Below are 143,988 nucleotides of genomic sequence, written 5' to 3' on the forward strand. Positions count from 1 at the left end.
TAGAGAAAATGGTATAATGAACTCCCATGTACCCATCATTCAGCTTCAACAAACAACACATGGCTAACCTAGTTTCATCGATCACCACTCCTCCCACCCTTGGATTATTTTTTTTCCCCTTGGATTATTTTGAAACAAGTCCAGACCTCATGCAATTTCATCCATAAATTCAGTATGTAAAGGTAGTCTTTGAACACACACACACTAGGATATAAAACACAATCCCTATGTCACCCATAAAAAGCAGTAACTTCATGATGATTTTTTTTTTAGATTTTATTTATTTATTTGACAGAGAGAGACACAGCGAGAGAGGGAACACAAGCAAGGGGAGTGGGAGAGGGAGAAGCAGGCTTCCTGCGGAACAGGGAGCCCGATGTGGGGCTCGATCCCAGGACTCTGGGATCATGACCTGAGCCGAAGGCCGATGCTTATCGACTGAGCCACCCAGGTGCCCTTCATGATTTCTTAATATCATCATATTGCCATTCATTGTTCAAATTTCTCCAATTGTTTTCTAATTTTTTTTTAAAGATTTTATTTATTTGACAGACAGAGACACAGCGAGAGAGGGAACACAAGCAGGGGGAGTGGGAGAGGGAGAAGCAGGCCTCCCGCTGAGCAGGGAGCTGGATGCGGGGCTCTATCCCAGGACCTTGGGATCATGACCTGAGCCGAAGGCAGCTGCTTAACCGACTGAGCCACCCAGGCGCCCCGTTTCCTAATGTTTTAAGAGCTGACTAGTTCCAACACTTTCTAAAAATATAAGGTCCACATATTGCATTAGTAGAACCCCAGTTTTATTCAAGGGGGCAACGCATTCAGTACATTTCATTTCCCCACTTCTCGAACCAACATGTGGCCATGTGTCTCAGTTTGGCCAAGGAGGTGGAAGTGTAGAGGAGGCATCCAAAAAGCGTCCTGAAAAGGAGCTGTCATGTGGGAGACGAGGACCTTTAATTTTTCCTTCTTTCCTTCTTCCTGCTGCCTTAGAACTTGGGATATGATTTCCGGAGCTCTAGCAGCTATGCTGGACCATGAGGTGACCTTGCAAGTGGAAGCTCAAGCTAGGATGGCATAGAGTAGGAACTGAATTTCCCACCCTACTTCTCTCTCCTCCGAACCTGTGCTTCATGCCTCTGATACTTGACATGGCCCCAAGCCACCATTCAACCTCTCCTCCCATCAGGACCTCCAGGCCAGCCTGAACCCTTCACCTTCCCCTCAGAGCCACTCCTCCGTCCCCTCCTCCCCGCCACTCCCCGCCACTCCCCTACCTGGGCTGCCCTGTTCCCTTCCGCCTTGATCCAATTCCTTCCCATCCAGCCAGGGGCCCAGATCAAGCCCCCTCTTATAGGAAGCCCCTCCTTGTGGTTTGTGGCGCTTTCGTGACACGTAGTGCTCCTTGCCTAAAAGGTGGGTTGGGAAGGCGGGGGGGACGGCGGGGTGAGCTGCCTCCCCCCTGCCCGGGACTTTGCGGTGGCCTGGCACAGAGGTAGTGAGCGCGTAGGCTCTGGCACCTCTGTGCCGAAGGGGGCTCTTCCCCCCGCGTGACCACACAGAAGAGGCCTACCGCCCTCCTCTCTGCTTTCCCACCCCCTGTAGGGGGGCCCTGGCCCCTGCTGGGGCTTTTCCATCGTGCGCACGTGATGCAGGGAGGAAGGGATGGTGAGACGCCTGCAGGGTGGCCTTGCTCATGCCGGGTCTCCGGAGTCCCTCAGCTCCTCTCGTTTCCCAAATCTTGTCGTACAGCCTCCCCGGAATTCTGGGGCCCCGCCTTGACCTTCCAACCCGCCCCTGCTTGCTTAAGCAGCCACATCTGTCGCCGGCCACCAGGAGCCCGGCCGAGGGAGCAAGCGGCGCGGAGGGTCAAGGCCGGGTGACTGCGGCTGGGGCCGCTTCCCCGGCCTCGGTGTTCGGTGGCCTCGCTGTTTTCTTTTCCCCGCAGCTGCCGAGCCCCGCCGGCGGGGCGGAGGGTCTCCGGCGGGAGGGACCCCCGGGCCCTCGGGTCCAGCCCCGCCCGGCTCTGCGGGCTCGGGCGCCCCCTGGTGTCCGAGGCAGGGCCGGACCGGGCCGGCTCCGCCGCGCAAGATGGCCGGGGGTGGGCCGCGCCTCTCGGCGCCCCCCTCTCCGCGCCCCCCTCGCCCAGCCCGCTCGGGGACGAGCCCCTCCGGCTCGTGGGTGGGCCACTTCCGCAGACGCCGGCCGGGAGCCCCGGAGTGCCCGCGGCCGGGGCGGGGGTCGGTGGCTCGCGGGCTCCGGGCTGCACGCGCGGCGGGGCCCGGGGGGTCCGGCCCCCTGCCCGACAGCCCCACTGCACCCGACGCACCGGGGCCGCTTCCCGCCCCTCCAAGCCCGCGCGGGCCCGGAACAGCCTCTGCGGAGTGGGAGCTTCTGGGTTCTGTCCACATTCCCAGGAACTGTCGCTCTGGGGATTTATTTGCTTCTCCAAGAAATTCCTGCTGTACCTGGAGGCGTCCAGGGCTGCGCTGTCCAGTAGGGAGCCACGAGCCACCTGTGGCCATTGGGCACTTGAAGGGTGGCAGCCGAGGAACCGAATTTTTCGTCTTATTTAATTGTAATTAAATTACAAGCAAATTGTAATTAAATTACAAGTTTTGTAAAAAACAAGCAGTGCAAAATTTTCCCTAACACAACTTTGTCTTGGTAGGATGAGGTGCCAATTTAAACATTGAAAATGTAGTGTCCAAAATTGAAATGTGCTGGGTAAAATACATACTGGACTTCAGAATTAGTACAAAAATAGAATGCTATTCATTTTTAAATAGTAATTATACACTGAAATATTTTGGATATGTTGAGGTAAAAAAAAAACAACATTAATTTTACCTTGTTTTAAAAGAACATGGCTACTAGAAAGTTGTGTAAAATGTGTGGATGGCATTCTGTTTGCTCTAGGGAGTGGGTTGGGCTAAGTCTGAGTTTTATATTCTGACTCCACTGCAGGCCCCAGAGGTTGGTGACATGGTTATCAGTGAACATGGAGATGTGTGTGGGCAAAGACCTGACCCTCAGGGACCAAGCCCATGGGAGTGATCCCTTGACAGAAGGCACAGGCTCAGGCTCACAGGGTGAACCCAGAGACATCTCCTAGGGGCCCCAGATGGCAGGATGAGGCTCACATAGACACTGGTGCCCACAGTCCCCACGAGTGTTGGAGATGGGCACAAGGCTTGGCCCAGAGTGAGCTCATGGAAAGAACACTCACCTATGGCCTGAAGCCTTGGCCACCACTGGTTGGGCCACTTGCTCTGTGCTCGTTTCCTGGTGCCTCACAAAGCAGTTAACGTGAAATGGGGCCAAGTCCAGGTTTCCTTCCCCAGGGGCTCTCAGGGCCAGTGTGCGGATCCTAAGGGAAAGCCCTCTTCAGCAACTGCTTATATGTCACCATTATCTCTGAATTCTCTCTGAAAGACTTTCACGTGCGTTTGGAATGATTTGTTACCAGTACATATTTCTTTTGAAATATTTAGAGGTGCATCTTTAAAAGCTTTGTTCCACACATTTTAAGTGCATATTAGTGGACTGCAGCAGGCACCCGAGTCACTGTTTATACAACCGAAGGGAACGGAATCTAGGCTGAAGCTTTTTCAGGGGACCTCTTCGCTGGTAGGGGTCACAGGAAGTGAAGCTGAGAGAGACCTGAAGGGCAAACCCCACTGCTCTGCAGCAGGCCCTCTCCTGGTTAATCATCAGTGACGGGACAGCCAGGAGGGCCGTTTTTCTCCTAGGGAGCCCAAGTCTGTCCCTGCCACCCCTGACTGCTTGACACCAGGTTCGAGGAGCCAAGTCTGAGGCCCAAAGGGTTCTGAGGAACCCGGCTCCACAGAAGTCTCCAGCCTTTAAAGGGAAAAAAAAACCATTATAGACATACACACGTACACTCACACCCCACACACAGAGCCAGAAGGGAAATATCCCTGTATTTTTAACCTAATATTAAATCCCTTGTCTGGGTAACTCTTCAGTTCCAAGAAATTCTGGGTGCACAAACCCTACAGCATGAGGCACGGGGAAAGCGGGGTTGACCCAAGGTGGATCGTCCTGGGTTCATCTGAGGATCTGGGTCTCTGAGAAGCCTGTGGGCTCCTCATAAACGAGGCTGCTCCATCTGTCAGGCGGCTCTAGGACCTCTGCAGAGCCAGGGATTGTGGGAGCCCTGAAACCCTCTTTGCCCTGGTTCCAGGTGGGGAGCAGGAAACACCAGGGTCTAGTGTCACAGGAACCCATCCCCTGAGATAGAGAGCAGTCTTCAGAGATGGCAAGAGAATTTAAGGTGACAAAAGTTCCAGGGTCCTCAAGTCTTTTCCAGGACAATATAGCTCAGAAACCCTGGGTCCCTTCATAGGAAAGGGGTACTTCCTGCCTTAGGCAGGCAGTGGAAAGTCACCTGCCACCTGGGAAGCAGCTGGACTGAGGCTGAGGCAAGAGTGACACTGGGTAAGATTACTGGGGGGGTGGGGGGGAACCCAAGCCCCAGTGAGTGCCCCGAAGACTCATGGAGTTTTAAATGCAGCTCCTTCGTGTGAGATCGGTAGGCTAGACTCCTATGACCCATACATCTCTCAGTTCTCCTTTCAGCTGGAAAGTGGATGTTCTGAAGTCCCGAAGCTGTTTGGGTCCCAAAACTCTAAACGTCTGATCTCGAAACCGCAGTTTCACAGGTTGCTGGAATATCCTCTCAGGATACTATATCCCGTGATATGGTATTGTTTCAGAGACTGGATGGAGTTCTGAGTCACAGAGTGGCAGAGTCAGAACCTATCAGTTGAGGGACCTCATTTAAAAAATGAACCCGAGGCCACACAGCTAACAAAGAGATGGGACTGGAACTGACAGTGCTGGTTGATCCACTATTCCAGGTTGAGCGGTCAGTGAGCACCACTTGCAAAGAACCTGCTGAATGTTCTGCTTCTGAGCACTGGAGGGAGCCCGGGTGGCCGAGGGCTCTCTTGCCCCAGGAACACCTTAAGGTGCTCATTCCCAGCAGAGCACCTAGGTGGCCTTACTCTCCCTCTCCCTGATAGATAACAAAGCTGGGCCTTATCGGAGAATACGTTAGGATGCAGTGAGGAATAAAAGAAGTTTGGGAAAAGTGAGTAAGGAGAAGAAAACAGTGGAAGAGTGTTTGGGGGAATGAAAGCATGTGACCAAGTCTTCCCTTTGTCTTAAGGGCCTTCTCACAAAATCGAACCCAAGTGGGATTTTCCAGTAGATGAGGCAACACCGCCATCTGGTGGCCGTCGAGGGCACATGCTTTAGAAAGGAACTGCAATGCTGAGCTAATCAACCCAGTGTGATACCCTTCTGCTGTTTAAAACCCACGGTTCCCTGACCCTCCTGGTTGAGGCTGGCATTTGGCGCAGTGAGGCCCGGGAGGAAGCTGCACCGCCTGTGAACTCCAGGCCAAGCGGGTATCCTTCGCTTGGCATTAGCTGACAGGGTCTGGAAGATTTGGGCTGACCTGCAACATGTAAGCCATTCCTGCTGATCCACATGAAGGCAGGTGGGGTCCTTCAAGCTACAGGACTTCACAGAAGAGGAGGCCTTTCAAGGCCTTCAAGGTTGTGGAGAAGCCTCACAGCCAGCCTTGTTTACAGTCAGCAGTCACCAGCCATTCCAGCTGCAGAGACAGGACTCTGGAGGTGGGGCCTCAGTTACGACCGTCTAAAGGGAGTGTCACCCTTCCCACACTAACCCAGTTACCTGCCTCTGTAAGAGCTTCTCACTCAGAAACAAAAATAAGCCAATGTCTGCTGCTGAGAGGAGTCAGATGAATAAGGAGGGAGTTGTTTTTAAGAAAGGGCTAAGTAATCATTGAGGCTATCATCTTATTGATCAAGGTCCAGCCATTTGCCAAGGTATATACACATTTTATTTAAAAAAGTTTACAGTTTTCATTATACACAACTATTAAGAGGTTATAGTCAGAGGAGGCATTTGTCCTGTTGACAGAAGTGCCCACTAGATCATCACAATGCAAGGAAAATGGTGGAAGGGAGGAGATAGGGCAAGGAAAAAATAAGCGATAAAAAGCTTAGATTTCAATTAAGGGCTGGTAAGTCCCTTTTCTCTTCAAGTATCACACAATATGTACCAAATACAATCAGTAAATAATGGCCATTTCTTCCCAAGCCCACAGCCAAGACGAGTATTTGCTGAAGTGAAGTCCTGGCCCTTCCTCAGATGGGTGGAGACCCTGCCCGCCCAACGACGGTGAGCTCCCCCTTCCCCCAGGGGCCTCCACCCCAATCCTGGATGGAATTGCCAAGGTGTTCAGTGGCCAGAGAAAATATGAACATGGATTCAGAAGTCCAAAGAAAACGCAGGTCTTTGCGCTCAATCAGAAATGATTTGATTTTAGTCAAGAAGGCCATGAACCCGGTTAGGAAGTTGGTAAAAGGAAATGGAACTCTAACTCGTTAATGGCTTTCACTTTTTCTGATTGAGTCCCTAGAACGTAGAAGGGCCATGCGCCATTTAAAATCAAACACCAGTTTCCAGAAACTTGGTGTCTAGAAACTTCACCCATGAAGGCTAGCAGAGGATCTGTCTTTCATGATTCTCAGCCATAACAGGAGGCCTAATGAAAAGCAAGTGTCAGGCCAAGGCCAACGAGGGCTTCAGGGAGCATTCTGAGGAGAAAAAAAAATTCCTTCGAGGGGAGACACTCCTCAGGAGCTTAGATCAGCCAGTTGGCAACGAGAACAGCTTCTGAAGTGGAAGAACGGCGTTAGGTACTGGAGAGACATATGGCAACTTCTGAGAACTACCTTACTAGTATAAAATGCTGGTTGAAACTGCACAGTCACCTCAAGGAGGGCGATAAGATCGAAGACAAAAAGAGCAAAATGCCATCGTCTCGCTTGGCTACCACGAAATGCAGCCCCCCAGGCCCCAGTGCTGGGGCTGCCAGAGGGCAGCGGGCTCCGGGCTCCGGGCTCGGGGCTGCGGCCGCCTCGCTTCTCGGTTTTGGCGAGAGCTTGAGCTCGGTCATTTGAACAGGGGCAAAGGATGCGCCGGTCAACCACAAAAACTTCAAAAACGATGGTACACTAAGAAAGGGAGGGAAACTGCGAGAAGCAACTCTGACCTGCTACCACCACCTTTAAAAGCAAGCTTTTCTGAGTGTTATGACGGGAAACCTGGAAAAGCTTGTGGTGCTGTCACCCCCGCTTCTAGTACTGTATCATCGATCACTGGGGGCCAGAGTCCTCTGATTCATAGCCAGGCTTTCTTCCAGCTCCCTCTGTACCTAGAAGCATGGTCTCCTTCTCCTACCTACCTCTCCCAGGTACAGGAAGGGACAAAAAGTTAGCATAAAAAGGGATTCTGTTCAACTCATCAAAAACCAATTTCTCAGAGGAGAGGAAAAGCCCCACACACAGCCGAAAGCATGCATGGGACCAAGGTTAGTGCCCAGAAAGGATAGATTTGCACAGAATGAGAGGGTACAGAGTGATCTGGGTAGCAAATTCCAGGAGCTTCCTGTGCTAACAGGGAAGCCTCGTTACACCTTCATCAGACAGATTTGGATGGACAGACACACACGCACACATGCTGCAGCCATACTCAGATCCGCTTCTTAACCCCCGTGACCTCCCCCGACACGTCTTCATTTGGAAATTCCGCACCACCAGACTCCCAGTGCCAGGGCAGTTCACTCTGCGGCGAGCCGATGTCTTTTTCGAGAAAAAGGTATTTAGTCGGGGAGCAGAGCCATGGCTCACATACATTCCCCAAAACTTGGCTCTACTTGTTTTGTTGGTTTTGTCAAGATTAAAAGCAATTACTATTTGGACATTATTTTTTTTGAAAGGTAATTAGAACACTATTGTTTATACAATATTGAAAAAATACAATTTTTTATTGTTTGAACTCAAACCACCACCCAGCACTTTAAAGCCTACCCTAAGTCGCACCTACAATTTAAACGGTTATAGCACAAGCAACTGCTACTTGGGCAGGTAAGCAGGTCGGACAAGGCCAGCAGAGACCCTCCCTCCCCCAAAGTAATGAGAAGACAACGCGCTAGAGAAGTTAAAGCACACCATTCCATGTTAAATAGTTAACACTACCCCTCCAACAAGCCACAAATGCTAGATAGATAACTCAGTACGGTTAACTAACCACAGCCCTACTAACTGCACTTTAAATTTTTTTTTTTTTTAAAGAAAACCTTTTTGCTTCATGCCCGTAATTAACATAAAATAAGTAAATTCTTTGTCTCTTATTTAGGAAAATAATCATGCTAAAAGCAAGTTGTACTTTATATAGATTTTCAAAGAAAAGATTGATTGTGCTTTTTGAATAAAAAAAGATAGGATATCTTCCAACCTCATTGACTCCAATCTTGTGGAACAGATAGCACTTCTAAACTAAAAACACACACCAGAAAGAAAAATTCAATTATCCCAGTGGGACGTTCAAGAATTGTCTTTTAGAAGGTTTCAGAATTGGCTAATTCTGCTATTGTCCTATTGGTTGTGGCAAAAAAGGGATACAGACTTGCTGTCTAAGGTTCTCCAAATTCAGTAGGTAACACACTCATATCTGAAAAGAAACTCTGCCGGCAACCTGGACATATGGTGAGCTGAGTAAACATTTGATTAACAGGCATTTTAAACTGTCTGATTTCCTCTTTAACACATACAGGAGAGAATATATTCTTCCTTCAACACCTGTTCTACTGCATCGTATTTCTCAACTCTTTCCTCCTATTCAGTCCCGCTCTGAAAAAAGTGGTTTGTTTTTCCCGCGTACAGTCCCTTTGGGTACAAGGACCTTTACTTGTTCCAATTATTACTCATTTTAAATTTAGAATGTGTGTTGGGTCTAAAATACCCATTTCCCACTCCCACAAGCAGATGAGATGACCAGGCTGCTGCCTGCCAAGAGCAGCAGAAGGGAAAACAAAACCAAAAACATGAATGAGAGTACCCGGGCCACCAGACGGGTCTTCTTGCCGAGTCTAATGGTCCACTGAGCGGCTGTCCAAGGAGGCCATCTCTTGGGAGGTGAAGATTAAATTTGCAACCTAAGCACAATTCACACACACACACACCATTAAAAAAAAAACAGAACAACAACAAAAAAACTGGAAAGGAAAGGAGGGGGCGGGGGGGAAAGCTCCAACCCGAACAAAAACACCCACAACCACCCTCAAATTTAAAGCTCTTAGTCCAGGGTAGCAGTCTCAAAGTGGCCAACAGGATGAGGATGTGACTCTGCACGTGCTGGAGGAGATGAACACCTTCCCAGTCACTTTACTCCTCCTGTCCTGTCCTGTCCCCTCAAAAAGGTATGGATTACAAGCTCTAGCCCAAGAAAAAGAATCAGGTTCAGAAAACACTTCCAAATGGTTCTCCAAAGCAGAACACTTGTGGCTGCAGGGCCTGGTAGTGAGACAGGCAGGAATCTACATATAAAAGTACTTAAAATCCAGAGTCAAAAATTGTTTTATGTTTCAATACTCCAATTAGCTCCCTGCTTGATAATGTTACTCCAGACACGGGGCCACCTGGGATTCACAGGGAGGAGCGGCTCGGGCTCTGACGTGGCTGGCTCTACACGCTCCCCCAGCAGGCCTGGTCCTCCCCCAGCGCCTCCCGTCCATTTTGAAAAAGCACTATTCTAGCATCACACCCAAGAGCTGGTGGGTTTGGTTTGTTTCTTTGGAACCATCAATAAAAGAAGCAACTTTTTTCCTGTTACTTTTACTCACGTCTACCTATCAGAGCGGCTGTTTCTTTTGATAGTTCAGTAGCACACAGGCTGACTTGGCCAAATGGACTTACGAATGCATGCATTCCGACCGCATATTGCTACCAAAGTGGAATGTGGGAATATGCTATGCACCTCAGGTTGAGAAATGACCAAGAAATCAAGATCTAAAGGGTGATATATAATATATATATATCAATGCTATTATTCATAAAAACCTTGTTTAGTAATAAAAAAAATTGCTTTGTTTAAATATGAATATTATAGTCTGCTTCTCATGGTTAGGAAATAATAGTCTTTCTGAAAAGCAGGTGCTTTTTCTACTACAACTCCATATCCTGGGCCTCATCTTCCGAAAAGTCAGACATAGAACTCTCCGACGAGCTGTCGCCGGTGCCCTCTTCCTGCTCTTTCAGTGCCTCCTCCGTTGCGTATTTCTGGATGTACTCTGCACAGGGGGCAGGGATAGAAAAAAACAGGGGCTGTGAGCAGGCACGCATGGGCTTCAGTGACCCCCGAAGCTGGCAAAGGCCCAGGCAAGCTCGAGCCTTCCTTACCTGACGGGGTATGGTCCCAGAAGCTAAGGGGAAAACCCCACGGAAGACGTCTCTGGAGTTCATGCATTTTGCCCCCTTAGTAAGAGGCAAAGCAGAACATCTGATTTGCAGGGGAGTAGATACATATTGCATCTCTAGCCCAGAACTCCCCTGGGCCATCACCTCCCAGGTGGATGTGTACGAGGCAGCCGGCCACCCTGGGCCTTGGCTTCGAGGCACGGGGAAGCCAGCAGGCGTGTCCAGGACAGTGTCTGGTGTGAACCAGCCTCCAGTTCAGCCGCCAAGCCACCCTCACTCTTGCCTTGGTGGTATGGCCGCGCTCCTCCAAACTCACAGGACTGGGTAAGTGTGAACCCTGTGCTTTCTTCTTCTTCTTTTTTAAAGATTTTATTTATTTATTTGACAGAGAGATAGAGAGCACAAGTAGGCAGAGGGAGAGGGAGAAGCAGACTCCCCGCGGAGCAGGGAGCCCGATGCCGGGCTCGATCCCAGGACCCTGAGATCATGACCTGAGCCGAAGGCAGATGCTTAACCGACTGAACCACCCAGGCGCCCCCCTGTACTTTCTTCTCATCTCTGTGTTAATAAAACTATTCACCCTCCCAGGTAGAACAGGACTAGTTATGATTCCATAGTAATTTATAAGGAAATCCCCTATCATTTTTAGACTTGCATTTATGTAATTACAGTCAGCCCAGATCTATTATTTTAGGAATAGATTTTAGTCTAAACAGATCCTGCCTGTCAGGTTTTTGAAGCAGTTGGTGCAAACAGTCTCTCAATCTGCTCAGGAATGAGCTGCTATCTGGAGACACAGTGAGCCTGAGTCACTTTATCACCTATTATTTACCTGAAGATTTATGCAGCTACAGCCTAGGCTGAATCTGCTGGCTGGAAGAAAATTTTAAGAACTGCTGAACAAACAAACTTGTACCTAAAACTCTAAGTGTATACTGTTTTTCAGTAAATAGCCAAGAGACAAGACAGAAACCTGTTCAGAGTGCCAGCAGGAGAGAAACACATCCTCACATCCTTACGCTTTGTTTTTCCTCCTGTGGAGTCACAGGGACTGAACACAAGAGTAAGAGAAGGAAAATGGCCAAATGAGCCTGCCAGATTGGAATAATATAACACAGGGGCCTAGCGAAGAATATTTTTGATATACTTAAAGGGTTGTTTATTTATTTATTTATCTAAAAAGATTTTATTTGAGAGGAGCACGAATGGAGGAGAGGGGCAGAGGGAGCAGCAGACTCCCCACTGAGCAGGGAGCCCGATGAGGGACTCGATCCCAGGACCCCGGGATCACAACCCAAGCTGAAGGCAGATGCTCAACTGACTGAGCTACCCAGGTACCCCTAAAGGTTTTTTTTTTTTCCCCCAAGTCTTTTGGGGCATTCTTAGGCCCAGTTTTTCTTTTTTCTTTTCTTTAAGATTTTATTTATTTGACAGAGAGAGAGAGAGAGACAGCGAGAGAGGGAACACAAGCAGGGGGAGTAGGAGAGGGAGAAGCAGGCTTCCCACCAAGCAGGGAGCCCGATGCGGGGCTCGATCCCAGGACCCCGGGATCATGACCTGAGCTGAAGGCAGACGCTTAACGACTGAGCCACCCAGGCACTCCCACAAAGGGTTGTTTTAAAAGAAAAAAAAAAAAAGGAACAAAGAGAAAGAATATGTGACGGAGACTACATGTGGCCGAATCTGGCCCTTTACAGAAAAAGTTTACAGACTTCTGATTCAGAATCCTACAAATTCATTATAATGAAGTTTTAGGCAGAGATGAGATTCCAAAAGCTCCTGATTAGGTAAGAACTTACCTGAATTTACCTTTTGGAGAGAAATGTTTATTACAGTCCCAGAAATGCTATTTTTACCCTCTAATGGGTCAGCTACTTTGCTGCATTTGTAGAAAAAAGTTGCTGCACTTTGACACTTCTCTCTGACACTGTAAGGTGATACTGTTAGTCCTCCTTAGTATATTCGAGGAAATAAATAGTTTTAACTGCTTAGCTTACTAGGACAAGACCTTTCAGGAGACAGAAAAATGAAGAACAAGGTCATTCATGAGCAGGAGGCAGATGCAGATAAAAGCAGTTAGCTGTCCAGTGCCATCGGAGGGAAGCATGGAGGAAGGGCCTCTGGCCTCTGAGACCGGGAAGGCAGGCACATCTGCGCTGACCCTTGAAGGAAGTCTCAGCCGCAGCACAGGACACGCCATTCCATGCGAAAGGCACAGCCTCGCCAAAAGCACATGGCAGGGGGCGCCTGGGGGGCTCAGTCGGTTAAGCGTCTGCCTTCGGCTCAGGTCATGATCCCAGGGTCCTGGGATCGAGCCCCACATCGGGCTCCCTGCTCAGTGGGGAGCCTGCTTCTCCCTCTACCCCTGCCTGCTGCTCCCCCTGCTTGTGCTCTCTCTCAAATAAATAAAAAAAAATCTTAAAAAAAAAAAAAAAAAAAAGCACAGGTGAGAAGGACGTGGCCAGTATGTCAGAACTACATTTGTATCTGAAGCAAATAAAGGAAAATGTATAGGTCTTGCTGTAGTTTGATGGTGAGTATATGGTTAAGTTAATCTCTAGGCTGAAACTTTCCCTAAGGAAGGGAATATAGTTGGGTATCTGAAATTCATCCAATGTGATGGTCCACATATTGCTCCATCTAGGAGTAAAGGCAAAGATGGAGCTCACACAAAGTGAGAGAAAGCCGTGAACGGCAGGTACGATGCCGCCCCAACAATATCTTTAGACAGCTCACTGGTGCCCATCCCACAGGCAGCTCCTATCTACATGATAAAAAACATCAAAAAAATGGGAGTGCTGACGAAAATCCATGGTAAGAAAGGTTACATACGCTGACCTGTGAGGCTAGCTACAGAAATGTCTGGTAGCAGCTTGGGAGGGAGTTCCCACATCTAGACACGTTTTTGGAAATCACCTACCTGCAGGGAATTATCTAAAGCAGTGAGGGGCGAATCAGCTCCCCAAGTGGGGAGGGAGGGTAAGGGAGGGCTGAATGACAGACTCTTGAGAGAATGACCACGTTTGGGAATGGAATGAGAAAGGTTTTCAGGAACGGAAGGGGCAAAATACGAGAGCCACAAAGAAGTCAGGAAAATGGGTCTTGAGCAGGGTGCATATGATTAGGAAGAAATGGGGTCACAGATTATCAGTAGAAGGGGGAAAACAAACTAGCAGGGGTTTAGGGCAAGGAAGTGAGAAGTTTGAAAATGACAGGAAATCAAGAGCAGGACAAAGAGGTCCTCAGGAGCAGACAGAGGCTTCTGAAAGGGGGAAGCCTCTGACAGGCTGGGTGCAGAGGAGAACCCAGTGCTGGGAGGCAGGGGAGAATTGGGAGAACAAGCCCCCAGGCTGGGGGCCAGGGGAGCGCATCTAAACCATCAGGATAGTTCTTACAGCCCTGATTTTCACATTACTCAGGAAGACAAAATGATAGCCAACATTGACATTTCAGAAAGCTCAATTCCCTAAGCTAGAGCTTGCCATTCTAAAATAAAAATGTAGATTGGATTCCTTTTGTAACTGGTACTATAGCAGATATGTACTAAAACAGGAATAGTGCTAAATTGCTGAGGCATAATTAATGTAAGAACTACAGAAATATGCTCCGCACGGAGATTATCTGTGGGCTGCAGACACTGTTAAGTGATTCCTGTGTCACAATTTTAATACAGTCTCATAATAGAATTTTATCTGGTTGAAACGGACTGTTCTTTTTCCCCCTTGAAATACATGTTTGGCTATACAGATATTCTGCTACATAAATTAGATTATTAATTTGCAAAAACACCTGAGGCCTAAATAAATTAATTGGAGATTTATTTCTATTTTATCTCAACAAAAGTACCAAACAGTACCCTACAGAGATCAGAGAAGAATGAGAAAACCAAAGGAAAACCTCAGATGCGCCTGTCTCATACTTGCACAGTTAAGAGTGAAGACCTATATATTCCAGGCTCTCACCTCTTGCAGATGGACCGCAGAAGTTGACAATCTGAACCGCTACATAGACGGGTAAGTCATGCTAACAATTAGGTAAATATGGATGCTTGCCATTTGGTAAGGAGAGTAGGCCTACTTTCATGACTTTGAATTCCGTGCTCGCTTCGGCAGCACATATACTAAAATGACTTTGAATTCCTTTCCTTTCTGGTGGAATTTTATCTAGACTTTTCACTACGAAGGTTCTCAAGCACACAGAGAGGTAAAAATGAACACCAGTAAACCGGTGTGAAGTTACAGATGTTCTTCTGAAACCACAAGTTCATGTTAATGAACTTCATGTCCCATTAGCAGGTCAATGGTTTCAGAGTGAGAAAGGAGGATTCTAAATGGTAAAGGATGAGAAAACTAGCTCTCCTACCACAAGCACATTTCTACCTAGCACAGCACATTTCAAGTTTTACTAGAAAACTGGGCCCTGGGGCCAGATATCTGCAGCAGACAAGAAATGTGCCCAGATGTAAACTTTCCAAAGTAAACCAGTATGGGGCCAAGAAAAGAAGCCAGTTGGGTATTCTTAATTCAACAGGTAAAATGATATGATAGAAAAAGCTTAAGGATAAATTTGGCATTTCCCAACTTCCAAAGTTAACAGCTTTCCTGACGGGCCAGGATGATACTGTCTGTAAACAAATGGGAGATTAGGCCTTTCATTTAATACATCACTCTCCAGCCCCAGTTTTCTAGTTTTACAAGACAAGAGGAAGCAAGTGAAGGCTAAGGTTCTTTTGGACAGGGGTCCACAGGGATTTCTGGGAGGGTCACATCCACCACCACCCAACAGGTGCCCCCCACTTTCTCATCTTCTCTTTTGCTCTTTCTCACTCCTTCTCGTCTTCCTTGCTGGGACCTTCAGCCTTCCGAAGGTGTCAATGACCCCTTGGAACTATAGGGGCTAGTGAGTTCTGCTCCAGCCCACAGACAGCGGTCTGCTTTAAAGGCCTGAGAAAAATTATTAACTAAGAAGGGCTTTTAACGATCAAAGCCCAATACACGTATTCTGTCTCTAGGTTAAACGATTTGCCTTCTTACCTTTGATTTTCTGCTTGTATTCTTCTGGTCGGTGGAGGTACATGGCCGCAGCATCACCATTGAGAGGATCTATGGGGTTGGGATAGGCCAACAACTGGGGCAGGAAGGACTCAAATATATTGGTAAGATCTGAAAAAACAAACAGAAATACGTCATGCATGGAAAAAAACAAATTCACCTAAAATTCACTTGAATTCAGTAGTCAAAACTGCTTATCTTCCGAAATGATCAACCACATGAAGTTTTCCATAAAAGTGCTCTGTTAAATGTGATCTCTATTACATATTCTTTTCAATACCAATTTTAAAATTTAAAACTTAAAAAATAAAATAAAATTTAAAACTTAATTTTACTTTGAAGAGTCAGATAAAGGTATACCTGATATTGGCTTTCAAAGGCAATTGTCCCAATTCTAATTCACTCCATGTTCTAAACTAAGAATTCAGACATAGTACATACATTGTTGAATTAAAATGCATGCCCCCAAACCTTACAGCACTCTACATTCTTATGAGTAGTTATCTCTTAGTATTGCCTTTTTCTACAGCTTTGAAAATGCCCACTCTGAAAAGTATTCAAGCGCCAGATCTCAAGAAGAACACAATTTTATACGCCTTGATGCTTAATTCAATTCTCATCACCTTTAATGGAGGTAAATATAATCAGTTTTCTAATTCTTCTGGCTAATGAAGGTAGGAACCTACATGGGCCACTTAAAATCACAGATAATCCTAAGATTTACTGAATTTATTAACAATCATTTTCATACGCATCTATCAACTCCCTTCTTGCCAGATGCAGCACAAGGTGCTGGGTATACAGAGAGAACATTCACACACACAGCAAAGTCAACAAGAACTCTGCAGTCACGTAGTGTTTTATAAAGGAAACAGGCCCTGCAAACCTGTAAAATAAACTACGTGTTCCCATCACTTCAGAGATGCGGTAACTTCCATTCTATTTGCTCCTCAGCAGTCAACTGTGGAATCTTCGGGCCTCCAGGCTCCTTACTTCAGTTACCCTATCATGTTTTATAGAAAAATTTCTGTTTCTGGAGGGAATGCTAAAGTATAGCAGCATAAGAACTACTCTTTCATTTATTTTGCTCTTTTAAATGTATTTTTTCCCTGTTAGAGTGAGCACTCTTAGGCAGTATTATAAATGAATGTTTGGTCAGGCCACATCACTTTAGATTAGTGGTTCTCAGCCAGGGGTGATTTTGTTCCCCAGCAGACAACTTGTGATGTCTGGAGAAATTTTTGGTTGTCACACCTGGATGGGGGAGGGGGACGGGTGGATAGAGGCAGGGGTGCTGCTAAACATCCTACCATACACATGACAGCCCTTTGCAACAATTATCCGGGCCAAAATTCAACAGTGCTGAGGTTGAGAAATCCTGGTCTAGGTAAAAGGGGTTGACAAACTTTTTCATAAAGGACCAGAATAAATACTTTAGACCTTGTGGGCCACGTGTGGACCCTGGCCTAACAATGCAACCCTTAGCTCCGCCACCTAGCACAGAAGCACTCACAGAGAATGGGTAAACAAATGAGTGTGGCTGTGTTCCAATCAAACCTTATATACAAAACCTGGCAAACTATGTCACCCTCTGCTTTGGAAAACCCCATGAGGAACCGTCAGCTCTTCCCTGTCAGTGTAAGGCTTCCTTAATGGTCGGGGTGAGCAGCAGGAGAGTAAGCCAGAGCTGCACTGTTTAACAGAACTTTCTGCATGATGAAAATGTTCTGTATCTGCACTGTCCAGTATGGTAGCTGCTGGCCACATGTGGCTATGGACAGACACATGAGGGCTGGTGTGACTGAAGAACTGAAATTTTTTGTTTTATTTAATTCTAATTTACATTTAAATAAGGACACATGGCTAGATCTCATATTAGACAGCTCAGGTCTAGCCAGTAATGTCACGGAGAATCACACGACAGCCGGCTCAGTCCTGTTCCCACGCACCAGGTCTTGACGCAAAGCAGGTCTACCTTGAGCCCCAAGTAATGGAGACTTGGTGGTATTACATGGACAGGAGCCATTTCACCTTTGTAAGGCTAACTTCCCAAAGAACCATGTTATAGTAAGATTCCCATGTACCAGGAAATAAATGCAAAGATTCCTAATCAAAAAAGCAAAACAAAAATAATCTTCCAAGATAACCCCAATCACGTTGTAAGATTTTCACTGCCGTTTTGCTTACAATTTTTTTTTTTTTTTTAAAGATTTTATTCATTTATTTGACAGACAGCGAGAGAGGGAACACAAGCAGGGGGAGTGGGAGAGGGAGAAGCAGGCTTCCCGCCGAGCAGAGAGCCCGATGCAGGGCTCGATCCCAGGAAGGAAGCAACATATTCAACAAACCAGTAATTTTTCATGGTCCAAAACCACTTAAAACTACTCAAAGGCTAAAGAATAGTTAAAAAAATACTTATACTCTAAGGCTGGGGGATAAAGTCTACAAAATGGTAATTACTATGTACAGTACATGCACATAAGATGATCCATATATCTCAAGGTAATATGCTTGCGATTTCTACTTTTCACACATCAAGGGACACTTTTGCTTTTTTTTACCTTTAAAAATAGCATTTTCCTATGAATATGTCCTTTCTAGTTTCGCATGTTTGAAATATTTACATAAAACATAAGTCTAAAAAAATCAAGGTAAATAAATTCAGAAGAAAAAAAACAAGGATGTGGAAGTTTTACAAACTCAACATGATCTGGGAGCAGAGAAGAGTTAACAAGAATTAACACTAATAATTACAGCAACAGGAATGGCAGAAGCGACAGTGTGCACTTACAAAGCCCTCGCTACAAGCCAGGCCCCTGTAAGCACTTTACATGTACACTCAGTTTCACTACAGCCAACGAGCGAGGTACCATTACCAATGAGCTAGGTACCATTACCATCTCCATTTGGCATATGGGGGAAACTGAGGCACAGAGAGGTTAGGTAACTCGTCCAAGGAGCTGGGTTTCAATCCTGGGCTTATCCATAATGCTGCCTCTGTCAACAGATGAAATGAGCACTGTCTAAATTTTCATGAAGGCACAAGCTACTTACATCTTGGCATTGAAACTGCATATCCTCAGAGATGGCCACCCGCCCCCCCCGGAAAGTCTTCCTTTCTCACAAGTTTAAGGCCAACAGAATGATCTCTAAGCAGAGAATGTTAAGGGATTTCTGTGGCTCAACTGTCTGATACTTCGCAGAGGCCATGTGTTGCTTTCAAGTAGCTAAACCACCGAAAAGTAGCCCATGGCTGTTCACGGATACCCACACGTAGTGACCTGGGAGTTCTCCTGTCGTTTCAGCATTCCAGGTGCTACTCAAAAACATTAGCAGAGGAATATTCCTATCAAGCAACAACAAAAACCTTTAAAACACACACACACACGCAAAGTATAGGTTTTAGTCTCTTTAAGTAATGTGAAGAAGTGCTTTAGGACCTGAAAAATATGGCAGACAAGGTGTTTTATAAGTAGGTGTTTTCTGTGTTCCAAGGAGGGATTTTTATACCCTTTCCTCACTACTTTTAAGTTTTTAAGCTGCCAATAAGTGGCTCTGTCTAGGTATTTGTTCCCAACAAGTAAAAGAACCCTTAATAATTTGTTCTACCTTCCTATGTCTCTCTTCTGATCCATGTTATGGATGTGCTGAGTCACACCTGTAAAACAGAATAGCAGTAAAGGAAAAGTACACAGCCCAGTTCTGGGCAAAGAAGGTAGCATTTGAAGACCAGGATGTCGTGGCTATGGCCATTTTATTTTATTTTTTATTTTTAGATTTTATTTATTTGAACGAGAGACAGAACGAGCGGGGGGGTGGGGGAGGGAGAGGCAGACGTCCCGCCGAGCAGGGAGCCCAACGTGGGGCTTGATCCCAGGACCCTGAGAGATCATGACCCGAGCAGAAAGCAGACGCTTAACTGAGCCAGCCAGGTACCCCTGCTATGGCCATCTGTAAAGCAGTTAACTTACAGCCCTGAGAGTGGCTAACAGAGTGATTACTACTGAGAGGGTCCTCTCCAAGGAAACATCTCTCAAAAGTTGCAGATAAGGGGCGCCTGGGTGGCTCAGTCGTTAAGCGTCCACCTTCAGCTCAGGTCATGATCCGAGGATCCTGGGATCGAGCCCCGCATCGGGCTCCCTGCTCAGCGGGAAGCCTGCTTCTCCCTCTCCCACTCCCCCTGCTTGTGTTCCTGCTCTATCTGCTTTCTGTCAAATAAAATCTTAAAAAAAAAATGCTTTAAAAAAAAATTTGCAGATAAAAATCTTCTTTCAAGATAAATGTTGACAGAAGAAACTTAAACTGGGCACCTGGGTGGCTCATTCAGTTAAGCATCTATCTGCCTTCGGCTCAAGTCATGATCTCAGGGTCCTGGGATCAGAGCCCCATGTTGGGCTCCCTGCTCAGCAGGGAGTCTGCTTCTCCCTCTCCCTGTGCCCCTTCCCCTGCTCGTGCTCCCACACTCTCTCAAATAAATAAACAAAAAAAAAAGAAGAAGAAACCTAAACTGTAAACCGGAAGTGAAATAAAGATACTCGCCTTTGGAAAAATCCATCATAAAATGGTATAATTTCCCCTAGAATTATTAATAATAGTAATAAAATACCAACATCTCTCAGTTCAAAAGTCTTTTAAAAAATATTAATCTTCCACTTTTTGAAAGGGAGAGAACCAGACACACAGAATAACCCAATCTCGAGATTATAGTCAGCTGGTTCCATTACTGGCTGCCTTAGTTTTTAAAGGAAGTCCAAAGATCCCTGCAAAGTCTGGTTTATGATGAGCAAACAGCTCTTACTTTTTGCTTTGGACTAAATCAGCACTTACAAAAATGCAGTCCATTAAGCCTGATTCTTCAGCCTGATCTTACAATATTAATATTAACAATATTACAACACTCATTCCTCAGTTTAGGCACTTCAACTAATAATTTATATTCATATTTAATTTTTAAAAACACTCAAATCATACTGATCTCTCATCAAAAGCAGCACCATTTACCCCCTTCAGTCCAGAGTAATGGTTCCTAGTAAGTTTAGATCCTCGCTGTTTGTCTATCAGAATTACCTGTGGAGTTTTTTCAAAACCTGCATGCTCAGGCCTCATTACCTACCCCATGGCCTCTGGCTTAGGACAGGCTGGCATCCGTGTGTGTAGAACTGCACAGCCAGGAAATGCTCCCTACTCTACCCCCAGGACAAACGGGAAGAGGGCTATTTGCCTGCGGGTTCTCTGAAAATGCTCAGGACTCTCAACTAAGCTGCCCGGAGCGTGTAGTGGAGCCACTCCCCGAGCCCTTCCACGTGCCTTCCTGCACTCTGCTGTCACCCTCACTTCCTCCAGGTGGAGGTACTGCAAACTGAAGGTAGGAGAATGTGGATCCATTTTCAAGGGGCATTATTGGGCTGCTTTAGAGTGTAGGAAGCAGTGAGAGATATCACCTAACACACTGTAGACATCGGGCAGAGCAAATTCCATTAGACTGAACTGTTTCCAGCAAAAGTGGTAAACAACAGATGGGAAACCTAGAAGACCGCAAGTCTAATCTCAGGCCTTCCACTGACTTGCTCTTTGACCTTGGGCAGGTCTCTTCCTCTCTGCATCTCAATTTCTTCATCTGCAAAAAAGAGAAGTATAATACTGCAGTTCCTTACAAGGAAGAATTTACACATTACTAAAAAGGACTATAAAATAGGCTTCATATGGCATCAAAGGACTAGACTCAAATATTCAAAAACACAATATGCCACCTTCTTAAGAGTAGAAATTTCAGCTACCTGTATACCTCAAAGAATACATGTTAATTAAAATGAGTCACACTGAAAAAAAAAAAAGCACCAATTCTTAAGTAAAGCCACCCTACTCCAGGTGACTCACAAAAAGATGGTACATGGCTTAAAGGAAAAAACACAGGAGGGGATGAATCACAGATCATGGTTTATTCTTGGCGGTTTATAAACCACTGACCATAAGTTATTTCTTCTTCCTCTATTTCCTGTGAACGTTTAAGTGGGATTTTGGTAAAGCATGCTGTTACCTTCAGGTTAAAGCCCTATGGATGCCCAGAGCTTGACGTGGCCTGTCCTACCAGGAACTATAATTACCAGGCGGGCAGTCACCCCAGAGACTTTACCTTGCATAATATTTATCTGTTTTTCAGATTTAACACCCAAAATGCTGTAACTTAGAAACCATCACACAGTACAGTCATGGCTAGGGGCTGAGTCATCAAAGCCACTGCCCCTCTCCTCAAAGGCCACCTATCCCACTCCCCCAGATGCCCCAATGCCCTGGGTTCCTTCCTTTTAAAGCCAAACAAACAGAAAAACTTGCTTGGCAAGACATTCACCTGCACAGCAGTGTGAATTCTGTGGTGTTCATAATGGAAGCAGGAGCTTCATATACTCTTACTCTGGGAAACTCATTTACAATTTTAAAGAAGAAAGTCTATGTTGATAACTACCAAATCTTTCTAATTGGTCCTTTGTATTTCTTGTCTTATTGAATTTGACATATCTAAAATTATTTCCCTGAAAACCTAATCTTTTCTCCTAATATCTAGGTAGACTCCAACACCCTTGTCCCTAGGCTCCAAAGCTCTGGAAGGACTTTGATTAGGCTTTCTCCTTTATTCCATGTACTCAGTTGGTTTTCCAGACTCACTACTCGGTTTTCTTTTGTTTGTTTTTTAAAGATTTTATTTATTTGACAGAGAGAGAGAGCACAAGTTGGGAGAGGAGCAGAGGGAGAGGGAGAAGCAGACTCCCGCTGAGCAGGAGGCCGACGAGGGACTTGATCCCAGGACCCTGGGACCATGACCTGAGCCGAAGGCAGCCGCCTGACTGAGCCACTCAGGCGCCCCCAGACTCACTTGTCCTAACAAAATCTCTCTAGTTCCTTTTCTGTTTTCCCTGGCATGTAACTACACCAAGCCCAACGTACCATTCCACCTCAGATCAGGGCCTGGCCTTCCAGGCTCCACACTCTTGCCTCTGCAATCAGAGAAAGCTTCCTTAAAACAACTGCTCAGGTCATTTCCCATCAAGAGCAAGTTCCTCTTGTTTTCCTTCAAAACTCTTCATATTCCGGGGCGCCTGGGTGGCTCAGTCGTTGAGCGTCTGCCTTCGGCTCAGGTCTATCCCAGGGTCCTGGGATCGAGCCCCACATCGGGCTCCCTGCTTGGCGGGAGGCCTGCTTCTCCCTCTCCCACTCCCCCTGCTTGTGTTCTCTCTCTCGCTGTGTCTCTCTCTGTCAAATAAATAAATAAAATCTTTAAAAAAAAACCCAAAAACTCTTCATATTCCAGAAGCATGCTATCCAAACAAACTTATGAGTTCACTGGCCCCCTCCCCTATGAGGGAGGACCCCTGGCTTCTCAAGTCAAGATTCACTGTGCAAGCCACAACTCAAGGTATTTACCTGTTCCATAATTCAACAGGGAGCAGGGCTGAGAGGAAGAAAATAAAAGTCCTACTCATAATTAGGTAAAAAGAGAAAAAAAAAAATCACAAATTTTTGATTCTAGTGGTCTAGACCTAATGATTCGCTAGGACTTACACAGATCTTCTCTGTGGACTTTCGGACATTATGGTTGAAGCTAATGGCTAAATAGTTGGGATCACTTGAGAATTTCAACCATGTTATTCATATCCTTGATTTAGCAGAGAAAAATCAGCTGCTGACCTTTCAAAACCCCACTAATTGACTTTTGCTCATCTTACAAGCAATTGTAATTAATCCATCATGAAATGCAGTCATACACTTACAATATGTATTCAAAATAAAACCAACCATAAAATTCCATTTCATTCATTCAACTTTTTTTTTCTTTTTAGGTGGGGGAGGAGGTATCTATTAGATGTATTAAAAAATACATGTGAATATACATGTAGTCTAATTTTTGTAAGATTGAAACAGCAAATAAATTTCCAGATTTCCTTCAGTTAATAATTTCGGTTAACTAACAGATGTTTACTTTTCCACTCTTCTACTAGCTCCTCAGAAGTTGGAATATTAATAATGGATTTTTCAATTTCTCCTGTTTACAGTCTGTGAACACTAAAAAAAGTGAAATTCTACCCTCACAAACGAGGAGGAGTCAGAAACCTTTATTTCTTCAACCTGGGGAATGGCATTTCATGTGACCAAGCAGTTGTTCTGTGTGAAGGACTTGGTAAGCAGGGGCCCTAAAAGGTGACAGACATCTTGAGGAAAACTTCAAAAGAGCTGGTCAGGAGGAATGCCCTCATATAGGTAGGTGGACTTGCAAGAAGAAATGGCTTTGAAATTTAAAAATAACATTCTCTAAAATAACTAACTGGAATCCAACTTCAATGAGGAAAGCCTAATCCCATAGCAGACCCCCACAAAGACTTCCTGTGGTCCTATGGCACAGAACCAGCTAGCCATAAGGCTAGCCACGCCATATTTAGTTTACTGAAGGCTGACACGCTGCTAATGGAATAATATATCAAGCCACCAATCTGCTGGAGGATAAATTCAAGAATGTATCCAATTGCTTAAATGAGAGGGTCTTCTTTGTTTCTGTGTGGATAAAATATATAAGAAGTCTGAATTCATCAGATTCATAAATGTTCTCAGGTTAGTCCATGAGAGGCTCCATGCCCAGTGTGGAGCCCAACGTGGGGCTTGAACTCACAATGCTGAATCAAGACCTGAGCCGAGATGAAGAGTCAAATGCTTAATTGACTGAGACACCCAGGCATCCCTATGGGTATCTTTTAAAAGACAGAGTAAGATCTTATGAAGAGGGTCATGCAAGCAAAAAACAAACACAACTCCCTCCTCACACCTTTCAAAAAAAAAAATGGAGTGCAATTAGTAGGAATTAGTAAGAATTAGTAAACACTCAAAGAATTTTTACAATATGACTGATAGACTTAAATCTCACTAGAGGTAGCATTACAATTTTTAAGTATTCCAAGGTCAGGCATTTTTGTTCTATGTCAGAAAGGGCAAGGTCAAAGACATAGGGCACTAAAACCTGGAGGAATACCAGATCCATTCCGCTAAGTGCCAGGCCACCAACCAGAGGTGTGTAGTTACAGAACACGTTAAAGCACTCCGCCAGACTTAGAAAATCTTCTCCCATGCACTGCAGCTCCCTCCCCTGAAGTACTTCACCTGTAGAGGTCTGCAGAGCAGAATGAATGCTGCACAGAGATGAGAAGGAAGAAAACAGGCTCCTGTTCCCCCCAAAGCCATTCCCTTGTTGCCTTGCTGGTCTCACACACCCCTGCCTCACTCAGATGCTCTTTAGAGGCCGTTCATCCTAATTCAGACCTGGTATGACCCTGCTTACCTCCAAAGACTGCAAGCTAAAACACAGGAATAGGATTTGTTATTAACTTTCCACAAATAAGGGCAGTTAATGTACAATGAGCTAGCTGGTACTCTAAAGTTTTAATTACTAGACAATAATTTAGTTTGTCTTTAACATTAGAAAAGATACTTCATGCAATTACAAGTAAGTGGCCACACCTGGCAGACTTCGCCTATACACAGTGATCACAAGCAAGTGAAGAGAAAAACACATCCACACCCTCACGACTGAGCCCTGAGACTACAGCGCAAAGAAGGTAGAACACAGCTGTGGCTGTCTTTCCAGGCCACAGCCTGGCTCACATCCCACCGTCCACAAAGCCCGGACCGCTCTGTGATCCTCATGCTGACCATCAGTGAACATGAATGTGGTGTTTCTAATGAGTTTCCATTAAGTTGTTTAACCTAAGACGACCCTGTTTTTCTGTGTACAGTTAATTAAACCCTTGGGCCACATACCAACACCACATGTGCGTATCTCCAAGCCGATGGACAGAGGAGGTGGACCATGGAGCTAGCTAAATATTGTGGAAGCCACCAAATCCCAAACTCAGCATGTTATCTTTATTTCCTACAGCTGACATTTCCCCCTAGTGCTGAAGAGAAACTGCTCCACCTGGCCTCTGTCCAGGAGACTCATAATGACATCCAGCTGTTCCAAAGGCAGGATGATGTTTATGATTCCAACATGCACGGATCGATACTGAATTCTCAAGCCTGTTCTCAGACGGTTGTTGTTGGCTGATCAATCATCCATGCAGACAGATACATGTAGCTCTTGTCTGTGTAACTACACTAAAATGGCTAGGAATATAGTTAGCAAACACTAGGGGAACACAGAGCGTTATTTTAAGACAGGGTTACCTTCAGCCAGAATTTTAATTGTTTGGAAAGATTCACAGGCTACCTAACTGAAAAGAAGGATGGAGTAAATATTTCCAACATGAGAAAGCTTAAATTCACTAGGCCCACAATATAGTACTATTAAATAAATTTATGGTTTAAAATTTTTCTAAATGCCTAGTAAAAGAAAATTTGTTTCTCCTCTCTAATTTTAATGTCCAAGTCCCTGAAGCATTCCTTTTGTTGTAGTCAACTTCATTCTAGGGGAAGCAATTTCCCAAATGTTGATTTTTCTCACCAGCAAAATAAGAGGAGTATCCAGTCCACTGGCTAGCAACCCTCTAAAGGTGAGAAAGAATTAAATTGTAAACTGCCCAATTTTATAAGAAAATTGTTTTCAACCTTACTTGTCAACTTAATTCACAAAATAAGTGATCTACCAAGTCAGTTGAAAAATGAGTAAAATTAAATTGGAAAAAAACACAATTTATAGGGTCAAGGTCAAGGATGCACATGGCCCGGAAGGGTGGGAGAGAAACGAAAGCTGTACTGCAGTGGAAGTACCAGAGCTTCCAGGAGGGCAGGGAGAGAGGCCAAGTGTGGATAAAATACATGTGGAAGTAAAAAGGGAAACTGGAAAATAGTAAGGGTGCTTAAAAAGCTACCTGTGGATTAAAGAACTTTCCTTCCATCAATCTTTAAAATTACAGTTGTTTCTGAAACTAATCCCCTTGGCTGCATTTTAAGTTTTCCAGAGCTTTTATCATTGCTGTCTGGGAAGAGCAGGAAGGGATGCTAAAAAAAGAAAGAAAAGAAAAGAGAAGAAAAGAGAAAAGAAAGAAAAAGATGCTATCATACAGGAAATGAAAATAAATCAATTTCGAGATGGCATCTGCTACTTTCCTTTTAATGTCACAAGAGTAACAAACTTCATACTCAATTTCATATGACAAGCATCTTTATAAAACTAACCATATTACCCATTATAATTAGCTCTCTTGCAAGGTTAAATAATATAAAATTGAAAATTACTGGGTGACTACACTACAATCATACCAATTCTGTTTCTGAATGAACAAACTACATGGACACTTGGCAAAGGAAAACAAAATGAGAATAGAAGCAATGAGTCAGGGGGACTAGAGGACTAAAGCTGCTACAAACGGGAACACTGATTAATAGCAGGTTATGATAAGTATAAATCTGAAGTTTCAACTGGGAATTGCTGCTATACTAAAACTATGTATATCCACTGCAAAGTACATGCCTTGGAGCAAAGTTAATTGCAGGAAATTTCACAAGTAACTCCCTGCTCCTTAGTATATTATATAGTAGAGGTGTTGAAACAAGTTTTGGTTGTCAGGCTAAGCCTTTTGGTTTTCAGTTGAGTATTTGTGTTAACACGTCAACTTTCTCCTATTAGTTGTTTTATATTAAATTAGGTTTTTTGTCCTCTGAACTAAGATTCTCTCAGAATCACAGCAGGAAACTGAATGACTCCAATAAATTCACCAATTATAGATTAACCTTCAATGCCAGAGGCTAGTTTGCAATAAAAATTCAGTTTTGATCTCAGGATCAGGGAAGTCCAAAAGAAACTTCAATGTCAGGGGCACCTGGGTGGCTCAATCTGTTGAGAGGCTGCCTTTGGGCTCAGGTCATGATCGCAGGGTCCTGGGATCGAGTCCCACATCGGGCTCCCTGCTTGCTCCACGGGAGTCTGCTTCTCCCTCCTACTCTCCCTCTGTTCTCTCTCTCTCTCAAATAAATAAAAATATTAAAAACAAACTTCAAGGTCATCTGTACCAACCATTTCTGTGTACTTTTTGTATCAATTACCTGTTCTAAAACTTTCCATGAAAAAAATGAATTTTCTTCAGTAGTAGAGTTTGGGTTTGAGCAAAATGTCAAAAACAGCTCTCCCATGTTGAGTATATTTTAAGTAGGCTCCACACTCAGCGTGATATAGGGCTTGAACTCACGACCCTGAGATCAACAGTCAGCCGTTTAACTGACTGAGCCACCCAGGTGGCCCATGAGTATATTTTGACTACACTCTCAAAATACTCCTTGGGTTCCTGCACTTACCTACAATGTTAGTGTTGTCCATGTTTACATATTACAGAACACTGAATGGTAACTCCTACACATGTAATAGGGAAATAAAAGTTCACTTTGACCAATGTGATTTAATCCTTGTTACTAAGTGCTTTACAAAGCAATGCTTTCCTAACATTTTATTGATTTGATGAATCTTTTAGATTTTTTATTTATTTGACCGAGAGAGAGAGAGACAATGAGAGAGGGAACAGAAGCAGGGGGAGTGGAAGAGGGAGAAGCAGGCTTCCCGCTGAGCAGGGAGCCCGATGTGGGGCTCGATCCCAGGACCCCAGGATCATGACCTGAGCCGAAGGCTTAATGACTGAGCCACGCAGGTGCTCCTAGATGTGATGAAATCTTAAGAAATCTTAAGTCGGGGCACCTGGGTGGCTCAGTCATTAAGCGTCTGCCTTCGGCTGAGGTCACGATCCCAGGGTCCTGGGATCGAGCCCCGCATCGGGCTCCCTGCGCAGCGGGCAGCCTGCTTCTCCCTCTCCCACTCCCCCTGCTTGTTGTTACCTCTCTCGCTGTGTGTGTCTCTGTCAAATAAAATCTTTTTAAAAAATAAAAATAAATAAAAAATTAAGAAATCTTAAGTTATGTGGGCTTCTGCCTTCAAGTCTGTTCTGAACCTCATATACCAGCTGGTAGGAAAGTAAAATAGTACAACCACTTTGGAAAACAGTCTGTCAGTTCCTCAAATGGTTGACCAGAGAGTTACCATGTCACCCAGCAATTCTACCCCTAGGTAGACACCCAAGAGAAATGAAAACGTACGTCCACATAGAAACTATTCAAAACAGCCAAAAGGTAGAAACAACCCAACTGTTCATCAACTGACAAATGGATAAAAATGTGATAGCTGTAAAATTATCTGGCCATACAAGGTATGAAGTACTGATTCATGCTACAACGTGATGAATCTTGAAAACATGACGGGAACTGAAAAAAACCAGTCACAATAGACCACATATTATATATTCCATCATGAAAAATTCCAGAATAGGCAAATCTATAGAGACAAAAAGTAGATCAGTCATTGCCTAGGGTTGGGGATGAGGAGGTGATAGCTAAGGGATCTTTTTTAAGGTGAAGAAAATCTTCTATGATGAAAATGTGGTAATAGCTGTACACAACTGAGTTTGCTTTTAAAAGCCATCAAATTACATGCTTTAAATAGGTGAATTTAATGTATATGAATTATAATTCAATAAGCTGTTATTTTTAAAAATCTGTTTCTGAGATGTGAAGTACTTGAGAATCAGCAAAAATCTCTTCCACAAAGCTTTCCTGGTCAACAGTAAAAGAATTAGTTGAAGTCCAATTTACTTTACTGTAACTGGAACCAGCTCACAGTATTTTGTTATGTACATTTCTAAAATGTGAATGCAGTTTAAGAAAATACATCATTACATCAGCTATTCCAGGCAGCCTGCCATGAGACATTTTTACCAAAAAAAATCTTAAAAGGAATCCATTTAACCAACCTCAGAGTATATGTTCTTTCTCGTTGCCTCATCTCCTTATAAGCTGTCATATCCCTAAAATTCTCATGTTTAACAATACTAGGCATCATTAATTTAGTCATTACCTGTCTACGTGTACACACACACACACACACACTCTCCCTGCTCCGGTGGAGCTTACAATCTAGTAAGACAAGATAAACAATACATGTTGTTTTTCAAACAGGGTGCTATGCTGTGGAGGAATGTTGGTTTACATGGAGGATCTAGGAAAGGAGGCTTCTTTGACAGATGTCTGAGGTGAGAAAAGAAGGTGCCCAGCCATACAAAGACCAAGGAAGGTAACTCCAGGCGGAGGAAATAATTTTTGAATGGGAGAATCAGGAGGAAAAAAACAGAACAAAAAAAGGATTAACTGTGCACTGCTGGTGACCAGCATTCCTCCGTGAGTCTCCTACACCTAGTACAGGCATGTCTGGCAAGGTGGCTTGCAGATTATGGCTGGAATAAGACTTTTCACAATTGTTCAGTAAGAAAGGTCACCTCTGGTTAAGCCCCGCCTGAAGTGATCTTCTTGGACCTCTTGGCAGCCGTTTATTATGTGCACCTCCCATTCTTTCACCACACATGGGTACAAGGTGCTGTATAAGGAAGTGCTGGGACATAGAGACATGCACCCCAGTGACCTCTAAGGCAGGAAATCATCTAGTGGCACAAAAAGGTAGGCATGAACCACACACACAGGTACAAAGTAAAAGTGGGCCACAAAAAAGGGAAATAAAATGTAGGAGTGTGTGGAGATCGCTTGCAGCTGGAGCATCAGGGGAAGCCTCATGGGGTGGGGGCATGAGAGCAGAGTCAGTGATGCCTGAGAACTTGGACATGTGGGGGAATACAGACTGGTTTGTTGTATCCCTAATTAAGTATATCTCAAAATATTTTTAGCTCCCCAACCAAGTTACAAGCTCAGGGAGAGAAGGCCTGATATTCCTTACATTTCTCTGTGATTCTTAGCATTGTATCATGATGTATTGTGATTCATCATGGGAGAGGAGATGTTGATTTCTCAGCACTGAGACAAGGCTGAATTATTCTTTGGGCTTCAAAAGCAGAAGACTCCCCAAACCTCTTAATACACCATCTCATTTCACAGGGACATTCCTAGGAGTTTTTCCAAAATTCAAAGTTATTACAAGTAAGCAGGTATATAGTGTGCTTCTGAATACATACACATATACAATGTTTACATGTGTATTGTACATCACTATACCTTAAGTTCAGAATCTCACAAAATTATTTTAAACTTCCACCGCTAAATCAAAGTTTGTACTTGAGAGAAAATACTTTTTTCACTGATCAAACTTTCCCATCCAGGCCCTCATCATCCCTTCCCATTCCCAACAAAAAACCTTAAACCAGAGAAGAAAAGCCAAACAACATTTTTTAGGCAGTGTCTCAACATCTCTAAAAAATATTCCATGGCCAAACTCACCATAGAGAGCTGTCCAAGTTTGATTAATTACATCTAGACACACAGTTCCTGACCTGAAACAGATGGAAAGAATGGCATTTTTTAAAAAATTAAGAAATCTAGTCGCATGTATCTGGCAACTAATTTTATCAAGAAAAGTATCTTTAACAGATCATAAGAAAGAAAGAAAAGAAAGAAAAGAAAAGAAAGAAAGAAAGAGAAAGAAAGAAAGAAAAAGGAAAAGGAAAAGGAAAAGGAAAAAGGAAAAGAAAGGTAAGGAAAAAGAATCCCAATTAGGGAAGGAAAAGTATGAGCAGAATATTTACAGTGTTAGTGTCTCCTTAAGAGAGTGAAAGGAAAAACCCACAACTACACAATGGAGAGACCAGACAACACCTTCATGAGAATTCACACTGACTGGGGGGGGGGGGGGGGGTTGGGAGGAGAGAGACACACACCTGTGTGTCTCCCCAGGACCCCGAGGGCACAATCACACTTTGTGGTTTTCTGGCCTGAAGTGCATCCTCTGGATCTAATGAGGAAACACCAGACAACCCCAACTGAGGGACGGTCTTTAAAATAACTGATCCATATTCTTTTAAAAATGTCAATGTTAAAAAAGCTGAGGAACTATTCCAGATTAAAGTAGTTTAAAGAAACGTGACAAGTAAATGCAATACATGGTCCTGGGCTGATCCTTCACTGAGGGGGGGAAAAAGTGCCAAAAAGGTACACTGCTGTAATGTGGCAGTAGACTAAAAAGTACTGTATTGATACTCAGTTCCTGAATCAGACTATACTGTGGTTACGTAACAAAACATCCTTGTTGTTAGGATGACTGATACACAGAAGTATAAAAGGACAACGGGGCATGATATGTGTGTACAACCCACTCAAAGAATTCAGAATACCTCATGTGTATGTGTGTAACAGTAGAATTTAGTGCCGTGACAAGGAAAAACCGCAGAAAAAAATCATGTATTGCAAACAGCATCGGAAGTATGTGATAGGAGGCAAATCTTAAAGTATCACTAATAAAATATTAGAAGGAAAGAAAGGGTAGATTCATTAACTGAAATAAAACTACAGCCATTCATGTTTGCTTTACTCTCAAGAACTAAGAAACACTTTAAGGGCTGAAGATAGTAATTCTGTATACAGAAAACTGGTCTCTGAATTGTGTCCATACGAAGAGAACAGAGATGTGGAATATTACAAATCCTAGCTAGGTATCGCAGGAAATGAAGGACCCACTCACGACAGTGGAAAAACTAAGCAACCCAACAGCAGGGTTTGCACTAAGTGGTTTAGAGTATCAATAACCCTGGAACTCCAGTTTAAGTGACCATACAGTCCTCTCTGTTGATAAAATCCAAAAAGATAATTGAGACTTTTTTTAATAATGGAGAGAGAGAGAGATGAACGCTAATAAGAGCAGTTGCTGCTAAGATTTAACATTTTTAAATAGTTACTTACGCTTCATCAATGTTGGGATGGAAAATTTTATTCATGAATCCTGTAAAAAGAAATGTTAATTAGCAGCAAAAAAGTGTCCAGAGAACAATTCACTTTTTAAGTATTTCAGTACTGGAAACAATTTCAATATTGGAAAAAGTTGATGATACCCATAACTCATTATTTTTAACTTAGATGTTTGGTTACTGGTAAGACTATATATTCTCCTGACAGTGTCAATTACTTAAAACACATCAGAAGTTCTCTTTAAAAAATGAGCAAACTTTGAGAGCAACGCAGCTTCTTATATACAAAATAATCAAGAGAATCTTTTCTGAGCTATGAAGGTACTTGCCAAGAAAATTTGTAGTACTAAATGGGTTATAACTAGTGCCGATTACTTTTATCAGAAAGTTAAGAAAGCTACTCTGACTTCCCTCCTAAAGGTTTTATTGTTCAATCTCTAAATTTAGAGGTTCTGCATTTGAACTTCTTCTGAAGCTCAGCTACTGGTATCATACTGCTACACTGCATGCGGAACATGAATGAAGCTGTTGAAACACTAAAGGAGCACCGCTTCCAAACCACAAAGGATTTCATAAGAACAGTGACCAAAATATTTCCTTTAACTTTAGTCTACTCATTCCAGGAAACCCAGTTTTGATTAAAATTGGGGCAACCAAGAAATGAGGCAAGGAGTTAAAAAAAAAAAAATCAGTCAGATGGCTGTATCTGTCAGGGATTCAAGTTTTTTGATTTATTCCTAGAAAAATAGACTAACAAATATACATATATATTTTTCAAAGATTTATTTATTTTTTTTAAAGATTTTATTTATTTGTTTGATAGAGAGAGACACAGCAAGAGAGGAAACACAAGCAGGGGGAGCGGGAGAGGGAGAAGCAGGCCTCCCACCAAGCAGGGAGCCCGATGCGGGGCTCGATCCCAGGACCCCGGGGACCATGACCCGAGCTGAAGGCAGACGCCTAACGACTGAGCCACCCAGGTGCCCCAGGATTTTATTTACTTTTAAAGATTTTATTTGACAGAGAGACAGCGAGAGAGGGAACACAAGCAGGGGGAGTGGGAGAGGGAGAAGCAGGCTCCCCACTGAGCAGGGAGCCCGACGTGGGGCTCGATCCCAGGACCCTGGGATCATGACCTGAGCCGAAGGCAGACGCTTAATGACTGAGCCACCCAGGCGCCCCTAAAGATTTTATTTTTAAGTATAATCTCCACACCCAACATGGTGCTTGAACTCACAACCCTGAGATCAAGGGTCGCATGCTCTACTGACTGAGCCAGCCAGGCATCCCTAGACTTTAACAAACATACTGACATTTAAATTCCAAGGAGAAAATAATTTTTTCTTTAATTAGAATCAGTGGTTTAATCAGTTTGTATTTATGCAAATGACAATATGCTAAAGCAGAGGCCCGCTGTCAGAGATGTCATTTTATCATCCTTATCTCATTTCAAGACTTCCTTATTCTGTTCCACACTTTCAATAAATTTAAGTTCCCCACTAAAGTGACCATCACTATGTCCCTCCCAATCCCACCCTCTCTTACCCCCCGGCCCCACCTCACATTTCTCTTTCCTTCACTCAAAATATACTTGGTCAACACCTGTTTGCCAGGCACAGTGCTTGCTCAGGGCACTAGGTAAGTCAAGCAGCACGTTATTCTCCAAGAGGTCACTGCGGCAGGAGGACAAGACACAAGGCAGTAAGTGCAGTGAGCACAAAGAACTGACATAATGGAGGGCCTGAGAAGGGAAAGAGGAAGGTATCAGGAAAAATGCAGAGAAGGGGCACTGGAGGAGGATCCTCAAGGACGAGTTTCGACAAAGGCCATCTCGGACAATCTAAGAAACTTCGCTACACTTAGGAAACAGATACAAGAATACAAAATCCCAGGTATTCTAGTCTTTGCTTGCTCTACTCACTCCGATACTAACTATGCTTCTAATTTTTGTTTTTTAATCTTTTGTGTTGAAATAGCTTCACGTTTTCTCTACTATCAAGAGAGCCCATGCCATGTTTAAATTACTCTGATGCAAAAAGAAATGCCTTGTGTCTAATTACTATTTCATATTAATTTTTCATTAAGGAAATAAGATGCTTCCAAGTCTAGACTTAGGAAGTATAGTGCATATTGAAGAGATTAAACTAAGCCAATATAAATGTTAAGGGGATAACAATTCTATATGACTTTAGAAAAACACTAATAAATGTATCCAGGAAGAACCATGAGGATATTTGTTCCAGCATTATTTATAAAAGCCAAAAACCAAATGCAATCCTATCAAAAGGGACTGGAGAAACTATAGTACATCCATATACTGGGAGTCCTATACAGCCAAAGTAATGAACTAGGTAAGTATCAATTTGGATAGACCCATAGCTGAGGGGAGAAAAAAAAAAAGTTGCAGAATGATATTTACAGTATGATACCATTTAGATAAACTAAAAGCAACACTACCTATCTCTATGGTAACAAAAGTACAGAAAACTGTACTGGACCAATATATACCAAACTTAACGAAGTAATTAATTGTTTCAGTGAGGGTGCAGGGTCAAGGTCATGGTGGGAATGGGGAACAGAATGGGAATGGTGATTAAAGAAGAATCTATAACACTATATTCCTTTTAGAAAGAGGTAATGTGCTTGTATATTATTTGCTCTTTTTAAGTGTGCACATAGATAGGATACTAGAAGCAAACATATACAACTGTTTACAGTGGTTAATTCTTCATGGTGGGAATATTTTCTCCATTACTCTTTTCAAATCACATCACCACCCCACTCGCCAATCCCGTACCAGAAGTGGGATCACAGCAATGTAAAAAAGCTTGAAGGAAACAACCAAGTGTCAACAGTAGTCAACTTTGAGAGACTCCTGCATTAATATTACTCTAACTTTCCAAAATTTCTACATTGTGTAAGTTAAAAAATTATAAACAGTAGCAAACATTCTAGAACAGACCTAATTATACATAGGTTATCTAATGCTGAACCATTTTAAGGAAAATCAACTATTTTATCTGATCTCAAATCTCACTCCTGTTTAAGTAAATTCATTACCAAAAAAACACAAAAAACAAAAAACAAAAACGAAAGATCTTCAGGTTTTAAGGCATGTGATCTTCAAGATCAGTTACATATAGGAATATATTGCTAATCACAACTGCCAAGAAACTTCCTGATGAGTGGGAAACACTAATGTTTAGCCACTAGATGGTTTAATTCAGGAGACTCATTCTGTTATATGGAAAGTACTTTGGCTTGAGGACACAAGAACTTAAAATTCATTCTTGATGCTTACAATCCTGCTTCTGCTAGATGTCTCAAGCGTTAACACCTAGTCAAGCAACATCTATGGCAGAGGTCCCCAATGCTAAAGGTCAAGAAGCACCTGGAGAGCTCTTTGAGAGCTCTTTGAAGACAGAAGTGCTATGCTAGAAGGTGCCAAGTGTTACGGAGAAAAACCCAGTGAAGGGGACTCTGGATAGGAATGCTGGGGTGGGGGCTGCAGTTTTAAATGGGATGGTCAGGGAGGGCCTTATGGAGAAGGTGTCGATTCTAAGGAGGCAAGGGAGGAATCATTCAGTATCTAGGGGAAGAGTGTCTATACAACACGAACAGCCAAGTTCAAAATTATCAGGAGTTTGCTTGAAATGTTTGAAGACCAGCAGAGAGCCTGGTGAGGCTAAAGCGCAGTAAGTAAGGAGAAGCCTAGAAGTGAGGTCAGAGAGGTGATGAGCATTTGTGGGCCCTTCTAAGGCTATGGATTTTGAATCATTCTGAGGTGGGAAGCCAGAGACTTAGCTAGAGCAATGATACATACAATCCCTCTTTAAGATTTTTGTTTTAACAAAAGCCTTATCTCCTTAAAAAAAAAAAAAAAAAAAAAAAGGTGACGATGGAAACAGCTCAATCAGGTCACAGCACCTCAGTGCTGGGGACAAAACGAAGGTCTGGAGCAAAATGAAGTGGGCTGTCTCTCCTACGGTAAGAATGAAGCTTCAACAATCTGATGTCGCAGGGAACCTCAAAGGTGTTAAGTCAAGAATACAGCTAGGGTCAGAAGAGCTTTAAATGTTTACCAAAACAGTCTCTGAAATATTAAGGTGCCTCCCTCCTGGTACAAGGCCTGGAGATTACATTTGGAATCAATACAGTTTCCACACTGTTTTCAATTAAGTCAAGATTTTGGCTTGGTTGAATCCAAGAGTACATAACAGGGAGCGCCAAAAAGAACTTGGTAAACACAGTCTTAGTAACAAATGGGTTGGAGCCCAGTCCCCAGTGCCCCTGCTAAGTATAAAACATCATCTGAGCTCTGAGACAGAGGGCAAAATCAAACTGGAAAGAGCAAAGTATTAAAAGGGACTTGAGTTTTGGTCCCAACCCTGCTATTAACTGCAGGCCTTGGCTAGATCGCTTCACTTCTGTGGGCCTATGTCTTTACATGAAAATAGCTGGACTGTATGATCTCCAAAATCTCCACTCTTATTCTGTTAATAAAGGGACTATTAGCTCTAACAATCCAGGATTTAATAACAATGGCCAGAGCTCTGACAACAGAGGACTTTGGGGAAAATGCCCAATAGTTAAGTCCATAAAGAAAATTAATTCTGCAAGGCATACTTTTAGGCACAGAAATATTCTGGAGCATATAATACAAAGCTAACAACATGCTAAAGTACCACGACGAGACACAAAATCCACAGACTATTCCAGAGTTGGCAGAGACAGAGTTTATAACCTTGCCTTTGAGGAACAAATTCAGCCAGACCAATTCTACCCAAAAAACAATCTCCAAACGACAATGATCTCTTCCTATACCAGGCTTTTTCAACTGTTAGAAAAATACCCAAAGCAAATAAACAGAAAGAGTGTATCTCCTTTACATTTGCTCTTGAGCAAGCTGTGGGGAGCGTTTCTGGCAAAGCCACTTACATTCTGGATAACGATGGGAACAATGGCACTTTGGACAAGGACGGGAGGAGATGGAGAAAGAACAGGCTAGGAATTCAGAGAGGGAACATTCTCAGGACTGAGCGTGTTTGCCCTGGCATGTTTTCCTTCCTTTTGGCAATGCTATCACCACACTAATGAATACGTCTGCAACAAGAGAATTTTCCCAACACTTGTTTCCATTCAACCACGAACTATTTTGAAGCTATTTTAAGAAAACATATTTTGAAAACTGCTTTTATGAAAACATGATAAGTGGAAGCAGCAAGTCATTTTTAATCTACATGATTTAAGATTTTATTCACTACCAGACATTTTCTAATCATATATATATTTCAGTGATTTGACCAGATAAAATTCAGAACTCCTTCGACTCTTTTAGACAATTATTCTCTGGCATGACTCAGGCACTTATAAAAGGGAGGACATTAGGAACAAAGGTTTAGCTAATAAGTTCACCACCTCTGTTCTCTATCTTTCAGCAGAAGGGAATCAGGTGATACATAACCCTGGAGGAGGAATCCAAATCATGCTTAGGTGAGGTTAAAAAAAACTACTTATTTTAAAAAATAACAGATTATTAAAATAGAAAAATGTGCCATGCTTTTGCTTGTTACACTCCAATACTCAACTGTTCTAGAATAACAAATCTTTTGACCCATAGGCTAATAGAGAAAAGTAACATCATGCCGAGTCATGTAGAAAACTGGTTTTTATTTCAGCCTGTTTCTGTGTCTAATCCCAGGAAGAGATCTGTACAAAGTTGTACCCGCTTTCGAGTAACTTCTGATATTGGGGTCAATATGTAAATAAAAGTGGCAAAAAATCATCACCTTTGTTTTACTTGTGAGGATATTTTTAATGATCAAATTTGTGGACAGAATGAAATACCTAGAGCCAGTTATCAATACAGAAATTTCCTTCAGAATAATCTTGTGAAATGAAAAGTTAAACAAGCGACTCATGAAACAAGGTAAATCTACCCTAAGGTAAGTAGATGAAAAGCACCAAAGGCAAAAATGGTTAGCTCTATCCCAGGGGTAAAATGAGCTTGGACTGAAGATGGTTGAGGCAGTTGTGGCTGATGCAATTTAATTATAAGTTTATGAATTCCTTTGAGAAAATGGTAAGTGAATACATTCAATTATTCTGATATTCCATCTTCACAATAGATGCCCATATAAAGTAGACTATTCAGAAGCAAACTCATTAATTCTATTTTTTAAAGTAGATATAGTTGTTCAAAATATATTTATTAAAGATCGAATCTTATCGCCCCTAGCAGTAGTATCTCGGACTATACGTTTTTTAAGGGTAATAACTTGAATCTCCATTCCTAGCATGCAGGAGGTGACCAGGGTTGGGATGTTTCGGCTAAAAAGGGGGTGGGGATGCCGCCAGCTTCACCAGCAACAGCCATCCTGTCAGCTTTGTGCATGAGCACATGCTCAGAGAGATTTTCATCTTACCTCAGACAGCTAGGCCCAGCCCGTGGCAGCCTGCACCCGGGCAGAAGTCTCTTCAGAGAGCTGAGCCTTTCCTACTCAGGAGAGATGGACCTGGGCCGGTCTCTTCTTGGGTGAGGAACCAAGCAAGGAGCTCACTCTCAATGCCCTGTGTCATGGGAACTTCTGAACTGATCCTGTGTGTGTTCAGGAGATCTAAACTCAACAAGGGGTCCTTCTTTTCTGTTTCTTCCTTTCTCTCTGATAATATGGAATCTGAGGAATGGGCTGGATGGATAAGAAAAGTTCATTTATAACTAAGAAAAGGTGAAGTGTTATCCTTCAACAGCCTAACCCTGCTACCAACCTAGCAGATTACCAAAACCTGCAGCCTTAAATCTACTCTCCTGTAGTTTCATTTTTGACAGATATTTAATCTCTGTCCTTTCTCCACAATTTATCTTTCACTCTTCTGATCATTCTTAAAACCACTGTCTGAATCAGGCAGTATTTATTCTCATGGTCAGAGGCAGTAAAGTATAGAACACACGTGGCCACTCTTAGTAAACAAAGTCGTGGTTAGAAGATCTGGCTCCAGTCAGACTGCCTAAGATCTACTCTGTGAGCCTTGGGAAAGTTAAGAGTTACTGAATCTCTTTGCCTTTGCTTCTTTCTTCATAAAGCTAGGTTAATTTAGGTTAATATTGGTATCTACACATCACAGGGCTGTTATAAAGAGTAAATGAATCTATGTACTGCAGTTGACCGGCAACCGGCCCACAGTAAGCACTCAAGGTTACTATTAGTTTCATGAGCTCAGGTAAGCAACTTCATCTCACTTTCCTCATCCTAAGAATGAAAATATCTGCCCCTGCCTACTCCTCTCTGAACCCTTTAGCCAACTGTCCAGAGCATTAGAGGCTGTGTTGATTACTGGATATTAGGCTTCCTACAACCCCATCACACTGGAAATAGCAAATACAGTTACTGTAACATTTAGTACTAAAAGACCATTCTAATTGCATTTGGGATGGGGGCAAAACACTAGACTGGAAACCAGAAGGCAGATTCTGCAACTAGAATTGGCCCTAGTTAGTAGTGATTTATCTCCACCTTCCTGAGCCTCATTTTTACTATCCTTAAAATAAGGCAACTGGGTGATATAATCTGTGACGTTCCTTCTAGCAATATGGTTTTCACAACACCAGAAATATGAAACAAATCTTAAATTGTGGTGAACAAGCTTTTCAAAGGGAACTAAGACATCACTCTTATTTGTTTTTAGAAGAATCACAGTTTAACTAAAGAAAGAGGAAGCCAAGAATACATGTTTTCATTATAACCATCCAAAAAAAGAAGGAATGGAGTTAATGCCAAAAAGATGTCAAAATTAATAACCAGCTCAAAAGCTAGAGGTCACCTACTATAATTAAAGTAGGAACTAATCTAAAGAGCAAGTTAGGTGGAATTTTTATATAGCAAATGGAAAGATTATATAATAATGAATCGCCAAAGGCAGAATTAAAACTGACATAAGCCAGCTTCAAGAAGGAAATGGACAAATCTTCTGACAGAAGCAAGCTTGTACAGAGGCAAGGCTCTCCTTAGAGGTGGCCTGGGGGAGGGAAAGCGCACTACTATTTTTATTCTGGCTAATAGCAAGACGAAAGTGAATGAATTTATATATTACAGACGTGAACAGGGGTTTTTCCATTAATAGGGCCAATTTAACCACTAGCTGCTTCCATCACTGAGAACTTCAGCACCTGGCCCCCAAGTCTCTCTCTCGTCATTTTAAGAGCTATCACCCATACAGACCACACTCCTCACACCCTGTCCTCTCAGTTCCCGAAGCTTCTCCTCAGTGTACCTTTCCTCTACCACATCTCATTCACACTGCCAGGACATGCCTTGAACATTGTCATCTTACAAACGGCTTCACCTCCAAAATCACAGCACCTTCTGCCCACCACACTCCTGACCCCCCCCTTTTCTTCCCGCCTACCAGTCCTATCTTCACCCCTCTCCTTGCTTAGTTTAAGATTGAAGAGCTATCGCCATCATCGCTTTTTAACAACCCTCTGCAAATCCTGTGCCCTCTCCCCTCCAAAACGCCCATCTACAACAGGAGGAAACCCATCATTCACATCCGCTGTCCTTGGACTTGAAGGTGCCACTGAACACTCCTTCGTTCACTTGCTCACACCCTCACCTCAATACAGAGCAGGCAATGTTATCAGACCCTGAGGTGGGGAGAAAGAGTATCAGTAGAACGGACCCAGGGACTGCCTTCATAGAGTTTATATCTACTGGGCTAGCAGGGAGGAGAGACACAGTGTACACACCAACTTTAAAAAGTATGCTCAATTACCTTTTGTGGATTCAACATCACCGGTAATTTTCCTTTCTCCCTTCACTAGTGGCCTGGTCCCCGTTCTCCCATGACTTGTGCATTTTACCATTATTCTGCAAATCTCCCGTTCCCTATGCTCCTCCATTTCTCACTCTGACTTAAAAACCCTGCCCATTTTCTTTGAGAAAACGGGAGCCAATGGACAGGATTCCTCCTTTTTCCCATCAAAATCCTCCCAGCACACGTGCTCACTTATCCTGCCTCAACAGTTCACTCAAATGCTTAAGGTCTTCCCAACACAAGTCCTCCATTTGTGTTCTGATCTTGTCCTAACATCTCAAAGGCACTGTACCTTCAATCTTCCTCCTGATCCCCAGCATCACCAAGATTTCCCTCTTTTCTAGACAACTCCCTACAACAAGCACATCAACATCCTTCAGAGTTTCCCATTTCAGAGGTAAAAAATAAAACCTTCCTTTTATCTCCCCCCATTTGTGTGCTTTCCTTCATACAGCCAAACTTCTTCAAAGCAATGTATTCCAGACACCAGAGTTTCTCAATGTTGGCACCCTGATCCAAACCACTAGTATTTCTACTCTTCTCCCACAATAATAGAGTGATCATTAAAACCGGCTTAAAACCTTTCAATGATTTTTCCATTGCATTAAAAATCAAATTCAATGGGGCGCCTGGGTGGCTCAGTTGGTTAAGCGACTGCCTTCGGCTCAGGTCATGATCCTGGAGTCCCCTGGATCGAGTCCCGCATCGGGCTCCATGCTTGGCAGGGAGCCTGCTTCTGCCTCTGGCCCTCCCCCCTCTCATGTGCTCTCTCTCTCTCATTCTCTCTGTCTCAAATAAATAAATGGAATCTTTAAAAAAAAAAAAAAAATCAAATTCAAGCCTTTAACCTGGCCTACAAAGCCCTACAGGAGCTCACCCTGCCTGCCACTTGGACCCTATCTCCTATTTCACTGTTTACCCATCCTTCTTTCTTCCTTGTGCATGCTAAGCTCCTATGTGCCTCAGGGCCTTTGTCCTCACAATTTCTTCTGCTTGAAATGCTCTCCTCCCTGATCTTAAAGATGAGGGCTGGCTTATTTTTCCCTTTTCACTTAAACCTCAAGCTTAAATTTACTTTGTCAGAGAAGCCCTTCCTGAACACCTAATCTAAGGTAGCTATTATGTCAATTTCATCACATCAATTCTCTATAAAGCTATCAGATATTTTAAATTTTTGCTCTATCTTTTTTCCTCAAAGAATGTAAGGGTCAGAGAGCAATTTGTTCACCTCTGTATCTCTAGCACCTAGAATAATGTCCTGCACATAGCTGGTACCTAATAAATATGTGAGGCTGATTAGAAGAAATGGTGTAAAATGTATCCATATTCTGAGAAAGTAGGTTCTGCTTCAGCTGCCAGATACACTCTAAAAAAAAAAACTATCCTGAAAAATTTCATTTTCAGAACAGCAGTAAAAAGGGAACTTTTAACAATGGCTTACATTCTCATAGCATTATCTAAACAACAACAAAAAAACTTTTACAAAACTTTCCTACTAGAACCTTGTTTCTCTCTACTGGAATTCAAAAGCTATAGATCACTACAAAGTAGCAATTATATAACTGAGACAGAAACTAAATTCAAAACCGAAGTCATGAAACTAGAGAAGTATAGAGGTGATCTGAATGGAATTTTGCTTCCTCAGTCTAAGAGTTCATTCTATTTGTGGAAATATAATGGTCCAAACAGGCCTCTCTTAAATGACTAACCCCAAACCTTTCAGAAATGACATACCCTACTCCAAATCCTGGTCCACCCCTGACAAGACACCTGAAGAGGTAATTGTACAATGTTTCCATCTAGGTAGACACAAAGTAAAATGGTAAACATTCTATACTCTATAGTTTAGTCATACTATAAAATTCCATTCCAAAAATATTGTGAGGTAATTTCTGGCAATAGTGAATTAAAAATTTATAATGCTAGAAGCGTCTGCTATTCTGACAATGAAAAAGGTTAAATCACCTTCCTCAATTGCTGGCACAAGATATCAGAGTATCTTCTAATTAAGAACCTCTGACAGACTGCGAGACTTCGAAGGTACTCTGACAAGTTATCTAATCTAGTTTCCTTGAAACAGAAAGATCTAAACTATTCTATTTAGAGGATAGCTGACCTAACCATAAAGGCCACTGGTAGAGCTCAGCATAGTATTCCAGCTATTGTTATTGTCCATGACATGTCCATGTCCATTTTGTCTCCATTTACTCATATGGTTTGGTAGCTCTTGCTATATGCCATTGGCATCAAATTCCATTGCAGAATGAGTGCAGTTTTTTCCCCTGGCCATTTTATCAACATTAAGCAAACTATTAAACAGTCCCTCCAGAATCTTGCTGTCAACGAACCATTCCTCTTACTCTGCTGTATCATCAAATTTCAATCCAGATGCACAATGCATGCAGCCTTCTCCTGGGAGAGTCTTCCTCACTGTTAACGTGGAGATGTACATAGGCACTTTTTCAAAAGTTAGTTTCTAGACTTGTTAGCTGGATCTTACAACATAGTTTTCTATTTTTAAGAAGTATAAGTGAAAAAAAGTATAAGTGGTGACAGAGTTCCCACACTAAGGAAAGGTTAAGGTTATTTACAAAAGATTCTAAAATACTCTATAATAGTTCTATCTGAAATTAGTCAAACGCAGTTCTATTAATATACTACCCAGTAATCTTTTAAAATAAGATAAAATGACAAATTCTTTTTTTTTTTTTTTTTAAGATTTTGTTTATTTATTTGACAGAGAGAGAGAGCACAAATAGGCAGAGCTGCAGGCAGAGGGAGGAGAAGCAGGCTCTCCACTGAGCGGGGAGCCCGATGCGGGGCTCGATCCCAGGACCCTGGAATCATGACCTGAGCCAAAGGCAGCCGCTTAACCAACTGAGCCACCCAGGCGCCCCTAAAATGACAAATTCTCAATTTTCTCTTGAACACTAGTGTTTAAGTAAAGTAGCTATGGTGTGATGGAGACTATTGTAGATCCCGAAGGGAGACTTCAAGGAATTTTCAAGGCCTTTAGAGGCTGGAAGCCTTAAATCTAGTATTTTATGTCTGTATTTTATTAGAAGACATAATTTCCCCCCTGGGCTTAGGTTTATTGAAAGTATTATTATTACTTATTAGCTATGAACAAGGACCTTTTTTGGTTCACATGAAGAGAAAAATGGAGCAAGGGGGAACACGAGTGGAAGGGTCAGACTAAAAAGAGGAGTAGGTAAGAACTGCCAGAGGCAGCAACCCAAGAGAAGGGACAAGAGGTCTGAAGAAAAGGAGTGAAGAACAGTTACATGTAAAGGTGTAAAGATAGTGCCCAAGATGGAATAAACTAAATCGCAAGCAGAAAAACAAAGGAAAGAGAACAGTCCGTACCCTTATACACACACACACACACATCATTAAATCTGAAAGGAAAAAGAAAGGAAACTAGTGAGAAACACGAGGGCCAGCAGGCCCTTAGCAAGCTACCAGGTGAGAATCCTAGCCAAGGATAAGCTTAATGGCTTTCCAGAACAAAGGACAGGAAAAGTGTAGACCCAGACAAAGATGTAGACGGGACATTTGAAAGTTATGCATTTGCCATATGTTTAAAAATATATCCTTCTATAAAGAAACTTATTGTAGAGTATTTAGAAATTATAGAAAAATGTTTTTAATCCCCTTAACAGCCATGGATAACTGTATCAATGTTTTGGCATTCATACCTGGAATTTCATGGAAAAAATTACAAGTTACACTATAGAAGGTTACCATTTTCCTGTGTGTTCCTTTATTTTATTTTATTTTAAAGATTTTGTCAGAGAGAAAGAGAGCACAAGCAGGGAGAGCGGCAGGCAGAGGGAGAAGCAGGCTCCCCGCTGAGCAAGGAGCCCAAGGCGGGACTCAATCCCAGGACCCTGGGATCATGACCTGAGCCAAAGGCACACCCTCAACTGAGTGAACCACCCAGGCATCCCTGTGTGTTCCTTTAATGATTGTAAGGCATTTTTTCCATTAAGATACACCATAATTTAACTGCTTTACTATCTATTGGATCACTTAGTTTGTTTCAAAGTTTTAAAAATAAAAGTTTTAAGAATAACACTGCAATTTGCATACTCTTGTACATTAATCTTAGTGCACATCTCTGAATCTTAAGAGAATTTAAGTAAAATCACTAAAAGGATATAAAATCTTCATCAATCAACATATACTGCTAAGTTGGCTACATCTTCCCTGCCAATGTGACAAGTCCTGTATCTCCCACTTTTTAAAATATGCATTCTTTGGAATAGACATAAAACCATTCTGTATCCTATGCTTACTGGTTACTTTTATGTTTTTATTCAAAACTGGTCTAATTTACCCTCTTCGTATATGGGATCCCTCATCTTTATTTCACCCCCACATCAACGGCAAGTCTGTGTTTTCTCTGACTGGTAAAAGAATTCTCTTAACAGATGAGCGCATGCTGGAGACAATCTGGGGAAGTATGGCATATGGCAGTCTCTGGAGCAACTTCTCTGCATAAAACAGAATCTTCACGGACTGGGGATTACTTGGGATTTTCAAAGAGTATTATTTCTAAAGTCCTTATGCGCATCTTCACATCTCTGAAAGCTTTCTAAAAACCATATTCTCAAAACATGAAACAAAATCTTTCTTGTAAAAGCCCATCTCCTTCCATACACTCTCTTCACCAACTGAGGCACTAACTCACACCTCTCCTCAAAAGCAATGAAATCTTGTCACTAAAGCCCACGCAGTATTTTATTCATGTTGGTCTTCTCTCCTAACTAGTGAGAGCTTTCTGTGACCTTCCTAATTACTAGGAAGAATGCCATCTATCCTGAGTATCATTATATTGGTCAATACCAAACATGCAGAGTTCACTTAATTCTACTATCTCATTTTCTAGAAAAGGAAGCAACGGTTCAGGTGAGTATCATTTTCTCGGTCAAGGAAAACCAGGGCCAGAGCATTCCTTCCGGATACCAGTCCACTGATCAAGCACACCCTCCTAACTACACAGCTGGGGACACCAGCAGCACAGCACTAGCAATCCAGGAATGCTTCTGAATAAGACAGAAGTCTGAACTTCTGAATAAATCAGAACTTAAAGATTCAAATATGATTTATTTCAGAGCAGTCTCTCTGAAAGCTATGCGAATAGCTCACTGATGTTACAACTGATTAGAGGAGCTTTATAATTTCTCTTTTGAAAGCGCCGTTGGGGCCAGTTCACCAGAAAATCATAATCCTTAAACTTAAGCCAATTTAATAATCATATATCATTTTACACTCCAACTGATGTCACTCAGTTTTTCCATTCATCTTATTCTGTGAAATTAAATGACCTTTAGCCACTTCAAAAACTTATATCCAGCTTCAAAGCATCAAGATGATTTCATAAACATTATCACTGACGATACTCAAAGAGAATATAACATTCCAGAAGATCAGCTTAAGATGTCTGAAATAATGATGGCATTCACAAAGTTCATAACCTCTTTGTATTCCTTCTGCAAATAGTCTGTTTATATTCCTTCTCTTCCCAAAGATAATTTGAGATAGCTTTATTGCTATTTTGAGGAAAAAAAAAAAAAACCTATATAATTATATAAATTGTTTTTAAAGAATTATTTTTAGTTATAACTCAGGCAATCATGTAACTACTGAAAACTCTCTAAAACTTATTTAGAGGATACCCCAAAAGATGAGCATGTCAAATAGCATTGAATATATACTGAAATATGCATAGAAAATTGTTTTAAAGTATATATACCAGAATGTAAATGATGATATCCATTGAGGGACAGGATTATGAGACAACTTTAATTTTTCTTTATTTTTGGTCACCTGGACCTTCTTACATTCCTACTAAGAATATGGAGCATTTATACAATAAATAAAGATCAAACATAGACACACACATATTAACATTCCAAGATCTAAGCAGTAAGGAAGCTTAATCTAAATTTGCACATCTTAATATTTAAGAGCTCAAAATTTGGCTCAGGAAGAAGGGTATGCCTAGATACTACAAAGGCAGAATTTAAAAAGAATCTTTTTTTTTTTTTTTAATATTTTATTTTTATTTATTTGAGAGAGAGAGAATGAGAGACAGAGAGCATGAGAAGGAGGTAGGTCAGAGGGAGAAGCAGACTCCCTGCCGAGCAGGGAGCCCGATGCGGGACTCGATCCCGGGACTCCAGGATCATGACCTGAGCCGAAGGCAGTCGCTTAACCAACTGAGCCACCCAGGCGCCCTTAAAAAGAATCTTAACGTTGGGTTTATCTCATCTCCTTGCCCTTCTATATAATTCTACCACTACCCATACAACTCAAAAAAGGAAACCCTGCCTATTCTAAATGAGCCACTACCTCTCAAAATGTTTAAAGCAAATTCAACAGTATTACATTGTTGATGACCTGAAAATGGGTCACCCCCCACAACTGATTATAACTGTCTTATGCAATGTTCCTTTGGAGGAAACAAGCACAGCTTGTACAAACTAGATCTACTTCCCTAAGAGAAGATGGTACACATCTGTAGGTATAACTAAGTCCTGAAAGCACAAAGAAAGGCAAGAGAAAAATTATGAAGAAGTTAAATCAGCCTAGTCATTTGTCCGAAGCAATTTCATATTACATCATTAATTTAAGAAAGTACATAGGCTTCTGTTGTGTCATTAGTGAATAAATAAACAATGCCTGAAGTTTAGACATGTTTACTTTGAAAGTTATGATGAAATAATTACACTGTCTGGAAAAAAATATGTTAATAAGGCTTGAGAAACAAATCTATTTCTATAGGATATGTAATTGCTTTTCTATATAGTTCACTGTTAAACAGCTATATTGTTTTCATTCTGACTAGGAATTTAGGGCTTAAAGCTAGATTCAGCATGCCAATTTTTAGTCTTTAATCAAATGGACATATAAGAAATATATCTGAATGAATTTTATGGTTTACACATTCCATTTGTAAAGATTTAAATATCATACCACTCAACTACAGAAAAGTTCAAATGCCTGTATAGAAAGAATGGATCAACGGGGGACAGGCAACCACAACGTAACAGAAAAACACCCCCCACCCCGGGCTGAGTAATACCACATTCCATCACTCTGGAATGAACTGGGAAGGACTGCTGCCCCAACCCTACAGGTATTAAGTCAGATATACTCGGGGATTATCTCACAGCTCCCTTCCTATTTCACCAGCTGATAACCCTACATCTCAGAGACCCTTGCAGCAAGGGGGAAATTTCCAATTCAATCATTCAGAAAGAAATCTCCATTCCTGAGCTTAGAAAAATCATCCAAGGGACCTTAAAAGGAAATCAACTTATTCTTAAAATGAACACCAAGAGTTCCTGGCGTAAGAAGGAATCTCTGTATAGCGCAAAGCTTGAGAGAGCAGCAGGGTAGCCAGACAGTGGAAGAGAACCTGCTGCATTTGAGGATGATCCTACCTTTTCCACATTACTGATCTTAGACAGAAATGTGGAGGCCTACAATCAAAATATAAAGCGGAGGACGTCTTTGGTCCACCTCCTTAAAAAACAAAACAATGAAACAAAAAACCTTTTTGTTGGAGGGTGGGTGGGGTGGGTGGTGTCTAAACGCCAAGAGACCTGGCATTAGCTCCAAAGACAAGCCTAGCAGCAGCAAGATATATGGACCCTGGCAATTCTGACCACGAGGTCCAGTGTGACTGTCTGAGAAGGCATAATATATTCCAATTTTATTTTTTTCTTCTTTCTTAAAACTGGTCAATATTTTATTATATTTCAGACTCATCTTTTAGAATGAAAATTTTAAAACCTGGCTTACGTTAGCTGAGTTACTACCATTCCACCATCTCAAAACCTTTAAAAAGGTGTCAACCTTCAATCAGATGTACCTCTATAGCATCTGATGCTGAAACGCCTGAACTGTCACTAAGTGCCTTAATGGGGGTGATGGGTTAATAGTATCGCCAATTAGGGCAGAGAGAAGATGAAGGAGAAAAAAAAAGTACCTCTTTATACAATCCCACTGAGGCTCCTACTCTACTTTCTTCAGCTGTTCAGGGGGCTAAAAGGATGAGGAGTAGAGAGAGCGGAAAAGGGTGATTTCACTGCTAGGTACCCACAGTTGAAGTGAACAAAAGCAAAGGAGGATCTAGAGAGGATTTTTAAATGACAGAATTAGAATAAACACTATGTAACATTAATTCCAACAATCTAGAAATTAAAATGAGATTTATGATATGTTTATTATTTTACTGCTTAGCCTGAATAGACAGTGGGCCTCAAGATTGTTTAATCTGACCCTGACAGGAAAATCTAGTTATAATCATTACAATCATGCAAAGGGTATATTTCATCATCTGTCACACCGTGAAGTCCCACAAAAAGTCACTGATTAATTAACTGAATTTTTCCTTTTTAGGCTTTGGTTAAGTAACCATTTCTGGAATTATCTCCCACAAAATGTGGGATTTTTTTTTTCCTTTTCTCTTTGCTTTCAAAACTAATGAGAGAAACTGAGTAGTTACATACCTATAGATGGAGATTTGAAAGGGTATTTATCAGGAAGATCCACTCTAACTTTCCATACTCCACCTTCGTATGGTGCTGAAATAAAAGTAAAAATGTTAAACATTAGAACTGTGCCTCCACATTAAAACATAAACCCGAGCGTAAATGAATTATTAAATCCTAATATCTTTTGAAAACCTTGCAAATTAATTCCTTCGGAGTCAGGGACCTCATAATCAGTAGGTATTCTATGTTCAGATTAAAGTACTTTCCTTTAAAAGACGTAGAGTTCGAAAATAAGCAAAGATTCATTTCTCCCCTATGTTTAACTGATTTTTTTAAGTATTAAACACTACTCAATTAGTTGGTAAGTAACAGCCTCCTATTTCAATCTGCCCCGTTGACCCACCCACCAAAAACAAAAAAAATTTCCCCAAAACCATCCATGTTGCCACTCATTAACAAAAAAGAAAAAAACAGTACTCACAATTTGTGTTTAATACTGTCACACAGAGATAAAAGAGAAAAGCATATGAAGTAATTATGGTAAGAGCAAGATTTCCTTACTGGTTCTAGAGTTCCATGAAATTTACCGTTCAATTACTACACATACCTCCACTGATAATCTCATTACCTATTAATGAGTAGAGAAAAAAAGAAACTGAAAAAGAAGAACACATATGAACGTGTACTTACTTCCTTGTGGTCCATAAAACTTCACTACAAATTCATTGAGTCCTCCCAGGATCGTAACCTCATGCTTACTCTCAATGCTAAGGTGGAAGGTAAAGGAAAGTACACAGGCTCTATATTACCTGGAAGAACTAAAGATGATATCCCCAAGATATGCTATGTAAAGTGTTACCAACATTTGATATGAAACTGATAAAATATGAAATATACATAGTCATTCTGGTCATTTAGAAGGGAATATACACTCTTTTAAAAGAATGTGAATGAGCTTTAGAATCAGAGACTGGTGTTCAAATTCCAGGACTTAGCAAGCAGCAAGATGTATTATTGGGTTTGTGAGCCTACACAACATAATAATGTAAGCTCACTCCCCAAGCCTTTGTTATCTTTGTCCATCAGGAAACACCACTTCATAGGATTTCTGTGAGGATTAAATGGGTTAAGTATGTAAAACATGTAAACTGCATTTTGTAAGTCAAAAATAGGCACTGTTTTTTCTCCCCTCTGTAGTCTCTCCTCCCCAATCTACCCCTAGTGAACCTTTAACATAAACTCCATTATTCCCTTTAGTCAAATTCAAAAACTTAGCAAAATACTGATTCTCCTAAATTAGAAATACTATGCTCCTAAAATTATGGATTTACTTAAGCCAAGTCCCCACGTGTTTTCCCCCTGGCTTAGAGAATAATCAAATAATTAGTGATACCACCTTGCTACAGGTACCGTTAAATGCAAAAGAGCAGCAAAACCAATCAATCAATCAATCTTGTCTGTAGTCTTTATTTTCACCTCTCTTTCCCTCCCTTCCAAACCTCTCTCCCTACTTAGACTGGCCTCTAGTTTCTGGCATGTTCTGGTGCTCTAATCACAGGAGTAACACTTGTGTGTTCTCTTCCTCAGAAACTTATCCGTCCCTGAGACTCTTACATGTTTAACTACTAAGATTCAACTCTAAAAGCCAAACAGCAGAGAAGAGGGCTACTGGTCTAATATGTACCTGTTTTAGATTTCTTCTTTGTGGTCTAAACAAATAACCCAGGGATTTTAGGTGCTGGGCTTTGGGGGGCCATCAAATCTCACAATGAAATTAAACAAGAAAACCCCAAACAACCAGATATGATAAACTGGTCTCACCTTTCTCCATCAGCAGTGCAAATCTCATTTTAACTACAAGTACTATTATACCAAAAACAAAGAAGCCAAAGAAATCTTAAGATGTTCTCTTACATAGAGAAAAACAATATTTTTAAAGATATGAAATTACATATTTGGCTCTCCTATCCTCTTACAGGCCACAGAACAGAAGGGCTGGGTGTACTTTTGGCGAAGTCCTTACTCAAAAGCCTTGCACAGGGACACCTGGGTGACTCAGATGGTTGAGCATCTGCCTTCGGCTCAGGTCGTGATCCCAGGGTCCTGGGATTGAGCCCCACCATCAGGCTCCTGGCTCAGCAGGGAACCTGCTTCTCCCTCTGCCTCTCCCCCTGCTCATGTTCTCTGTCTCAAATGAATAAATAAAATCTTAAAAAAAAAAAAAAAGCCTTGAACAATCTCCACTAGAGATATTTAATTAAGACAATTTAGGGGCGCCTGGGTGGCTCAGTTGGTTAAACGACTGCCTTCAGCACAGGTCATGATCCTGGAGTCCCTGGATCGAGTCCCACATCGGGCTCCCTGCTCGGCGGGGAGTCTGCTTCTCCCTCTGACCCTCCCCCCTCTCATGTGCTTGCTCTCTCTCATTCTCTCTCTCTCAAATAAATAAATAAAATCTTTAAAAAAAAATTAAAAAAAATAATTAAGACAATTTAGTCTATGCTAATCTGATCTCATTCTTTTCTAAATGAAAACTGTTTTAATAGCACACACAATGAAAGGACTCAAATAGTATCCATGCTGGAAAATAGGCTTCATTTTTTCACTTGGTCAAATGACACATACATGCATGGTATACTAAATTCTTCTTGACCGGTCACCCTCTGACACCCAGCAAAATATTCCAAAGCTAATGCTAATGAAATAAATAAAAGTACAACAGGTTAAAATTTGCTTTAAAACAAAAAAAAAGCACCTTGAGTTAGAAGTTAAATCTAGTTACAATGAACAAAATTAAATATAAATAATAAAGCCCGTGAAGAAAACAGACTTTAAAAAATAATCCTGGGATGAAAAGCCTTTCCTAAGAGTGATACCAAAGCCAAAAACCAGAGAGGAAAAGATGAGCAGATACAAAACACACACACACATTTAACACTTTTATATTGTAAAAGACAAAACTAAAACAAACTATGAAGAAAATTATAGCATATGACCAAAGAATGTCAATTAAAACATAAAAGGTTATTACAAAGCAGTAAGAAAAATTAAAGGGGCACCTGGGTGGCTCAGTCAGTTAAGTGTCTGACTCTTGATTTCAGCTCAGGTCATGAACTCAGGGTTGTGAGATGGAGCCCCAAGTCGGGCTCCCCCCTGGGCAGGGAGCCTGCTTAAGAATTTCTCCCCGCCACCCCTTTTCTCTCCCTGCTCTGCTCCTCCCCTCCTTGGAAAAAAAGAAAGAAAAAAGAAAAATTAGAAACACCTTGACAAAGAAAAGACCAGAACAGCCAACAAAACGAAATGAACAAAATTAAGCTGAAGTTTAACTCATTAGTTTAAAAATAAGACATTGTTCACTAAAAATTGATAAAGATGAAAGAGCTGATGAAAACCTAGTGTTCAGTGGAGTATAAATTCCTATTCCTGAGGATAAATTTAGCACTGTGTTCCAAAACTCAAAATAAATTTATTCTTTTATTCAAATTTCACTTCTATGAAGTTATTTTTAAAAAAGATAACCAGCCCCTGCTGGTGGGAGTGTGATACAGTTTCAACCACTTTGGAAAAGTGCTGGTGTGGAAAGCTACACACATGCATACCCTATGCCCAAGAGCACTCCTCCCACTAGATAGGCATAGCTATGATCGCCAAAACACAGGTTTAAGAATGCTCATAGCACTATTTATAATACCCAAAACTTAGGTTACAACCCAAAGGCTCATCACCAATGAAAAGGATAAACTATGGCTGTCACCCTACAGAATATTGCACAGCAATAAAAACTGAATTGCAACACTTAGGTGTATGAGTCTCGCAGCTATTATAGTGAAAGAAACCAGGTACCAAAGAGCACACATGATATGATTCCATCTATACACATTTCAAACAGGCTAAATGAATGAATGGTGTTAGAAATTAGGATAGGAGTTACCCTAGTGGGGACCGTGATCATTGCGAAGCGGTTGGAGGGGGACTTCTAGGTGCTGATTAAACATTTACTGTTCCATTTAATCACTGAGCTACAAAGATTTGTGGACTTTTCACATACATGCTCTTGTTTAACAAAAAAGACAAAGTGTATCTGAAATGTGCAAATATGTTTACTGGAATAGGTGAAATTTAAAAATGAAAATTAAGTATTTATCAAAAGGAACTGATTAAATGGGTTATAAGCCATTTTATAAAACAGGCTGCCACTACGTCTGCTAGTGTTTTCTGGTGCCCTCTCCGCACCCAGAGCTCCTTCAATGTACTTTTCTGCTCAACTTGAGGTATCCAGAAGCAGGCAACTGAATAAAGTAATACAGGTAGACACCCCAGTCACTAGACAAAACCAAATAAATTCACAAGGATAATGAAAAGAGAGTGTAAGGAAGAGGATTCAGGGCGCCTGGGTGGCTCAGATGGTTAAGCGTCTGCCTTCGGCTCAGGTCATGATCCCAGGGTCCTGGGATCGAGTCCCGCATCAGGCTCCCTGCTCTTTGGGAGCCTGCTTCTCCCTCTGTTTCTCTCTCTCTCTCTCTCTCTGTCTCTCATGAATAAATAAATAAATAAAATCTTTAAAAAAATAAATTAATTAAATAAAATAAAAATTAAGGAAGAGGATTCAAAGAGTTTAATAAAAAGAAGTCATACTCATTTTATAATCTAAAATTCTGTAGAAGCAGCATTCCCCATTAGTGAGAACTAATTCGCTATGAATAGCATTGATGGATAGCAATTACTCTTAATTAATCATTTAAAATTATGAGTTATCCACATGGATATCTTTTCCAGAAAACTGAAGATATTTCTATCCTTTACATGGATGCAATAAATCTGGGTTTCTTCCATTTTGTGATCTGAGAGTTAGTCCATGCTTTTATCTACTTTCCAAAGAAAATTCTCCCTTCCCAACAGTCATGTTCAAATGAGATTAGAAGTCAATGCTCCAAACCTCCCCTTTCCCACGATCCCTGGTGCAACCCTCCTGTCAGATATACTGGGTCTGTCTTCAATTACACATTATACTGTAAATTAAATAGAGTTCTTATAGCCCGTTTCATATGAAAAACTAAAAGTAAACTGAATGAAACCTTTAAAACTCCTACCAAGTTGGTAAAATGAAGAAGCTGTGCTAAATTTATGCTGCCTTAGAATGGTACAGACAACTAAATCAGATGGAAAAAAAGAATTTAAGTTTAGTTGAAAGAAAAACACTGCATTAAAAATAAGCCATTTCATCACCACGAATGAATGACTTGCCCACAAAAAATATAAAATTACTTGACTGTTGTTACCATGTGTATTTATGGTAGAGGCCACGAGTTTCTTTCTCCTCTCTGCTGCAAAGTCAAGGGCAAATGAGGAAGGAAGGCAAATGAGAAGGCAGGTTACAATGACAAAAATAATGATCTATTTCTGAGACGTGCTGGTCAGGCTAGTAGACTGGCGGGAACTCACTAGAAGGTGTCTTGATTACTTTCTCAGTTTCAAAGCTTGGACACAGAAAATATCCTTCAGATACTGTTCTGGTAAACATATGTTAAATAAACCCATAAAACCACATTTTACTCACCTGTGAGCTAAGTTATTCCCAAAATACTGCCTTTTTACCTTTTTAGCATTTCACTATTAAGGACTATCAGCATTTTCAGTAGAATAATGATTAACATTCCCAAGAGCCCAAGTTCATTTCATTTTTAAAATGCCAGCCACCCACCACCTTATTTTCCCTGAGTGGCATTATGATTACACAATCTAATATTTAAAGGTTAATGCCAAACTGTCAAGAGATAACTGACATTCTTGGCAAAACGTGTCTATCGGGATTTTAGAAATGATTTTTATATAGTTCTGGAATTTTCCAGAAAGGGAGCCAAGGGCTAAAAGCCTGTGCCACAGGATTGACGTTAACAGGTCAAAGACCTAGGAATCAGACAGCATTGTTTCCTAAGTTCACTGATAATGAGCTTATAAAATAAATGAAGGGTGGCCTCCCTGAGCTGTGTCCATGGAAGTAAGGGACTGGGCGTGAAGAATGCACTTCTGTGCAGAAGGGAGAAGCAATTCGTATGGCTTTCTCTATATATGTTCAGACCAGTCTGTTTCCAACTCTCCTTGAGATGAATCATACTACAAACGTTGAAGAAACTTGCCAACCTTTATTTACTACCTAGTATTCTTGATAAAAACGCGGCATGTCTATAAACCCATTAATGTGCAAAATATCACAAAAGAATACTTTTGGGTTTACGTTTATAAGGAATCCTTCTCCTTTAGAGACATACATTGAAATATTTACTAATTAAACTATATGATGTCTAGAATTTGCCTCAAAATAAACCAGTGTGGGAGGGGTTAAAAGAGAGATATAGAAGAAATGGTGTGGGGGCGCCTGGGTGGCTCAGTCGTTAAGTGTCTGCCTTCGGCTCAGGTCATGATCCCAGGGTCCTGGGATTGAGCCCCGCATCGGGCTCCCTGCTCTGCGGAGAGTCTGCTTCTCCCTCTCCCACTCCCCCTGCTTGTGTTCCCTCTCTCGCTGTGTCTCTCTCTGTCAAATAAATAAAAATCTTAAAAAAAAAAAAAAAAAAAGAAGAAGAAGAAGAAGAAATGGTGTGATCTTTGAGGTGGGAATTACTGAATCTGAATGATGGGTGCCTGGTGGGGGGGGTCATCACATCACATTGTTCTTTTACGTTTGAAATTTTCCGTAGGAAAGGTTCTAAAAAAAAAAAAAAAATTAAGAATGTAGTCAGTTATCGGAACTTTAGCATTCAACAAGCATTAACAGTGCAGAACTAAAATGCTATAGCTCTCTTTTTTATAGGTTTATTTAGAGAGAGAGAGCGCACACACATGTGGGGAGGGGCAGAGGGAGAGAAACTCAAGCAGACTCCCCACTGAGTGTGGAGCCCCACATGAGGCTTGACCGCACAACCCATGAGATCATGACCTGAGCTGAAACTAAGAGTCAGACACCCAACTGAGCGAGCCACCCAGGCACCCCACAGCTGTTTTGTTTTGTTTTGTTTTTTTAAGATTTATTTATTTATTTGAGAGAGAGCACGAGCGGGAGAGGGAAGAGGAACAGAGAGCAGACTCCCCACTGAGCAGGGAGCCCAATGCTGGGCTCGATCCCAGGACCCTGGAATCATGACCTGAGCCGAAGGCAGACACTTAACTGGAGCCACCCAGGCGCCCCTCTGCTTCTCCCTCTGCCTCAGTACTTTCCCCTGATTCATACACTCTCTCAAACAAATGAATAAAATTTAAAAAAAAATAAAAACTTATAAAATGATCCAACATTTTTTTCCTGAGGTCCAGTACTTAGTCTGAGGAAGAAAAAAAAAGCAAGTGATTCAGTATGTAAGAGAACAAAGACTTTTATTGAAAGAGAAGAATACTCTGCCAAGACAGCAAATCAACAAGTGACATTCTAAATGAGTCAAATTGGATTCGAAAGGATAACTAAGAAAAATCCAACCACCCTGAAAGAAGATGAGCATGGCTTTTGTATATCTATAACAAATAGCCTCTGGGCAAAATAATACACTCAACATGGGACTCTAACTCACCACCCCAAGATCAAGAGTTGCACACTCTGGGGCACCTGGGTGGCTCAGTTGGTTGGGCAGCTGCCTTTGGCTCGAGTCGTGATCCCGGGGGTCCTGGGATCGAGCCCTGCGTCAGGCTGCCTGCTCAGCGGAGAGCCTGCTTTTCCCTTTCCCTCTGCCTGCCGGTCTGCCTACTTGTGCTATCTCTCTAATAAATAAATAAATAAATATCTTAAAAAAAAAAAAAAGAGTTGCGCACACTACCAACTGAGCCAGCCAGGTGCCCCAATAATTGTAATTTAAACAAAAGTACATCTGTAAAGAAAAATGGTCATGTACAATAACAGAGGCTCCTGAGTGAGATGAAAGTTTAAATTAAAAAAAAAAAAGGTTTTGGGGCACCTGGGTGGCTCAGTCATTAAGCGTCTGCCTTCGGCTCAGGTCATGATCCCAGGGTCCTGGGATCAAGCCCCGTATCAGGCTCCCTGCTTGGCAGGAAGCCTGCTTCTCCCTCTCCCACTCCCCCTGCTTGTGTTCCCTCTCTCGCTGTCTCTGTCAAAATCTTTTAAAAAATAAATAAATAAATAAGGTTTTGAAAGGTTTGTATTCTTTATATTAGTAGAGGGGAAGACTGTTACACAAAAGACAAAAAATAATGAAAACAGCAGAAATAAAAGCTACCGAGAAAATAAGATGGGGAAAAGGATGCAAAGCAGTAAGAGGGAAGGAAAAAGGCTTCTACTAGTGATGAAATAAGTAAGAGCATATTTTTATCATTTATCTCAATGTGGGTGTCAATAATACAATGTCAAGAGCAATCAACAAAACAATATACAGGTGTCATATCTCCTAAACTCAAGCAATTTTATTACCTATATCCCCCCACAAAATATTTTAAGTTTTCCACGTGAAGTGACAGAAATCTATTAATATTAAGCTGAGCTACAGAGAATATAGTTTTAGCATCTATTAAATCCACGAAAGATCACAGTCTTTATTAATAGTTGGTTTTCTAAATATTCTACAAACCTCCCCCACACAAGAGCCATAAGGCAAACAAACACTACTCTTAAATGCCTGCCTCTAAGAAGCTTAAAGTTGAGCAAGGGAACATGACATCTGTACATTAAAGAGTAAATGCAAAAACAGTTTGCTACTAGGATTTAGAGTAGGAATAGATTTCTTTCAGTCTGTGGGTAAAGAGAGATGGATTTACACAGGCCTTAAGAACAGCAGGGGAGGGGTGCCTGGGTGGCTCAGTCAGTTAAGTGTCTACCTTTGGCTCAGGTCATGATCTCAGATTCCTGGGATCGAGCCCCGCATCCGGCTACCTGCTCAGTGGGGAGTCTGCTTCTCCCTCTCTCTGCTCATGCTTGTTCTCTCTCTCAAATAAAATCTTAAAAAAAAAAAACAAAAAGGGGCACCTGGGTGGCTCAGTCGGTTGAGCGACTGCCTTCGGCTCAGGTCATGATTCCGGAGTCCTGGGATCGAGTCCTGCATCGGGCTCCCGGCTCGGCGGGGAGCCTGCTTCTCCCTCTGACCCTCCCCCCTCTCATGCTGTTTCTCTCTCGCTCGTTCTCTAATAAATAAATAAAATCTTAAAAAAAAAAAACCAGCATAGGATTTGGATATGTGGAGGTGGGAGAGGCATTTACAACAAAACCAGAAAAGCATGGGATATGTCCACAAAATGAAGACCACTACATTTTTATTTTGATGAGTGGACCACAGGGAGTGTTAGAAAGTAGGCCAAGACCAGATTACCAACTGCCCCAAAGCATGGATTTTATCTGGTGAACAGAGAGCTAGTTGGTTATTTCTAGGCACAGCATATACAACTGGGCTTTACACAAATATAACTGAGCCATGGTATATACGACCAGCTGAAGGTGTGATTGAACAGTTAAAGCAAAAGAGCAGAAAAGAAATGTTCAAGGCCAAAGGACGCCTGGGTGGTTCAGTAGGTTAAGCGCCTGCTTTCAGCTTGGGTCATGATCCCTGGGTCCTGGGATTGAGTCCTGCATCAGGCTCCCTGCTCAGTTGGGAGCCTGCTTCTCCCTCTACCTGCCACTCCTGCTTGTGCGCTCTCTCTCTCTCTCTCTCTCGCACGCGCACTGAAAAATAAATAAAATCTTAAAAAAAAGAAACGAAACGAAACGAAACGTTCAAGGCCTCAACTAAGGTAACAGCCATGGGAATGATGGGAGAGATTAGAGACTTCACAGGCTTTGCAACTGACTAGATACAGCACAGCTAGTAGAAAACTCCAGCTCCAGTGTTGCTAGAATACCCCATTTTCATGAGAGATCAAAAAACTAGATTTCTAAGCCAATATCCTAATTTCTAAACACAAAGAGAGCACACGTGCTCCAACGTCTCTCAGTGAAGTCTTCTGGGACCAGCCTACTTCCACTTACAACCACATACTGCTTCACTGTCACCAACTAATATACTATGTATTTTACTTTATCACTTGCCTCCTGCTACTACAGTGCAAGCTTCCTAAGGGCAAGGATTGTCAGGTTTGTTCACTGCTGCGTTCCTGGAGCCTAGAAGAGTACCTGGCACACAGTAGGCACTCAATTAACACCACATTAAATGAACACATGAATGAAGTTGCAAGACAGGCATGGCCTGAAACCCAGTCTGAGATCTAAATATAGTTTTAGCCTTGTCAGACAGGGAAGGTGATACTACTAACAGCAAAGAGGAACACAGGACAGAAGGAACAAGTTTTTTATGGAAGATGCTAAGTTTGGCTTTGAACACAAAAACATGTAAAGTATAAATGGATAAACCAAGTGGCGATATAATACAAGCAGCTGGAAAACTGGTGATTTAAAAGGGGTCACCTTGTAAATCACTTAACTCTCAGCTTGTTTCCCAATCTCTAAAAAGGAGGGGGAGGGGACTGAGGAAGGATTACCACCTCATTCCCACAGATGCTGAAGATGAAACACCAACAAAGAAAGGTACCTGGCCCAGCATCGGACACAAGAGGAATTCAATATTTTTAATGTAAAAAAAATACAAAACTGACTAGTTTCCACAGGACTAAAATTGACTTAAGCAACAATTTTTTTTAATATCTAAAAAATTTTCTTCTACATTCTTGAGACTCCCCCTCCAAAAAAACAACCTTTCTTAGTGTTATTATTATGAATAATGGTAGCTGTACAGAACACCACAAAATACAATGATGCCATGAGGAACTAACAAAGCCTACACTTATTTTCTGAAATAAAACTTTCCATACTGTATGCTGAAGGCACTGGCAGGTTCTTTTCCTAGTTGTTGTTGTTTTTTATTATTATTATTTTAAAAATAATCTCTACACCTAACATGGGGCTCGAACTCACGACCCCAAGATCAAGAGTCCCATGCTCCGTTGACTGAGACAGCCAGGCACCCCCCCATTTGTTTTTTTTTTTGTTTTTAAAGATTTTATTTATTTATTTAATTGACAGAGACAGCGAGAGAGGGAACACAAGCAGGGGGAGTGGGAGAGGGAGAAGCAGGCCTCCCGCTGAGCGGGGAGCCCAATGTGGGGCTCGATCCCAGGACCCTGGAGATCATGACCTGAGCCGAAGGCAGTCGCCCAACCAACTGAGCCACCTAGGTGCCCCTAGTTTTTTTTAAGCTAGATTTGAGAGCTGTCACTGGTCTACCATCCTTTAAAATGTTATCTGTGGGGGGCTCAGTTGGTTAAGCGTCCAACTCTTGGGTTTCAGCTCAGGTCATGATCTCATGGGTTGTGGGGTCGAGCCCTGCATGGGACTCCACACTCAGTGGGGAGTCTGCTTGGGGATTCTCTTCCTCTGCCCCTCTCCCTGCTCTCTAATAAATAAATAAAATCTTTAAAAATAAAATGTTATCCGTGGTAGGTTATAAAAATCAGGTAACTGAAGTTCATTAATTAAAAAAAATACATTCTAAAAAAGACAGTCTCCAATAAATAACACTTTTTTCTTTTTAGCTGTTCACAGTTTTACAACTAAATTAGTTGGCTATAGCTGCCAATAACCTGAGTGATGGAGGTACCACTTATTTAAAAATGGTCTTTTCAGGGGTGCCTGGGGGGCTCAGTCGTTGGGCATCCGCCTTCGGCTCAGGTCGTGATCCCGGGGTCCTGGGATCCAGCCCCGCATCGGACTCCGTGCTTGGCGGGAGGCCTCCTTCTCCCTCTCCCACTCCCCCTGCTTGTGTTCCTGCTCTCTCTCTCTGTCAAATAAATAAATAAAATCTTTAAAAAAAATAGAAATAAAAAAATAAAATAAAAATGGCCTTTCCAAAATAACTGTGTATTGTCCAATATACTGAACACTTAAAGACTCATTATCCAAGAGATAAAAGGTAGCATGTGTTATTATTTTCTTAGGTAGCATGTAAAGTTTTACATAGCCAAAAAATTTAAACAGGGAAGAATAAGGTTAAACAGCAAGCATGTTCATTACCACCTAACAGGCTATAAATCACACTAGCCCAGAAGAGATCTTTTTCCCCTAAAGTGTTTTCATTTAAAGCTTCCAGGTTATAAATAAAAGTAAACACTGGCAAGATCTAAGTAAATTTTTTTTAAATGGGAAAATCATCATAACTTTGCTCTTCTCCCCGATGCATTATTCTGCTACCAGATTCCCAAATAATAAAGTAAAAACTTCAAAAGAAAAATTAAGTCATAAGTCACAGAAAATAATTTTTTCAAATAATTTTAGAAAAAGTATATCAGAAAGATATATAGGAAATCTAAGCCCCACTCCACCCCCAACAAAATGTTTTATAAAGCAGACTTAGAAAGTCCAATAGTCAGAGATGACCCAGTTGCAGAAAAAAATAGTGAGAGAAAAGCGACGGGAAATATGGAAAAATGATGCCATTTTGAGACCAAAAAAACAAACAGAAAATTTAAGTTCATATTCCAGTTAAGCACCTCAAAATATTTAGATGATCAATTAAACATAAATAGCTCTTTAATAAGCTTCACTGCTTTGCTATTTTATGGCAACTGTGCATTTACTTTTTAACTAAAAATGTACAAATCCATGTATATAAATTAACAGTATGTTACGTTTAATTAGTCTTCAATAACTCATGAAAGGTTAATCAAAAGCTTAATTTTAGGGGTGGCTGCTGGCTCAGTCAGAGCATGTGACTCGATCTCAGGGTTAAGTTTGAGCCCCCAACTGGCTGTAGAAATTACTTAAAAATAATCTTAAGGGGTGCCTGGGTGGCTCAGTCGGTTAAAGCATTGGCCTTCAGCTCAGGTCATGGTCCCAGGGTCCTGGGATAAAGCCCCACATCGGACTCCCTATTCAGTGGGGAGCCTGCTTCTCCCTCTCTCTGCCACTCCCCCTGTGTGTGCTCTCAGTCTCTCCGTCAAGTAAATAAATAAAATCTTTAAAAATCTTTAAAAAAGGGGAGACTGGATGGCTCAGATGGATAAGTGACTGCCTTTGGCTCAGGTCATGATCCTGGAATCCTGGGATCGAGTCCCACATCGGGCTCCCTGCAGGGAGTCTGCTTCTCCCTCTGACCCTCCTCCCTCTCATGCTCTCTCTCATTCTCTCCCAGACAAATAAAATCTTTTAAAAAAATAAATAAAAATCAAAATCTAAATCTAAAAAAAAAGCTTTTCAAGATGTTATAGCTTGATTCAGAAGTAAAAAAAACACTATGTTAAAAACAAATCATCTATCCAAAGAAATGCCTTTTTTTTTTTTTTTTAAAGATTTTATTTACTTTTTGACAGAGAGAGCCAGTGATACAGTGAGAAAGGGAACACAAGCAGGGGGAGTGGGAGAGGGAGAAGCAGGCTTCCCGCTCAGGAGGAAGCCTGGAGGTGGCGGCCCGGGGCAGGGCTCAATCCCAGGACCCTGGGATCATGACCTAAACCGAAGGCAGACACTTAACGACTTAGCCACCCAGGCACCCCCAAAGAATTGCTTATAATCTTAAGCATGATAATGACATTATGGCTATTTATGTAAATGTCCTTATTTTTAAGAGGGGCCAACTGATTTATGTAGTTGTTAAATGACGTCTGGGATTTGCCCTAAAATATTTCAAGAGAGGAAACAAAGAGATGTGTGGCAAAGTCCTGATAATTGCAAAGTTTTAAGTGACAGAGATTAATTGTTCAGTTGGAAAATTTCATAATAAAAATAATTTACTTTTATTTAATTTCCAATACCTATCATGTCATCTTTTTTTTTTTTTTTTAAATCAGAAGGTTGTATATATCCAACTACACTCTGCTTCTATGGAAGGTGACACTCATTGTCAAGGAACTAGTCAAACATCCAGTTTAAAATCTACAGATTTAGAATACAGCTTTGAACTGCAAAGAAAAAATAAAGACTTAAAAGATTCTCAATACACAAGATACCCCAGAGACATCAAGTTCACAACGAAAATCTAAACAAATGATCTAGAAAAAAAATTTTTTTAAACTTGGGGGGTGGGGCCCACGTGGGTGGCTCAGTCGGTTAAGCGTCTGACTCTTGATTTCAGCTCAGGTCACAATCTCAGGGTCATGAGATCCAGCCCCACATCGGGCTCTGTGCTGGGTGTGGAGCCCGCTTAAGATTCTGTCTATTCCTCTCCCTCTGCCCCTCCCCACTCTCTAAAAATAAAATTGGGGGGAGCGTAATTTTTAGAAGTAGGACACATTAAATAAAAGATACTGGTACCTAATTACAACTTCCAGTTTTCCTGTTCTCAGTATGGAGGTAGATGAAACCACCGTCCACATGTCAGAGAAATAAACAGAAAGAACCCTGTCATTCCAGAGGCAGACTACCTAATCACAGTAGGCTGGAGAAGAAAAACAAATGAATCACAACCTTAAGGATGACAACTGCACCTGAACTTGAGAACTTTGAAGTCAAAGGCAACATATAATTTCCCCATAAATGATACAGAAACACACAAGTCCACTAGCCCTCTGCAAAATCCTAATGGAAACATCTATTTAAAATAGACCCTATCTCCCCTTCTGGGCTGTATGCTTCTTCTCTGTGCCATCCACAGTTCCAGGACAAAGTGCATCATGAAGCAGCTCCTCAGTAAGCTAAATTTAATATGGCTTTACGGAATACCTATGCAGTGTATTTGGTATCCATGCTTCCAATGTTCTTCTCTTCTCTAAAAATCTTTGAAAACTTTACTTCCTTTGTTTTAAATACAGTAGACCAGTTTTCATCCTAACACTTGACATGTAGATTGCAATGTCACTCAATGAAAACAGTTAAGTGAAGTGTTTAATAATCCCTACCCACATTCTAATCAAGGCATATGTGAATCATTTACAGTAAGCAATGACTTTTTTTTTCTTTCTTTCTAAGTAAGCTCTATGCCCAACATGACCCTGAGATCAGGAGTCCCATGCTCTGCTGACTGAGCCAGCCAGGCGCCCCAGCAGTAACATTTTTAAAGGAAATATTTTCTTTGCCACTCTCCAAGTGACATATATTATTACTAATAACTGCGAAGTGTTGTGTAAAAATTAATAAATACAAGCAGTGGTACCCACTCTACAGATGAAGATTACGGTAAAATGAAAAACAATGGATCACAGAAAATGAGCAAGAGGAGATCTTAGGTATGTGGTTATCTGTTTCTTTTTATTTATGAAATAGTCAACAAATCTCGGAGAGATTCAGGTCCATAACCCAGGGCATGACTCTTTTTCCTTTCCTTCTCCATACTAATTATGAGTTTGTGTCTCTAGATACTAAGAATTCCCCACAGTAATTTTATAACTCCAATAATCTCAAGAATTTCTTAAAGCAATCAAGTTCGTTCAAATTCAAATATAAATGCCTGTAAACCCAGAGGAAAGGGAAAAGAGAACACACATGCATGTACAAACCATTAGTTTGCCCTTACAAATCACTGCACTAAAGCTCTGGTCACAAGTACCTCCTCATTCCCTAGTTTTTTCCAGAACATGAAGCACCAAAACCTGCTGTTCCCTTTACCACTCCATCTTCATTAGGCATAGCAGATGCCAAATATTAGTAACACCTTAACCTCGATTTCATAAAAATTAAACAAGGGAAGAGCGCAGCACAGACTCAGGCTTCTTAAAGCACAACATGTGCAAAGGACTAAGTAACAGGTTCAAGATCATTGTCATGATTTTATACTGAATGAGCACAACTACAGATGCATATATGGGATAGAATGCTAAGTTAAAGCAAGGTCCACCGATGCAGAAAATGCTGCATTCCAAAACAAATGAATATGTATTCACCTGAGTTTCTATTACCATTTGGAAGACTTATCAGAGGTAGCAGCAATTATGTGTTGGAAGTTTATTTTTTAAAGATCTTATTTATTTGACAGAGAGAGCAAGCACAAGCAGGGGGAGCAGCAGAGTGAGAGGGAGAAGCGGGGCTCAACCCCAGGATCGAGCCCAGGATCCTGGGATCATGACCTGAGCTGAAGACACATGCTTAACCAACTAAACCACCCAGGCTCCCCGTGTTGGAAGTTTAATAAAGGATTAACCATGTTAAAAAAAAAAAAAAAAAAGAGGGGGGGGATTAAAATGTAATCTGATGTAATATGGAAAATAGCAGTGTCTTCTTGATTGAAATTCTGCTAAAAACTTTATGAAAGGGTAGTTAGTGGGCAAATACCCTTTTTGATATGTTTAAGTAGCTATTATAAGCTATCTTTATCATCTTCATGAGTAATTAGGATGAAAGAACTTGGATGACAACTTTCAACAGAAACTGGAATGTTGCTTTTTTCAAAAGAGTCCATAGTGAAAATAAGCAAAAGAAATGAAATATTAAAATGGAAAAAAAAAAAAAGTGCTTTTAAAGAAAACACCCTACCATAATAAGAAAATAACCCTAAAATGATTAGATAAGCAGACAACCCTTGAAAGCCAAGAGTTGGGAGGTGAAAAGGGGACGGCACACTAGGTGTGCAATGTGATATAGCGAGCGTGGCCGGAGCTGTTTTAAGCATCAAATTAACAGGTGACAGCACTGAGAGAGGACGCTTTCTCCCCATGCTAGCAAGACTGATCAGTCAAGACCCACAGAAATGATTAACATGCAGTAAGAAATGGGTTGTCAGGTACAATTAAGAAGTATGCAAATGAGGGGCGCCTGGGTGGCTCAGTTGGTTAAGTGGCTGCCTTCGGCTCAGGTCATGATCCCAGGGTCCTGGGATCAAGCCCCGTATCAGGCTCCCTGCTTGGCAGGAAGCCTGCTTCTCCCTCTCCCACTCCCCCTGCTTGTTGTTACCTCTCTCGCTGTCTCTCTCTATTAAATAAATAAAATCTGAAAAAAAAAAAGGAGTATGCAAGTGATAAATAGTGATAGGGAAGCTCGCCTAGTAGTTTAAAGTAAAAAGTCTGAGGTTTAAGTACACAAACAGTAAGAAATAAAGGCAGTATTGTTATGAGGTACAGGAAGGAAATTAAAAATCAAGTTTCTCACAAGGAGTGCTTCCTGAATAATTAAACAATGTGGAGGGGAAAAAAGGGTTTTTTTGGTTTTGTTTTTTTTTTTAGCAAAACAAGAGAAAACAAACCTAGACACACACAACAGTGGGTGTATATATAGTAAGAAAATTTGGCACTGAAAAGGTGACAAAACTATTAGGTTTCCTTCTCTCATGTTTGTACCATGGGGTCAAATAGGACTGATAGGTTCAGATGCCACTAAGTGAGACAAAAGTTGGCTGGTGTCACCACCTCAGGGCAGAGTGCTGTTCTGAGAACACTGTTCGATACAATTAAATAACCTCCACTGGTGAAGTAGAGTTTTAGGCTTTTTTCCTAAATTGTCTTTTAAAATGTGAGGGCGGCCTAAAGTGGCCTTCCCATCCCCTAATCCTCTAGTCTCACTGCCCAGATACCACCCGTTTATTTTATATAGAAATGTATATACATACACACATTCACATCATCACATACACACAAGTGTAAAGTGTTCTGTAAACACCTTTCTCCAAGTAACACATGGAGGACATCTTTATCAGTACATACAGATCTAAGCGCCCACCCCTTAATGCTTGCACAATATCAAAGAACCATAACTTAAGCAGCCATTAGTGAACTGGTAGTTCATTGTCAGGTTTTTTTCAGCTACTGCAATGTCACAATGAACACTCCAGCACATCTCTATTGCTATACTTTTTCAAGTTTATGTTTGCAATTTCCAGAAGTGGAACTTCTGGGTCAAAGGGATATATTCTGATAAATGTCCTTCAAAAAGACTGCATCCAGTTACTTTCTAACCACCATTACATTAGCCAACTTGTTTTCCTCACACCCTCACCAATACTGGTATTAAAGCTTTTACAGTGAAACAAAGTTCATCTTTAAACACCACTGCAATTGCCATCTGCACCTCAAATTGCTGTTCACCAATTCAACTGCAGCCCTGGCTGGGTCCCCCAAGGGAAAAGGATCCACTCTACTGATCTTCCTCTTGCCTCTCTAACACAGCACCTGCATGTGAAGGTGACCCTTAGGGATTCATTAACAAAAACGCACTAAGATATGAAGCACCTTTCGTTAGCTATTTCAAAGACAAGACTAGCCAATTAAACCTCACGTAACCTGTAAGATAGGTTAACTCCAGAACCTGGGCAGAAAACAGTGGAAAAAAGGCAAGAGTTTAGTCTGACATGGCATCATTTAATTAAATGACAGGACTTGTATTTTACCTACTTCTCTAAATACGTAAAGTATTTGCACTTCTATACCTCTGCCCCAAAGAGGATGTGAGGTTAATTTCTTATTTCTTGGGTAGACCTGGTATTTTAAATAGCTCCTTATACCAAACTACTTTTGCTATTAAAGCATTCAAAATAATGAATACTCACAAAAGATTTACACAGATTTACACAGAATATCTCAATAACAGATATTTAACATTTTAAGAAATGTTAGTCTCCAATTTACTAAAAGCCATAGTTTACTCCTGAGTACTTAAAACAAGAGATCTTGTAGGAAATAATTCAAACATAGAAAAAGGTACTTACCTTCCATTATCTATTTATATACTATTTGATTTTCTAGTTACAAATATTATCAACTGACTTTCTTATTATGGAGTATCAGGATTTTCACTTTACCCCCACATTCCCTCTCCCTATCCATGGAACATAGGTTTTGCGCCACTGTTGATCAAACTGATATTCAGAGATTACACTCCTAATGACCATGTAAATATTACTCACTGCTGAGACATACAGACATATAGTACATGACCAAGTCTTTCTTTTCAGTATTTTTCCCCCAAGGAAATAATCACTGCCTTAAACTAAGCAAACAAGAAACCAATGTATCTATCATTAATCTGTCCCTCAACTCGGATAGAATGGTCTCAACATGTTTAAACACATTGAGACGAGTATTTGTATTTGAATGTTTTCCCTCACAAATTTACCTTTCTCATTCTTTGGCTTGATCAGGTAGCATGCACTCCACTCCTTAAGCATATGCTGGCTGGATGGCAAAGAAGGGGACTCACGAATATGCTAGCAGAAGGAAGCCAGAAAGGGATTGATCCCTGGCTGCAATGTGCCCAAGAGTAATTAAGAATTTTTCTGTTAAAAAGGATCCACTAACATCACTTTAAAACAAATAGAAAATATTCAACATCTCCACTCTCGAGACGATGAAATCTCGGACCGCAGAGTCACATACATGTTGGAGACTGACAGGACACCAACGTAGTGCCCAGCCACCTCTCTGCCACTCGGTTTCACAAAATCACCTGGTTTTGAAGTTTCCCTACCTCAAAAGAAGGGAGCTTTTTTCCAAGAACACAGAGTTTATAAGAAAATGAGTTCAGAATTCTAGTGGTTAGAGGAGTAGACTCATTAACATGAATCTCAGCTTGATCGTTTACTTGCCGTATGGTCTTGGGCAGGTCACTTGAACCTCTCTGTGCCTTTGTTTTTCTCAATATAAAGGAGGAGTATAGTAAATACAAGATTAAGGAAAGGCTGAGTATTCGCTATTATTAATACTCCAAAAACCGCATCTGCAGCTTTAACAGGTTACATCTATCATTCTAGTCTGCCTTGGTTACTAACATACAAAACTGAAATCACATCTCTTAAATCATTAAGAGTTATATATTATGAGTGACTTTTTACTTTTAATATGCTTAGATTTTTTTTTTAAAGGGGGCATGCAGAGGAAGAGGGACAGAGAGAATCCCAAGCAAGCTCCACACCCAGCGTGGAGCCCAATGCGGGGCTCAGTTGCACAACCCTGAGATCATGAACCAAACCAAAATCAAGAGTTGGATGCTTAACCGACTGAGCCACCCAGGCACCCCTGCTTAGATCCTTATTATATTGATGTTAGCAATTACTAACGAGGGGATTATTGACCTATAACTTGTTCCCAAAATGGCATTCTGCCCAACTTCTATGCTGGTGAAGTCCCTTTCCAATTTTTTAAATTGCTACTTACCCTTTTTAGTCACAAATATTAACAGCTACCCCTGTTAGCACTCAAATGGGATGAGTACTGTTCTAAGCCTTTTGACTAACTCTGAACCCTCACATCAGCCAGGGAGACAATTTACCATTACAAAGACAGATTCATACCACGTTCTTCCTCTCTGCCTTTCCAGCCACACTGGTCTTTCATTTCCTGAAACACAAGCAGCTCTCACCCTCCTCAGGGACTTTGCAATGGGCTACTTCTTCTGGCTAGCCCTGACTTCCCTGTTCTACAGAGAACTTGCTTCCTCTTATCCTTTACGGTGTGTCTCAAATGCCACTTCCTCAGATACCTTTCTGATCACCTGAAGTACACACCCCAACCGACCCCCAGTTATTCTCTACCTACATCCGTTTCTTTCTACGAGGTCTTACCAGAAGTACTATTTTGTCTGTGTACATCCTCCTTCACCTCCAACAAAATTCAAGTTCCAAGAGCACAGGAACCTTATCTGACTTGTTCTTTGCCTGGATTACAATGAGTGCTCAACAAATACTGCTACATGAATAATGTGGAAAAATAAAATTAATAATGTGAATGGGTGCCAGGCACTCCGTTAGACAGCGGGATCTGTAAATAAGAGAGTACCCACCCTCAGCTCAAGTTCTAGTGGGAAAATGACAAGCAAACAATTATCAAACAGTGAGTGTTATGGTAAGAGTTACCCAGAGGGGGGTACCTGGGGGGGCTTGGTCAGGTTGTGCAGCCGCCTTTGGCTCAGGTCATGATGGGGGATCCTGGAATTGAGCCCTGCATCCTGTGGCGCTTCTCCCTCTCCCCCTCCCCCCTGCTCATGCTCTACCTATCTCTAATAAAATACACAAAGATGACCCCCAAAGCTCAACTCAGTATCAGCACATAATAACCAAGAAGTGTTCGAGCCATCTGAAGAAGCCAAACTGAATGTACTTATATATGTAAAGAAAAAGGTAGCAACAGAAAGGGTCAGCCCAGCAAGCACTGAAGGAAAAGTTAGAGAAAAAGGTTGGCAGGGGCCACTGAAGAAACTGAGCAGGGGACAAGGAGCTTTTGCTCATAAAACAGCTTTCCGGTCACGAGGGGATCTCTCCATTACAAGAAGATGGCATCATCAGATTATGACAAGCCATTAAACATTTAATTCATCTCTTTGTTTTTGTTCTGATTCCTTCTCAGATAACCTTCTAGTCATGGTATGGGCTGCCTGAGATGTCCGCCTATAAGGAGACAGCACAATGGTGCATGCTGTACATAAAATGCAGGCTTTCCAATTTCACCTTTCAGACTCATGAGCTTGGTTAATCTGAGGCCAGGGAGGGGGTCTGCCCTTATTTCACCAGTTATATACTTGGAGGTGGGGAGTTTCTCTCCCAACAAAGGAAGAGGTTAGCCTGATTTCAAACAGAGAAGAAAAATGTTTAGGATTTAAGAAAAACACTTGAGGTGGATCTGACAGATATAGAAGGTGAAGGAAGAGGGCTGAGCCAAGGATAATTCTAATATTTTAGAAATGAGTTATCTGGGGATGGCAATACCATTCAGCAAGAGAGCAAGAACAATCAGAGGGACACAAAGACTTAAAAGAGATGTGCTATTTAGGACATGTTAAATCTGCAGTCTCCTAATACAGCTTAGTGGATATGTCCAGTAACCATTTGGCCATCCAAGACTGGAACTCAAAAGATAAGGAATTTTTAAATTTTGGAGACACTTCTATTAGGGCAATAGAGGAAATCACCCAAGAAAAGTGTATCAACTAACAAGAGATGAAGACCAACTGTGGAACCTGAGCAAACCCAGTATTTAAAGGACAGAGAAGAGGAACCTGCAGGGTAGTCTGTGAAACTGAGACAGGCATCTAGAATTGTTCTAAATACTTCTTAGGTGGTGATTCAATGTCAGATTTCAACAATACAACTGCAAAATTTTTTTTTTTTTTTACAGAGAAAGTACAAGTTTTAAAAAAAAAACAATTTCCTTAAAGTTACTGAAAAAGACACAGAAGTTCTTTCAGAATACCATAATATGGCTTCCTGGGACAGGAAGGAAATCAATGAGATACACCCTCCTGACTACTTACCAGTACTTCAAAAAGTGAAATAAAGCTTGTTGAAAGGAACAAAGAATGTTCTTTTGGGACCTACTTTTAAAATGTTTAAATCTTGCCAAGAGTTCAAAGTCCATGATGCTAACCAACCACCTTTGGATGAATTTCCAAGGCAGAGACAAAAGTTCCAATGTGTATTTTAAGGACTAACATGGGTGTTGAGAGACATAACTACACACTTATATTCTAGAACAAGCCAAACCTTCATCCTCTAAGAGGTCTAGGATATGGCACAGTAGTATCCTCCCCAACAGTGTCACTGGGTTTGGATTTACTGAGTTGAAAACTTTGTCATCAAGAACTATTTATTTATTTATTTATAGCAATGCCAAGGGCTAAAAACTGAACTGTGACACATTTCCTAACCTACCATAGTTGACAGTTTTGCTGGAAAAGGCCAAACTACTCCACAAAACACCTGAGATTTCAATACAAGTTGCAAAGTTAAGTGCCAAATAGTGGTAGGATATGGAGGTGCCTAGGTGGCTCAGTGGGTTAAGAAGCTGCCTTTGGCTCAGGTCATGATCTCAGGGTCCTGGGATCCAGACATGCTCCCTGCTCAGCGGGGAGCCTGCTTCTGCCCCTTCCCCCTGCTCACGTGCATGCTTGCTCTGTCTTAAATAAATAAGCAAATAAAAATAGCGGTAAGATAGGTCAAATGAGTGAGTCATTACTAAAGACTGGATTGCATAAGAAAATGGGGTGGGAACCAGACTTTTAAAGAAAGGCCAGTCAAGATAAGCAGCAATGTGAGCTAACAGGAGTACTGGAAGCAGGATAGAGATATGAGCAAAGGCACATGCAGGAACCAGCAGATCAGACTTTCTGGAATAAGAGATTCATGTAGCCAGGCAATAGTCAATTAAGGCCAGAGAAGCAGGCCGCAGAAGACCAGAGAGAGCCAGGCCACAAAGTTTTGTACTTTATCTTACAGACAGTATATAGCCAGTGATGGTTTTACGCACAGGTGGGTGGTGGAAGATTCTGGAAAAGATTTTGGAACGATTAATCTGGCAACAGTGTGCAGAAGAGGTAGTATGATGTGGTGGGGGTACACATATGTCAAAACTCATCAAACTGTACACTTGAAATTGCTGAATTTTACTGCACATAAATCATACATCAGTAAGGCCAATTTATTTTATTTTTTTACAAAAGATTTTATTTATTTATTTGACAGAGAGACACAGCGAGAGAGGGAACACAAGCAGATAGAGAGGGAGAAGCAGAGGGAGAAGCAGGCTTCCCGCTGAGCAGGGAGCCCGACGCGGGGCTCGATCCCAGGACCCTGAAATCATGACCTGAGCCGAAGGCAGACGCCAAACGACTGAGCCACCCAGGCGCCCCTCCTAAGGCCAATTTAAAAAAACAAAGAACAAAGGTAAAGACAGGGATAAGACTAAGTATTAAAAAATACAGGCTGTAAAAAATATATAGGCTTTAAAACTCTGAGTATTTGGGGGCGCCTGGGTGGCTCAGTCGTTGAGCGTCTGCCTTCGGCTCAGGTCATGATCCCGGGGTCCTGGGATCGAGCCCCGCATTGGACTCTCTGCTCGGCGGGAAGTCTGCTTCTCCCTCTGCCTCTGCCCCTGCTTGTGCTCTCTCTCTCACAAATAAATAAAATCTTTAAAAAAAAAAAAAAAAAAAAAAACTCTGAATATTTGACAGTTGAGGTTAATTCAGCAGTGTGCTGAAGCCAGCTGACTCTATACATTTCTTCCCAACTTCAAGTTCAGTGACATCACATCCGTACTCTGAAACCAGCCGTGGTGGAGTATTTACACTTCAGAAATCAGCAAATCCTACAAATCAAGGCTTAATTCCCCCAGGGCAGTTGTTCAACATTCACCAGCACACCACTGTGTCATTTCTATACAGGGTCTAGGATGAATACGGCACTAAACGCAGATAATGACATAGTTCTGAAGCACCATTTCTTAATTTTATCCTCAGCAGATGCTTACCAAAAAGTATTAGCTTAAGAGCCTAACATTTTATTAGTTTGAAGAACTAAAGCATGCCTATGAATTAAGACAGAAACCTTTGTTTGCATCTCTCAATCAAGGTTTCCTAGCTATTATGTGGTTCCCCTGCGACTAACACCAATTGATGATGATAATGCACAAAAAATTCCAGCATTCACTCCATTATTCGAAAGACTAATTGCATGGGCCTATTATTGGAATATGCTTTCCTCATTTAAACTAGTTGCATTTCAATAGAGTGAAGAGCATTTTCTAGAGAAACCCTACTGTGAAAAGATGAACTTTTGTCTTAACAACTTTAGTTTCAAAAACTATTCACTTATAGATGCCTATTTCACATCTCTGAAGCAAAATGGCTCATTTGTTATGTAGATTACTAAGCAATCAGTTAAGAATAAAGAGGTTTCTTCTTTAGAGAGAGGCTCCAGCTATCTGCCTGCACAGACTCAATCTCAAAACCAGCCAAGTATACTTCTAAATATGACAGCAAGTAACTGAACCTTTGTGACTTAACTGCAAAGAAATACAAACATGCACCTCCTTCCTATTTTCCACCCTGCCTTCCAGGAGCCAACCTGGGGTTCCTCCCAAGAAAGGCTGCCTTTTAGAGCTCTTGGCGTCTATCTGCAAAGGTATGAAATCAGGGCAAAGGAGGCGGGTACAGCAAGAGGTACAGTGTGCCGATCGCAGCATGTCTGATTCCCTGAGTCCTTACTCAGTTATCAGACTTAAGTTTCGTTTCAAAAGTTAAGTCCATTACTTAAGTCAAGAGCTTAATTCCTCATGCATAAAAGCCAATTTAACTCACCTGTATCTGAAGTATACTATTTTACTTTGGACACTAATCTCCACCTATACCAAGTTTCTACTAGAAAATGCAAATGCATTCAGGGTTCTTTTTTTTTTTAAGATTTTACTTGTTTGTTTGAGAGCGAGCAGGGGAGCACAAGCAAGGGGAGCAGCAGAGGAAGAGGGAGAAGCAGGCTCCCTAACTCAGCAGGGAGCCTGATGTGGGGCTCAATCCCAGGACCCTGAGATCATGACCTGAGCGGAAGGCAGAGGCCCAACCGGCTGAGCCACCCAGGCGTCCCTGCATTCAGGGTTCTAAACTGAGATGCCAACATCTTCATCCTGTGGACTTCACTGCACCTAAAGCCCCTATCTCAGAAGAAGGGAAATAAGGTGACATAAGAATTATCATGAAGAATTCTGAAATATAAGGAGCAGGAAGAAAATGCTGGGGATGGGGCAGGAAAGAAGTGACTGTTAATGTGAGAAAAAATATCTAAGAATCACCAGGGTATTAACATCCCCTGCCCCACAGAGAACTGGGGGTGTGGGGAGGGTGGTAGGTATTCATCAGACATGTACACTTTGATGAAGCACCCCATGAGTTCCGACCAACATTCCAAATGAAGAGCTGCAGCTTTAGGGAGTGAGCTGCCAGGCCATGAAGAGCATACAAGGACAGGTTCCAAGCCCCAGGCCTGTCCACTGAGCATGTTTTGCACCACAGACCCTGGCCCAAGGATCTTTTCCTTTTGCCACTTTCCTTAGGCTTTTAATTCCCCTGGAAGAGTAGAAATTAGAACCCCCCAAAAAGGAAAGAAAAGTATACCTGTGGCCCTATCTCTTTACTCATTTACCATTCTTCAAAATGTCCAAGCTCAGGGGCGCCTGGGTGGCTCAGTTGTTAAGCGTCTGCCTTCGGCTCAGGTTTTGACCTCAGGGTCCTGGGATCGAGCCCCACATCGGGCTCTCTGCTCAGCAGGAAGTCTGCTTCTCCCTCTCCCACTCCCCCTGCTTGTGTTCCCTCTCTCACTGTGTCTCTGTCAAATAAATAAATAAAATCTTCAAAATGTCCACACTCGTGTACAACGTACAGTTCTAAGAGCTGGGGACAAAGGTATAAAAGACACAGGATCTGCCCTCCAAGGAGCAGCCTGACAAGGGGGGTGGGAGGGAGCTGAAGCCACAAAGACACAGCTGATTGTAAAGTGTAACTGCTCATGGGGGAAACCAAGAATGCTACTGGAACACACACAAGAGAGGAAGAGCACCTGTGGCAGATATGGAGATAGGCGTGGCAGTTCCAGAAGACTCTGAGGAAAATGCAAAGCTTGAGGTGAATACTAAAGAATAAAGGCAAGTTAGCCAGAAGAACAAAGGGGACCATGCAAAACAGTCAGCCACTGTCCTCTGAGAAGGCTGGTCACCTGCAGGGTGGGTGCAGCTCCCTATCTTGGACCTTCACCATAGGAAGGCACTACCCCTCCCCTCTCTATGAAAAGGACCGTCTATACCCAGGTTGGGCTTTAAGCCACAGGCACTGAAGAGCAACTAAGGGGTTTTAAGCAGGAAGTGTCATGATCGGATGTATTCTAAAAACAGGATCAGTCTAGCAGCAAAATGAAAGGTAGGCTGGAAGGAGACAGAGACTAACCACAGGGAGCCCTGAAGCTGTGAGATGATTTGCAACAGTCCAGGTAGATCACAAGGGCCTGAATAAAGCAGTAGTGCTAGGGGTGGAGAAAAGGGGGGAGAGTAAAGATCTCAAGGAGGGAGAATAAACAGGATGAAGGAGGAGTTAAGGGGTCATTCAGGTTTCCCACCTGGTTAACAGGTGAGTGCATATGCGTGCACGCACACACGCGCACACACACACACATACATATCACAGTCTGACTTTGGAGGATATAATATAGAAATCAACATCAGACATGTTAAAGTTTTAGGAACCAGTTGGGATATTTCTGGAGAGAAGTTTGAAAGACAGGAAGCTACACCAATCTAGAGTTTGGGAAACAACTCAACTGAAGATGTAAACATCTGAATCATTTTACGGTAAAGCATGTTACCTGAAAAGACGACTGAGGATGAAGCCTGTGGGAAAACGAACCTTTAATAAATCTACATCAACATACAGATGGGACATCGCATTCAGACGTTTTACTCACTGATTCAAGACTGTGACAGGGATGCACAGGAGGGACTAAGTGTCTCAGGAAAGGATCCCAGAGGTCAGTCTTGGGTGATCCTCATGAGGAACAGAGAGAGATGTGGGACCAAGGTAAGGCTTTCCAGCGAAATGTTTCTTTAGTCCATGGGTCCCCCAACTATGGCACTGTGGGCTTTTGTAAATCGAGTTGTACTGTACCGTGCCAAGCCCATCCATTTACGATGATTGATAGCTGCCCCTGTGCTGAGAGAGCTGAGTCGAGTAGTCGCAAAAAGGACCGTAATGGCCACAAAGCCTAAAATATTTACTATTTGGCCCTTTATATAGTATTTTGGGCCCACCCCTCCTTTAATCAATAACCCGTGGGGAAAGCCCATCCCCAATTCCCACCTCAGTTTCTTCATTTGAGAAACAAAAAGTACATGATATTTAAATGCAGCAAGGGGCACCTGGGTGGCTCAGTCCTTAAGCATCTGCCTTCAGCTCAGGTCAGGATCCCACCGTCCTGGGATCGAGCCCCGCACTGGGCTCCCTGCTCAGTGGGGAAGCCTGCTTCTCCTCTCTCTCTCTGCCTCTTCCCTCCACTCATGTGCGCGCTCTCTCAAATAAATATTTTATTTATTTATTTTTTTAAGATTTTATTTATTTATTTGAGACAGAATGAGAGAGAGAGAGAGCACATGAGAGGGGGGAGGGTCAGAGGGAGAAGCAGACTCCCCGCCGAGCAGGGAGCCCGATGCGGGACTCGATCCAGGGACTCCAGGATCATGACCTGAGCCGAAGGCAGTCGCTTAACCGACTGAGCCACTCAGGCGCCCCTCAAATAAGTATTTTAAAAACAAGTAAATAAATGCAGCGAGAACTTAGAAGGCTCATGAAGACTATTCATATCAAAGTCATTTATCAAAATTTAGGTTCAACCCTTTAAAAATGTTGTGCGATACAACCAACTATATTTCCAATTAAAGTCAAGGTTTTCAGGTATATAAAAATTTACAACATATACTTTGAAGACACGCTATTTAAATTACAAGGCAATTTACTGATTCACATGTGACTACAAAATAAAGGGAATCCCAATCTTAACCTTAAATCCAATTCAGAATGTTACACCACAGTCTACTCCAGTAAGCATTCACCTCTACAAAGACTTTGAGAAGAGATGGACCATAAAGCAGTTTAAATCACTGCCATCATTTCTTGACGTCCAGATAACTATGCTGAGCACCTAATACCCATTTGTCTTATTTAAGCCCTACAAAGAGGGCACCCACACATTTTACAGATGAGGAAACAGCCTTCGAGAAGTTAAGAGCTTTATCTCACATCATCCAGTAGAGAGTAAATGGGAGAACCGATAGCTGGTCCAGCCACAGTGAGAACCAAATCTGACCTCAGAGGCTCTGTGCTCACCCTCAACCCCATAATTTATTGGTTGTTACTTGCACCAAGGGAAAGAACATCCACAAAGACGCATGGAATCTGGAAACAACTAGGAACACATATCTGCTTCTCTTCCTCCTCAGAACTCAAGGGTAGGTCCTTAGAACTGGCTTTGGTATCACAGGCACAAGAAGGGGAAGCATCATGTCCCAAAGCGCTCTGGCCTCAGAACCACCACCAGCTAGGTACAAGCACCTGTTGCCAGCAGACAATGTATTCTGGTTTCCAAACCACTACCTCACAAATGAACTTTTTAAACAACCCTATGTATAAACTGAGAGCAGCCAGCACCAGAAATAAAAAGATCTTAGTAAATCAGATATTAGAGTAATATACTCTAAGAGGTAATACAATAACTCACTCAGTGGAAAGAACACAGGCTTTCACTTCAAACTGACCCAGGTTTGAATTCTGGTTTTAACACCAGCCTAAGGCAGTAACTTATCTTCTGGGAGACCTCTCCCTTGGGGAAATAAGACCACCCTCCTTTCCACATGGTCTGGCGAAGTATGAGTACTACTGTGTACTTTAGTGGGTTCAGAGTCAAAAAGCCCAAGTTTATATCACCCAGCCCTGCAACTTACTTGGCATGGGCTCGGGGCCTAAGCCTCAGGTTTCTTGTCTATAAAACAGGAAAAATGACAACAGGATCTACCTCTGGGGGTTATTTGGAGGACTGAGAAGGTATCTTAAGTGCTAAAAGCACAGTGCCTGGCACACACAGTAAGCACTCAAAGAGGCTTATTATCAGTTTAAGTTATAGACCACTGACAACTCAACTTCCAACTCTCCTAGAACTGATTTTTAGGGGAAGCAGCATCTTTCCCTGAGGCTATGAAAGAGTTTAATTTTTATAGCTTTAAAGGAGTGGTAGAAACACATTTCCAAAAACAAAACAAAACAAAACAAAAGGCAGCTTGGCTCTATTTTGTTAAATGGTGGGAAGTTTTCTTCATCTAACTTTAAAACAAATATTAAATACTACTAGTGGTGCTTTCAGGCAGGCAATGCCCTTAACCTCCAAACAGAACAAGACTATTTTTCCCCACATATGGTTTTCAGAGCACCGGGAGAAACACTGAAAAGGCATCTGCTGAGAAGCAGAACTTCAACTCTTTGTCAAACAGCCTGCCTGCACCTGTAGCCAAAGCCCAAGCCAACAGGCTAAGAGGCCCAAACCCCAGTCTTCCTGTCTTTCAAAAGAACTCCCCAATCCCCAACATACAGTCACCTTTGAGCCTCATTTGCTCAGTCCCACATGTTGCCCACAAATTCACCTACCACCTCCAAAGCCATAAAAATACGGAGTTCCAGAGTTTTCTTTCAATCACTAGTTCTGGATTTAGAAACAGATCAAAGGCAATGCAAAGACAATCTATAATAAAAAAATTCTTATCTTTTGCCAGCCTCCTAAGTCCATCCAGGTAAAATGTGCCTTTCACACCAAGTTCAAGTATTAATGTCATAACAGAAGAAATTCGTAAAACCCTCTGACTCGCAGAAGGTTTTCTGATGCATGTTTTCAGTTTGTATTCCTGCACCTGTTAATTTTTCTTCAAATGACTTCATCTCTCTTTTTTCTTTATAGGCAGATAATCACATTTATTTAGTCCAGGACTCTAAGACTAAACAAACTTTTATGGGCACTATAACTGGCTTAACACGGAAGTTCTCTGCCATTAAACATATCCAGTTCAAGGGGGATGTAAGAAAAATTAGCTTTACCTACCACAGAAACCAACATGCTTAGCTTATATAGACCTGTTTAACAGATTTGCTTTGAACTTCTCAGTCATTTGCTACAGAATCACAAGTGATTAATGTTCTGTGCTTCTCGCTTTTTAAAAACCATTTATGCTCAAGTTGTAACAATTTTTTAAGATTTATTTATTTGACAGAGAGACACAGCGAGAGAGGAACATAAGCAGGGGGAGCTGGAGAGGGAGAAGCAGACTCCCCGCCAAGCAGGAAGCCCGATGCGGGGCTCGATCCAAGGACCCTGAGATCACGACCTGAGCCGAAGGCAGACACTCAACAACTGAGCCACCCAGGCGCCCCCAGAATTTTTTTTTTTTTCTAAGCAAGCCCCACCGAAAATCAAATTCGGGACAAGAACCGTCCTCTCCTCTCCAGCACCATGCAACGGTCCAGGTTCAGATTTGCAAGCCTTACTCTGGTTTTGCAAGCTAAGGGGAAGGAATGGAGCTTTTCTGTTTCAGCTTTCATTCCTGGGGAAATGAAGTACACGCAAGGCTTCAAGGTTATACAGTGCAGAGAGAGAACATCCTGTCCACTTGCCTAGTACACTGCTAGCACACTCACAGCTAATGGCCAAACCACCTGCACAAGTCTCATTTGCTCAGTCCCACACGTTGCCCACAAATTCAAGATTGTGCTGTTTCATTTTGTTTATTTTAGAACAGTCACCTTGTAGCCACCTGATCCAGCCCACTTCTGCTGCCAAGTTGCTAACATGTATTACATTTGCTAAAAGCAGGAAGTAAATACAACAGTTCCAGCCCCTACCCTGAGGACAGACCCTTCATATCCCTAATCCTTCCCCCACTGCTGAACTGTGTGTGGGTTGGAGGCTGGGTGGCTGAGAGAAGACAAGGCTGAGAGAACCAACACTGGGGAAGAGGGGGAGTTCTGAGAGGAAAGGCCACAGGCAGGAATATTGGGAAATACAAATTTGTCCAATTATCTTAATCCCAGGCATGGTGTTCTCAAAAAGTGTTCTCCCTGGATTAAGTCCTAAACTAATAAAACACCTTTTAGAGATTATCATGGAGGGATGTGGGTATTTTTTTTTTTTAAGATTTTTTTATTTAGGGGGCACCTGGGTGGCTCAGTCATTTAAGCATCTGCCTTTGGCTCCGGTCATGATCCCAGAGTCCTCGGATGGAGCCCCCAGTTGGGGGGGGGGGGCTGCTCAGCGGGAGGTCTGCTTCTCCCTCTGCCTGCTGCTCCCCCAGCTTGTGCACGCGCTCTGTCACTGAGTCACCCAGCCGCCCCGGGATGTGGGTATTTTTTAAAGCATCAAGTAACTAGGAAAGACAACTACAACTTTGAACGGTAAGGTTCAGAATCTAGATTCTTAAAATCTACTTGCATATGATTCTCCTAAATTAAAAATTACATCGGGCGCCTGGGTGGCTCAGTCGGTTAAGCGTCTGCCTTCGGCTCAGGTCATGATCCCGGGGTCCTGGGATCAAGCCCCGCATCGGGCTCCCTGTTCGGCAGGAAGCCTGCTTCTCCCTCTCCCACTCCCCCTATTGTGTTCCCTCTCTGGCTGTCTCTCTCTGTGTCAAATAAATAAAATCTTAAAAAAAAAAAAAGCTTCTATTTAAATTAGGTGCTGGTAGGCCTCAACTTTCATGCCTTAAAACAAGACAAATGCTCCTATTAAAAAGGACTGGCACTCCAGAATTTTGTTCAGATGACTGCAGAACCTGGAAAAGCTGTTGCTGCTATTGATGCGTAACATACCGCTATTGGTTTTTATATAAATAAATAAATTTATATATATATATACACACACATACATATACACATATATACGAATAATTTGAATTTTTGGAAACTTTAGCTGTGCTGTCAACTTTGGAAAAAGTATCCCAATTGTACTATGTTGGGTTGGCATTGTACTGAAATTAACAGCCTTATTGGTCTAGAAATGTTAAACATAATTTTTTCCATTTGTACAGGGGTAACGCACTGTATTAAATATGTAAGGTCTTATCTACGTGCGTCTGATAACAAAGTATTCTCTTAAAAGAAAAAAAAAAGGGGGGCGCCTGGGTGGCTCAGTTGGTTAAGCGACTGCTTTCGGCTCAGGTCATGATCCTGGAGTCCCGGGATCGAGTCCCGCATCGGGCTCCCTGCTCAGCAGGGAGCCTGCTTCTCCCTCTGACCCTCACCCCTCTCATGTGCTCTCTCTCATTCTGTCTCAAATAAATAAATAAAATCTTTAAAAAAAAAAAAAAAAGGACTGGCAGAAGGACACCTGGCTGGCTCAGTTGGTAGACCATGCAACTCTTGATCTCAGGGTGGTGAGTTCAAGCCCCACACTGGGCACAGAGATTACTTTAAAAAAAGAAAGGACTGGCAACTCAGGCATGCCAAAAGTGGCAAGGACTCCAAAGAGACGACTCATATCATCTATACACACACACACAGTTGATAAACAACAGGCACTCAAGCTTTCTACAGGAATTTCTTACAACTATATTCATATTTGCTATGATGTAGCAAGAGATGCAAAGATCAAAAATACCCTCATGAAAGATGTCCAAAAAACCAAATTCTTAAAATTACCAAACCTAGGGCGCCTGGGTGGCTCAGATGGTTAAGCGTCTGCCTTAGGCTCAGGTCGTGATCCCAGGGTCCTGGGATGCAGCCCCACATCGGGCTCCTGGCTCAGCAGGGAGCCTGCTTCTCCCTCTCCCTCTGCCTCTGCCTCAACCCCTACTCATGCTATCTCTGTGTCTCAAATGAATAAATAAATTTTTTTTTTAAATTACCAAACCTAGGGGCGCCTGGGTGGCTCAGCTGTTGGGCATCTGCCTTCGGCCCAGGTCATGATCCCAGGGTCCTGGAATCGAGTCCCGCATCGGGCTCCCTGCTCTGCGGAGAGCCTGCTTCTCCCTCTCCCACTCCCCCTGCTTGTGTTCCCTCTCTCACTATGTCTCTGTCAAATAAGTAAATAAAATCTTAAAAAAAAAAAAAATCACCAAACCTACACACACCTATCTCAGTTTGATGATAGAAAATACCGAGAAGACCATCTGCTGTCCCACCTCAAATCAAGGAGTATAGATGAGAGCAAATGCATCACATGCTAGGCTACAATTATTTCTACTTTGGAAAGCAAATGACCAACTCCAGTTCAAAAGAAAAACAGCAATTTCTATTATCTAATTGTTTCAAAAGGGCAATAATAAGAGACAAACGAATGAATTTGAAACTGAAATTAAAACAAAAGCTTAACTGAACATAATCTTTAAAATACCAAAATCCATTTCTAGACTAAAAAAAAAAAATCTCCTGTTAATACCCGGCTTGAAACCTTCACCAATGACTCTCAGTGCATGCAGAACAAACCTCCCTCGGCCTGCCCACACATCTGCAGACTCTCGTCTGCTTTTCCCCTGGCCTTCCCAATCCAGGGAACTCCACGTACATTCAGTAATACTCAGTAAGTTCTTTGAATGATGTGGTTTTGCAGCTCTATGCCTTTGCCTAGTTCCTTCCTCTCCACCTGGAATGTCCTTCAACTTTGTGTGATGTCTGAAAATGCATTCTCATCTCTCAGGACCAAGGTCAACTTTCATCTCTCACAAGAGCCACATTTCCAAGTGGGCTGCACATTACTCCCTCTTCTGTGTCCCTCTGCCACTCATAGGCTGACAAAGTTCACCTCTCTGTCCTAGAATACAAGAGCCATGTCTTACTTTTCTTGGTAGCATCTTTACTCCTTTGCAAGGGTCCGACAGAGAAAAGGCACTCAAAATATTAGAAAACAGACTGAAAAAACGTTGGGATACCATGTCACATCCATCAGATTAGCAAATATTGGAAAGCCAGACAAGTGTTGGTGTGCATATGAACAAACAGGAGGTCTCAACGAAACCTAAGTTTTTTGGTATAACCACTTTAAAGAGTAATTTTTTTTTTCTCTAGCAAAGCTGAAGATGTGCACCATTAAGACCAGCAATTCTGCTTCAGGGTATCCACGTTAGGTCATTATTTATCAAATGCGGGTCCCAATCAGCACTTTTTTTAAAATGAGAGGATAGATATATACCTCAAGGATGCATCTCTCACATGTTATGGCTAATTTTTTCAGCTAATTATTTTGTTTTTATGAAACTATAGTTTCCATTATGCATATACACACACACACGTTGTATGTATGCTGGGTCTCAATGTAAAATACATTTCTTATGGTGTCTAATGAACAAAGAAGCCTGAAAAACACTGCCCTACAGAAACACACATGTGCTCAAAATGACATTCATAAATGTTCTTTATGGTACTATACATAATGGTGAAAAACTGCAAGTAACCTAAATGTACATTAACAAGATGAGTAAGTAAAACATGGTACTGCATGTAACTTTTATAAATGAGTATAAATGAAGCAGAGCTACTTCTATCAGTGTCGATAAATCTCAGAAGTAATACTGACCTAAAGGGTAGGATACCATTTATTTAAACATGCAAAACAAGGGCGTCTGGGTGGCTCAGTCAGTTAAGCGTCTGCCTTTGGCTCAGGTCATGATCCTGGAGTCCTGGGATCAAGCCCCGCATCGGACTCCCTGCTCAGCGGGAAGCCAGCTTCTCCCTCTCACACTTCCCCTGCTTGTGTTCCCTCTCTCACTGTGTCTCTGTCAAGTAAATAAAATCTTTAAAAAAAAAAAAAAATTTAAAAAAAATAAACATGCAAAACCATGATACATGTTACTTATGGAAACACACATATACATAAAGTTAAAAAAAAAAAGATGACCAGAAAGAGAATCCCAGAAAGTGGCTACTATTATTTCATGAAGAGAGGGAGAGGAGTGGAATCAGAGAGGACTATACAGGGGGCATCAATGTAACTACAGGTCTTCTCTCTTTCAGATATGGGAAAATGTTATGATCTGACAGAAGTGAATAATGGATCCTCTTCTATTATCCTCATCTTATTTCCACATCATATTGGTTGTGGTGCTCAAAATATTTCATCATTTAAAAAATATTTTTAAATGAGCAAATAACTAGAACACATCAAAAATAAATAAATAAAACAAAACTCAACCTTGAAAATGTCCTGGTGTCTATAGTTCCAAATCAATATGTATTCCACATTATTTTCTTTTTTCTTGAGCTAGCATTTGAGTGCTTATGTGTAGACCTTGTGCTAAGCCCTAAGTACATAATCTCACTTCACTGGCACCACGCCCTCTCTGTGTACTACTATTTTTCTGTTAGGCTTACTGCATCACTGTCTCTGGTCTTTAATCCTAAGGGTCCAATTATACTCACCATTCCACATTTTCTGAGGGCAGAAAAATGGGTTCATCTATTTCCAAAAGACTTTTTTTTTTTTTAAGATTTTATTTATTTATTTGACGGAAAGAGAGCGAGCGAGAGCAGGAACACAAGCAGGGGGAGTGGGAGAGAGAGAAGCAGGCTTCCCGCCCAGCAGGGAGCCCGATGTGGGACTTGATCCCAGAACCCTGGGATCATGACCTGAGCCGAAGGCAGACGCTTAACGATTAAGCCTCCCAGGTGCCCCTTTCCAAAAGATTTTAATATGGATTCAAATCAAGAGAGTTTCTTCTGCTGACTTCTGTGAATCTGAAGAATCTATTCCAAAGTTTCACACAAATGAAATTTTACTAAATGTACCCTACCCTTCACAGTTTGTGTAAAATTTATGCATATACAACAAGAGCTAATCTAGCCTCCACTTTGCTTTAAAAAAACAAAACAAAACAACTCAATGAATATGGGTCCACTTCAAATACAATCTACATAAATTGCCCTTTTTATTTTTAAGGGGAAGCTACTGGGGCACTGGGGTGGCTCAGTCGGTTAAGCATCCAACTCTTTGATTTCAGCTCAGGTCATGATCTCAGAGTTGTGAAATCAAGCCCCAGAGGGCTCTCAGGCTCAATGCTCAGCAGGGAGTCTGCTTGAAATTCTCTCCCCCTCTCCCCACCCCACCCCCAGGCATGCCTGCCCGAGCAGGTGCACATGAGCTAATAAATAAAATCTTTAAATAAAATGGGCAGCTATTAACAGTTAAACTCTAAAAGCTTAGTTTATAAATTACCAGAGTGCACATATACTATATAAATTACCAGAATGTGTGAAAAATATTTTCCCTACTAGGATACGTGAGTTTTAAAGGAATCTTTTCAGCGTAACTTTGCCTTTCTAATACTGTTTAGAGTAAGAGTTTAGAGTAAAAGTATATGCTTTACTTACACTGAAAATGGATAAATTAATCTCATCACTTGAATATTTCCTCTATGGAAAAATTACATGATACCAGTGGAATTACTGTTAATATCCTCTACTGTGATAATGGTACTGTGCTTACACAGGAAAAGCCCTGACTCTGTAGATGTATGTTGAAGTATTTACGCAGAAATATTATGATATTTGCAACTTACTTGGAAAAGGCTCAACTAAAAATATATATGATAAAGCAAATACAGCAAAATATTTATTGAGTCTACATGGTGGGAAGATAGGTAAGTATTCCTTTATTTTATTCTTCCCACTTTTATGTATCTGAGATTTTTCATGAACTATGAAGAAAATTTTCCAGTCAGTATCTGTTGAACAAAAAACTTAATGCCAACATTATGCAATTCTATCTAAATTACCCTCATCAACCAATTTCCAGAAAATGAACTTTTCTCTGCTTTTGTAGTTTTATTCATAAAAACGTGGTAGCTGGAAAGAAAAAGATCTATAAGACATCCAGGTTAAAGGCCTACCACTACATTTTAACCAGTAAATATTACTGCCAACCTAAAATCGGTTCTGCATTATTAATCATAATTTAAAGTAGCTTGGACAAGCTTAGACTCTTTTTATGTGATTAGAAGTTATGTAGTAATTTAGAAAAATCATAAAACTGATACCAATTTCCTGAATCATAGCATTTCTAACTAATAAACCAAACTTCAGTAAAAGGATCTATAACTGGGGCACCTGGGTGGCTCAGTCGGTTAAGCATGTGCCTTTGGTGCAGGTCATGATCCTGGGATCCTGGGGTCCTGGGATCCAGCCTTCCGTTGGGCTCCCTGCTCAGCGGGAAGTCTGCTTCTCCGTCTGCCCCTCCTCCCCATGTTCTCTCTGACTCGTGCTCTCAAAATCTTTAAAATTAAATAAATATAAATATAAATACATACATACATACATACATACATACATATGGAGGTCCTGGGATCGCATCCCACATCAGGCTCTCTGCTCAGTGGGGAGCATGCTTCTCCCTCTCCCTCTGCCCCTCCCTGCTGTCCTGTTCTCTCTTGCTCGCTCTGCTCAAATAAATAAATTTTTAAAACTTTTAAAAATTAATTAATTAAATAAAACACGGAAGCAATCTGAAATTTGTTGTTTGTAACACCAGAGATCAGGGAACAAAGATGAAAGAGAAATATACTAGCTTGAAATTACATTGTTTCAGAGAATTCCTTTTTCTTTTTTTAAGGATTTATTTATATTTTGAGAGAGAGGGAGAGCAGGGAGAGGGAGAGAGGGAGAAGGAAAGCAGCAGACTCCCCACTGAGTGGGGAGCCCCATGCAGGGCTCCATCTCAGGACCCCGACACCATGACCTGAGTTGAAATCAAATGTCGGATGCTCAACCGACTGAGCCACCCGGGGGCCCGTTTCAGAGAATTCTAGCACGGGCCTTGTCCCACTTACTAAACCATACTGCCTCTCATGACATACTCTACAAGAAAAACAAAACTGAAACATGACATGGGTGAACCTTAAGTCCCCCTCTCCTAAAACATACAAGGAACAGATACACTCACCCCACCGGACAAAATCAGAAGGCATTCTTAACTTGGCAGCTCCCCATTACCAGACAAGGACTGTAACATCTTGCTTTAATTCCACCATCTGTAATAATGGTAACAACCGATTTATTCATAGTTAGCCAAAGTTTGACTTAAACATGGTAAACAAAGCATTTGAATTCTCAGCTAAGCAGGTGATCAGATGACACTGAATTGTGTTTTGGGGCACCTGGGTGGCTCAGTCATTAGGCATCTGCCTTCGGCTCGGGTTGTGATCCCAGGGTCCTGGGATTGAGCCCCGCCATCGGGCTCCCTGCTCTGCGGGAGGCCTGCTTCTCCCTCTCCCACTCTCCCTGCTTGTGTTCCCTCTCTCACTGTCTCTGTCAAATAAATAAAATCTTTTAAAACATAACAAAACACTGAATAGTGTTTTAATAACTGTACTTTCATAATACTTCAACTAATTCCAGGGATCCATTTCTTTATTTTTTTTTAATTATACTTCTTTCTTTCTTCTTTCTTTCTTTCTTTAAAGATTTTATTTACAGGTGCCTGGGTGGCTCAGTTGGTTAAGTGACTGCTTTCGGCTCAGGTCATTATCCTGCAGTCCTGGGATCGAGTCCCTCATCGGGCTCCCTCCTCAGCAGGGAGTCTGCTTCTCCCTCTGACCCTCCCCCCTCTCATGCTCTCTCTCTCATCCTCTCTCTCAAATAAATAAAATCTTAAAAAAAAAAAAAGATTTTATTTATTTGTCAGAGAGAGAGAGAGAGCACAAGCAGGAGGAGTGGCAGGCAGAGGGAGAAGCAGGCTTCCCGCTGAGCAGGGAACCCGATGCAGGACTCGATCCCAGGACACTGGGATCATGACCTGAGCTGAAGGCAGCTGCCCAACCAACTGAGCCACCCAGCCATCCCTTCATTTTTTAAAAAAGATTTTATTTATTTGAGAGACAGAGACAAAGAGAGCAGAGGGAGGGGCAGAGGGAAGGGCCGAGCGTGGAGCCTGACATCATGACCTGAACCAAAACCAAGAATCTGACACCTAGCCTACTGAACCACCCAGATGCCCTCCAGGGATCCATTTCTAGAAATGAAAGTGCAACAACTATTACTGGCCTAAGACAGAGGCTTTTCCTACTCAAACTTAACATTAACACAGGTTTCTAAACATGAAGCAAAATTTTATCTCAGGAAATCAGAAATAAAGATGTCCAGGGCTTCTAAAAGCCTTAGGAAAAATTCAAACCAAGAAAGTCATAAGTTTCAGAACTTATTTTTACAATACATATCTGCAAAGATAGTAAGATTCAAAGTAAAATTTAAAATTTGTCATAAAGCCTCAAAATGGATTAAAGACCTAGATTTGAGAGAGGAATCTGTCAAAATCCTAGAGGAGAACACAGGCAGCAACTTCTTCCTAGAAACATCACCAAAGGCAAGGGAAACAAAGGCAAAAATGAACTATATTGGGACTTCATCAAGATAAAAGCTTTTGCACAGCAAAAGAAACAGTCAACAAAACCATAAGACAACCCACAGAACAGGAGAAGGTATCTGCAAATGACATATCAGATAAAGGGCTAGTATCCAAAATCTATAAAGAACTTCTTAAACTCACCGCCCCCCCAAAGAACAAATAATCCAATCAAGAAATGGGCAGAATACATGAACAGACATCTTTCCAAAGAAGACATCCAAATGGCCAACAGACACATGAAAAAGTGCTCAACATCACTCGGCAACAGGGAAATCCAAATCAAAACCACAATGAGATACCACCTCACACCAGTCAGAATGGCTAAAATTAACAAGTCGGGAAACAACAGATGTTGTCAAGGATGCGGAGAAAGGGGAACCCTCCTACACTGTTGGTGGGAATACAAGCTGGTGCAGCCACTCTGGAGAACAGTACGAAGGAAAATAGAGCTACCCTAGGACCCAGCAATTGCACTACTGGGTATTTACCGCAAAGATATAAATGTAGTGATCCGAAGGGGTACGTGCACCCCAATGTTTATAGCAGCGATGTCCACAATAGCCAAACTATGGAAACAGCCAAGATGTCCATCAACAGATGAAGTGATAAAGATGTGGTGTATATATACAATGGAATATTATGCAGCCATCAAAACAAAACAAAACAAAAACAAAATCTTGCCATTTGCAACAACATGGATGGAACTAGAGGGTATTATGCTAAGCGAAATAATCAGAGAAAGACAAGTATCATATGATCTCACTGATATGAGGAATTCTTTTTTTTTTTTTTAAAGATTTTTTTTAATTTATTTATTAGAGAGAGAGCGAGCACAAGAGGGGGTAGGGTTAGAGGGAGAAGCAGACTCCCCGCTGAGCAGGGAGCCCGATGTGGGACTCGATCTCGGGACTCCGGGATCATGACCTGAGCCGAAGGCAGTCGCTTAACCAACTGAGCCACCCAGGCACCCAATATGAGGAATTCTTAATCTCAGGAAACAAACTGAGGGTTGCTGGAGTGGTGGGGGGGTGGGAGGGATGGGGTGGCTGGGTGATTGGGGAGGGTATGTGCTATGGTGAGCGCTGTGAATTGTGTTAAGACTGAAGAATCACAGACCTGTACCTCTGAAACAAAAATAATACATTATATATGTTAAAAAGAAAAAACAAAACAAAAAGTAGGAAGGGAAAAATGAAGGGGGGAATCGGAGGGGGAGATGAACCATGAAGAGACTATAGACTCTGAGAAACAAACTGAGGGTTTAAGAGGGGAGGGGGATGGGGGGATGGGTTAGCCCGGTGATGGGTATTAAGGAGGGCACATATTGAATGGAGCACTGGGTGTTAGATGCAAACAATGAATCATGGAACACTACATCGAAAACTAATGATGTAATGTATGGTGACTAACATAATAAAATTTAAAAAAAATTGTCATAAAGCTATCTTCAATTCTCTATTCCCTAGAAGGCAATGCCAGGTATACACATGGCTTTGAAGATCTTTCACATTTTACGTACATATACATACACAGTTAAGAGTTATATGCAAACTGTCTGCAGATAAAAATCATAGTATTCAAGTTGCAAAGACTTAGGATCATTTAAGCCACCTCCTTATTTGATATGTAAGGAAAGGGATAACCAAGAAGGAAGTGAAAAGGCACAAGGTCTCGCAGCACTGAGCGGCAGAGTTAAGGGCAAGAACACTGGATGGTCTGCCAGGCAGTCTTCTTTCATACTGACATGCTGCCCCTCTTTCTCCCAACCTCCCAAATTAGGTCATGAGTTAAAAGTTTGAAGATAAAACTAGAAGTGAAAAGAGACAAGGTAATCGTTTGTCTTCTCCCTTAATGCCCCAGAGTAAATAATTTTATCAGGTAAACCCAGTCCTCCAGCAAAGCAGAATTTAGAAGACATGGGATAAAGGCAAGAAATAAAATTTATAGGGGCGCCTGGGTGGCTCAGTCTAAGTGTCTGCCTTCAGCTCAGGTAATGATCCCAGGGTCCTAGGATCGAGCCCTGCATTGGGCTCCCTGCTCGGCGGGAAGCCTGCTTCTCCCTCTCCCACTCCTCCTGCTTGTGTTCCCTCTCTCGCTGTGTCTCTCTTTGTCAAAAAAATAAAATCATTAAAAATAAATAAATAAATAAAATTTATAAACCAAAATTCAAGGCGTGGGAAGCCAAGCCTGAATGATAATACCCCCAAATATGTAAATGAAAGAAAAAAAAATTCATTGTGGCAAACACTGCTGCTTACCCAACCCAGTATCTATTCTTCCCTTTCCATTTTTTTAGTAATTTCTACACCCAACGTGGGGCTCAAACTCATGACCCTGAGATGAAGAGTCGCATGCTCTTCCAATTGAGTCAGTCAGGCACCCCTCCCCTTACTAATAAAACTAATTTTATTAAGGGCAGTCAAAAAAGTGACATTTCCCAGCCTCTCTTGCAGTTAGGGTTGGTCAGCTGACACTTCTGGCCCAGAATGTAAGTGCCATTTGTAGGGAGGGACACTCAAAAAAGCTCCTTAAAAGTTGGGGGTGGGGGGAGGCAGTCTTAGCTAGTTACTTTAAGTTTGTCTTAATCACCCCTTTCTTCCTCCTCCTGCATATAACATTAATGTGATGGTAGGAGCAACCCTTTTAGGACAGTAAAGGTGGCTGGGTAGAAGAAAACAGAAGGAATCTGGGTCCTTGACAACCTCAATCTTGCCTTTATCTGCTTACCTACTAACTTCACATACCAGCTACATTATTTCACATCTTAGTACTAACAGCCAACTACAATTCCTCAGTTATTCACTAAGCAACTATGTACTAATAAGTGCAGTCACATTATTTCATATCATCCTTCCAACAATCCTATAATGTGGTATTTTCTTCATTTTTTGAAGAAACCAAATGCAGCTGCAAATCCAAAGCCTACAGTCATTCCACTATATCTTATTTTTCTAATGCAGTATACACCTGAAAAGGTATACACATTTCAAAATGTTACCTTAATCATTCTCATATAATGTGCCACAAACCCATGCATTCTCTTCTATTAACACCAGTAGAACCCTGCCAACCCGTATCAGATTTCAATTTCTATGGGTAAATTATTTACCAAGAATCCTCTTTTAGTTGACAGATGAGAAGTCATACCTCCAGCAAAATATCAGGTATGGTTCTACTGGTTCCAGTGTCTATTAGATCATAAAAAGCAAAAAGCTCAGCCTATTCCTTTTACAGCAACCCACATATCTTGGTCACACGTAACGTGCTCTAGCACATACATACTTACAGTGACTAGTTTACAACCTCTGATCTAATCGAGTTAAGCCACCAACCACCTCACATCCCCACATGTGCCCTGTTGCTTATTTATCTCCTATCTCTAGGACAGTCAATCTTCCTCCAGGAAGCCTCTCTCATAGACTTGACTCAGTACTTTTTCCAAGGTCCTACCCTCTTTCTAACTTTATTAAGGATGCTTATGTTATTTACTTGTACAGTATCTTTGTAGCTCCATGTTATGGTCCTTTTTGTTTTTATAGAGAATGAAACAGAGGCATAAGGTTATTAATAGAATCCAATAACTCATCTTTTAATAGACCTTTTCAAGAGAACAGAAATTGCTCTAAAGATACACAAATGAGCATCTGTATCTCCCAGGTCCTCTGAAGACGACACAGAACAAATATTAACAGTACTCAGGTTCAGAATAACAGAAGCCAAAAGTAAACTTACAACTTCTTCAAGCTCCAGTGCAGTATTAGTAAATATTGAATTTTTTTAATTAAAAGAAATTTTTAGGGGTACCTGAGTGGCTCAGGTCATTATCTCAGAGTCATGGGATGGAGCTCTGCATTGGGCTCCATGCTTAATCGGGGAGTCTGAGGATTCTCTTCCTCTCCCTCTGCCCCTCACCCAGCTCATGCGCACGCTCTGTCGAACATACATCTTTTTTTCAAAAAGGTTTTATTTATTTATTTGACAGGGTAGACACAGCAAGAGAAGGAACACAAGCAGAGGGAGTGGGAGAGGGAGAAGCAGGCTTCCCGCCGAGCAGGGAGCCCGATGCGGGGCTCGATCCCAGAACCCTGGGATCATGACCTGAGCCAAAGGCAGATGCTTAATGACTGAGCCACCCAGGTGCCCCTGAAAATAAATCTTTAAAAGAGAATTTTTTAAGTCTTTCAATTCTGCTACTCTTCATTTTTTTTTAAAGATTGTGTTTCTTTGAGAGAGAGAGAAAGCACGTACAAGAGCAGGGGGGGAGGGGAAGGAGAAGCAGACTCTCCACTGAGCAGGAAGCTGAACAAGGGACTCGATCCCAGAATCCTGAGATCATGACCTGAGCCAAAGGCAGATGTTTAACCAACTGAGCCACCCAGGCACCCCACTATTCTTCATTTTGTAAGAGCTACACAGTAAAATCTCCCATGGCCTGCTTTACAACAGAAATGGGAATAACTCAATACTCACCATTATGTTCCCAGCAACAACGATGATTAAATAGAAAAATAAAAAAGTTTTGCACATAAAAAAATTTTACATCACATTTTACATTTTATTTTTTTTATTTTTGAGAGAGAATGAGAGACAGAGAGCACGAGAGGGAAGAGGGTCAGAGGGAGAACCAGACCCCCTGCTGAGCAGGGAGCCCGATGTGGGACTCGATCCCGGGACTCCAGGATCATGACCTGAGCCGAAGGCAGTCGCTTAACCAACTGAGCCACCCAGGCGCCCTATTTTACATTTTATTTTAAAAGCCTGAATTCTGGCAGTAGAATCTAGTCTTCTCCCTTGGAATGAAGATATATGCTTTATGAATGGAATATTCTTTTTTTTTTTTTTTTAAGATTTTATTTATTTGACAGAGAGAGAGAGAGAGAGCATAAGCAGGGGGAGTGGCAGGCAGAGGGAGAGGCAGGCTCTGTGCTGAGCAAGGAGCCCGATGTGGGGCTCTATCCCACGACCCTGGGATCATGACCTGAGCCGGAGGCAGACGCTTAACGACTGAGCCACCCAGGCGCCCCTATGAATGGAATATTCTAACAATGGACCCACTGTCAACTGCCCAGTCAACTCAGGGTCTGATAAAATAAAATTTAATGTAACATCCTATAGCCCAAGAAGTAAACTGCTATTCAATGTTTCCTCCTCAGCTTCAAACAAAAACATGGAAAAAAAAAATGCCACCTTATTTCATCGTATCTACATTATTTTATGACATCAAGAAACAAAAGCTGACAAACTGATTCACCACCAACTGTAAGACATCTCAATTTCAAAGATGTTGAGATATGGAAAAAAAGGTGTTAGAATCTATAAAACACAGTATAAACTCTAACGCTCTTTACTGACATGAAAACACTTCCCATCTTCACATTACACCCATTTCCCTTCACGGCTAAATGTGTATTTACCTTGTTTATTGTATAATTCAATTCAACCTGGTTTGAATATTTTATTAAAGAATCTACTCTTGGGTGCCTGGGTGGCTCAGTCAGTTAAGCATCTGCCTTCAGCTCAGGTCATGATACCAGGATCTTAGGACTGAGTCCCACATTGGGCTCCCTGCTCAGCAGGGAGTCCACTTCTCTCTCTACCCTTCCCCCTGCTCATGCTCTCTATCTCACTCTCTAATAAATAAATAAAAAATCTTAAAAAAAAAAAAAATCTACTCTTGGGGCACCTGGGTGGCTCAGTCACTTAAGCATCCAAATCTTGATTTCAGCTCAGGTCATGATCCACGCTCAACAAGGAGTCTGCTTGAGATTCTCTCTCCCCCTCTCCCTCTGCCCCTTCCCCCACTCATGCACACTTTCCAAAATAAATTGAAAATTTATTTTTTTAAAAAATCTTTAAATCTTAAAAAAAAAAAAAAAAAGTATCACTCCTAACCATAGAGCACTGAGGTTTGATGGAGGGAGGGGGTGGGGGATGGGCTAGATGGGGGATAAGTATTAAGGAGGGCACTTATTACAATGAGCACTGGGTGTTATATGTAAGTGATGAATCACTGAATTCTACTCCTGAAACCAGTATTACACTATATGTCAACTAACTAGAATTTAAATAAAAATTTGGAGGAAAAAAAAAACTACTATATTGCCAACACTATGCATTAGGTACAAATAAAGTATATCCTAGCTTTGTACAACATGACAACTTCTCTTCCAACATACAATTGTTTCAAGTACATACTTTCAAATACAAATGGCATTCCCTAGAAAAACAGCTAGTTCAGTTGGCAATTCAAAATCAGCTAAGTTGTTTCTTCTAGAAAACATCACCATACTTTCAACATGCAGGAAAGGTTTTCCCATTTCATCACACAGAATATTAGAAGACACATAAGGGCGCCTGGTGGCTCAGTTGGTTGGGCGACTACCTTCGGCTCGGGTCATGATTCCAGGGTCCTGGGATCGAGTCCCGCATTGGGCTCCCAGCTCAGCGGGGAGCCTACTTCTCCCTCTGACCCTCTCCCCTCTCATTCTGTTTCTATCTCAAATAAATAAATAAATAAAATCTTTAAAAAATAAATAAAAGACATATAATTGAAGGCCAAAATTTACTAATTATCTTTATTCCTCATCAAGGACATGTTCAAATGAAACTGCCCTTTTTTAACTGTAGGTATGTGCTGGTGAAGAGTATGTTGAATATGACCATAGTTCTGGCGTGGTAAGGCATCAACAGTTTTATCCACCATTGGATCTACACCATCAGAGCAAATGCCAATACAGCAAAAAAGGCAAAAAAAAAAAAAAGGAGGAGGAGAAGAAATAACGTAGCTATGAAACAAGTTTTGACCTTACAATCCCCCTGAAAGTGTCTCCAGGATCCCAAGGAGTCTGCAGGCAACACTTTGAAATCTGTTTTGAGAACTCCAGTGATTAAAGAACTTACCAATAATATGAGTAAAAATCTTTTCCTAACAGCCCATGCACAAAGAAAAAAGTTGTATTTATGTGTATGTACATTAAATGTATCACTGAACCTCAAGTTCTGCACCTATGAGATTTTAAACATCTTGCTATTTTCCCCATTATTTTGAATAACTAAAAACAGGCCACATATAATTTTTATAAAAGGGCAACTTGAGACACTTCACAAAGTACAGAGATATTAATAAGCTATATGATTTGATAAGTTTAAGGTATTCTATTTTACAAAGTAACAGAAGTTCCAACTGTTTCTTTCCCCAATCCACAATCCTAGGAGCTTTTTTGATCTTAAATAAAACCAGCAAAGAATCTTAAAAGGGAACTCATCTGAAAATGACTATTAATAAACTAAAGTGGGGCACCTGGGTGGCAAAATCGGTTAAGCGTCTGCCTTTGGCTCAGGTCATGATCTCGGGGTCCTGGGATTGAGCCCCACATCAGGCTCCTTGCTCAGTGGGGAGTCTGCTTCTCTCTCTCCCTCTGCCTGCCGCTCCCCCTGCTTGTATGCTCTGTCAAATAAATAAAATATTAAAAAATAAAGTATTAGCATTTAGGACAATTTCAGAACACAAATAGCTCACATCACGCGTGGAAAAAAGAGTAGTGTACGTGAAATGGCAAATGGCATTTGTACAGAAGGAACTGAAGTCATCATTTGAGAAAGATTTGCCTCTCCCAGCATGATTTCTGTATATAGGGTTCTAATTTGCCATACAGATGCCAAAGTTTAGTCTAAAACTGACCCAAGGACTTGGCAAAAACCTATAGAATAGTAGGATCAAAATTCACTTAACAGATGTTTTCTGAGCACCTACTTCTTACGCAAAGTTAAATGTGTGCCAAAGGGACAAAAGCATGACAAACTCTCATTGGCTTCAGACTCCTCTTTAGAAGGACTTCCTCTACAATCTCAGAACATTCAGCCAACCTGTGCAACCCAGGTTTTTAAACCATAAAAAGTGGGCCATAACACCTCAAAGATGCCATAAGAATAAACTGAAATATACCAGAACAAGAAGCAGCACATTATAGGCCAAGTATTAAGGGTCAAGAAAGGTAGAACTGAGGACAGAATAAGCCAGCAGTATAAAATGTAATTACTTGCTACTAAGAGATACTTTTTTTTTTTTAAGTACAAAGGTAAATCTGGAAAAATGAGGAACCGTAAGAAAAATATTGGCTCTATTCACTAAAAACAGCTCACCAAGCTGAATGGACAAAGTAACTGTGGTACATCCAGGCAATGCAGTATTATTCGGCACTGAAAAGAAATGAGCTATCAAGCCATGAAATGTCATAATGGAAACTTAAGTCCATTATTACTAAATGAAAGAAGCCAATCTGAAAAGGCTACATCCTATATGATTCCAACTATAGGACACCCTGGAAAAGGCAAAATTATAAAGGCATAAAAAGAGAACTTTGCCAGGGGTTGGGGGAGAGGGGAATGAATAGGTGGAGTACAGAGAATTTTTAGGGCAGTGAAAATACTATGTAGGATACCATAATGACGGACATATGTCATTATATATATGTCCGGACACACAGATCTACAACACTAAGAATGAACTCTAATGCGAAGTACAGCCTTTGGGTGATAATGATGTGTCAATGCAGATTAATCAGTTGTAACAAATGCACCACTCTGGTAAGGGATGCTGATAATGGGGGAGGCTGTGCATGAGTGGGGCCAGTAGGATATGGGAAATTCTCTGTACCTTCTCAATTTTGCTATAAGCCTAAATCTGCTCTTTAAAAATTGTCTTGGGGCACCTTGGTGGCTCAGTCGGTTAAGCATTGCCTTCAACTCAGGTCATGATCCCGGGGTCCTGGGATCAAGCCCCGCATCGGGCTCCCTGCTCGGCGGGAAGCCTGCTTCTTCCTCTCCCACTCCCCCTGCTTGTGTTCCCTCTCTCGCTCTGTCAGATAAATAAATAAAATCTTTAAAAAAAAAAAAAAAAGTTGTTTCTTTTCTTTTGAAGGACTTAAAATGAGCAAAAGAACCAGTTCAACATCTGACAGAGTCATCAAGCCAGTTAAGATGGCTCTAAGTGCCACACTCCTGACTCTCAGCATCTACATGACATCCAGGTGTTAGTATTATTTAAGGCCAAAGGTCTAAAAGTGCACCACTCGGGTTACTAAACCAATAAACAGCTGGTTATAAACACTTCTGACCTATATCACACAAAAGCCCAGGTGTCCCCATGAGTTGATACACAAATTCTGAACTATCTTCTACAACCTCAAAGAATGTATTACTATTTATTACTATGTTTATAACCAGCAAGATAAATTACCATTAATATTCAATTTCTACCTTTCTTCCTCACTATTTTCAAGGAAGCTCCTAGGAGAGATACTTTAGCTTAACATTTTAGCCTAGAAACCAAATGGGTTTCGCCAAATTTTAATATCTACTATTTTTCCAAAGGTCGCTTACCTAATAGCCTCAACTATAAATATACTCTGTTCAAGAAAACAATGTATTGGGGCACCTGGGTGGCTCAGTCAGTTAAGCATCTTTGGCTCAGGTCATGATCACAGGGTCCTGGGATCGAGTCCCGCATCGGGCTCCCTGCTCAGCAGGGAGCCTGCTTCTCCCTCTGCCTGCCACTCCCCCTGCTTGTGCTCTCTCTCCCTCTGACAAATACGTCTTTAAAAAAAATTAAAAATAAATAAAACCTTAAAAAGAAAACAATGTATTGTATATACTTTTATGACTTTCATCATCAGTTAGTGTTATTCCAAGGAAGAAAGGAGAAAATGGCAAAAACATCAGCCAAAATAAAAATACACCAAAAACTGTCAAAGTAAAATGAATTTCCTCATTTAAAGAAGTAAGCTTGGGGCGCCTGGGTGGCTCAGTCGTTAAGCGTCTGCCTTCAGCTCAGGTCATGATCCCAGGGTCCTGGGATCGAGTCCCACATCGGGCTCCCTGCTCGGCAGGAAGCCTGCTTCTCCCTCTCCCACTCCCCCTGCTTGTGTTCCTGCTCTCGCTCTCTCTCTCTCTCTGTCAAATAAATAAATAAATAAATACTAAATAAATAAATAAATAAAATATGGAATTTAAAAAAAAAAAGAAGAAGAAGTAAGCTTCAGGACGCCTGGGTGGCTCAGTCGTTAAGTATCTGACTTCAGCTCAGGTCATGATCCCAGGGTCCTAGGATCGAGCCCCGCATCGGGCTCCCTGCTGGGCGGGAAGCCTGCTTCTCCCTCTCCCACTCCCCCTGCTTCTGTTCCTGCTCTTGCTATCTGTCAAATAAATAAATAAAATCTTAAAAAAAAAAAAAAAAGCTTCAATTGCTTAGGAAATTCTGAAGTAGGGCGCCTGGGTGGCTCAGTTGGTTAAGCGAGCCTTCGGCTCAGGTTGTGATCCCGGAGTCCTGGGATCGAGTCCCACATCGGGCTCCCGGCTCAGCAGGGAGCCTTCTTCTCCCTCTGACCCTCTCCCCTCTCATGCTGTTTCTCTCTCTCTCTCAAATAAATAAATAAAATCTTTAAAAAAAAAAAAAAAAAGAAAAGAAAAAGGAAATTCTGAAGTAAAGAAAAAGTGAAGTTGTACACAACTCTTGTTCCCATAATAATTGAATTTCGGGGCGTGTCTGGGTGGCTTAGTCGGTTAAGCATCTGAATGGCTCAGGTCATGATCCCAGGGTCCTGGGTGCTTCTCCCCCTCCCTCTGCCTGCCGCTCCCCCTGCTTGTGCTTACTTGCACTCTGTCAAATAAATAAAAATCTTAAAAAAAAAAAAAATTTCTGGTTGAAACTGACAACTACAATTATGTCAAGATTTTCAGTGAAACTACAAACAGAACTGCTAAAAAGAAAAAGATATCCAAATGGTGGGGCGCCTGGGTGGCTCAGTCGTTAAGCGTCTGCCTTCGGCTCAGGTCTTGATCTCAGGGTCCTGGGATCAAGCCCCACACAGGGCTCCCTGCTCAGTGGGGAGTCTGCTTCTCCCTCTCCCCCTGCTTGTGTTCCTTCTCTCGTGTTGTCTCTGTCAAATAAAAAAATAAAATCTTAAAAAAAAAAAGATACCAAAATGGTGAAAAATGCATTCCTTTTAGAATAAAATGTTTCTATGGGCCAAAATAATGATCCTCTGCTCGAATTAGCAGTGGATAAGAATATATTCTTCTCTGAGTTAATTATGTAACTGGTTAATAACAAGAAGCCATGCAGAATGTAATAGTATTTTATTGGTACCCCACCCTAAAACTCTAAGATTATAGAATTCCTTGACTTATGAAGCTTTTAACTAATACCTTTGCAGCTCATTCTAAGTTTATCTTCATTTTCACATGTTATTACAGATCTAAAACCAGCCAAATGTAGAAAGTTAAATTTGCCATTTGCAAATTGCTAAATAAACATATCCAACAAATCTGTGTGCTCCCAGACCACATCCTCATATATTTACATCCCATTTTGTTTCCATAAGGCAGTACCATCTATACTTCATTCAAGTGTAACTTCTGAACAAAAGCTAACAACTTAGATTAATGCACTAATACATTACAATTAAGAGTCAAAAGCAAGGAGCAGGAAGATGGCGGCATAGTAAGAAGACCACAAGTTCACCTCAGCCCATGAACACAATGAGATAACTTATCAAATCATCCTAAATATCCCCAGAAATCAACCTGAAGACTGACGAACAAACTCTACAACTAAAGGGAGAGAAGAGGCCACATCAAAGAAGGAATTTAAATTAAAAAAATTTTTTAAAGTCAAAAACAGAAGCAACAACAAAACAGACACACACACACAAAAGTCAAAAAACAGTAACTCTCTTCCAGGAGTAGAACCGAATTCCCCCGGGCTTCCTGAGTGTCAGTTACACTTAGTGACTATCTTCCAAAGAATTGAATACTGAAGGAAAAATAGTAACGTTACAGGAAAAACCTGGCAAGCACCACTAAGGCCCAGTGGATCAAGGTTAACATCACCTGTGATGTCCTAAGGACACAGGTATGCCCCTCATACCGTCCATTTGTGATGAGAAGGGCACTTCACCTCTGTGGTATTCTTCCCAAAACCCCACAATGAGTTTGGCCAATTTTAATACCTTTACTATTATGAGGTCTAATCATGAGTAGTAAAAAAAAAAATCAGATAAACCAAAATTGAGGAATACTCCAAAAAACACCCTACCAGTACTTCAAAACGGTCAATGTTCTGTCAAACAAGAAAGAAGTGAGCAACTGTCACAGACTAGAGAATACTGAGACATGACCACTACCTGTAATGTGGTATCCTGGATTTAATCCTGGAACCAAAAAGAACATTCATGGAAAAACTGGTAAAATATGAATAAAGCCTGAAGTTTAGTTTACGGTAACATACCAAACAACCATTGTTGGTTGTTCTTAGTTTTGACCAATGTGTCTCTGTAACGTAACAGAGGGGTAACCAGAACTGAGTGAGGTACAGGAACTCTCTGTACGATCTTTGCAACTTTTCTGTAAATCCAAAATTAAAAGCTTATCTAAAAAAAGTAAAAAGTTATCAAACATTAAGGCAAAAACAGTAGAAAATGAGAAAGGCTGGTTACTTCCCAAGCCTTCATCTCAACTTTTATAAAAAATTAAGCATCCAGGGGCGCCTGGCTGGCTCAGATAGTAGAGCATGCGACTCGATCTCAGGGTCATGACTTCAGGCCCCACATTGGGTGTGAAGCCTACTTAAAAAAATAAAAAATTTTTTAAATAAATAAAATAAAATAAAAAAGCATCCAAAGTCTTTATACACACTTAGCTGTCTTAAGACTAGTAACTGAAATTACTGTTAACATGGAGCAAAAGTGATCCATTAAAGACACCCAGAGTTTCAATATCAATGAAAATGTTGGCACCTGGGGCGCCTGGCTGGATCTGTCCATAGAGCATGAACTTCAGGGTCATGAATTTGAGCCCCATGTTGGATGTAGAGATTACTTTAAAAAAAAAAGTTAGCAATTAAATTTTCTACAGAAGATATCCTCAAAATACCTAGAGAGTATTAAAAGACATATTATAAAATATGTAAAATATTAAGTACTGAACTGTTTTAAACTCTGATGGGATCCTATTCGGGCTCTGGACATACCTTTTACTCACCTGTATTCCCATTCCCTAAATTTACCTTTTAAAAACCAAAATATGATTTAGGTAATTAAATACAAAGTTTTGAAAGGAATAGCATGATGTCATTCTATGCGGATAAAAACTTCAAGTCAGGCACTATTACAGGGCTTATATTATTTTTTTTAATTATTGACAGGTCACATACAATTCAGACACCTCAAAAATACAAACGCAACGCCATCTAATCTACAAAGAGACACGAGAACATTTATATTAAGACCTACTTAGTGTCATTCTTCATTCTCTGACTCTTACATTCATAAATAAGATTAACAAAGGCATTAGGCTTTACTATTTTTAATTCTATTTTTCATATAACAAATGTGACTACTAAATAGTAAAACTGATTTTGTAAGTCAGGAATGAAAAATAGACTCCTTATTTCAACTTTGGCTTCTATTTTTGGTATCAATAAAGTTACCAGAGTTTACTCTCCTAATCTGAAGCAATACAACCAAGAATTAGTATTTCTCAAACTATTACTTAAAGCCATAAAGGGGGGGCAGCGTGCCTGGGTGGCTCAGTCGGGTAAACATCTGCCTTCATCTGCCTTCAGCTCAGGTCCTGATCCCAGGGTCCTGGGACTGAGTCCCCCATTGGGCTCCCTGCTCAGCAGGGAGTCTGCTTCTCCCTCTCCCTCCCCCCCACCCCCGCTCATGCACTCTCTCTCTCTCAAATAAATACAATCTTTTTTTAAAGGCACAAAGGATATTGCCCAGAAATAATACAATTATTAATCTCAACTCAAAGAGCCATTATATTCAGAAAGCAACCATTGCTTTGTAATACTATTATTTGCATTCCAGGTTTTCTCCAAGTAGAAAACCATGCTAAAATCTATTAAGTGTAATATCTACTAAAATGTCATCAGAACTTCATCAGAGCTGACAAAACACTGTACGAATGACATTTAAGAAATAAAACAACCAGAACTGACAGACTAAAATCCTTATGTTTTATCCAATTCAATAAGCCCCAATTTAAAAGCATACAAATCATACACTAATTTCTGATTCTATAAAAAACAGAATTTCTAATTCTATTACCCATTAAGCAAATGGAAAGGTAAGACATGTATCTGTGTCAATTAAGGTAATCCAGTTCAAAGGCTTGTGCATACATACCAGATCACCCCCAAAAATGGAAAACAAGCACAAGTAAACATGGAATTTCATTTGTCATTCTTTGAATTACAAGATGCAAAGGGGCTCGAACTTAATCCTGGGAATAAGCTCCCACATGAGTAGGGGACTGTTCCCATTTACCCTGCCTTAGAACACAGGCAGATGGATGCTGGATGATAAAGACCTCTAGACTTCCTACCTTGAGACTTATTCAAAGAAAGCAGAGTCAGCAATTTCTGAATCTCAGAAACACTGACCAGATAATATAAAACTAGCTTAGAAACACCAAATTCTTCAGAGGCAAGGAGAGACCAGGACCTTTAAAGTAGAAGAACACAAAATTCAGGTGTCACATTCCATTGTGTCTGACTTCACTGAACAGAGTTAAGGCAAATCTATGGCATAGCCTATTTTTACATTCAGAGGACACATAGCAAAGTTGTATACTACTATGTATTTTTAGCATAAGTTCTAGTTTGATAAATAATTGCCAAACCGCACAAAGTGAACTAGGCCAAGTATACTGATTTCCAAACTCCTAGAAAAAAGGATCTGGCTTCACTACTACTTCTGGTTAAGCTTGAATGTAAAATAATGTGAAGGATCTGGAAATACCTTATCTTCAAAGGTTTATTTGTGTACTTTCCTGCCAGTGTATTTAACTTTTGCTCGATTTTGAGAAATTAGTCGAAGTGTAAGTTAGGAACACCAACAGAAAAAGAAAACAGACATACAAATGGAAATATATGAAATGAAATGATAGTCTTGATGAGCCACCAACAGTCTTCTTGATATATCATGGTTCATAGGTTATAAAATTCAGCTAAATCTCAAAGGAAATACCACATTAATTACTCAAAGATAGAATCTGGTACCTAACTATTCTAACCCAGGAGCCTATAGAATGACAAGACAGAAGCAAAGTAAGTGTTCTCAAATATATAAATGATTCAATACAGGTATACTCAAATATATGTCATTTGATCATCAATGACAGCACTCAAGACTTGCCTTTCTTAACTGCCAGGAGAAATGGGCAGCAATCCAGACAATCAGCCTAAAGAACACACTCAAAGGTCTACTTCCTCTCTTTCTTCCACCCATAAAACAAATCTGACTTAAAAGTATTTTGTTTTTGTTTTTGTTTTTGTTTCTAATCTCTAAGGATACAAATGAATAAAGGGGCAAGAAACAGTTTTTTTCCCCTTTACTCATTATGAAGATGGTGGCTATAGCGAATTGACTGAATTAGTTCGTAAAATTAACAGATGTTAATAATGTCAAATGCTGTTGCCAAGATCGGTGATTTGTTATCAAACATGTATCATGTTCTACATTTTAATGTGCTTTGAATATGTGAATGTGAATATACTGTGCAGTAAAAACCCCAAATCTCCAAGATCTACATCATGGGATGATTTCATTATAAAAGCCTTAGTTTAAATTAGCGGTCTGACCAAGTACTAATTCACAGCTGTGGTACCATATATAAAGGCCATACAAAAGTGAATGTTAATGAAAAAAAGTAAATTGTTTCTTTCCTCTGGAGTGAAACAAAAAGGGTTATGTAGTTTCAGGCTGTGTTCCCAAGGAGACTTACTAATTTATTTACAGATTTACATAGATTAGCAAAAGGGTACTAAACATTCAGTAGTCTGTAAGATCACAAAACAATATTATCAACTATATTACACCCAGTGATCTCTTACAAACACAATTCTGACTCAACTTCCTATAGGTAACCACAATGGAAAGGTTTACCCCAATTTTTTAATTTTTAAATTAATCAACATTTCTGAAACTAAGCAACATAAAGTCAACTGATTGAAAAGCAATATCCAGGGCGCCTGGGTGGCTCAGTTGGTTAAGCGACTGCCTTCGGCTCAGGTCATGATCCTGGAGTCCCTGGATCGAGTCCTGCATTGGGCTCCCTGCTCGGCAGGGAGTCTGCTTCTCCCTCTGACCCTCCCCCCCTCTCATGTGCTCTCTCTCATTCTCTCTCAAATAAATAAATAAAATCTTAAAAAAAAAAAAAAGAAAAGAAAAGCAATATCCAGGTAACCAGAGTTATAATGGCACCATTTGGACAAAACAACTAAATTTATTTTCACTAAGCTGAGTAGTAACCCAATTGCTTCTGAGGTAACACGAACCAGGCACACTCTGTATCTACTTTTCTATTTATATTACCTCAACTAAGATTTTAGAATCCAAGAAACCTTGAAAAGTGTACATGATAAAAACATGATACATGGAAAAAGAAACCTTTTACTTAATGTTAAACAGAAAACTCATAACTTACAATATTAGTAACAATTTCACACATAGGGAATATCTTTTTTATACATAATGCCTCCCTAAAAATGTCTAAAAGTTAGAGACCGAGAAGTTGAAGAGATAAGATTCCATTCCAGTTAAGTAATATTCTATAACCCTAAATATGGTCCCTCCAAGTGGTACCTGTTGTGGGCCCAGAAGCAGACCCACCAGCCATGACTGTCTTCCAGAGCATGACAAAGTTCAGCCAAGCCTCTCCCCTTCACATGGGTTTCCTGCTCCTCCCTGACTTCTCTGCAGGGCCAGGTCAAAAGATCAGCAGCACCTGTATACACCTCCTATCTTATGCCCTGGATGCCTAAAAAGTGGGGGGAAGGCGAAAGGATCCTTCGCCCACATACAGCTGCCCTGTGGGGCTTTCCACCACCTGGCTCTTGAGGATTTGGGTTCTGCCAGGCGTAGCAGCCAGCACAAGCACCAGCCTGCAAACAACCAGACACCCTCTGCAAGCATCTGGTGAGGTACAGAGAAGAAACTACAATAGTACCTACACATAAAGATAGTTCTACTGAATCACCATACCCCCACCCCACCTGAGAATCACTAATGTAACAACAGTCTCTCAAAAGTACACAGACTTTTCTGTGTTTTCCAAAGGTTCCTGTACTGCACTTTAATTACATTTTGGCAATCTGAAAATACACACTTAATAAATATGCTCAGAGCACCATCCTTGTGTCTGATGACTGAACCCAAAGTCTACCCACCAAATAGTCATTGATTGCAACCTGAAACAGGCATAAACCAGGAAGTTCTTTTTTCTTGTTAGCCAAGTTAAAAGTTCCAGCTGCCAGTAGTATGTTAATTGTTAAAGCAACATGCACGCAAACACCTGCATATAAATTCAAATGCTTGTCATTTATAAGAATGTGACAATAGCAACTACTACAAAGCAATGTCTTTTTTTTCTTACAGCAATGTCTATCAACCTATCAAATAAATTACATCGTGTAATGCCAAAAAGTAAAAAAGCAAAAAAAAAACCCTATTTTATTAGAAATTAACTTTAAAAAAATTCCAGGGAAACATATTAAGGAAACTATCAAGAAACACGTTAAGGAAACATATTAAGGAAACATATGATCTGTTTCCAGTTCTGCCTGAGTTGCCATTGGTTCCTGAATTTAGTCCATATGAAAATTAAGATACTATTCAGAGCTCAACAGAGTTCTACATCAGTATTTATAAACTGCTATAAATGTAATTGGAGGTGCTAAGTAAAACTAACATAAAAAAATTCTTATCAATATCAAAAAGGGAACCATCAACAAAAGGTGTGTTTATCTTTTCAGAAAAGGATAGTCTTACTAACAAATGCAAAAATAAAAGTTTTTTGTGACCATACTTCCTGAAAGTATCATGTCAAAGGGCCATAAAACAAAAAATATTTTACAATGAAAATTTCGTTCACTAATTTTGAATGGAGGAGAGAGAAAAACAATTACAAAACTAGCTTTGACAGAGTAGATTAGAAATCAGTGCTTTAGAATGTTATTTAATGGGATTCCCTTAAAATACAAAACAAACAATAGTTCAATGTCACAATTTAATTGTGTGTGAAATACAATCATCAGTCAAAATTAAATTCAGGCCACCTGTTAAAAAGTTAAGCTTATACCAACCCGATTCAGCTATTCCATCCCTATATATTTACCCAAGAGAAAGAAAATATCCATCCAAGCAGCTTCATTTGTAATAGCTCCAAACTAGAAATAACCCAAACGCCCATAAAGAAGTAAATGCATAAACAAATTGTGGTATAGTTATACAATGACATATTACTCAGCAGTGAAAAGAACAGGGTGAATCTCAAAATATGATGAAAGAATTCACATAAAAGTACATACTGTATAATTACATTTATATAAAATTCTAGAAAATGCAAAATAATCTATAGTGACAGAAATCAGATCAATGGTTATGTTGATAGACTTCATGGGTGATATTTATGTCAAAGCTTATCTAATTTATCACTTTAAATATATATAGTTATGTCAATTATACCTCAGTAAAAAACAAAAGGAAAATTCCAGATACCAAAACTAATTCTATAGCTCTTGCCAGTCAGATCTAATCACAAATGTAATATATTTAACCTACCAACTCACAGTAGGCACTCTTGAGAAATACAAAAGTGTCCTTAATTTAAGGATCACCATTATCTCTCTCTCTCTCACACACACACACACACACACACACACACACACAGTTTAAAACAGAGAGATCAGAACTCATTTGTCATCACTATGACAGGTTGATTGCTTCACTGCTGAAATCATACCAACTAAAACACAACAGAACAAAATGAGAGCACAGAGCATGGGGCCCCACGATTTTTAAATATTTTAATTCAAATGGTTACTTTCTTTGCTCTAGAAGAAAACAGAAAAAATAAATTAAATATTTTAATTCAAATGGTTTTCTTTGATCTAGTAAAAAACACAAATAATCCAAAAAGACAAAAAAAGCCTTATGCGCAAGATGTTAATTTCAATCTTATCACAGAAAAATGGCCAAGAATTAAATCAATGGCATGGGCATAGAATGACATATTACATGACCTCTTCATTATGTTTCAGACTTTTAATCAGGAAAAGAAGCTGTAAGAAGTAGTCAGCAAAAACAGGGCACATACAGTATGATCAACATATAGTATGAAAATAATATATGGGGGGTAGGAGACTGATAAGAAAAAACACTGTAACATTAATATTTGAGGACAGTGGTTCTTAAACTGTAGTCCCTGGACAAACCTTTCAGTATCATCTGGGAACCTGTTAAAAAAAAAAAAAAAAGCTCTCTAGACCCACTGAATCAGACAACTCCAGAGCTGGTACCCCAGCAACCTGTTTTAACAAACCCTCCAGGTAATTAAGATCACACTGAAGTTTGAGAACCACTGTCTAAAGGATAGGATTATGGGTGACTCTTTTCTTTCCCTTTTTGTAACCTATACTTTCCTCAATTATCTTACTACTTGCATAATCCAATTAAGTTTTTTCATTAAAGTATTTTACTAAAACGTATATTGTGGGTCTATAGTCAAGAAGCTATTATACCATAAGCACTTTTACCAGTCTGAACTGCATGCCTAAAAATGCAACGATTCTTGGAATCATCAAATCTATTAAGAGTGAACAAGATAGGGGCACCTGGATGGCTCAGTCGGTTAAGCATCTGCCTTCCGCTCAGTTCATGATCCTAGGACCCTGGGAATGGCCTCCTATCCGGCCTCCTGTCGGGCTCCCTGCTCAGCGGGGAGCCTGCTTCTCCTGCTCCCACTCCCCCTGCTTGTGCTCTCTGGTTCTCTCTCAAATAAATAAAATCTTAAAAAAAAAAAAAGTGAACAAGATACTATTACATATTTGTGTGTGTATACACGCACATAAATCCATGTGTACACACACATATAAAACATGTTGGTCAAGGTGCTAGGGAAATTGCACAACACTAGGAAACCAACAAATCCAGGTTTTTCTACTACATGCACACAAACAGTGTTAAGTGACTTTTAAGGGTCACATTTGCAAAAGATTTTTTCCCCTAAAAGATGAATTTTTAGGCTTGTGTGTGTGTAATTTACTAGAACTGCACTGCAGGACTCTGATGTTCTGAAGCTGTGAATGCTTACTCATGTAGGTTCCTGCTTAACAAAAATAAGTACCAGTGCGTTATATTTGTCACCAAAATCTATGCAGAGAAGACAAATTCAGAACACTGGGAGCTGCCAAAGCTTTAACTTTTAGCTTGAAGACCATAAAACTGTTCCACCTTCCACCTCATCATCTCACAAAAACAGAGACCACAGGAAATAAAAGCAAAACACAGGTTCTCTAACTGATACTGGAGCTAGTTAAAAGATTACAGAATTATCTACACTTTGAGCACAAATTAAAGAGTAACAAAGACTACTGATTTAGGGATAGAATAACTACTGATTAACAACAAAATACCAAAGTTGATGTGAAAGAAACAGCTAAGCGTTTTAATGTTTTTGTTTCCATTTTTTAACATCTATCTTTAAAATACTAGGAATACATATCCCCATACATCCCATGGCATAAAATTCACTTTTTAACCTTTTTACTCCTTGAAAAGTTAACTCTGAAAGTAAATACAAGTTATTCAAAAAGCTGCTACATAGAGTGTTGACCTACTATAAACAGCTTCTACTTTTTTTGTTTTGTTTTAAGTGGTTACATAAGCATCATGACCACCCACACTGAAATTTTTCACTACTAAACCCCCAGCACCTAGCACCAAGCCTGGCATAGGGACGGTGCTCAAATGTTTTAGGGGGATGAACTTGTTATTGAAAGCATCTGAAACCCTAAAGCAGACACCCAGGATTCTCTAAGACTTCACTAATGCCGTTAATGAATTTAGTAAAAGTCACCGCCCCTTTCTAGCACTCTTCAAGCTTTTGCAGGGAAAATTTACATTTCTACCATCCTTTTGAATCCCTGCGTGAGTCATATAAGTACATTTAAAGCGGTGGCATATCCTATTTTAAGTTACTGCAACTCCCTCTGAAGACTTACTTATTATAAAGTTCCAAAATCTCACCAATAACAAATACAGCATATGCCAAGTCCCCATTATTACCAGGTTCACGTTTCTGATTTAACCTTGAACATTTATTTCTTGTACTCGAAAAGGTCAGGTTTTCCTCTTTTTATCCCTTGAAAATACACTTGATCCTGTAACACTACTCACAAGGCCTCCCCAGCCCCTACTTCTTTTGTATATAAACACACTCTGGTCACACACTCCATCAGCTGTTTGGTAGCTCCGCCCCTCCTCCTTTTCCGGGTAGTAACAGAGCAGCCAATGAGCTGGGAGGAGCTGTGCCTGAGGCCTTTTGCCTGCATACGCTTTTCCAAAACAAGCAGCTCCAGCCTTCAGCAGGGGCCACTGGTTCACAGATAAAAGGATCACCAGGCTGTGCAACAGGGTGAGACGAGTAACCCCCACCAACAAGGAAACCCGTGTAATCTGAGCTGTTTGTTCCTCCACCAGGGAGAATTTAAACCAATATTCCTTTAGGGCAAATCACGCTTTAAGGTCACCAGAGTCCCAGTTCTCAGACGATCTAAATAATCAGAGATGGAAACCTCAATGCTTGCCAGGCTGGGAACAACAGCACCGTATAACCAATCTACCTGACTTTGCAAACAAATGGCCACACTATTCACGACCATTGCACAGGATTTGGGCTGACTGTAAGTTTTTTGACTGGGACACATTCCTACAGGGCCCAAAAGTCAGTACATCAGTCTCTAGGCTCCTGGAGAGGTTTGCACAACCCTCAGGAAAGGATCAGAACAGAAACAATGAATGAGTCAGAGTTTCAGAACATAATCGCCCAGCAGATTATTAAGTGCATCGGTGCAAAACACTCACTCCCTGCATAACTTGAGAGTCAGCTCTCCTCCTACCAACCCGTCACAAAAGAAATATCACCGACTCCAAACAACAACCAGAGACAGTGTCTCCGAAAGAATCTCGCGAGCTGGTGGAAAGCAGTGGCCAATTAGTTACACATCCCCTTCTCTCCCTACCCCCACACCGCTACTTTCCTACTATATAGGTTCCCTGCCAAGCTGTAAATCGTGGTGGCATAATTACACTCAGGAGACAACCAAAAATGGGCTGAAACAGGAGACTGCAATGAAACCAGCTATCGGCCTCCAAACCAAAGAAATCATCAAGGGGCACTGAGGGGCAAAAAGCAAGTACATTCCTTCAGACCTTCTCTACTTCCTCTCCACCATCTTTCATTTTCAACCCCCGGCCCTTTCACACAATTGTACTAATTTTAATAGTGGGTTGGAAAATTTTTCTTTCCATTTTTTGCTAAATATACCTTGCTCAAAAATTAGTGGCTCCATTTGGGCCTACTAATACGAATTCAACAGAGAAAAGAGGCCACAAAATCTCTCATCCCCACAACACACATGCACACACAAAAGGAAACAGAAAAATTTTAACTTCCAAACTACGTGAGACCAGAAAATAACAAATATGAAACAAAGATAACCTCTGGCTTTTAAGTCCCGAGACTGTTGTCCTCCTATCTCAGAGATCTATGATTTTAAAGCGCCTCTGCTTTCTTTTGTCAGAAAGGAGGAAGGTGGGGAAAGAACAGAAGGCCAATGCATCTTTGCCTTTCTTCATCTTCTACTAAAAATAAGCTATGAAATAAGCCACTTAGGGGAAGAAAAAAGAGAAAGACACCCTGCTGTTCTTTGTCTGTTTTCCTCTCCCTCTCCACCCCCCACACCCCGACTCCTAAATGCGGTAATCATTCTAGATGCCACAACTACTAAATGAACAAAAGGCACTATATGGAACAGGCATCAGGTCAAGTTAGGCCTCACCCTTTATCCTCAATCTTCTAAAAAATATGCATGTATATAATTCAAGACTCTGACATTGATCAAAAACAGCTGGAATTCTCTCTCCACCTCCATCCCAATTAAACATTAGGCAGAAAATTGCATTAGGTGTGACAGTAACTCTTAATTCAGGATAAAAATAACTCAGATTCTGCCACCATGTCATTTCCTAGTTTCTAAACAAAAATAAAACCCGAAACTGCTTTGTGTAAAATGTACACACAGCCATAGCCACAAGTTTTCCGGCAACCTTATGAAAATCCAACATTACTGGTATCATTCACACATTTACAAAACTCAATCACAGTCACAAACAGCTCAGTCAATTTCGCTTGTGCCTAGACATATATTTGGAACATGTATTTCATTATTTGCTCCTCTCTGTAATCCCCCCCCTTCCACCTCCCAAAAATTGTAAACTTCAAACCCTAAAACTTAGAAGTCTATCTACTGTTCCTAATTTCTAGCTAAGTTTTCTTGAGTGAGGAGAAAAACACCTTATTCCTGAAAAGATTATGGAAAAAAAAAATCTCTTGCCCAGGCAACTTCCATCCCATCCCCCACTTCCAAACCAAATACAAACACTACTTTTTTTAAAACTTCGGAGAATTCCATAACTGAGTATTTAACAATAATCATCAATCTCTAAAAAGGAGAAAAATGCCCAATCAAAGAGTAACAAATAAAAGGAAGAAAGAAGGAATTCACCTGAAGAATCTAGCCAAACAACTTGAGTTATATAAACAAAACCCTGCAACAGGGGGAAATGGTGGGGGGATGGGGGTGAGGGAGAAAGAGAAGCAGGAGACAGGACTTTTTAACTGCGTTTCACACACCACCACTCCCCATCCCCGGTTCCCCTTCTCCCCAGGGATTAGTTGTTCAGAACACTGGGCTCATTTCCTCTCCCCCAGCCCAACCCTCTAAATTACCCCTCAAAAATTTTCTAGATTTGTCACAGGAACCTTCGCGAATTTCTCTAGCTGGTCATGAAATAATCAGTCTGGACTCCAACCAAAACCACTGCCTGAAGGCCCCTTATCAGTTACAGCTTTCCCACTGCTACCTCCAGAGTACATAAAGTTGGGGGGGGGGTGGAAATAAAGGGTGTCACTTGGTAAAATCAGGGCAGTTATTCCCCCAAGAACCTTACCCTCATAGAGGGAGTTTGCTTAAGTGGCTAGTACAGGGGCTATTTTGTCAAGGAGAGATCCTCTTTCTCTCCCTCCCCCAGCTGTCATATCCACAATATGGAGGGTGGCTTGCTGGAGGGCCTGGGGGTCCTCACCACATCCAACTATGGGTGGGACAGGCTTTGTCACTGAAAAGAAAAACGGTAGGGTTCTTCTAGGGACCAGAAAGCTTAACAAGGGTCTCCGATTTAAAACACTCAGAGCTCTTTATTACAACAGGGGGCACTGAGCAGACTACTCTTCCTAATATAGAAAGGAATTAGGGATAAAGGAGGTCACTTGAGTTACCCCAGTTCAAGAAGCATAGTGAATGTAGGGAATGGAGGCATCTCAAGAAAGGAAGAAAGGCTTCACTCTCGAGAATTTCTATCACGAGTCCCTAAATCCAGGGCGAGCAAATAGGAGAGACCCTGAGGTGGGCACGGTGGTCAAGAGAGGTGGATGGTCCTGCAAAAAAAAAAAAAAAAAAAAAAGGCCGTCTTGGGAATCCAAAACGTCGTGGAGGAAAGTCACGGGCAATGGGGGTGCAGAAGAGCGAGGAACAACGCACATTCCGGGGTGCTGCAGATAAAGGGGGGAGCCGAAAAGGCTCTTGGCTCCTGGGAGGTGCCAAGGAGCCGCCGTAGGCACTGGGGGGAGGGAGTGGAGGAAGGGAGCCTCGGACAGTGGCCTGGAGTGCCCCAGGGCCCCTGCTTGGGTTTCAGGGTGCCCTGGGCATCCCCACACCGCCCCCACTCGACAGCCCGAATCCCCCCTCCACGAAGGATACAGCTTGACCACGTCCGTGTCCATCCGCCTCTTGCCCGGACTGGGGGATGACATGGTGTCGCCGCTGCCTCCCCGTCGCCTGCGCCGCCGCCTCTCTCCTTTCCTCGGCCCGTCTATCACGGGCCCCGGGCCCCGGCTCTGAGGAGCCCGCGGCCGCGCCGGCTTCTCGGTGGAGGTGGCAACACCCCCGCGGTCCTGTCCGGTCCCGTCAGCCGCCGCCGCCGCCGCCGCCGCCCCCCGCACGGGGGAACACCGGGCACTGTCCGGCCGAGTGGGGGTGGGGACCCCGCGGCGCCCGGCTCGGGCTGCCCCTCTCCGGCTGTGGGTTCCTCCGCGGCCTGGCCCCGGCGCTACTCTGCGCCGCGCGTCGCTCCCTCCTGCCTGCTCTGGCTCGCTCGTCTGCTCGCCCGCTCACCCTCTCGCCGGCTCCCTAGCAGCCTCCACGACAAGCGGACGACTCCTGCTCAGTCGGCCTCTCTACCCCAGCCTCGCTCTGGGCGCCGTGACGTCACCTCTGTGACGTCATCGGCGGGCGGGCCCAGCAGGCAAAAGGGGTGGGGCGCCGCCGCCGCGGCGTGGACTTTCCCGGGTGTTTCTGGGAGATGTAGTTCCTTTTTTCTCTTGCCCTCAGAGCCCTGTGCCCCCTCCCCCAACTCCCCCACACACTTAATCGCTCAACTGCCAGTGTCGTTATCATCATCATAAATGATAACAGTAAATAATGGCAATATTATGACATTTGTGTGTTTTAGGGTAATGAACCTCCTTCTCATATACACTGTTAAAAATGATGTTCGTTTGATTTGAGGTGGCAATTACTAGGATAGGCACCAAAATCTGGAAATTCCCACACCAGCAGGTTCCCTGCATCCTGCCCCCTCCTTGGATGGAGAGAATCTGTTTGCAGCGATTGTAGACAACAGCAAGGCTTCCCCAGAGCTTGCAAACCAGGGTTCATTACCCTCCATGTAGAGAGGGCCACTATTTCAAGGATTAGACTAGAGGCAGCAAGTTGACAAGACCAGAAATAATTTGGTACTAACATCCTTATCCCACAGAGTATGAGGTAATTTCAAAAAGGGAATGACTGATAAAAGCAGAAACACCCAAAATATGCTGTGGTTCAAAGGACAAAGATTGTCCTGCCCTCCACACTCCTGTACCAACGCTATATACTCCATCATTAACTCCATCAGTAATTATTGAGCGCCTACTCTGTGCAAATCACTCTGCTGGACATGAGGCTATGGTGAACTAAGAAAGACTTTAAATTTACACAGCCCTCCCAATGTGGTCTGTAGATATAGAGTGTCACCATCACCTGAGAGCTTGTTAGAAATGCAGGCTAGAGCTTCACCACAGCCCTATTGCATCAGAATTTGCAGTTTAACAAGGTCCCCAGGTGGTTCTTATGTGAAGTTTGAGAGTCACTGCTCTACAAAGCACCCCATAAGAAGTGGCTTAGGACCCAGGAGTCAACCAGGCAAAGGGGGCAGGAAAGAGTGATCTAGGCATCTCCTGATGTTTATATCACATTTTTGCTGCCAAAATTTTTATCTATTCCCTCTTTTCTATGAATACACTTGTACTTTGTCAGACCGTGTGCTGTGAGATGGGTCCCCTTATATAACCTCCCGTAGACACACACACACACACACACGCACACACACACACCTGGGGCAGCCCCTATCAACTAAAATTGAGCATTCTTTACTCCCATCATTCCATCCCTCCAAAGGACTAGTTAATTGTGTGTGTGATTAATATACATAAAATAAAATCTGCCATTTCAACCACTTTAAGTGCACATTTACTGTATTAAATACGTTCACAATGTTGTACAACCATCACTACCCTCCATTTCCAGAACTTTTCATCATCCCAAGGAGAAACTCCATACCCATTAGACAATAATTCCTCATTCATTCTCCACTCCCGCCCCCCAAGTCCCTGATAACCTCTACTCCACTTTCTGAGAAGGACAGACTATTTTAACTGCTTCTAAAAGGGGTACATTGGTCTTTCCTATTGCACATAGCAATTCTGTCAGAAGGAGGACTTGAGGAGATTTCTAACCGCTTTTATGTGACCATTTTGTTAAAGGGAGATAAGGATAGAGCAGAAAATCATTCCTGTCTCCCCTAGGCTCTCCAGGCTCCTGTTGTTACTACTTCCTCTCCCAGCACAGCTCCTCACTCTCCTTCACCTGAGTAACCCACATTCGCGTGCTAAGACAGTGATTCTCAACCTTTGGTGTACTTCAGAATCATCTGGGGAGCTTGTTAAGCTCACAAATGTCCAGGCCCTGCCACTGGGAATTTTGATTCAGAAGGCCTGGGGTGAGGCTTGGACGTCCATATCTTTAACATGTTCCCCAGATGATTCTGATGCAGGCCATAGTTTGAGAACCATTGTTTGAAGATTCCAATAGACATCAGCACTTTCCAAACATCTGCCTGACCCCTCCAGGTGAGTCCTGTGCTTCCATAATATCCTATGCAAATAAGGATGTTTCCTCCCAACCTGAGAGCAAGGTGGCAGGCTCGGAGGACCCAAAGGTAGTTTTTTCCAGAACAGAAAGAACAAGTCAAGGATGGGACTCTTGAGAAAAAAAGGGCATGGAGTGGATCTAGAAATTATCCCTGATGGGCTTTAATTTTTACAGATGCTATGCTGCTATGATCTAAGCGCTAAGCAAAAATTTCAGAGACGTGTCTAGAGACACTTGTTCCAGACAAGAAGGTGGGTCTGCTCTACCTAGAAACGCAATGGAGATTTAGCCCTCTGAGAAGTCACTGAAAAGCAATCACCTAGAGAAGAGTTATTGTCTAGTACGTATCTTAAGCTCTGGGTTACTCAGGACAAACCTGCCCTTCCCCAGCCCTTAATTATGCCTCAGCTAATTGCAGATAGCCTCCCAGAGCCTCAGTGTTCTCATCTGTAAAATGGGGCCCATAATGCCCTACCCACTTGAGTGGGTTGATGGAATAAATGGAAAGGATTAATGTGAAAGCCCCTTGTAAATTATAAGTTGCTTTTCATAAAGGTAACATGAAGTACTGATTACAAGATGAAATAAATATATTATTGGTCGTGGTATTATTATATTATTAATCTCAAAGCCCCATTTGCCCCACTCCTTATGCACTATCATTGAAGGAGAAAGGCCTTCCGGTGGGGTTTTTATGTTGTTGTGTTTTTTTTAAGATGTCACAGTGTCAATTCTTTCTCTTTGTGGTAAAAGTATGTTCACATTTTTATGACATTCCTTTTCTCTCTGGGCGCTTTGCCATTTGCTCCTTCGTAAATCCATTTCCTCTGTTCTGACTTCATCCCCTTTCCTCCATTGCAACCCCTCCCCTCATCTCTCCAGAGCCTCAGGAGACTCCTGAATCTGCCCTTGACCAGGTAGGTTCAAAAGGTGGCCCCAAAGTGGAGCCAAATGACAGCCTTTGTTTGACTTAGTTTTTTGACTCACAAAACCTGGAGTTCCTCTTGAACAATGTAAGTATGTGCTCACCTTTTCCTTTACTTTTTTTCTTTTCTTTCTTTTTTTTTTTTGCATTCACCTTTTTTATCCAATGTTTTAGCTATTCAGAATGTCAATAATTTAAGACAACACTGGGGCCTGGGAGTGTCTGTTTATATGTGTGCATACACATGGCAATGTGCTGGAATGAACCATGTTTTTCCTTATCAGGTACAAGCAGGGTGCCGTGAAGGAACAGCTGTCCACCCTGCCTGAGTCACCAGTGTTGCAATCTGGGAAATGTATTTGGGCCTGTTTATCTCTCCCCAGGGCAGGGCCAAGCTTGACCAATGGAGACTCCGATCTCAGGAGCTGCTTCCCAAAGGCAAGCAAACAAGTTTGGAGAGAATATAATGCTTTGAGCAATACACTAAGAGGGAACAAGAGGAAAGCCATCATTTGATGGAGTGAGTGGAGGACCGCAGCCCACACAGCCCAAAAACTGCTCTCTCTCTCTCTCTCTCGCTGAAGGCACCTGTTAACACAAGAGCTCTAAAGCCAAAGTGAATTTATCACTGTCCCCACCAAATGTGAAGATCCCTCAAATAAAGCCTCCTGATTCCATTTGACCATTTCTATTGGGAAATGGGTTCATTTTGAGCGGGCACTCTCGGCATCTGAGATCACAGGTCCAGACCCCTCTAGACAGCAAAATAACAGCCGTTTCTTTGTTGCTATGGAAATAAAAGCTTAAAAATCACTTCAAGGGGCACCTGGCTGGCTCAGCCTCTTGATCTCAGGATTGTGAGTTCGAGCCCCACACGGGGTGTAGAGATAACTTAAAAAGAAAGAAAGAAAGAAATGTAATCATTTCAAGCCATCTCCGTGTAACCCTGTTACAGTTTGTCCCCACAGAAGCAGTCAGGGGGAGCTCAGGCACATGCAGGTCAGACGGCAGCAAGGACAGAAAGATTTCATCTCCTGCACAGGTTGTTGTGCTTGCTACCTGTGGCAATGGGCTCCTTGGGCAAACAGCAATCCCCCAAAAGCGGCATGATTCAGAGAGAGCATGGAACTTAGGGACAGACAACCCCTTCCAGTCCCAGGCCTGCTGCCTATTATTGATATCATTTGGGCAAGTAACCTAACCTCTGCGCTTCAGTTTACTCATCTGTAAAATGGGACGAGAATACTGGCACTACCCTTGCCTAGATCAAATGGAAGAGATGTTGCATCCTCTAAAGTGCCAGTCATATATAAAATATTATCACGCTCCCCCATATACGCACGCACGCACGCACACCCCAATGCCAAGGCTCAAGGAGGGAGCAAGATTCGAACTATTGACAGCTCCATCCAGGGAACGCTCACCTGGGCCAGCTGTCCTGTGGGGAGCCTTTGTTTTGCCACCTGTAGCCTCCTGTGCTTCCTTGGCTGCTTCCGAATCTCCCTGATCTGGAAATGCTGGAGGCCCCAGACTCAGCCCTCAGTCTCTTTATCTACTTTTAATCCCTGGGTGACCTCATCCAGTCTCAGCTTAAATTGCCATGCATACTCTGACTCCCCAATGTACATTTCTGATTGGAGCCTTGCCCCTAACTCCAGACACATACATACAGTTACCTCTTCGACATCTCCCGAAGTCCCAAAATAAACTTCTGACACCATCCCCACCTCTTCCTCATATAGTTTTCCCCAGTCAGTAAATGGCAGCTATTAAGTTGATATATAAGAAACTGCCATTTCTAAAGTTAAGAACAGTCAAATATTGGCCACTTTGGTTCGACCTAATACATCCTGCCAGTTGTTCAGGTCAGAGTTGGGGCTACCATTCTCGACCCCTCTCTTTCTCTAACACCCTACATCCAAACTATCAGGAAATCCTGTTGGCTCTACTATGAAGTATATCCAGAATCTTTTTCCCACCATCTCTACCAAATCATCATCATTACTATAATCGTTTCCCAGCTGACCTCCTCTCTTCAACCCCCCGAATTCATTTATACAGAAACCAGTGATCCTTTTAAACCATAAATCAAATCTTGTCTCCTCACTGTTCAGAGACTCCCATTTCACTCTGTGTCAAAGACAAAGCCATCACAGGCTTCCCAGGCCTGACAGGAGCTGCCCCTACCCTTTTCCCTCACTTCTGTCTAGCCACAATGGCTTTCTTGCTATTCCTCAAATACATCAAGCATGCTCCTGCCCCAGGGCCTTTGCCCTTGCCACTCTTCTAATCTAAATCTAAAAGTCTCCACTTAGATAAACACAGGGCTTACTCCCTCATCCCCTTTAGGTCTCTGCAGAAATGTCACCTTCTCTGTAGAGCCTTCCCTGAGCACCCTATTTCAAACTGCAGTCCCAACGCCATCCCAGCACCTCTTCTCCTTCTCTGTTTAGCTTTTCTCCCTAGGACTTACCAGTATCTCACATACTACCTCCTGTATTTTACTTAGCTCATAGTGTATCTTCTCTCCCCACCAGAATGTAAGCTCTGTGAAGACAAGGATTTTGTCTGTTGCACTTACGGCTCTATGGCCAATGCCTACAAGAGCATGTGGTACACAGTGAATGCTCAAATGTGGAATGAATAAAAGGAAAAAAGGAAGGCTCTCGCTGAGAAGGCAACAGAACATTAACAGCTTAACGCAGTCCCTTGGAAGCTCACAAAGTTCTCCTTTAAAAAAAAAAAAAAAGATTTTATTTATTTGAGAGAGAGAGAAGACCAGGTGGGGGGTGCAGAGGGAAAGGAGAAGCCCTACTCTGTGCCAGGCACTGTGCCAAGGTATGTTACTTAGAACCTAACAACCTGGCAAGACTGATGTTATTTGCCTCTTCTACCGAAGAAGAACCTCAGGCTCAAGGAAGTTAAATACTTTGCCTACGGTCACCTCGCCAGTAAATGACAGCATTGGGATTCAAATCCAGTTCCTCAACTTCAAAGCCCATGACATTTGCAATTGGCCCTGCCACCCTGTTAGTTAATTCAAATGAAAAATGTAATTTGTTGACATTGATGAACTCATTCCTTTGAAGGCCCAACCCAAATTCCACCTCCTTTATGACCACGAAGACTTCCAGGCCATTCTAAACCAAATTAATGTTCCTCTGAAAAGAAAAAGTCTCCAGTGTCCCCCATTTCAGCAGATGGTACTACCATTCGGCCAGTTGCTGACTGTCCTTAGAGTGTCCCTTGACTGTTCTTATTCCTCATGCTCACACCCAGTCCGTGAGGAAACTCCATGAGAGCTCACTTCCACATGTCTGCCAAACCCAACCCCTTCTCCCTGTGTACATCACCTCATCGAAGGTACCACCTTCCCTGCAATAAATCCATTTATTGGCCACTCTTACCCCCCCAGGACCCCCACCCTCACATCACAGTCTATCCTCCACCCAGGAGCCAGACAGGGGTTTTAAAATATAATTCAGAGGGCACCTGGGTGGCTCAGTCGTTAAGCGTCTGCCTTCGGCTCAGGTCATGACCCCAGGGTCTGGGATCAAGCCCCGCATCCGGCTCCCTGCTCTGCGGGAGGCCTGCTTCTCCCACTCCCCCTCTTTGTGTTCCCTCTCTCGCTGTGTCTCTCTGTCAAATAAATAAATAAAATCTTTATTAAAAAATATATATATATAATTCAGCCCAAATCGCTCCCCACTCACTGAAGTCCTTCAGTAGGTCATCCTTAAACTCAGAATAAAATCCCAATTCTGTAGCCTCTGTGATGCTATATAATCTAGGCTTAGGCTACGTTCTCAACCTCATTCCCTACCTCCCCCACATCCCCTCAGACATTCTAGTTGCTTGAATTCGTGGACACACCAAGCTCATTCCCACTTCAGGGCCTCCGACCTGCTATTCCCATTTCCTGGAATGCTCTCCCCTACATCCTCAGGGCCAACTCCCTCCTTTCTGCATGAGGTCTTTATTCGGATGCCCTGTCTTCAAAAGAAGCCCTTCCCTGACCACCCTGTGTTAAAAGGTACACCCCTTACTTTTATCTCCTTACCTTGCTTTAGTTTTTTGGTAATCTTTTTTTTTTTTTTTACAGTTTGCAGTTTGCAAAATGTTCAAAGATGCTGAAAATTTGAGGGAATAATACAATGATCACCCAAATACCACCATCCAGATTTAACAACTGTTCACATTTTGCTATATTTGCTTTATCTGCCTATAGGCATGTGTGTGTGAAATGTGTCTACTTTTTTTTTTTGCTAAACCTTCTGAAAATAACCTTCAGACACTATGACACTTCAGCCCTACATACTTCAACATGCATACCCTACAAATAAGGACATTTTCCTTGATAACCATATCATTATTACACATTAAGAAAATGAGCAGTGAGGGGCGCCTGGGTGGCTCAGTCGGTTAAGTGGCTGCCTTCGGCTCGGGTCATGATCTTGGGGTCCAGGGATGAACCCCACTTGGGCTCCTTACTCAGCAGGGAGCCTGCTTCTTCTGCCTGCCGCTCCCCCTGCTTGTTCTCTCTCTCTCTCTCAAAGAAAGAAAGAAAGAAAGAAAGAAAGAAAGAAAGAAAGAAAGAAAGAAAGAAAGAAAGAAAGAAAGAAAATGAACAGTGATTCCCTAATATCATCTAGTTTCCAGTCCATAATCAGATTTTTAAAAATAAATCTCTTTTTTTATTGAAGTATAGTTGACATACAGTATTATATTAGTTTCAAGTATGCAACATGGGGGCGCCTGGGTGGTTCAGTTGTTAAGCGTCTGACCTTCGGCTCAGGTCGTGATCCCAGGGTCCTGGGATCGAGCCCTGCATCAGGCTCCCTGCTCAGCGGGAATCCTGCTTCTCCCTCTCCCACCCACTCCCCCTGCTTGTGTTCCCTCTCTAGCTGTGTCTCTCTCTGTCAAATAAATAAATAAAATCTTTTTTAAAAAAAGTATGCAACATAGTGATTCAACAATTACATACATTATGAAATGCTCACCATGACTAAGGTAATGACCATCTGATAATCAGATGTTCTTCACTGCCCCCTCTACGCCAGTTCTTCTTTTTGAGCTGGAATCCTTGAAGATTCATATAATATATTTTGATTTTATATCTCTTTAGTCAGAAGATAGTTGGGGAATTATATTTTACATTTTAGCTCTTTTGGGCCTCAGCCTTCCTCTATCCCCTCTCTCATTCCTACTCCCATCTCCATGTTATGTACACAACAGGCAGTTAATAAATGATTGATAATGATTAGCTGAAAAGTCCTACTCCTCCATACAAAAACTTGTGTGTGCATGTTTATAAGCAGCATTATTCATAATACCAAGAAGTGGAAACAACCCAAATGTCCATCAGCTGATAAATGGATAAACAAAATGGAATCTGTCTATACAATGGAATATGGAATATTATTCGGCCATAAAGCGAAATTAAACCTGCTACATGCTCTGCCATGGATGAGCCTGGAAGATATTTTGCAAAGAGAAGCCAGTCACAAAGGACCCCATGTTGTATGATTCCTTTTACACCAAATGTCTAGAATAGGCCTATCTGTAGAGAAAGAAAATACATTGATAGTTGCCTAGGGCTGGGGAGAATAGAAGAATGAGGGTGACAGCTAAGGGGTGCAAGCGTTTCTTTTTGAGGCGATGAAAATGTTCTAAAATTGATTGTGGTGATGATTGCACAATTCTGTGACTATACTAAAAACCATTAAATTATACACTTTGAGTGAATTGTATGGTAAGTGAATTAGCTCAGTAAAGGTATTATTTAGGGGCACCTGGGGGGTTCGGTCAGTTAAGCATCCTACTTTTGATTTCAGCTCACGATCTCAGGGTCATGGGATTGAGCCCCGTGTCAGGCTCTGTCCTTGGCGCGGAGTCCGCTTGGATTCTCTCCTTCTTCCTCTGCCCCACCCCCTGCTCATGCTCCCCACCTCGCTCTCAAAATAAATAAATAAATAAAATCTAAAAATAAAGGTATATCTAAAAAATAAAAACAAAACAAATCAGTCCTATTCTTCTATGTTGCTCCAGATCACCGTAGGAACAGATGTTGACCAAACATCCTCTTTCCTCCTCTCCCATCTCCCCTCCTCTGGACTCTCCTTCCCTTTGAACATGGCAGAAGTGTGGAGGAATGGAGAAATGGAAGCGTCACCTGCTTTGGTGGAAGGGTCCTTTATCTTCTAGTCTGTTGACTGAGAAGAACTTCAACTTTTCTTTACACTAAAGGTGCTAGGTCGTGATCTAGAGAAAGAGAGTCCCTTTTTGTCCCACGAGATGTGGGACTAGCCCCTTCCTCCAGCCTGTTTGGCTATTGCAGGTGAAGGGCAAACATGGCTGCCCATCTGAGACCATGTACTGGAGTCCAGGTCACCCTTGCCAGGTTCCATGTTACATAGCACTTCTATTTTGTGGGTGTCATGTGGTTGGAGTGGCTATTCATTTCCAGTCCAGGTTCCCTACTGCACTGTGCACAGGAACGGTCTTGTTCATCTTTGTATTTTCGGTGCCTAAAACAGACATTTGCATTTAAAAGGCAGAAGCGTGGAGTCAGGGTTTCCACACGCACTGCTCCAATCTGCCTCTCTGGGAAGGAATGGGGAGGCACTGGCCCTGAAGGAAATGGCCTCAAAATCTGGGGTTCTGAATTCCAATCCCAGTTGTCACAGGCACCTGGGGAATTCATCTGCTTACCCCTGAGAGACTGGGGAGGGGGGCAGGGCAGAGGGAACTGGCTAATACCAGGAAGGTTACACTTACGATAGTTTACATTGAACCAGGAACTTAAAAGAAATTTTTGGTTAAGGCACTTAACCAAATTCTTCTTAGTCCTCTCAATGCTGGCCAGGTGTCTTCTGCTAATTTTGCTGGAGGAGAAGTGGAGTTGCACTGGGGGAAAGTGAGATGTATGAATTTGCTCAGTTGACCAAAGAAAAAGAAAGCTAACATGAGAAACTGGGACTCCTGGTCCCTTTTCCTCCCTGAATTTGTCTTCTCTGACTTCTCCCAATGTTTTGTTTTGTTTAAGATTTTATTATTTATTCATGAGAGACAGAGAGAGAGAGGCAGAGGGAGAAGCAGGCTCCCAAGGAGCAGGGAGCTTGATGCGGGACTCGATCCCAGGACCCTGGGATCATGACCTGAGCCGAAGGCAGACGCTTAACCGTCTGAGCCACCCAGGCGCCCCCTTCTCCCAATGTTTTATGAGGCAGTTAGGTTTCCCTCAGGGCATATTGGCTACCCTGGCCTTCCTCCAGTGGTCACAGGGCAAAGGGTCCAGGAAATGTGCCCTCAGCTGACTGGCCCGTGATGGCAGGCAGGGGAAGGAGAGAGGATTGTCACCAAACTATACCACAATTGGGGCGCCTGGGTGGCTCAGTCAGTTAAGCGTCCAACTTTTGATTTTGGGTCATGATCTCAGGGTTGTAGGATCTAGTCCTTTGTTGGCCCCCTGTCGGCCCTGTGGTGGGTCTACGCTCAGCAGGGAATCTGCTCAAGATTCTCTCCTGCTCCTTCTCCCTCACCATGTGTGCTCTCCCTCTCTCTCTAAAATAAATAAATAAATCTGTAAAAAAAAGCTATACCATGATAGGTGTGATTCAATCACCTTCTACTTGGTTAAAAATCAGTTTGTACATATATCACTATGTTGTACATCTGAAACTGATATAATGTTATATACATCAATTATATCTCAAAAAAGTACACATCAATACATGCATGCATAAAATGATAAAAAGATATGCATCAGATACATATTTTTTTAAAAATTGAAAAGTTTAGGGGCGCCTGGGTGGCGCAGTCGGTTGAGCGTCCAACTCTTGGTTTTGGCTCAGGTCGTGATCTCATGTGGTGAGATCGAGGCCCAAGGAGGGCTCTGCACTCAGCGCAGTCTTCTTGAGATTCTCTCTCTCCCTCTCCCTCCTGCCCCTCCCACTTGTGCGCGCTTTCTCTCTCTCTCTCTGAAATAAATAAATAAATCTTTTTAAAAAGTTGAAAAGTTAAAAAAAAATTTTTTTTAATTGAAAAGCTTTGTACTTGAAAGGACACAGCAAGAAAGTGAAAAGACAAGGTGCAGAACGCAGAAAATATTTGCAAATATATATCTGATTATGGTTCTACTACCCAGAATATGTAAAGAATTCTTACAATTCAATAATAAAGAGAGAAATAACCCAGTTTTAAAAATGGGCAGAGGATTTGAAGAGAAATTTCGCCATGGCCAATAAGCCCATGAAAAGATGCTCAACATCATTTGTCATAAGGGAAATGTGCATCAAAGTCATGTTGAGGTACCTATCACTTCTTACCCACTAAGTTGGCTATAATCAAAAAGACAGACAATAAGGGTTGGTGAGGATATGTAGAAATTAGAATCCTCCTTCATAGCTGGTGGGAAAGTAAATGGTGCAGCCACTTCGGAAAACAGTCGGGTAATTCCTCAAAATGTTAAACATAGAGTTAACGTGTGACACAGCAGTTCTATTCCTAGATATGTATCCAGGAGAAATGAAAACATAAAACTTGTACATACATGTTCATAGGAGCATTATTCCTAATAGCCAAAAAGTTGAAACAACCCAAATGTCCATTAACTGATGAATGGAAAAATTAATGTGCTATATCCATACAATGGAATATTAATCAGCCATAAAAAGGAATGAAATTCTAACACATGCAACAACATGGATGAGCCCTGAACACAGGCTAAGTGAAAGAAGCCAGCCACACTGTGCCACATATTGTCTGATTCTACTTATCTGAAAGGTCCAGAATAGGCAAATTTATAGAGACAGAAAGTAGATTCATTGTTTCCCGGGCTGGGGGAGGGGGAAATGGGAAGTGATTGCTAATGGGTAATGGGATTTCTTTTGGGGGTAATGATGTTCTAAAATTTATTGTGCTGGGGTACCTGGGTGGCTCAGTCGGTTAAGTGTCTGCCTTCCGCTCAGGTCATGATCCCAGAGTCCTGGGATCGAGTACCGCGTGGGGCTCCCTGCTCAGCGGGGAGCCTGCTTCTCCCTCTCTCTCTGCCACTCCCCCTGTTTGTGCACTCTCTCCCTCTCTCTGTGTCAAATGGATAGATAAAATCTTAAAAATAAATAAATAAATAAGTAAATAAATAAAATTTATTGTGCGGCTGGTTGCACAACCTTGTGAATATTCTAAAACCACTGAGTTGTATATTTTAGAAGAGTGAATCTCAGGATACGTGAACTTGATCTCAACAAATAAAAATATCATATACAGCTTGAAAAAAACATGAAAATGATGCCCTTCCACTGCCAGGTTTTGGGGCTACCTGGCTAGTGGTAGGTCCAGTGACCCAGGCCTTCTGTACTTTTGCCTGCCCCGCTCGGACTGGCAAACCCAGGGCAGCAAGAGTGAGGAAGAGAGACGAAGTAAGGAAAGAAGGGAAGCAAATAATAAGGTCATGCGGGCCCTTGCAGACAGTTGGATTATTTCATCATGAGCACAAGAAATCTCTCAATGCACATCCTTTTTTTTTTTTTTTTTTTTACCTTAACCAGGGCTTATCAAAGTTGCAGTTACGCCGCTCTGCGCATCACGGTCCTAAGCAAATTCAGAACCAAGGTGGATTTTTTTTGTAAGTTCGTGTTCTGGGCCCAGTTTATACATCTTCCTAGATGGGCCAAGCCCCACCCCTTCCCAAGCCGTCTTGCCACATCTTGCCCCGCTTCCCAGCTGGAGAGACTGTAGACTGTTCTCCGTGGCTCTAGAGTCCCAGCCACTGCCATTGCTCTATTTGGCTCGGGGCGTTGTGTCAGTCCCCCCCGAGGGAGCGAGGGCACAGCAGTTCCAGCACCCAAGCCTAACCCAGCTGGACTCAAGGAGCTTCTGGTTTCCCAGCGGCTGCTCAGAAGGGCCCACACAACCCAGACACAGCAATTTAACCCCTAGGGAGAAAACTTTGACCAAAAAGGGAGGGGAGACCGGGAGACACTGCCCATTGGTTGCTTGCTTCTTTCTCCCCAGCAGACTCTTCCAGTCTTTGGAGAGATCCCAAGTGACTAAGCGACAACCACATGTATTTTCTTGGGAGGCCCTAGCCACTTGATAACGCATGACCTTATTATTTGCTTCCCTTCTTTCCTTACTTCGTCTCTCTTCCTCACTCTTGCTGCCCTGGGTTTGCAATCTTCCTAGTGAAACGTTAACCCTTAAGCTTTGCCTCAAGCTCTGTTTTCCGGAAAGCCAAGACAGATAAACTATGCATTTACTTGAGAGTAAAGGGTTTATAAAGGCTATTTTCATTACTCTGCATCCTACCTTGCCCCTTTAAAGGGAGACTTCTGGTTGCTTCTCTGGGAGGGAATGGTACTGGGAAAATAACATTAATCCTTCTCTTGATCTCTGGCACTCCATGGGGTGAGCCACCCGTCCTTGGCAGGAAGGATGGGGGTGCCCTGTAGTTATCCAGCTGCTTTGCTAAAGACTGTGTCAGCTTAGTTCAGGGAATTAAAAATAGGAAGCCTGTTTGGATAGATACCAGCTTGCTTGCTTGCTTGCTTGCTTTCCTTTCCTTTCTTTCCTTTCTTTCTTTCCTTTCCTTCCTTTCCTCTTTCTTTTAGTAGGCTCCATGCTCATCATGGAGCCCAACATGGGGCTTGAACTCAAGACCCTGAGATCAAGACCTGAGCTGAGATCGAGGGTCGGTCACTCAACAGACGGAGCCACCCATCTGCCCCTAAAGCTATATTTTCATCTCAATTTATCTGATTCCCACGCCCTGTTCTCATTTGGTTCAGAACCTGTGGTAGCTGGGGAGGCTATTGTTAGGAGTATTACAATAATGACAAAGAACCCTCATACCCCTCACTGGCAAGAATAGGTATCTAAAGAACACCAAGTCTTCTATGGCCCCCAAGCAGGCTGCCTCTAGCCAATGGCTCTCCCAGTGTAGTCCAATTTTAGCAGGCAGGCAGGGACTTTCGTAGGAATGACACTGGTAATAGGGATGATAGTGTCATATTAAAATGTCCACATTTGGGGCGCCTGGGTGGCTCAGTTGGTTAAGCGTCTGCCTTCGGCTCATGTCATGATCTCAGGGTCCTGGGATCGAGCCCCACATCGGGCTCCTTGCTCAGCGGGGAGTCGGCTTCTCCCTCTGCCCCTCCCCCTGCTTGTGCTCACCCACGTGCACACTCTCTCTCTCAAATAAATAAAATCTTTAAAACTAAACAAAATGTCCATATTTTGTTTGGGGCATAAATTTATTTATTTTTTATTTTTTTTAAAGATTTTATTTATTATGAGAGACAGAGAGAGAGAGAGGCAGAGGGAGAAGCAGGCTCCCAAGGAGCATGGAGCCCGATGCGGGGCTCAATCCCAAGACCCCAGGATCATGACCTGAGCCGAAGGCAGACGCTCAACCATCTGAGCCACCCAGGCGCCCTGGGGCATAAATTTAAAATGTGTTCCCAGTATTTAAGATACATAGTTTAAGTCATCATTGTGTCACTGACAGGCATGCCTTCCGTTGATTAGTTCTAGGGATTTTTTTTATTATTATTATTATTGTAATTATTTATTTGTTTGTTTATTTATTTAGATTTATTTATTTATTTATTTGACAGAGAGAGAGACACACACAGCGAGAGAGGGAATACAAGCAGGGGGAGCGGCAGACACAGGGAGAAGCAGGCTCCCCGCTGAGCAAGGAGCCCCAGGTGGGACTCAATCCCAGGACCCTGGGATCATGACCTGAGCTGAAGGCAGACGCTTAACAACTGAGCCACCCTGGTGACCCTATTATTGTAATTTTTTAGTGGTTAGGCTCTGAGCGTCAGACTGGAGATCCCCAATGGTGTGCCAAGATGTGGGTTATAGGTGTGTGGAGGAAAGCTGGCCCCCCACAGCCCTGGAGAAGCAGGCTCCTGGTGACTGCGTCCCTCTCTCACTGCGTCTCTCTCTGTCAAATAAATAAATAAAATCTTAAAAAAATATATGTATATTTTATTTATTTGTCAGAGAGAGAGGGAGAGAGAGCACAAGCAGGGGGAGTGAGAGAGGGAGAAGCAGGCCTCCTGCTGAGCAAGGAACGAGATGCAGAACTTGATCCCAGGACCCTGGGATCATGACCTGAGCTGAAGGCAGTTGCTTAACCAACTGAGCCACCCAGGTGACCCTAAATCATGCTTTTAATAAGGGATATTTTGCTCCCCCTGAAGTGGCCCACTAATCGAAAATGTTTGGGACTTACTGTTGTAAGAAGCAGGTCAGAGGAATATTTGTTGAATGAATTAGTGAATCAATGAAAGGAACTGAAGACAACCTGTGTCTTCCTGTGCTCTCTTAGTGGAGAAATCGGTGGGAAATAAATCTGATTTATCTGAGTAGAGAGATCATTTGGAACAGGGTGACAAGGGAGAATGAGAGGACACGCCAGAGGAAGGACAACCGAATATCCTGAGTTTTTCCCTCAGACCTTCCCACTCCAGTCCCTAAAAGATCTTTCCTCCTTTCCTTCATCATTTGTATCTCCTGCCCCAGAAGTAACACATAGGCTCTGGCTTTGCCTCCTCTGAAGTTCGTGGTAGACTTTCTGGTCCTGTGAGGCCATTTTCCTTCTCCTCCCACCTCTAAATAGATTACCCTGGCTTCCCCAGGAGGCCCCCAGAACCCCTCTCCTCCTCCCCTCAAATAGTGGCTGCACAGGGCCTTTGTTTGCCGCTGTGTTCGCCTCTGGGCTGTCTGAATTTTGAACTCCTGAAGAGGAAACTCTTTTGGGTTTTCATTGTCACTGAATAAAGACAGGAAACACCCTTGCAGCGGAGCAAGCATCCCAGTATGTGATACATTGTCACATTGTCCGAACTACCTCCTTGCCCAGGATTTTTGACCAGTGCACAAAGAGGGGATAAACCTCTAACATCCTCTACACCCCCCACCCCCACCACTGAGCTTCTGAAACCCACTAAGAGGCTCAGACCCACTGGCCTGGCCTCTTCCGACAAACAAGACGGGTTACCAGCTGGGTACAACACGTCGCCCAGTCCAGACCCAGCCAGGACCGGTCTATCATCCGCATTCCTTTTTCATACTCCTGACATCTAGGTTATCCCATATATCTCAAATATTCCTCCCTCACCTTGACTAGGAGGAAAGATGTGCAGCAGCTGCTGGGAATGCCCATCTTTAGCACAGGGAAGTTGCCAGACAAAGTCCCCAGAGGCCTCTCTGCTTGCTCTGGCCCAGCGCAGCCTCCCTCCCCCACTTCCCAGCTCGTCTCAGAGCTATTTGCTTCCTCCTGAGGCCCAAAACAAGGCCTCCTGCTAGGTCTGCGTGGTGTGTGTTCACCTGACGCCTGCCCTAACCCTCAGAGGGAGGGCGAGGGAGACCAAGGCTAGGGGAGCAGTTAATTTTCAGCGGGTGCCAGGAGGCCCCTCAAAGCTTAGTTAACCAAATACCCACCCCTACCTCGCAGGCCCACGGTTCCTCAAATGGGAACAAAGAGAAAAGGAGCCAGGCAGGAAAATGGAAGAAAAATTTAGAATTCAAAACTCAGCCATAGCTACTCAGACACCTGAAATTATTATTTTTTATTTGTAATTATCCTTTTCTGATATTTATTTATTTATTTATTTATTTATTTATTTATTTATTTGACAGAGAGAGACACAGCTAGAGAGGGAACACAAGCAGGGGGAGTAGCAGAGGGAGAAGCAGGCTTCCCGCGGAGCAGGGAGCCTGATGTGGGGCTCAATCCCAGGACCCTGAGATCATGACCTGAGCCGAAGGCAGACACTTAACGACTGAGCCACCCAGGCACCCCCTTTTCTGATTTTAAAAGTAATATCTTCTGGGGTGCCTGGCTGGCTCAGTTGGGAGAGCATGTGACTCTTGATGTCGGGGTCATGAGTTCTAGCCCAACGTTGGATGTACATTGGGCTCCCTGCTCAGCGGGAAGCCTGCTTCTCCCTCTCCCACTCCCCCTGCTTGTGTTCCCTCTCTCGCTGTGTCTCTCTCTGTCAAATAAATAAAATCTTTAAAAATTTTTTAAATAAAATAAAAATAAAAATAGATAGAGGGACACCTGGGCGGCTCAGTTGGTTAAGCGTCTGCCTTCGGCTCAGGTCATGATCCCAGGGTCCTGGGATTGAGTCCCACATGGGGCTCCTTGCTCAGCGGGGAGCCTGCTTCTCCCTGTGTCTGCCGGTCCCCCTGCTTGTGCTCTCTCTCTCTCTCTCTCTTTGACAAAATCTTTTAAAAACTTAAAAAAAATAAAAGTAGATAGATAGATGATAGATAGATAAATGTAATATCTTCCCAGCAGGGAAAACTTACAACATTTAAAGAAAGTAACAGTCATCCATGATTCCACATCCCAGAGAAAAATGCCTCGCTATTTGGCATATTTTCATTTTTATGTTTACATGATTTTACAAAATTGAAGTATACTGTATATATGAGTTTGTATCAGTTTTTCTCACTTTCTAAATCATGTGCGCCTGCTCCTATCATTGTGTTTAGCTGTTGCAAATTATTCCATCATGTGGATGTACCATCATGTATTTAACTGTTGATCGATCTATGGATACTTGCTGCCTCCCTTTTTTTCTTGTTATAATTAATACTGTGTGCTTGTATTTCACATTCTAATTTTTTTTTAAAGATTATTTATTTATTTATTTGACAGAGACAGACTGAGAGAGGGAACACAAGCTGGGGGAGCTGGAGAGGGAGAAGCAGGCTCCCCGCTGAGCAGGGAGCCTGATGTGGGGCTCAATCCCAGGACACCGGGACCATGACCTGAGCCGAAGGCAGATGCTTAACCGACTGAGCCACCCAGGTGCCCCCACATTCTAATTTTTAAAAATTTCATAGGATAGGGCACCTGGGTGGCTCAGTCGGTTAAGCATCTGCCTTCAGCTCAGGTCACGATCCAGGCTCCCAACTCATCAGGGAGTCTCCTTCTCCTTCTGCCTCTGCCCCTCCCCCCTGCTCGGCTCTCCCTCTCAAATAAATAAATAAAATCTTTAAAAAAAATTTTTGTAGGATAGATTGCAAATAAAGTGGAACTCCTGGGCACAAGGCGTGAACTGGATTTTTCAGAAGGTTGTACAGCCCCCATCAGTAATAAATCATGGACACTCCCTTCCCCTTCAAAATGAACTTAACTTGGTTCATTAACAAGTTAGCCTTTCTGGGATGCTGAGGGAGGAAAAGGAGCTGTCCTCTGAGATCTTCAGAATGTTGTGTCAGAGCTGAATTCATCTTTGGCCGCAGCTGGAGGCCACACTCTCTGTGCCTGAGGCATGGCCATGGCCAGAATATTTGTGGAATATCAATGGTCATGATTGTTTTTGTGGACCTGATTGATCATCTCCATTTCTCTCACAATGCTAGAAGCTCCACGAGGGTGAAAACCGGTCTCTCCTCTGATAGATTCCCAGTGCCCAGCAGAGTCAACTGGTGTATATAGTCAAGTGCTCAATAAGGACTTACTACATACACTTAGATGGAGTTCCTCACCTCCCTTTTCATTCCACTAAAGCCCCTTTCTAGATTTCTATCTCAGGTGGCCATGGCCCATTTCTGTGGAGAATTTCTCTGCTAGAACTTCCTTGCCATCTAAGGAAGAAGGCCCTGAGAATTCCCGTGGCACAGAGGCATCGGATCCAACAATATTGTTCCCAGCCTCTCTCCTTTCCCTATTCTGCTCCCTTCCCTCACTGCTGCCTTCTCTCTGTGCCAGACACACAGCGTCCCCACCAGGCACCAATTTTTCACATCACATCCTTCCATGAGGAGGCCTCTGCTGCCAGGCCCACCGGAGCTCACCCTCCCCCGTCACCCAAGTAGGATGACCTCACATCTAACCTGAGCGTGAGCGTGCTGTCATGGGGAGGAGAATAGCAGTGCTTGAGTTTGCTTCCCACTGCATTCCAGCTATCTACCAGATCAGCAATTCAGTCAGGGAGAGAAAAGAAAATAATCTATAAATGTGCTTGGTACAACTTGTTTTGGAGAAATAAGTGTTTGTTGGTTATTAGATACTTTTCTCTCAAACCCTGCTGGGTTTTGATCGGTGTCCCTTGAGCTCCCACACACAGATCGCTGGAATTAAATTTCTCTCACTGAGGGATAACAGTGTGTCTGCTCTTGAGATAACTGAGTGCATTTCCAAGCCCTCCTCTGTTTCTAGGGGAAAGGAAGGAGATATTGAGTCAGAAGATTATGCCAAGGAGCTCTCCTTTGGCTGGCTGCCTTCTGCAATGAAATAACCCTACTTGCAGTGGTCAGTTACTAATAATGTTCATTTTCAGCACGGGTGGAAACACTTCATCCCATGGTACCTTGGTTTCTGGGGCAGTGCTGATTCAGCTGTTTATTATTTGGTCAGTTAATTAATACCTCGAAGCCAAGGTTTTGATGGAACAAGCCGCAAACAAAACAAAAACAAAACAATTATTCTCCATATGCACAAGGAAACAAACAAACAAAAACCTGTCCAATCACGTAAATGGTCTTCCAGTGTTTTCCTTGGGTGAAAACTTCCTCAAATGAGACTGTATTTGCTAAATTATTAACACATTGACTGTTAGCTGCCTGGAATCAGGAACATCAAGTCTATCGACTAAACATGGAACTGATCTTCATAAGCTGGCAAAGATTTGGCCAGATATGATAGGAAATTCCAGGACAAACTTGCAGCCTTATACAAACCCGTCCCTAGTCTAGGAAGATAAGCGGCTATCACACTGTGAAAATCAGGAGCTCTCTGTTGGTAAAAGAGAATGCCAGACAGAAACCTTGGTAATTATGCCTTGCAACACGGCCAGTAAGTACAATATTGTCCTGAGAGTCCTGAATTCCACAGGCAATGTATTCATTCATCCAAAATTTATTAAGCACTCATTTGGGGAGTTCAAAGATTTGTAATATGAGATATCTGTCCTCAAGATATTTCTAAGGCTAGGGGCGCCTGGGTGGCTCAGTTGGTTAGGCGACTGCCTTTGGCCCAGGTCATGATCCTGGAGTCCCAGGATCGAGTCCCGCGTCGGGCTCCCTGCTCGGCGGGGAGTCTGCTTCTCCCTCTGACCCTCCCTCCTCTCATACTCTATCTCATTCTCTCTCTCAAATAAATAAATAAAATCTTTAAAAAAAAAAAAAGATATTTCTAAGGCTATTAGGAAGACTGAAACATACATAATTAGAGTACAGGTAAATCTTTTTCTTTTTTTTTTTTTCTCTTTTTTGGTTAGGATGAGATGTAAATGCATGATATATGTAGCAGACTCATCTACTACAAATCGACTTGTGTTTCCTTTTGCTGCTCTGGATGCCTTAGAGGGAATGAAAGGCATTTACCCCTCCCAGTATGGCAAAGCAGGCCTCTATTGCGATTCATGGGAAATCTTTACCTTCAGGAAGTAATAATGGGAGGTGGTGTAATCTCCTATCAGTGAGATTAAAATTTATTGTCTAAGAAAGGGGTGGGATATTCAGGGAGTTGGAAAAGGGCTGAAGCTAGATTCCAGGAGAGTCTTAAGGACTGGGATGAAGAATTAGGTTGATTAAGGCTGTGGGGCCTGGAGGAGGGGTGGAGATGCTCAAACTCTGAGCAGGGAGCTGAACCAGGACGCAGCAGAATCCCATGGAAGATCAATGACAAACATAACAGAAACAGCAGGGCACTTCAGCAGAAACACCAGGGCCTCTTTCTGCTGGAGGACCAGAAGTCTGGAGGACTCCTAAGCATTCCAGGGTTGAATGATGATCCAAAAGAGTGGAACCCATCTCTGGAACAAGTGATATCAGACTTCTCTCCAATCCAAGTGGATGGGCTGGGGGTCGTTCTAATTAATGCCAAAACCATTTTTTAAAAAAACAACATAACTGACACCCTCACTGTTACTGAACAGTTCATACCTGCTACATGTGTGGGATGCTCAGTCTGGACATGTAGCCCAAAGTGAGGAATTCAGGGAGGACTTCCTGGAGGAGGTGATCCTTTAGCTGAGAGCCAGAACATCTAAATGAGCTAGGCTAAGGAGGGATTTGGGGTAGGGGAAAAAGAGGTATTTAGGGAAGAAGAAGAAGCACAATGAAAGGGCACGAGGGGACACAATAGTGTACTTAGAGACGTGTGAGATGGGCTCCTGTGATTCAGGGTGGCTGGAGAGCAGGGAGAGAGGAGAAAGAGAAAGAGGTTCCATATTCTCTATACCACAGGGTCTAGAAGTAGGCCAGGTAACCTCAGGATTGCTCCCAAACCACTTCTCTCTCCTTGCTCAGAAACCCCCTGTCCTCAAAGCATAAGCCAACAACAGCCAATGACAGCCGCTATCCCTTGGCAGCAGAAAGTACTGAGCATGCAGTCTCCCTTTCCTTCTAGCTGGGGTAACTCCAATTTTGTTTGGGAACTCCATCGTCCTTCCCACAGATACGTGCTTCACCAAACCAACAATAATCATCTTCTTCCCATGCTAGAGATTTCAGAATGGAATGTGATACAATTTCTGGCCTCTGAGACATGAAGGGAAGACAAGTACAGGCCTGCTAGGAGAGATTTCTTGGTTCCCAAAACGCAGTGGAAGAAAGAGTGCCTCCTCTTTTGTGAAATGTTGGCTGGTCTGCATGTGACTCTGGAGCTGGGTCAGCCATCTTCGGGGCCCTTTGAGAAGCCAGCCAAGCCACCCTTTGTGGTGGCTTGACACATTGAGGATCCAAGATTCTGTCACTCTAACCATCACTTCTTACTCTGCTACCTCACTCGCCCGGGGACCTTCCACTCCACTGATTGTTCACCCTCATCAGAACAACACTACAGTGTCACCGTCCACACCCTCTTTGGGTCTTTCCGTCTTCTTAGCCACTTAGATTCCACAGTCCATCGCTGTATTTGCTTGCTAGGGCCACCATAACAAAATATCACAGACTGGGTAGCTTAAACAACAGACACTTATTTTCTCATAGTTCTGGAGGCTAGAAGGCCACGATCAAGGTGTCAGCATGGTTGGCTTCTTCTGAGGCCTCTCTCCTTGGCTTGTAGAGGGTCACCCTCTTGCTACTTCTTCATAGTCATCTCTCTGTGGCCTTTGTGTGTTTTCCTCTTATACAAACACCAGTGGGATTGGATTAGGGCTCCATCCTAATGGTCTCATGTTAACTTAATCACCTCTCTGAAGATGTTAGCCCCAAATACAGTTACATTTTGAGGGACTGGGGATTGGGACTTCAAAATATGGATTTCGGGGGCATGGTGCCCGGCTAGCTCAGTCAGAAAAGCATGTAACTTGATCCTTGATCCTTGTGTTTTGCTTCAATGACACTAGACTGAGCATATGCAGAGTCACTGGGCAGTCGGTGTGCTCATTTCCTAGAACTGCTATAACGAGTTATCGCAAACCAACTGGCTTAAAAGAACAGAAATGTATTCCCTCATAGTGCTAGAAGCTAGAGGTCTGAAAAGGTATCGGGGTTCTGAGTCCCAGCCCCATACTGGGTGTAGAAATTACTTAAATAAATAAATAGTTTTTTTAAAATATGGATTTGGGGAACATAATTCAGCCCATAGCAATCACTATAGGGGCTCTTTTTTTTAGATTTTACTTATTTATTTGACAGAGACACAGCGAGAGAGGGAACACAAGCAGGGGGAGTGGGAGAGGGAGAAGCAGGTTTCTTGCTGAGCAGGGAGCCTGATGCGGGGCTCGATCCCAGGACCCTGGGACCATGACCTGAGCCGACGCTTAACGACTGAGCCACTCCGGTGCCCCTGTAGGGACTCTTATATGCACCACACAACACACGCCCTTGCTGTCTTTTCCACCATGGTGTTCACTTGGCAAAACCCATCTCTGGTTCAAATCCAATTGTCATGGGCTGAACTGTGTCCCACTAAAAGATATATTGAAGTGAATTCATGGATGTGACCTTATTTGAAAATAGGGTCTTTGTACGTATATTCAAATTAAGAGGTGATACTAGATTAGTATGGGTCCTAATCCAATGACCGATATCCTGATAAAAAGAGGGAAATTTGGACACAGACACAGGAGGGGAGAATGCCATGTGACCACAGAGACAGAGACTGGAGTGATGTGCTTCCCAGCCAAGCAATGCCAAGGATGGCCAGCAACCGCCAGAAGCTAGGGAGAAGCAAGGAAGTATCCTCCCCTGGAGCCTTCGAGAGAGCAGAGCCCTGCCGATACCTTTTCAGACCTCTAGCTTCTAGCACTATGAGGGAATACATTTCTGTTCTTTTAAGCCAGTTGGTTTGCGATAACTCATTATAGCAGTTCTAGGAAATGAGCACACTGACTGCCCAGTGACTCTGCATATGCTCAGTCTAGTGTCATTGAAGCAAAACACAAAATCATGCTCATTAGATTCATTTTAAATTTTTGACAATTTCAGTGTGCCATCAGTATTACCCAGGCGGGATATTTACCCTCCCACTCCGTCTGAGAACGTTGATCATGTTCCGTCATGGTCCCTAGTGCTAACCTAAAATTTAGTGGTTTAAAACCATCCAATGCACTCAGAGAAACTTCAGGTTGATATCTCTGACCCAACCTCTTCCTTCCTGGAGGTACAGACTCATATACTGAACTAATTTCCTTCCTGCCTTCCTTCCAACATTTTCTTGTGCAGATGGATTTGATGGGTCAGGAGTTCAGGCCAGGTGAGGATGGTTGTCTCTGCTCCATGATGTCTGGAGACTGAGCTAGAAAGACCCAGAGGTTAGGAGTGAATTGACAACTTATTAGGAGCTGGAATCCTTCCCTTGCCTTGCATGTCTGAGCAAGGCCTAGGAGGACAATGACTCAGAAATGAGGACTGCCACCAGAGTGCCTACACATGGCTTCTTGATGGGATTATTCATTTTTTCTTCTGTGGATTGTGCTTTTGATCTAATATGTAAGACATCTTTGCCTAACTACACGGTATATTGTTGAACTCACATGTCTCCTACTTCTCCTGATCATAGCAGAGGCCGAAGCCACCCTGGCAGATCATTTCTTTGATATCTACCTGGAAGCCATTCAGAAACATGTCAATGAGTTTATAAGCCTTCAGGTCTCCATGCTAGATCATATTCTGCTGAAAACTGCTTTAGTGACTTCTGTTTCCTGAAACTAAACCCTGACTGATACATGTATTTTGTCTTCCCTCCTGAACGACGGATGAATTACCTTTGTTCCTAGGACCATCGCCAACATCTTTGCCCTTGATATCATTCCCCCTCTTTCTACTCAAACACATTGTCCCTGCAGTTAACCCTCTTTCTCCTATCAGTGCTGTTCATCTGTTTGCCCCCCCCAACATTCCCATCAGCGTAAAGACACCCAGTAATATCTTTTCTCTTGCAACACAAACAAGCAAAGTGCTCTCCTACCTACCACTCCCATTCTCTTCAGAGCAGAAGCCCATCAATGGTGTTATCTGTGTCTGTCTTCTTCATTTCACACACACACACACACACACACACACACCCATTGGTCTCTTCACCCCCATCCGATCCAGACTTTGCTCCCACTACTGCACTGAAACCACAGCCACCAGCTTACCAAGGTCACTGTCAATCCCCAGCCCTCATCTTAGTCAAAGGACGCCGTTGATCATCCCCTCCTTAAAAATGCTTCATCACCTGTCTTTCAGGACACATCCTTTCATGTCCTATATCCCTCTACCTCTCATCTTCTTGGCTTTTAAATATCAGGGTTCCCAGAGCGTGGTTCCTTGATTCTCCAGGGGATTTCGTCCAGGCCCATGACTTTAACCCCAAGTGTACTCAGACCGCCTCCAAGTTTATACCTCGAACCCAGCCTCTTCCTGGGGTTCCAGGCTCATATACCATAATTCTTTCTTCCTTTCTTTCTTTCAAATCTATAGAAAATCAGGAGAATAGAATGATGAACCCCATGGTCCTAAGTGCTTTTGTGATACCTTGCCATGGATTTCTAATGAGTATCTTAGAGTTAACTATGTGCTCTCTCTATGAGCTCAGACCCAAACCATGATGGTTCTTCTTTGTTGAACAAAGGATAAGCAAGTCCCAGAGCATGCTGATATCCACCCTGCAAAATCTCAGCCCTGAAGTTAGGTGGAATCTGTCCTTTTATTTTTATTTCTGTCTCTTATTCTCCCCATCTCTCTGTCTGTCTCTGACTCTCTCAGGCTCCAGCTGGTACTGCTTTGGACTCATTAGCAAGCTGAGAAAATGGACACTCTGGACATATTCAGGAGCTAAGTCACACAGAGCAGGCATACAATCCTAAATAGATAAGAGACTGTAGAACCCTTACCTTCCAAGGCTGGTGCCCCAGATAATGATCACAGTGTCTCACATTGTATATAATTTTACACACTTTACAAAGGGTTTTTTACAAATGTTTCCATATTTAATTTTCACAGGAACCCTGTGAAAAAGGGAGTACAGATGTTATTTATCCTAATTTTTTAGATGAGGAGAGACATTGGATTGCCCACCATATCCTGTGGGTGGCAATGCTGCTCGGGGCTGAGCCTTGACCTTCTCTAGGCCACACCTGGTGCTGCAAGGGCAAGCAAGGTCACGGCCCAGATCTCCATCCACTTAGATGTTGAGATTCCCAAAGAGAGATGACTATGTGCCAGGCTCTTCAAATGTATTTAATTTAGATATATTACCTGTGCTTAAAGACTTTTCAATCTAGTAATGAAAAAACAAAAGCAAGTCAATATATGGATCCCAGGACCCAGAGATGATGACCTGAGCGGAAGGCAGATGCTTAACCATCTGCACCACCCATGCACCCCAAATTTAAAAAAAAATACAGAACTGCCACCAGCCTGGGCAGAGACCACAGTTCCAGGACCAGACATCAGCTTGAGTGAATGATCTAAAGCAATGTCAAAGCCTGGAAGGCATTGCGGTGGCTAGCCCGGGTTATCCACACAGAGCACATGAACGATAACATCTTTGCTGACCATGTAGAGTAGATTGAAATGGAGGTGAAAGAGGAGGCTTGTCTCACGAGCCCCAGCTGCACAATTTCAACTGCCTGTTGGAAATCTCCAAACAACATGCTCAAAACCCTATCCAATGTCTTTCAATCCTGCTCCTTGTTTGTTTATTTTTTTATTTATTTGACAGAGAGACACAGCGAGAGAGGGAACACAAGCAGGGGGAATGGGAGAGGGAGAAGCAGGCTTCCCACCGAGCAGGGAGCCTGATGCGGGGCTCGATCCCAGGACCCCGGGATCATGACCTGAGCCAAAGACAGACGCTTAACGACTGAGCCACCCAGGCGCCCCAATCTTGCTCCTTCTCTAGTGCCCCCGATGTGTATTCACAGCACTCTTATCTTCCTACTCACCCGGCTTAGAGGCCTCTTCCCCCTGCTTCACCCTCACGCCATCCGTTATCAAGTGCCATGGATTCCACCTGGAGAAGGTCTTCTAGCTTTCTCTCCTGCTGGCCTGAGTCAAGTCTTTACCTCCCGCCCCGAGCTCACCCATTATAGCAGCTGCCTGACCCCTCTTCTGCCACACTCCCTTCTGATTCACCCTTTGCATGCTGCCAAGCTCACTGGCTTCCTAAGGATGGGTGCCTAGCCCTTGGGTCTAAAGGCCTGTGAAACTCTCCTTCTGGGTATCTACCAGAACCTTGTCCACAATTGAAGACATAGATGGGCATTTCTGATGGGCTTGGGGGGAGGAGGAGGGAGGGCCCCATCCCAAAAGAAAGACCATTCCCTGATAGGATAAAAAGCCCAGTGCGGTAGCCATGATAATAGTAGCAAAGCCCATCCGTGGCAGGAAGTGCAGTGTGGAGGCTGATTCTAGAAAACTATTACGTCACCGCCTTGCTTAATAAACATAGGCTGGCCTCCACTGCCTATGGGGTAAGACCCCAACTCCCTTGCTCAGTATATCAAGTCATTTGCAGAGGCACCTGGGTGGCTCAGTCAGCTGAGCATCTGCCTTTAGCTCAGGTCATGATCCCGGAGTCCCAGGATCGAGTCCCGCATCGGGCTCCCTGCTCGGTGGGGAGTCTGCTTCTCCCTCTGCCTTTCACCCTGCTTGTGCTGTCTAGCTCTCTCCCAAATAAAGAAATTTTTTAAAAATCTTAAAAAAAACCCAAAACCAAAGTCATTTGCAATCTCTCTCTCTCAAATAAATTAAAAAAAAAATCTCAAAACAAACAGAAAAAAAACAAAGTCATTTGCAATCTGATCTCACTTTCTCTTCCCTGCTTGCCCTCCTCTCTGCCACCCAAACGGTCTCACCCTGAACTTCTCTCTGTGCTCTGAACAGCTCATGACTTTCTATGACAACTTCCGTTTACCCATATGTTCCTCCCCCTGGAATGCCCTCCTTTCTGTATTTCCTGGGCAAACACCTGCTTCTCCTTCAAATGACCTTTTCCTCTGTGACGCTTTCCCTAGCCCCCAGAGCTGGACACACTTAGACCTTGACTCCTTGGCACCAATCATATCTACCATAATTTATGTGTTTGCTTGTTTCCCTCTAAAGTTGGTATGGGGGCACCTGGGTGGCTCAGATGGTTAAGCGTCTGCCTTCGGCTCAGGTCATGATCCCAGGGTCCTGGGATCGAGTCCCGCATCGGGCTTCCTGCTCAGCAGGGAGCCTGCTTCTCCCTCTGCCTCTCTCTCTCTGTCTCTCATGAATAAATAAGTAAAATCTTTTAAAAAAATAAATAAATAAATAAAATAAAGTTGGTATGTTTTAAGGACACACCCTTCTGTGCCCCCTTTTGGAACAACACGGGCTCTTAGTGGCACTGAAGGAGCCGTGTTTCAGACAAGGCTCTGCTGCCCGTGTCCACAGTGTTAATGGGGCCAGAGCCAGATCCTGAGCCAAGTACGGCAGTCTATAGGCTGCCCATCAACCTGTGACTTGCAGCCATCTCCAGAAGATAAACCAAGGCCATCAGATGTCTTTGTTGGGAATTTGAAATGAGAAACGATGGGAATGAGATGGCAAACTGGGAAAGCCAGTTTTTGGCTTTCTTGTGTCCTCTGTTGGGCTTCTCCTAGGTTCCTCTTCCCGCAACGCTCCTCCTTCTTTTCTCTTGAAAGAATCTGTCGCTTGTAACCAAAAGAGCCTGAAATACTCTCCCCCGGAGTGTGAGACCTTCAGCTTTTCCCCGCAGTGTTGTGCTGGAGTTAGAGCTTATCGTCTGAAAGTTTTCTGTCTTACGAGGTGGTCCCTTTTCTGGTCTTTTGGTCAGAAAGAGCAGGCTTTTGGGGAGGACTTTTATTTTTCATCTGTGCCCAGTCACCTTTCTGGTTTCTGGCTCTTTCAGCCCCGCCTCTGGGATACATGAGGAAAAAGAAGATCCAGGGAACTCACCAGAGTGTCGTTCTTTGGGACCTGAAGTCCCTTCCTGGCTTGACTTCTGCCCACCTTTCAAAGTCTTCTTTTTTTTTTTTTTTTAAGATTTTATTTATTTATTTGAGAGAGAGTGAGAGAGCACAAGAGGGGGGAGTGGGAGAGGGAGAAGCAGACTCCCTGCCGAGCAGGGAGCCCAATGCGGGACTCGATCCCGGGACTCCAGGATCATGACCTGAGCTGAAGGCAGTCGCTTAACCGACTGAGCCACCCAGGCGCCCCCCTTTCAAAGTCTTCTTATATTTATTTCATGTTTAGTGGCCGGGGCTTTTAGCTACAGCAGTGGGAAGAACAGGGAAAAATTTGTCTACTACATCTTCTGAGAAGCAGGAGTCCTTCAAAGAGCAATTTTACAAAATGACTACCAATTACCTTCCGCTTAGCCTAAGAAAGAGCACATCAGTGTCTCTGGCTTCCCCTTCTCAGGTGGGTCCCAGTGGGAAACTCTTCCTTCCGCGTTCTTTATAGTTGCCCACCTGTGCGTGTATGCTTAACTGATATGTGATTATTTTTTAAACCTTATATCACTGGGATCATGCTGTATTCTCTGGCCAGCCTTCCTCACTCAGTAGTGTATTGTAAAGTTCACCAATGCTGCTGAGTGCGGCTATCATTAATGTCTTCATTGCTGTATAGGAATCCGTTGTACGAATATACGACAACTCACATAGGTACTCTATCTTTGATGGTGTTCTCATGGTCGCCAGTTTTATGCTTCTGGAACAATGCTGCCATGAGTATTCTTGCGTGCATCTTCTGCTGCAAGTGCATATAGCTTTCTCTGGGTACACACCTCAGAGTGGGATTGCCAGGCCATGGGCTATGGACGTGTTCACCTTGATGAGGTAGGGTTACCTTCCAGAGTGGCTGTACCAATGTGACCAATGGGACTTCACCTTTTCAGCTCTATTCATGATGGCTCTCTGCTCACATTTTTTTTTTTAAAGATTTTATTTATTTATTTGTCAGAGAGAGAGACAGAACACAAGCAGGGGGAGAGGCAGGCAGAGGGAGAAGCAGGCTCCCTGCTGAGCAAGGAGCCCGATGTGGGACTCCATCCCAGGACCCTGGGATCATGGCCTGAGCCGAAGGCAGCCGCTTAACCAACTGAGCCACCCAGGCGTCCCTCTGCTCACATTTTAATAAGGAGACTATCAAGAAATTTTTTTTTTTAAAGATCTTATTTATTGGGCGCCTGGGTGGCTCAGTTGGTTAAAGCCACTGCCTTCGGCTCAGGTCATGATCCTGGAGTCCCGGGATCGAGTCCCGCATCGGGCTCCCTGCTTGGCAGGGAGTCTGCTTCTCCCTCTGACCCTCCCCCCTCTCATGTGCTCTCTCTCATTCTCTCTCTCTCAAATAAATAAATAAAATCTTTAAAAAAAAAAAGATCTTATTTATTTATTTGAC

The 143,988-nt window shown here is 42.3% G+C and overlaps 1 protein-coding gene across 4 annotated transcripts; it reads right to left on the minus strand.

Moving 5' to 3' along the window:
* Positions 1 to 5,878: 5,878 nt before the first annotated feature.
* UBE2H (ubiquitin conjugating enzyme E2 H) lies at positions 5,879 to 114,284 on the minus strand. 4 transcript variants are annotated; one of them, XM_035021102.1, is made up of 7 exons: positions 113,781 to 114,281; positions 50,085 to 50,161; positions 49,410 to 49,484; positions 32,069 to 32,108; positions 30,614 to 30,666; positions 15,353 to 15,481; positions 5,879 to 10,192 (listed from the first exon to the last, which is right to left on the minus strand). In XM_035021102.1, exons 1-7 carry the CDS (start codon positions 113,831 to 113,833, stop codon positions 10,068 to 10,070), a joined length of 552 nt encoding a protein of 183 aa, XP_034876993.1. In that variant the 5' UTR covers positions 113,834 to 114,281; the 3' UTR covers positions 5,879 to 10,067. The 4 variants fall into 4 exon arrangements, with proteins under 4 accessions (XP_034876993.1, XP_034876995.1, XP_034876994.1 ...); XM_035021104.1 differs by lacking the exons at positions 50,085 to 50,161; positions 113,781 to 114,281 and adding an exon at positions 38,499 to 38,762 and having other exon boundaries at positions 49,410 to 49,485; XM_035021103.1 differs by lacking the exons at positions 30,614 to 30,666; positions 32,069 to 32,108 and having other exon boundaries at positions 113,781 to 114,284.
* Positions 114,285 to 143,988: the final 29,704 nt, after the last annotated feature.

The sequence above is a fragment of the Mirounga leonina genome, unplaced genomic scaffold (genome assembly GCF_011800145.1).
Source record: "Mirounga leonina isolate KUSES-001 unplaced genomic scaffold, KU_Mleo_1.0 Mir_174, whole genome shotgun sequence".
NCBI lineage: Eukaryota > Metazoa > Chordata > Mammalia > Carnivora > Phocidae > Mirounga > Mirounga leonina.

Bases quoted from the DNA above. Each gene is read 5' to 3' on its own strand.
- UBE2H (XM_035021102.1), bottom strand. From the start codon at position 113,833: ATGTCATCCCCCAGTCCGGGCAAGAGGCGGATGGACACGGACGTGGTC. The intron at 15,482-30,613 runs GTGAGTTTGGCC...TTGTTTTTTCAG, and splicing joins AACTTGGACAGCTCTCTATG to ATCTTACCAATATATTTGAG. The intron at 10,193-15,352 runs GTAAGAAGGCAA...CCCCCTGTGCAG, and splicing joins ATACAAGCAGAAAATCAAAG to AGTACATCCAGAAATACGCA.